We start from the raw sequence: 122,607 nt of genomic DNA, 5'->3' as shown, positions 1-122,607 counted from the left end.
TGATTCAATATCTTTTTGATTCACTTGTCGGTCACTTTGATCACCATCGACGGGAAAGCACTCACGAAAAAAATGAAATAAAGTGACTTTAAAAAAGAAATGAAATAAAATAACTTCAAAAGAAAGATAGGAAGACTACACTACAAGAGCGAAATCTCAATGAAACTTCATCGCAATATTCTAAGATGACTTGACTCTCAATAGCGAAGTTGACCTACAAGAACCTTCCTGGTAACTTTCTAACAAGTAGCATGGCTCTAATCATTGGCATCATATACAAATCCATTTTGTACATCATTCATATCAAATATTGGGCTGATACCATATCAGTTTGTTCTTAATGGACAAAAGAATAAACCATTCAACACGCATTTATCCGTCATTTTTTTGTTCTCACATAACAGAAGAATGTAGAAATGACCTCTGAGAAATGCATCCTTAGAATCCTTAAGAAGATTTGGTCAAGGCATGCCAAGTATGGTTACTAGCGATCTTCTTCTTCTTTCTCTTTTTTTTTTTGGGTAACCAAGCCTTTCATTTCATAAAAGATAGTCAAGACAGGAATTGGAACTAACCGAGCTCTAACAACCAATTAGAGGAACATGGCCAATAACTTGTGTTTGAAACCGAGTGGACTTTCGGAGCTAGATGATCCGCAACTACATTGGATCCTCTAGAAATATTTTTGAGATTAAAGCCCAAAAACTTAGTGGAGAGAAGTCTTATATCTTCCACAATGGGCAAAATCCAGGTTGGGGTAGGGGAGTTAACATCCAAAACACAATTTACAAGTTGTTTGCAATTTGACTCCGCCTCAATGAAGTCAAAACCATTTGCCAAAGCTTCAAGAATTCTAGTTCTTAGAGATGTGGTTGAGGTGAATTGCTTCGGTTTTGACACAGCAACTACTGGTTTCCCAAGTGCATCTCGTATGATGATTCCCATTCCACCTGCTCTTGTCTTTGGCATCAAAGATACACCAACATGAAGTTTGACAAATGGATGAAGTGGACATCTCCAGCCAGCACCTGGTTGAGCCGTTGCCATACGTGTGTGTGGCTTCCTAACATCCGAGCTGTTAAAGGCATCCCAAAATCTTGCCTAGGCAGATTCAGCAGCCAAGACAACTTCCTATGGAGTCCAATTAACTGTGATTTTTCCCCATCGTGTGAAGCTAGATAACTAAACTGATACCAACTTTTCAACCAATCTGCCATGCTAGTCTGCTGTCCATGTGCACTTCTCCATGATATTGAGCATCCAAACCATATCGCTTTGGCAAATGTACAACGAAGCATACAGTAAGTTATTGATTCGTCTTCTATTCTACATTCCCCACACATTGCATCCATCTTAATTCCTCTTTTGATCAATTCTTTAAAAACAACACTTTCATTACAAGCTTTCCAAATAAAATTCTTGATCTTAGGCAATGTTTTGCACTTCCACACCTGTTTCCAATTAATTGAATTCAGACTCTCCCACGAATGAGATTTTAATGAAGATGGTGCCTTTATATCTTCAATTTCCTTCAAATTTTGAAGTAGTCCATAAGCTGATTTTACAGAGAATCTGCCTTCTCTAGTACCACCCCACACTTGAACATCATCTGAAGGAAACAAAGAAAGGAGAATGTTGAGTATTGTTGCAGCTTTGGTTGGGGAGAACCATTTCCTTACTTCATCTTCTTTCCAGGTCCGCTTAGATGCATTAATCAAATCAGCCACAACTTCAGTCTTCAGGTTTAGATGTGATGACTCAAAAGCCTTCTAACTTTGGAATCTATCTATGCTTCCATACCTTAATTGATGTCCCAACTTTAATTTTCCACAACAAACCTTTCTTAAGAACCTTCGTCCCTTCTAAAATGCTTCCCTATTCCCAAGAAGGTTTATTCCCCACTTTAGCTTTCAAGAGGGAAGAGTGGGGGAAATAAATCTCTTTAAGGAATACTGCCCAGTTTGCAAATGGTTGAGTAAAAAGTCTCCAAGCTATCTTACACCAAAAGGGTTTGGTTTTGCATCCAATGATCTCTCAAGCCAATGCCCCCTTTCTCCTTAGTCTTCCTCAATCTCTCTAGGACATCCAATGCACAACCCTTTCATCCTCCCTTCCTCCCGAGAAGAAACTAGCAGCCTTTGACTTCACCTTATCATGGATGGCTTTCGGTATTTTAAAGTGAGAGGTAACATAGGTTGAAAAGGATAAAGCTACTGATTTTAGAAGTACCTCCCTACTCGTTTGATTGAGTAGCTCTTTATTCCATCCTTGTAATCTCTTCTCCAGGTTATCACTCATTGATGGACAATTCTACTTTATAAACCCCAAAGTCTGTACGTAAGCCTAGGTACTTTTGCAGACCATCTCTACATGGTACCCTAAAGATCTTAGAGAACCATCACTCTTGAAGGTGTGTTAGGGCTGAAGAAAAGGGAGGACTTCTTGTAGTTTATTGCTTGGCCAAATGCTCTACAAGATGTCTCAATGCATTCCCTTGGAGTGTAGACACTTTCCAACCTTGTTTATGAGAATAGTAAACAATCATCTGCAAACATCAAATTTGTTAAGGGTGTTGTTGTCCCTCTAATCTTATTTCCCTTGACCTTTTTGGATTTCTCTTTAAGCTTTACTAAATTAATGAGGTATTGAGAATAAATCACAAAAAGGGAAGGGGGGAGAGGATCTCCCCGTTGAAACCCCTCTCCGGGGTGATAGTAAAATCTCACAGTACCATTAACAATAAATTAGTACTTCACAGAAGAAAGAAATTGAATACCATATCAATGAACTGAACTCCAAATCCAAGTTTAGAGAGAATGGCATCGACAAACCTCCATTCGAGTCTATCATATGCTCTCTTCATATCAAGTTTCAGTGTCAGTAGAGCCTTCTTCCCCTTCTTCCTTCCTTTCAAATAAGGCAAAGCTTCATGGGCTTTATAAACATTGTCCGAGATCAATCTACCTTTGACAAATGCTAACTAAGATAAGGGAATAATCGAGGTAATACCATAAGCAACCTGGATGCTAGGACCTTTGTAGCTATTTTGATGGCAACACTACATAAGCTGATGGGTTTGAAATCTTCTACTTGCTCAGGGGAGTCCTTCTTGGGAATTAGGCAAACCAGAGTGTCATTACAACCCTCGGGTAAGATGCCTACAGAGAAATTTTTTGACATGAAGCTACGAAGCTCCACATGAGTTAGATCCCAAAAACGTTGAAAGTATAGGGAAGGGAAGCCACACCTAAACTTTTTAAGGGACCCATTTCAAACAAAGCTGTCTTGATCTCTCCTACAAATGGTATGGATGTGAGTTGAGCATTTTGAATTTCAGACACCATAGGTAGCAAACCCTTCAATGTCTCTTCCAGGTGTCGGTTTTCCACTTCCACAGAAGTGAATAATTCTGCATAGTAATCCTCAAACAATTCATAAATGTCCTCTTCATATGCATTCCATTCACCATCTCAATTTTTCAGTTTCATCACCCGATTATGTCCTTGTAATTTCTTGAGCATGAAATAATTTAGTATTTCTTTCTCCATCTTTCAGCCATTCTACTCTAGATTTCTGTTACCATAAAATTTCTTCACATTTGAGCAAATGATCTAGCTCGTGTGATGAAGTATTCTCCCTAGCCATAGTGTCTTGACCAGCTTGATGGCCTTGTAAACCAGCTAATTGTTCCTTTAACTTGGATATTTGGTTTTGTAGGTGACCAAAGCAGTCTTTATTCCAGGTTTGTAGCTCATGTTCACAATAGCTAAGCTTCCCAAATAGTAATGAAGTAGGAACCCCTCTTCTATAGAATTCTCTTCCACCTTCCTTTCCCTCTCATGTCTAATCACACCATCACACAATGGATTGGCTTCAAACCTAAATGGCCTTAATCCTTTAGTTGGTCCACCATTCGTATCTAATGTGAGGGGAGCATGATTAGAGGCCACTGCAGCTTCAACGAATACCATAGCCTCAGGGAATCAGTAAACCACTCTAAGTTTGCTAAAGCTCTATCCAATTTTACTCTTATATTCCCTTTTCCTATCTTTTGTTACTCCAGGTGAATTGAGAGCCATAAGTACCTAGGTCTGCAAGTCCACAATTATCGATCATTTCTTGGAACTGATGTACATCTCTTGAGCCTTTATAGGAACCTCAACTCTTTTCATGCCAAGAAAGGGAGGAATTAAAATCCCCTGCGCAAAGCCAACCCCTGCCTTTCCTTACCCATTTCAATTAATGAATCCCATGCTTGTTCTCAGACTTCTAATTGGATTCCCATAAACAAAAGTCAAGAAAAAATTTCTTTCCTTCTTCATATGGATCAAGCAATCAATTATATTTAAAGAAGCATCGAGCACAACAATCTGAAAATGTGCCTTCCAAAATAAGGCAAGCCCACTTGCTAGGCCGACTGAGTCCATTGCAAAGCTATAATCCATCCCTAAACCTTTTTTAATTTTCTCAACTCTTCTTGAGGTTGTCTTCGTCTCCATCAAGAAAATAATGTCAGGACCTCTTATGTTTAGTGAGATTCTTAAGAGAGCAAACTGTAGAGGAGGTCACTAAACCTCTACAGTTCCAACTTATAATAATCATCGCGAACCGTGGTTGATGGTTTGTGAGCTGAAAGTTTGGTGAGGATGGTGAGATAAAGGTTTCCTGAGTGGAAGTGGGTTGATGGGTCATGAGCTGAAGGTTGGGTGATGAATCCATCAAATCCATTTGAGGGTCTGATGTTGGGCCATGGTCCAAATGGTAGGGGTGGGCCAAATGAACATAATGGGCTTCAGAGATATGAACATTTGGGCTCAATGGGCATGATGGGATTGGGGAGGGTGTTAACTGTGAATGAGTGGGGGGAAAGGGAGTTTTCAGTATGAGTAGGGTGGGCCAGGGATACCAATGCAATATTAGGTAAAATAGATAATATTAGGGTTTGGAGGTCGGTTGTGGGTGTGTTTGGGTGGGAAGGGGGGTTTGCGGCTGTAGGAGATGTTGCAGCAAGGTGGCCAGGGAGTTTTGTAGATGGGGATGCATCGGTTGCACTTTTGGCTAACAATTCTTAAGAGAGAAGCTAAGGTGGCACAGGGTAAGGGGATGAAGAGGGTGAGAAAGGGACGTGAACATGGTGTAAATCATCTATGGCTTGATTAAGTGGTCCCTGATTCAGAGAGTTTTGTAGGTTTTGCAAGATGTTGGAGATGGTGACCAGAGAATTGTCAGGTACCATACCTCTTCATTGTGTGACTTCTTCAGGTGGTGGAACCTCTATACCTTGTTGTGGTGCCAAAAAATGACGTCAGTAAAAATCCGATTCGGTGAAATGTTTAGGTACGGTTGACTCTATTAGTCTTCTGTCAGGCGTCATTCCCCTTAGATGTGCCCCCAATTGATACCTTCCTCTTGCTCGATCTCCAAATATTGCCGGACATCCATCATTTTGATGCCCCCAACAGTCCACACAAGTAGCAAAAGGTAGGGAGTCGTTCCCATTTAACTACTACTTCTGCCAGATCTTCGGTTTTAGGTCTTGCCGGAATCATTGACTTCAAGGGTTTTCTTCTATCTACTGTGATACGGCATCAAAAGTAGCATACCCTGTTTCCAAATTGTGTACCTTGTATCAGCATCCCCATTCCTGGTGTTCCAATTTTTGTTGCTAAATAAAAACCGAAGTCCATGGAGAACAGCTCATGTGGAATATTGTGAAATTGGCACCAGAAATCCAAATGTGTAAACGCCCAATTTTCATCATCTCTCCAAGGTTCTAGCATCAGTAAGTTGCTGCCCACCGTCCTATTTTGGACGTGTCGTATTAATATTGGAAAGTGGAAAAAAAAATTTACCAAATATGTTGAGGGAAGTAGTACTATTCTTATGTGTGCTTGCTTAGTTTCCAAGGTTTCTTCTACATAAGCATATAATTGATCTAGCATTTATGATCTTGCTTTGAATATCTAGTCATACCCCCCCCCCCCCCATCATCTTAGCCTAATAAGTTTCTCTATTTAGAAGAAAATATCCTTATCTTAGACATGTTATGTCCACCATAAATCAATACAATCAAATGTAAGTACTCTACTGTCCCACACTCATCAATTGCACCCCTAATATATCAAATCCAAGAGGAAGGAATGCAGCTCGAGAGGAAATCACTCAACGTGCCTGTAGAATGAAGGAACACAAATTTACTAATCCTGTGAGATGAAAAGTAGTTGTAGGAACAACTAACGTATAGAGGGGGGAAAAGTCAATTTATCTACTGAGCAAAAGTAATAACAGGTATATGGCTACTAATTGTCTTGCCTCAATACCTCCTGACAAAGCAAAACAAAGGAAAACAACAAAAGAGAGAGAAGAGAATTGGGGAAAGAACTTCGGAAAGAAAACAGAGAATAGTCATATTGTAGGTATATAAAAGAAATTATAATCCAGTCCCAAGCATATGCATTCACAAGACCGAAATAACTCTTTCTAGCTTTCTAGCTTTCTAGTAGTCTTTATGCAGTTTCTTAATATTAAAAGACTAAAACAGCCCAGCTAATAAAATCATGGATGCACAACTTTGTGAAGGACTCAATAAAAGTTAACCAGCAAGCATAAAAAGATCAATTAATCGAATATCTAATAGATATATCAATGACAGAAGAAAAAGAAAAAAAATAAAAAATAAAAAATAAAAAGGCAACAGTAGAAATAATGACACCAGAAGGCACCATGTTAGGGGGTGTTTTACCTTAGTTCTTGGAGGACTGTAGCTGCTTGGGAACCGGATTGTTTAGAATTCAAAAATAACAATCCAAAAATGTAGCTGGTATTCCAAACTTGAGATTAAGTGTCATAATCTGATCTTGAATGAGGGAAAGAAGGGGACTTATAACAATCATAACTTGATGCAAAGTTAATGGTAGCCGTACAAAACAAATAAAATTAGACCATCAACATTACAAAGAAAACCCTGTTTTTAGGCAGCCAAACTTAAAAAGTTAAATGTCAAAACATTTATCACCCTTTCGGTATGGCTAGAAGAGAAATGAAATGTTGCATCTAATAATGCATGTACTAGGTAAGAAACAAAGCATTCATATAAATTTCTTAGTATCCTCTCTCTATGGGTTTTTTTCCCCCCAACAGATCGTTTTCATATCAAAACAAAGTAACTGACAAATCTTGTAACTAAGAAATACTTGCAAATAAAGCTTGTTATTATTGCAACACAGTAAGGGCTAACAAATTAATGAACTAATTTTTCTTGAAAGATTTTCCATTGCTACTGTATGAAACCATAAGCCAATTCCTCCATGCATTCATTATTTCACCATACATTAGTTGGAAGAGAAAAAAAAAGGCACTTGACAGAATGGGATGCAGCTGCATAACATGCATTCATGTGTATGCTGTACACCTTGACAATCACAATTTTGCTTGCAGAAATTGCTATGTAGTTTCTCCTCATGACTAGCACCTGAGTGTTGCCACTATGGTGCTCCAATTATTACCTATCAGTACCTTTGAAATTCAGCAGTAAGGGTGCCATCAATGTCACTCATTAAAGGTGCAGCAGATAATTGAATTAGAGAAAGAAGTCCTACTCTTTCTAGTAACATAGAGTAACAATATATTTTTCAAACCCAACATGAAAGCCCTAATTAAAACAGTGCATCATAAACGTCTCTGTCCTTTCCATTTAATATCACTGACAATAGCAGAAGCACTACTACCAAGCTGATGTAAATAGACAGAACCATCCACATATCCATGTTTCCTGGATATGTTGGATGATATTGAAGCCTGAAGAGTACACAGTAAATCCAATTTAGAGTAATCCTGAGCCAGAAAAATCCAGCAAGAGACTAATACATACTAAATGGAGGAAGTCTGTAATTTACAGTGGGTAGACGGATCACAGTATGCTAGAAGTTGGGCTGAATATTGGTCAGAACCATTTGAATAGAACCCTGCAAATTATTTCTTGGAAACCACTTTGAAAATTTGTAGACTAGATGATCATCTACCCAAAGGGTGATCGAAATTTGGAAGCTTAAATAACCAAGATGATGTGAACACGGATTAACCCCCCGCCAAAACCTCAAGTGAGCCCCAAGGCCACCAAAGCATGCTGGCGAACCCTAGTACAGGGGTATTTTAGGCATTTGAGGCCTTTTTCATGGTTGGAATCTAATTCCAGAATTCCAGTAGAGTCCCAGCCCAGTTTAAATTCTTTATTTGAGTTGTGATTGAGTTGGTTTCATTGGTTAAGTAGTAGTTAGATACGACTCTTTTTACACAAGGAGCTCCTATAAAGAGAACCCTAGTTAAGTTGGTCTCCAAGTCTTAGTTGAGGATCCCAGTTTGAGTTAAGTTCTTTCTTTTTCTTGTGAAGGCTATAAATAAGCCCCATTGCTCATAAATTATTAAGTCTGATTATTGAATGAAAAAGTTAGAGTTGAGGATCAGGGATCCTCTTGAGGGGACCTTGGCAAATTATATAAAGTTATTCTTCAGTTTTTAGCATCATTCAGAATTTCCAGTAAGTATCCACAAATTTCAAGTGAGTACACCAAAGCCATAATCCCTCTCCCCTCTTTCCCTCTCCATCGTAGGTATCTCCACCCCATTCCCTACAATCCCAGCAAGCCCCAGCCCCTCCCTCACCTTCCCCTACCCCCCCCCCCCCACAAGACCCTTCCTGCCTCACCCCTATGCTGCACAGGCTCCCTCATCACATTCCCCTGCTGCCACAGCTTGGCAGCAAGCATCCCAGGTCCCCACGATACCCCTAGCACCCTCTCCCACCCCTACTAGCCCCGCTATACCTCTCCCCTACCCCTCTCTGTCCTACAGCACCCCTCCCCCTTCTCTTCCTACCTTCAGCCCTCTCTCTCTGCCTCTTCTCTCTTGTGGCAGAAAGGAAAAAGCAGAAAACAGGGGGAAAAAAAGAAAAAAGAAAGAAAAAGAAGAAGAAGAAAGAAAAGAAGAAAGATCAAGAAAGGTTGCCCAAGAACTTACCAAGAAACTTCCCCTTCTCCTTATCCATCCCCTTTTCATCATCCCTATACCTTCCCATACCATTCCATTCAGTTTTGTTAAATCAAATCTTACCCAAAACCCTACCCGTATAGATTTTGTAACAACCCTAACAACCCTTGGGATCCCAATTTTGTTTCCTTGTCTTTCCCTCCAATTCCCATCTAAATCACAACAACCCGTATCATTTCTAAGAGCTTCCCACAACTTTCTTAAATACCCATAGGCATCATAGGCTTCCCATAATATTTTACAATTATTTGCTGGAAGATTTGCTGGAAGATTCTGGGAGTGTTAAACTAAATCAATGAAAAGGAATAGTTTTAGATCTTTTACCTCAGTGATTTTCTGCAATGGATCTAGACACGGGAGGTGCCTCTTTGCGTTCCCTTTCTCTTCTTTCAGCTTGTGAACTCTATAGGATATTTCCACGCTTCCAAATCGGTGAACCACAATGATGGAGGTTCAGGATTAGCTTGGAGAATTCATAGAGCATGGGAGAGTATTCTAAATCATGTGTTTTTGTTTGGTTTTCCATCCCTCTATTTATAATGTTTTCCCTCAACCCTAATTCCTTAAATAAGGTTTTCCTTAAACTCATCTTAGGGAGGGAATCTTAGAGTCCTCATTAGACTCAATTAAATAGAGGAGTAGTCATCTTAGACTACATAACCATTTTGCCGCCACCTATGGCGCAAATTGTAATGGGACCCACCCACTATTATTAACATCTCCCACTCACCACAAGGTGGCGGAGTTATCCAAATGTTCTCATCAACTCTAATCATGTCAATGCAGAAATGGAACGTGCGACCTAAGAGATGTATCTAGGGTAGGAGTGCTATATCAAATCTCCATCTAACCAACATAGCACATCACTCGAAAATTATCTCATTATACCTTAAACAATTCAATTATACCCAGTTCCACATTCTCGATCCCTCATAGTGACCAATGTGAACTATCCTCATATGATGTACTCATGACTTTGTCCAATGACAAGTCGCCCGGACAATGAGTCACATCATTGATGGGTATAGAATGAAAAGTTTTCCCATAGCCCTCATGTCATTTGGATTATCCCCAACTGCTTTCCCAGTCTTGCCCTGCAAGACCGCATCATCCATGATCCTAAGGAACAAGCTAAAGTAGCATCATTGGGTGTCCTCTTCATGGCATAGTCTAAAGTAAAGGGTACAAGTAGGATCAACAAAATGTGATCCTGATGGCTCACACAATGACAAAGCAGAGGTCCATTCAATCACTCTCATCATCGGTCGGCTTCAGCACATGCAACAAACATGCATGCTATGGCGTAACTCCCACTGATAGGGCATGTCACAAAAGAAAAAATATGCCATACGAATCTTGGTTCAGTCACTACTTAAAGCACCTAACCTGATTCTTCTACAATCAGTCACACATTGACCAATTATAAAAGATTCACATTCGGCTACAATCCAAGCAACACAAAAATGTGATGATTCTATGTTCGACCACTGAGGTCTCATCTTAGTTCCAACTAAGGCGCCTGACATTGGTTTGAAAGCCCCCTAAAGCCTTACAAACCCTTAAGGTCATCTTGCTCGCTATCTACAAGCGCCAAGGTGAATTACCCGTGTGAGTGGGTCAATTCCATGCCTGGTGACATCTTTATAAAATATACTAACTCACTGCATCACATCATCTGCATGTGAGAATAGGCTGAGACTTCTCAAAAGTCTTCTAAGCCAAACTGCCTCTCGAACAGTAGCTAAGCATGCAACATACTCAGCCTACATCGTAGACAAAGCAATGCAAGTTTGCTTCTTGCTGCTCTAAGTAACAGCTCCACCTCCAAGAACAAAAACATATCCTGAGGTAGACTTTCACTCGTCCTGATCACTGCCCCAGTCAGCATCTAGGTAACCTCTCAACCTCAAATCTGAACCACTATATGTGAGCACGAGATTTGTAGCACGAGATCTGTCGTCCCACGAAGGTAAAGGAAAATCCTTTTTATTGCCTGCCAGTGGGTAAGTCATGGGTTACTCTGGTAACGACTGACCATCCCAACAGCATAGCAGATATCTGGGCGCGTGCATATCATCGCGTACATCAGACTACCAACCGCAGAAGCATAGGGTACTCTTGACATTTGATTTTTTTCTTCTTCACTCTTAGGGCATTTATCTAGGCTCAGTCTGCACGTTTTGTCCATTGGTGTGTCAATGTGCTTAGAATTTTTGCATGTAGAATCGTTCAAGGACTTTCTCTAAGTAAGTTTGTTGAGACAAACCAAGAAAGTTCTTTGAGCGATTCCTCATTATCTTGATGCCTAACACAAAATTGGCTTCGCCCATGTCCTTCATCTCAAATGTGAAGGACAGCCACTCTTTAGTGGCGACAATCATGTCAATGTCATTCCCTGCTAAAAAGATATCATCGATAAAGAGAGAACTAAGAATCCTTTCTTGGACCGTTTTATATACACACAATGATCTTCTTCAATCACATCAAAGCCATTAGAAGTTACGGCATGATGAAATCTAAAATACCATTGTCTGGACGCTTGTTTGAGGCCATATATGGAACGTTTAAGGCGGCAAACTTTGCGCTCATGTCCCTTAGACTCAAAACCCACTGGTTGATCCATATAGATCTCTTCATCCAGTTCTCCGTTGAGAAATGCCGTTTTAACGTCCATTTGAAAGAGTTCAAGATCTAGTCTTGCCACAATGGACAAAATTAGACGAATGGATGATATCATCATCACAGGGGAGAATGTCTCATCATAGTCCACACCCTCTCTTTGGGTATAGCCTTTCGCCACAAGTCGTGCCTGCTCTAGGACATTTACGACCATGGGGTTGTGTTGGGTATGTTCACACCTCTTCCCATAAGTACAGGAAGTTAGGACCTAGAGCTAAGAAATGCATCTTTGTGAGGTATCCTAATAGCTCTAAGGGATACGTTATGTATGGTGAACAGCCTAGTGGAGGTATGACTGAGTTTGAGTCACGAGATGTCGAGTGCCCACTATTATTTACTAAATCAGTTTTGTTAAATCAAATCTTACCCAAAACCCTACCCGTATAGATTTTGTAAAAACCCTAACAACCCTTGGGATCCCAATTTTGTTTCCTTGTCTTTCCCTCCAATTCCCATCTAAATCACAACAACCCGTATCATTCCTAAGAGCTTCCCACAACTTTCTTAAATACCCATAGGCATCATAGGCATCCCATAATATTTTACAATTATTTGCTGGAAAATTCTGGGAGAATCCTTAATTCTAGGGAATCTTTCCAAGAAACCCTAACCCTAGAACTGGATTCACATTATAAGAACCTTGGATAGTCTTTGGGATAAAATGACAGCTGTAAGCACAAAACTGAAGCCTTTGAGTAGATCCAGTCGAATCAGTTGGGGGTCTAATCTTAGGCAAGTTGAAAAGTAGAATTTGTGGCCCATTAGATTCAATCTACACTTTTAATAACCATGGCCATTGTGTATAGAACAGGATTGGATGCCTATTTGTGTGGTCTATGAATCTGTATTCCTGCCTAATATAAACATTCTAAACACTGCAAAATTATGTTTAGAATTGGCCAAGTCAGCCAAGTCAGAATAAAATCATGAATACGTAAAACAAAATCACACTAAAAAGGTAGGACAATGACAAACTAAATGCATATGCACAAAACATAGATCATTAGACCTGCTAGAACTCACTTCATGCCCATGGCAGCTAGCCAAGCAAACAGTTTCTAACCAAAATTTTACGAGGCAATCATCAGAACCTGTAATCACATATATCCCAGTGCAATCGAACATGGCAACAGAATATTCCATAAACATTAAATATATATATCAGGGACCAAATAATAATAATGATTGCGAATGGAACTGATCCAGAAAAGAATGGCTGCAAATGCTCCTAAATGGACTAATTCACTGCCAAGATTCAAACTACATCAAGAAAAAGTAATTCAACTGGAAAATATAAGATAACAACGCCGCCTAGAAATGGATACTGAACATGATTCTTTGTGAGGTTGGACAAAGATCATAACTCAGAAGGGAACTAGAAAGTTACTAGAATTGTCAAAGAGGTCTAGGAGAGCCACGAATGGGTATTCATAATGGAAAAAATCAACCGTGCTGTTTAATCATAGGAGCACAATAACAGAAAGATAAAACCATATCAATCACCAAACAAGTTAGCACTTAAATTGAAGAGTTAGCGTAATTAGTACCATCTGTGATTCGGTTAAAATACCATGTTATGGTGGCTAAAGAAGGAGAAGTTAATCTTCTTTTCAAAAATAAGAGTTTTGGGGAGATGGGGTGTAGAAGTGAAGATCAGAGAATGAAGGGTAACCAATTAGCCAATTACCGGATGGCCTTCGTACCAATTAGTAACGTCTAGACTCTGAATAGAAGAAGAAAAAAAAATAGATGCATCTCCATGCTTCTTCAAAGGACAAACTTCAAGCATAGATTCCGTGGATTCTCAGTTCCCAGTTCCAAGTCACTTGTCCTCTCACAAGTCATAAGCATTCTCCTCTCCATTGCCACCTTTAACAAAATACACCTGATAGGTTCTTCAAAATCCACAATTTCGATCCACTAACATATCCACAGATGGGTTCTTCTGTCTGGGTACCAACTGAGCATGTTACTAGATGAGGAATCATTGAATTATTGTGTTTTTAAAAGGCTTTTCGTTTGTAGTTTGCCAAAATTTACTAAAACCAATGTAAACGGAAAAAGCAACAAAAGAAACCATAATCACTAGAATAGGCAATTAAGAATGAAAGAGATCACAGGAATTGAACACCATCTACAGATGCAGTTAGGATTATTCAGTTGAGCACAAACAAACCACACATTCAAAACTCATCAGGCCAATTTATGTTATGAAAGTATTGCTGAAAATCACCTAATAAAACTGATTTGTTCATTCAGAAGCAAACTCTATATCACCATTACTGGTTCTGAGTTTTGGAGGTATTCACATTTTTATTGGATACTAGAAACACAATTAGCTTGGTATAGAATACTCAATTTTTTTTCCTAGAGAACTAAGAAGGAACATCAAAATATATGATAACCTACATGTTAACTTCAGAAGAAATGCAAAATCCGTGAGTCCCAAAATAAGTACTGCCAAGAATTCCAATCGATTAAATCAAGAATGAAGAACAGAGTGAGATTTTAGTGGTGAAAAGAAGAAGAAAAAGCTTTGGAAGCTATGAGTATCACTTGGTGTTTGGTTTGATAGGAACCCTTAAATCAAATAGGACATTTAATATCAAAACCAAGAAATTAACAAAATAAATTGGTTACAATCATGCCAGTCACCCCCACGGCATTCTGCTGCCCTCAGCCAATAGGCTGCCCAAACACTCACATAAAATATTCTCTACCATCTCCTCTTGATTCTGCCCTATTTATAATCCCCTAACCACACTAAACCCACTCTCCCCTCCACATGGCATGACCTTGGGGCCCTAACAGTGTTCTTACCTGAGCGTTGCGGGGACTGTAGTGGTCACAAACGAGAGAGACAGAGACAACTGATTCATCTTCATTCTTCCTTTGGCAAAAAAAGGGCAGGGTTTATTTGGGGTAATAGGGGGAGATTGTGAGAGCGCAAGTTATTTTCGTCACCTATGTCGAAACGCCGGGATAAATGAAGAGTTCAACAATTCTAAAACTCCTATACCTATTGTGGTATTTAGGTCAAAACACCCACATACATGCACATATAGCGGTATTTAAGTCTAAACGTTGTCATAGATGAAAGGCCCTACCAAAAACTCCTATATCTATCACAGCATTTACAACTAAATGCTGGCATAGATGAAAAACTCCACTTATCCGGACATTTATTGATAAATACCAGCTGTTTATCTTAAGTGCCGCTGTTGACCCCTTTTCTTATAGTGAGGATAGCTACCTAATTAGAAAGGGAACACCTTTTTGTCATCTTCACGTGAAACCCAGGCTCTACTCAACTGGCAGATCAGTGGCACCAACTTTCCTGGTTCATGGAATGCAATTGACACAAGTCCATGCAAGTGAGAGGGGATAGCTTGACACAAATGGAAGAGTAACAGAGATAAGTTAACATTCTTACTCCATTCATGCTGAGCTCAACAAATTGAATTTTACCTCTTTTCAGCAACTAGTCAATCTCAATTTGGTTCGAATGGGCTGTCTGGAACTATATCAGATGACATTGGTATGATATCTGAACTCATCTTGTTGATCTGTCTTCAAACAATCTTTCAAGTAAAATGCCTTCTTCGCTGGCTACTCTTACCAGATTATTCAAGTTGGATCTTTCTCAAAACAAAATAAATGGTGAAATAGATGAAATTCTATTCACCAACTAGACCAACCTCACTTCCTTCAAATTTCACAACAATTCTATCCAAGAAAAAACCCCTGTTACTGTGGGTAAGATGATCAACCTTGGCATTCTCTTTTTATTCATCAATAGTATCAATGATTCGAAGCCCGAAGAATAGGAAACCTGGAAAATTTAAGTAAGATGGACCTAAGTTATACAGATAAGAAGAATAACAAGCTCTCAGGTTCAATACCTATACAGGTTGGGAACTTGCGCAATCTAAGTAAGACAGACCTAAGCTACAATGTTCTTTATGGTCCAGGGCCAGCTGCAATGGGGAATTGGGCAATTTGAACCAGTTAGAATTAAACGCGAACAAGCTAAATGGATCAATACCTGCAGCAATGGGAAATCAGAGAAATCTCCATATATTGGATATGGGTAAGAACATGCTCACTGATTCAATCCTAAGGCAAATTGGAGACTTAGGACAGTCGATGCTACTTAATCTCAGCCACAAAATAGCTGATAAATATATGCTGAACAGGTCAAGTGGTTTTGGCTCTGATTAAAGTTGATCGAAAAGAAAAGGATAAATACAAAATAAAGATAAGTCCGATTGACTGAATTCCATTTAAAAAGCATGAGAACGTTGACATCTATTTAAGATAACTCACCATCCATCCAACTTGACACTGTTGAGTTGATCAATAGACCCATTTTTAATCCATAATAATGTATCACTGAATTGTTGATTGAAGAAACATTCAGTTGATCTAAAGTGTACAAGGCCACCATAATACTGCAGATCTGATATCACTAGATATAATGCAAACTGAAGAGAAGGCAACTTATAATTCAGTTTTTTAATCACTTTATATCAAAGACAATGAATTCTCAAGTATATTTGCTACGCAATAGAAGGGAAAGAAAAAAGCAGCAGCCACTTTAGTTCTCTAAGCATTATTCATGCAAAGATGAAATAAAGTTCAAAATCTAATTTTAGAACCAATCTATTCTGATCACAGAAAATGACTCCATAGATAATGTGAGACTGCATGAGAAGTTGAAGTAAGAAATTGTTAATCAAAATCCACTTCAGATCTGAATCCTATTTCAGGGGCTAAACCTGGCTCAGAATCAAGTGCAGAACACAAATACACAGTAATACAGCCTTAATATACACTTACGGGCCTTTAGTATTTTGATTAGAGTAGGGGTTGCAAGGGAGCAGAGCGTACCGCCCTGCCATAGTCGCAAGTCTGTTTATAGTCGCAACTGTTGTACTCATAAATCATTTGTATGTGCTATGCACATGTAACAATTAATTGCAAGAACACAACTATGCGAGTCCAACATAGCAATAAATCTTCAGCCTTTCACTTCTGCCACTGCAACAAGCAAAAGCAGCTTAAAAGCTTAAAATAGGAGTCGTGGTGAAAACAAGAAATGCCTGCTTATTTGAAATCTCATTAGATTCTAATATCAGGTTAGGCTCCCAGTGACTTGAACTACAAGTTTCAGTAGTCCATTTATATGCTTCCACTATCAAAAACACAGAAAGTTCTGAAAACAAGATCTCCCACCGACAGCTACACAAGTAAATAACAACCAGCAGCTTGATAATTCATGCTCAATAGTAACACCACTTAATCAAAGATAAAGCAAATTTTTGGGATGCATCAAAAGAAAAATGATTCCGTTCATTATCCATTATCTTGTAATGAGTTTATCAACCATTCTGTCAAACAAATGGCAGGCATTACATTGAATGCAATGCACAGCACAATGAGTGTAACCAAATGTCCAAATTGATGAGCAGGATTCTCAATTAAAAAATATAAAAAAAATCATTATCTCTATTTCTATCATCATCTTTGTTGGATTTCTGATATTTGCAATTCGATTCCTCTTGAAGAAAAAGTTGAAGTTTTCATAACCAAACCTATTACAGGTGTTAATCGTAGTGGGTGGCTCCCACTATAATAATCGCCAAAGGTGGCAGCAAGACGGTTATGTAGTTTAAGATAACAACCCCTCTATTTAGTTGAGTCTAAACAGGATTCTAATATTCCTCTCTTGGATGAGTCTAAGGAAAACCTTAATTAAGGAATAACGGTTAAGAGAAAATATTATAAATAAAGGGATGTAATACCAAATAGAATACCACTGATATTGAATACTCTCATATGCTCTACAAATTCTCCAAGTTAATCCTGAACCTCCATCTCGATGTGGTTTGCCGATTTGGAAGCGTGGAAATACGATTTGGAAGCGTGGAAATAACTATAGAGTTCACAAGCTGAAAGAAGGAAAATGAAACGTAAAGAGGCACCTCCAGTGTCTAGATCCATTGCAGAAAGTCACTAAGATAAATTGATCTAGAACTCTTCTTTTCAATGATTTGATCTTACAGCAGGAAACAATGGCGATTTATTTTCTAATCTTTATCCTTCTTTCTAGTGAATTTTATAGGAAAAGAAAATACACTAGACACTCAGTTATGGTAGAAAAGAAATATTTGCTTCATTCCACTATTCTAGAGGAAATAAGTATCAGAATCACACAGTTTCTGAAATCTAAGACTTTAGGTGATCTAACAACCGCAGAGGCGAGAGACCATACCTGACTGAGAAAAAAGGGAAACTCTGCTGATTATGAGATATTGAGAGCTTCAATCAAACAAGGAAAAAAGCAGACACTGAGAAATTCCTCTTAGAACGGCAAAAGAAGCATCCAGAGAGAGAGAGCGACTGAGCATGATCGAGAGAGAGACGACGAAGAAGAAGCTGATGATCCCTAGCGGGAAAGAGGAAGCGAAAGAAAGCGGGAGTCAAGTTTTCTCATTTTTCTCCCTTTTTCACAAAGTCCCATCAGAAAATGTATGAGAGATGGGAGTTTTAAAAATATTTTGCCACCATAAAAGCAGATAGAACTCACAAATTATAGAGATTGTCTTCCAATTATCCCGCCACATCTAAAGGAGTTTTATCGGGTCCATTTCTGACAAAGAAATGGACCTCCATTTCCTTCTCAGATGGACGACACCTGTATAACCTCTATCTAACGGCTAAAAATAAATCAAAATTAAACAAGCACTTTATCTTTCAAATCTATTCTCCTTCCTCTCTCCCGTGTTTCAGTATCTTTTCTTTCTCTGTGCACGGCGGCAACCACGACGATCGACAACCCTTCAGCTTCACCGGTTTCTCCAAATCTCACCCGACGGGTTGCCACACCATCTCCTCAACTGTTTCAGTTCAGGGTTTGAAGTCTTCGTTCCCGGTGGCACTGGTGGTGGTGGAGCCGAATGGTCCGGTCCCGCAACGGCTAAATTTTTCCGAAGACGCTCGATAAGCATTAAAATCGATGACATTGCCGTCAAAGAAACGCCATCTATCTTCGTCGCCGGAAGCCCATGAAAACTCTTGCTTGAAATCTGGATAGGAGCTGCAATTTCTCCTCAAACAGACCGGGTTCATCGAAATCGAAATCAAATTGGTCGAATCGTAAGCATTAGAACTACCGACAGACTCGTAGATCCATGGATCGGAGGAATATTCAAATCATTGACGAGTTGGAGCTATTGATTGAAGTGGGTTCTCTGAGACGTGAGAAGTGACGCCATTAGCTTCACTGCCGCTAGAAGAGGACGAGTAAGAGGAAGGGCTATCCTTAATTTTCCTGTTGAGAAACCCACAAGCAACAGCGAAGAGAACAAGCAAGAGATTCACTGACTCCCACTTCTTCTTCACCGAATTGGGCGTGGAACCCTGAGAAACAAATGAAATGATCGAAAGAATAACAAAGAAGAGGAGAAGTAATGCAGTAATGGCGAGAGACGATGAGCGACGATGACGGTGACCATATGGATTTTTGCTGGTTTTTAGCCAAAAGGGTGTCGTTGGATTTTCTTCTTCTTCCATTGTTTATCAATGTTTTCAGAGAATGCTCTGGTTTGACCTTTTCTCTTATGAGCTTTTGGTGATTTGCAGAAACAGAGAATGGAAAACTGGAGGGCCCAACAAATGTGCTTTTTTTTACTAACCTTGAATGGTATTGTTTGGTTGTCGTGGTTTATCGTATCTGGCTGGTGAAACTTGCGATTATCGTTGTTCCTGCCCGTCTGGTTTTGCAGAGAAGTGAAGAGACTGAAACGCGAGAAATGAAAGAGAAGACATTTGGAAGATGAAAGGCTTATTTCATTTTGATTTACTTTTACCGTTGGATACAAATTGTACAGGTGTCATCCATCTGAGAAGGAAATGGAGGTCCATTTCTTTGTCAGAAATGGACCCGATAAAACTCCCACATCTAAACGCACAGACCCAAAGTTTGTAAAAAAAAAAATTTCTCTTTGTAAAAATGCATGTGCAAATGCACTTGATTTGTGATAAAAATTTAAACTTTTTCAAATATTTAGTTAGATTTTTGAAAATTGAGCTGGTTATCATATCATATAATATTGAAATTAACAATCTCTAGATTATTTTCCCTCTTCAAATGTTTACATTAACTATAATTAATCTCCCTAGATTATTTGTCTTTCGTTCTTAATTATTGAAGGAAGTTAATAGAAAAGAAAAATTAAAAAAAAAACTCATTTTGTCCAACATTGATTTCTAGAATACCATCTTCCATGAAAAAATATAATAGCGTGTACCATCAAAAGTTATCAACAACTATAGCTGAGCAACCAGAAAAATCTTTACCAAATTATGTAAATGTCTCTTCTGAAAGTTGAGGTTAGAAGACACTCCGAATTCTTTGAAAATGGTTTTTTTTTGAGTTTTTTACATGAGCCCCCTTCATTTTCATGGGAAACAAATCGCACCCTCTCTAAAATTAAAACCTTGCAATTACCCCCTCCACCATTAACCCCTTACTTAAGACTGTTAACTAATCTTAATATGAACATATTACTCTCAAACATAGAACAAAATTCCATCAAAACTTGTGAAATTTCCACTGAAAATTTCCATTTTGAAAAATGCGAAACGAAAATCATGAGGACCGAAAAAAAGTCCTCAGTTTCTATCGAAACTATTGAAATTTCGTCGAAACTTGTCGAAACCTCGAAACCTATCGAAACTTGTCGAAACTTGGTTCAATCCAGTTGGACCAGCTGGTTCATGAGGAAAAAAAATTCCCGTGGGAAACTTGGGAAATTTCATGGAAAACTATGAAATTTTGTGGAAACTTAGGAAATTTCGTGGAAACCTGGGAAATTTTGTGGAAACTTGGGACTTTTTTCCTGTAAATTTTGTAGTTTCCCAAATTTTCAATTTTTTTTGTTTATTTCATGTTTCCCCATATACCCACGACAAATACCCCCTCCATCAGGACTTCTCTATCCAAAGTGTGTATTCCCTTAGGTTGGTTATCTACTTCTTGTAAGCATATTGATGACCAGACTCATAAAATTACAGTTGTCGATTAACTTGACAACCATAGGCATAAAATGTCATGGGATGTCTATGTTCGTTGGTTGGAGGAGAGGATGTTACAGGCATAGTACTACTTAGCTCATAGGATGAATCCATTATTGGCACTCCTCTTAATACTAAGTTGTATTTTCCTTTTATTGTCAACTATTTTGAAGTTAGAAATTATATATTGAATGTTATGTGCTTAAGTAGTTAAGTTTATAATGTACTTTTGGACAACTCTACATTGATGTTATGTACATTGAATGACATATTTACATTGATTTTTTTAGCAAAATACAACAAATGCATTCTTTATACTCTAATTAGCTTAAATACAGGATCCCACCCCAAAATACTCTCTAAAACCTTTCGAAACTTGATGTCGAAATTTGTACGGAAAAGTCATCGGTTTCCTCGAAATTTCCCAAGTTTCCACCTTAAGTTTCCCATTTTCACCCGGTCGAAACTTGAGTTTCCCTCGAATTTTTTACCATGCTCTCAAATATGGTAACGTTTGAATTTTTTATTTTCAAGAATTTTTTACATGAGTCCTCTCCATTTTCATGGGAAACAAGACGCACTCCCTCTAAAATAAAAAACCTTACAAATACCCCCTCCACCGGAAGAACATTTGACAAGAAGTAGTGCGTACCTCACTTGCATTTTTTTTCTTCTTCTCCTCAAGATGAGGTACACATTGCTTCTCCTCAAATGTTCCTTCTGTGGTAATTGTGGGCGTTGATTGGTAGTAGTGATGATAGATTACGAGGCATCGTGAGTAACTGTGATGAGTGAGGTGGTATGACTTTGAAAATAAGAAATTCAAACGTTACCATATTGAGGGTAATATGGTCATATTAAAATTATTTAACAGTCCTAAGTAACAAGGTTAACGGTGGAGGGGGTATTTGTAAGGTTTTTATATTTTAGAGGGGGTGCACCTTGTTTCCCATGAAAATGGAGGGGGCTCATGTAAAAAACTCTTGAAAATGAAGTTCAAACGTTACCATATTTGAAGATAATATAGACAATTAAGATTATTTAACAGTCCTAAGTAACGGAATTAAAAGTGGAAGGGGTATTTGCAAGGTTTTTATTCTAGAGGAGGTGCGGTTTGTTTCTTATAAAAATAGAGGGGACTCATGTAAAAAACTCTTTTTTTTTCTTTAAACCCTCAAAAGATGCTTTATTAACTTAGTGAAAATAGGGAATACATAAAAAATGATCGATAACTCCAAAAGCCTCAGATATCATGGCTACTTGTTAATATATGTTTCTATAGATAACTCACATCACATCATATGATGTTAAACCATGCATGAATCCTCCAACACAGCGAGGATGAAATTGTAAATTGAAATAGGATCGAGGGTAAATTAGTAAAATCAAAATAGGGATCGTGATTGCGTCCATTCGTAAGAGACTGGGCTTCGAATTTGGTTTTGCTTGTTACTCCAAACGATCCACCCAAAATCCGGACCCGTTTCGACCCGATCCATATCCTTCTTTGACACAAAGGTGACTTTGTATCTGAGCTTCTCTCCAACCTCGCTGAACACAAGCCTGGTTGGAGTCACTTTGACCTCTACGTTTGGGGACCCATGGATGGTAACGGCATAGATGGAGGAGGAAGGCCCGACATTGGTCAATTCTCGGCTGTACTCAATGACCCGTCGGGTCTTCTCGAACAACACAGAGAACGAAGGGTAGTTGAACTCGCCCGGGTCTTGAAACCTCCGGGAAGTGGAACAAGTGATGTTGGGCCTCTTGGTGATGGCTTGGATGTGATCAGTGATGTTGTCCAAAGAGCAGATTAATGCATTGTAGTCTTCAAGTGTTGCATTGTAGACAAGGCCAGGGGAGAGGGCTTTATATGGGTCTACATGACCTGACCCGTAAGCCCATGGTGAAGAGACATTATCACCTGCGGCATCACGTAGAGGGGATCTGGTGTTGTCGCGGGTGTAGGCTGTTGTCATGAGAGCCGATTTGATGGCAGTTGGGCTCCAATCTGGATGGGCCGCTTTCAGCAACGCAGCTACCCCGCTGATGTGGGGACATGACATTGACGTACCTGCATTATTCCAATCCAATGGTGTGATTCGTTAGTAATCATCCATTATTATGCTTTATGGATGTCTGAGTAATAATCACTTCTATTAAGATGATAACCTCCTACTTCTCTATCACACAATAAATGTGGATTTTACGTAAGATTTCATATTCATTTTGTTGGTACTCAGAAGTTAAGTCCATCTCTTATTGTGTGATGAAGAATCACGAAGGAATCACACACCTCAACCTTAACAAGTTCAGGATCTAGATTCAAACCAATTAAGTATTGGGTGTATTTCCTCTGTGTGCAATTAATGCACAACACTTGTAGTGAATGGTCGAGATCTCAATCTCGACTGAAATTTCGATTTCGACCGTCCTTTTGAAAAAGTGTTGAGAAATGAACGATCGAGATCGAGATTGAGATCTCGACCTTTTATAGCACTAAAGTCAAGCCCTACTCTCTCTCTCTCCCCTTGGCATTACCTGACATGATATTGAACCGGGTCCTCATTGGGTCTTGTGGCAGACCAGTAGGACCGACCGAATCTGACCATGCAGCCAAGATGTTAACCCCCGGTCCAATAAGGTCCGGTTTCAGTATCTGGGGTGAAATGATGTTGGGTCCTCTTGAACTAAATCCAGCAACTACTGGTGAAGGATGTACATTCAGCACTGTCCCTCCAAAGCTCAAAATGACCGTTGGATTAGAATCTGAAGCCAGATACTCCTTGATCATATACCCTACCTCCTTGCGCACGGACACTGCGGGTATCATGTGGCAATCTGCCACCAACACCTCACCACTAGCATTCGAATGAGCGAGTATCATGCCCACTCCCCCAGCCGCGCGTACCGTTTCCCCTTTGTCCACGCGCTCCACGATACCGTTATCGCATAACACCACCTTCCCTCGAACCCACCCCGGTTCGAGCGAACCAGGCAAACAAAAGCTGCTCGAACTGTTGGTTTTATCGTAAACCAAACCAATCTCTTTCGAACCGATCCCGATTCTCCGGTCAAGCCCAATTCCCGTGAACCGTTTCCCATTCCCGAGTTGAACATAGCCAGGGAAATCACGGTCCAGTGTTCCAGCACCAACAGTGGTCATCCATGGAGCTGCATTAACAACAGAAGCCTTACCAGGTCCAAAATTCCCACCGGAGCTGGAGACGAAGATACCCATCTCCAAAGCTGTAAATGCTCCAATCGCAATTGGGTCACGATAGTAAGGTTGGGATTTGCTTCCTAGAGAAAGAGATAAGATGTCAACACCATCAGCAATGGCAGAGTCTATTGCAGCAAGTACGTCAGAACCATAGCAACCACTGCTCCAACACACCTTGTAAGAAGCAATACGAGCTCGTGAAGCCATCCCACGAGCAGTGCCATTTGCGTAGCCGAGGAAGCTAGCACTGAAGACAGGTGACCCAGCAGCAGTGCTAGCCGTGTGGGTGCCGTGTCCGAATTGGTCTCGAGGTGAGTCGTTTTCCTTGATTTCCGTCTTGAATTTCCCACCTGAGGCTGTTAAGTAGCCCTTGGAGAATCTACGAGCGCCGATGAGTTTTCTATTGCAGAGTGAAGCACTGAAATTGACGCTGGATTCGCACTGGCCTCGCCATTTGGAAGGAATTTGGTGCATTCCAGAGTCGTCAAAACTCTTCGATTCAGGCCAAATTCCAGTGTCAAGGAAGCCGATGATGACGTTTTGGGAAGCTTCATCTAGATCATGTGTGTGGTGACCAGCCCACAAGCCTAATTCGCTGTCAAGGCCTAGGAATTTAGGGGAACGAGTGGTGTGGAGGTGATATATTGGGTCTTCGTACAAACTCAAAACAGAGTTGGATTGCCGGAGAGACTCTGCTTGACCACCATCGAGGGAGGCGGCGAAGCCATGGTAGGCGGTGGTGTAGGTATAGAGAAGGGAGGAAGGATGGGATGAGAAGGATTGGAGATGGGCTTTGTACCAATCGTGGTGGGTAGGGAAGGATGAGGGCTTATGGTGATGCTTCATGTGTACAATGTATGTTTTCTTGGCTGCCATGAGATTAACGGAACTGGAAAAATGAACAAGAAAAAGGAAGCAATACAGGAAAACAGAGGCCATTGTTATTGCAAGAGATGGATCTGGGTTCTGGAAATTAAGGAGATTGGTTACTGGGTGGAATTCAAGAACTTCATGAAATCAAATGCAGAGGGCGAGGGAGGAAATGATAAAGTGGGCTTCATCCTCCTCATAAACTACCACCAGGTGAGGAATGAAGGATCCCACTCTCATGGTTGGGGGAAGAAGCATGAGTAAATGAAAATTTTGGATTCTCTGCAACTGGGTAATGCTTCCACTTTGCTGTGCATAACTCTTACAAGCTCATCTCAATGAAAATCTCAGTCATCGTTTAGGAGCTCGATGCCCAACTATTAGATGAGCACCTGTATTGAGACAACAACATGAGAGCCTGCATGCAAGATGATGACCACTTTGAAGCTATTGTTTGGTGTTTGTATTCCTAATTTTGTTCTGTTTAGTAATTCATCATCAATGGCGAATTTCCCAACATTTGGGCCAATTAGTTACTTTTTGGTACTCGTTTTCAGCCTCAGGACATTTCATGATACCTCACCATCAGATGCCAAATCCGCTTTATGTAAACCTCTGGATTTGAAAAGAAGTCCTTTTCATTAAATAAAACAAAGAAAGAGAAAGAAAGGATCCTCATTTACTGATGAAAAATGAAAGAATGAATGAAGAAAAATCCATTTCCAAAAAAACAGATATCACAAACTTGCAACTTACTAGTAATGGAGAATCAATGAAAAAGATAGTAGAGAGAGCACCAACCAAACAATACTAAATTTTCAGCCACACTGGACGAGAACACTACAATCCAAATTGAGTTTATGAATGGGAAGACTTCAGGAGACATTCCAACCAAATAGCAATAGCCAAATAAAACAGAACAAATTCATTTGAGCTCATGAAACCATTTGATTTCAATTCATTTTGATTTGTATATAATATACCATATGTTGAACCAGAAATCAAATCAACACCTTTGTTCTAAAGCGACACTGACCCATACTCTTCACATTAAAAAGGTGATTTGATGAGGGTAGTAATAGTAAATACCATTGAAGTGTGGACTGAGGGGCAAAACAAGCAGATTAATTTCTTCTATTGGTATATAATTAATGGGATTTTCTTAAATAACACACCTAGGGTGTATTGTGAACTTCCAACACTTTCATTCAGTATTCTGTGTCTTAAATCATTCTTAGGCACCCACAAAAGAAAATTATAAAAAATATTTGAGATGAATTTCAATATGTCAAAATTAAAACCTCCAAGTCTTGCACATTTTTCCGAATATAGGTAAAAAAAAATGTAAGTATTTCATTGGCAAAGAAATATTCTAATAGAGACAAGTTTGAACAGTTACATTTTTTTATACAGCATAAAAGAACACACCACTGATGCCTTCATCCAGCATGAAATGGTTCCAAGTCTCCTGCTTTTAGTGTCTTCGCATCTCACAGGTTGGACGCTAGACCTGAAACTCCTGGAGCACTACTGCTTGCTCTGATGTCAAAACTGTCTTTAATGTCAAAATCATGCGAATGATGGCGATTTACAAGGGGAAGGACACACAGGATGGCAAAATCTGTGGAATATTAGTGATATCCAAGAGACCTAAGACACTCACTTTTGGTACAGGAATTGTATTCACCTTTGCTGTGGGAAACTTCTCATTCTCAAATACATGAAACCATGGAAGGTCAGATGGAATACAATGGTGACAAAGCCACAAGAATAAGGATAATACCAAAGTTGCTATTGTTGGCCCTGACTTTTCAGTGCAACTAACTCGCTTTCTTGATCTAGGCTTCTCACCCTTGAAATTGGCAACCACCTACGATACCTCTCTGGCCACCACCTGTTGAAATGTAAACATAATTAATCACAGTAACATCTGGATTTAGTCACAGCTATTAAGGTGCCAATGCAATCATGCCACTGAAGAGGGTAAGGCATCCACTTAGATACTCTAGGCAAATAAGGAGTTCCTATAGCACTATGGTAGGATCATGTTGCCGTATCTAAGTTTGCCTACTCCACTAGGTGAACCCCCTTCAATAAACAAAAATGACTAGGATTACTAATGACTAAGATAAATAACAAAGGGAAAAATGAAAACTTGACAAAATTACACAATGAATGGTATAACATAATATGGTGAATAGTTCAGGCAGCCTTGTCAAAACACTGCTGCCTTTTTTGACTTATGTCTAGAAGACCAGGTAACTTACAGATCCAGTCTCTCATGAATTGCTCGTCGCACTGAAGAGTTAAGACCATAAGCAATTGAGTTGAACAATCCCTGTAACATCAGTGACTGTCAATACTCAATAAAAACATAAAAGCATTCTAGCGTTGATCAGTATAATTAGAACATGCTGTAAATTTAGAATCCAATTAGTAGACAACTGCTGGATGCATATACTGACATGTTCCATAAAATTGAAGATTATAAATATAGTATTGATATAATTAGTTGACTTAGCCTGGTGTAGGGTGTTTTTGCCTGGAAGCTTGAATCTGAAAGTGACTTTACAAAAAACAGGTTACCATTTTCAGTTGGTAGAGTAAGAAGCAGGTAGTGACACCTCAAGGACAAATATTTTCTTGGAAAATTAGATTTCGTTAAGATATACAAGAGAATGGTAAAAGGAAAGGCAATGATTCTCCAAACATCATTACAGTCCTTTTTAGACAAATCAGGCGTACATGTAATCCCAAGTAAGAAAAGTCCAGTGTTCCATTATGATGGTCAGAAATCAAACTTGAGATGTAGGTTATTTCATGTTCAAGGTTTTGTTTTCTGGCCCAAAATATTTTATTAAACTGTGAGATTTCAGTCAAAACTTGAACTCTTGATTGAAGTTTTGAACCCGAAGTGGCCAAATTAGCTCTCGAAACTTCTCAGAAATCTCAAAACCTTTGAAGTTTAAACATAGTAGAAACTTTATATTGTAAAAACACAGCCAAAATGGTAAAACACTAAGTTGGTAGTGTACATTGTACATTATACAATGTTGTATAAAAAGAATTAGTGCTTGAACACACCTTACTGAATTAGAAAGAGAATTAGGATATGCTTTAGAAATGAATAAGCATAACAGTAGAAACCATTTTATAATCCTCATATATTATAAACATTCCATTAGCAAAACATAAGAGTGAATTGGTCAAACAATCATAAAACTGAAGTCTTCTAGGAAGATTCCCTCTCTGGGGTTGGAATGAGCATGACGAGACTGAAACTCGACACATGTTTAAAACTTCAAATGTGAAGAAAGGCCCTGGTTTGGTACCATGTATAATTTATGTGGAATTTTGTTGGTTGGTTTGGTTTATTATAAGTTGTGGTTTAAGTTATTATTATACAGGTATTTAGTAAGGGTAATTATGTAACTTTGCATATTTCACATTATTATAAATAAGGAGCTTGGGGGTCACATTGATCATTCAAGTATTCACTAATTTCCACATGGCATCAGAGCCAAGGGAAAGGTAGCATCGAACAAGAAAAAAACTCATGCCTCTTTCTCTCTCTTCTTTTTCTGCCAACGACATTTTTCCCCCTTTTTTCCGCCAACGACTGAGGAAAAACTTCCTCTTTACCGTCACCAATACTCACCCCTTCCTCCTCTTTCTGTCTCCTTCTCTTACTGCCAGCTCCCTCTTGGTGGGTTACGATCTTCTGGGCAGCATATATGAAATAATTTTTTGGCAGGAATCGATGCTGTCCTTTCTTCTCCTGCGATGACAGAATTTTTTTTGGGGTCGAAGATCTATTCTTGCAATGTTTTAGATGCTTCGAAAGGTTTGAAGACTGAAGAACAGCAGATTTGATCAAGTTCTTTTTTGGATTGATCAACCTAAGATTTTTTTCTGGTTTCCGTCTCCAAGAAATTAATTTTTCTTCCGTGGATTTTTTATTTTTTTTTCGATGGTCGGCTGGTGAGTTAACTGAAGATATGGCACAATTGGATGTCGAAGTTGTTCCAACAAAAGTCAAGAAATTATTCCACCCTTACACCATTATTTGTCAGGTTCAATGGAACTAATTATTTGATCTAGTCTCGTTCTACCTATTTGACAATTGCTGAAAGAGGTCTTATTGATCATATTTTGGGCACTACCACCAAACCCTTAACTGTTGGTATAGCTCAGGATAAATGGATTTCAAACAACTCTCTTATAATGTCATTCCTTTGAATTCCATGCATCAAAATCTCGCTAGGGGGTATTTATTGTTGGATACAACAGCTTAGATTTGGAAGACCACTAAGGAAACCTATGGACAATTAGGGAATGATGCACAAATCTATAAGTTACGGAAGAAACTCCATGAAACTACACAGAAGGAGTTGACCATTACATAGTACTATGCAAAACTACGTTCTCTCTGGCAAGAGTTGGATCATTATGGTAACTACCAACCTACTAATCCTGATGATGTGACTACCTATAGGAAGCATGTTTGACAAAATTCGGGTGTATGATTTTTTGGCTAGATTAAATGTGGAGTATGATCCAATTCGGGTACAAGTTTTGAGTCATTCTCCATCTCCTACACTAGAATAATCCTATGCATTTGTCCAATGTGAGGAGAGTCACTGCTTGGCTATGCTGCACAACCTGATAATGGAAAAATATGTTCTTAAGAGTGTAAGTATGATGTCTAAAACTGACCCAGCCAAAGATGTGGTTAAGTGTGAACATTGCCACAAGCCTTATCATACCAAAGCTACATGCTGAAAATTACATGGGAATCCTGCTAATTTTGACCAAAAAAGAGCCCAACGGAAGGGTAAACCAAAGGCTAATCATTTAGAGACTGTTCCTGCAATACCTACTACAGATATCGGCTTTTCCCAGGATGAGTTGCTTGTTTTGAGACGCATTCTACAATCATCTTACTGCAGCCGCTGCCTCTTCCAATGCTTCTTCACTTGCACAATTGAACTCCTACCTTGCTACTTCAAGTAGCTTATTTACAGGCTTCCATGCTTGCTCAATTTGTGCTCCATAGATTATTGATAATGGAGCAATAAACCATATGATAGCCTGACAAGTTCTACTTCCCTTTTCTTAAATTATTTACCTACCTCAGGGAAAGATAAGGTTCGTATAGCTGATGGCTCTTACTCTTCTGTTGCTGGGAAGGGAACCATACAGCAGTCACCATCCCTTTCTTTGTCCTCAGTTTTACATGTTCTATCTTTTTCTACTAACCCATTCTTTGTCCTCAATTTTACATGTTCTATCTTTTTCTACTAACATTTTTTAAATTAGTAGTCCTACCAATGACTTGAATTGTAAGGTAATCTTTTTTCCTTCCTAATATGTCTTCTAGGATCTAGTAACGAGGAAGGAGATTGGACATGATAAATTGGACAAAGGACTTTACTTGTTGGAGCCGAATGGAGCATCTTCTTTTGTTATGCTTGTTACTCCTCATCAAGTCAATTCGGCTATTTCGGATCTCCACCAATGGCATTGTAGGCTAGGACATCCCCCAATAGGAACTCTTAGAAGAAAAAAATTCTGGATTTAGTTTCATCTTGTCATAGGGAATTTTTTTGTGAAGCATGTATTTTTTGCTAAACAGAGTCATTCAAATTATTTGCCCTTCTAATAATAATAGAAGTTCACTTCATTTTATGTTAATTCATACTGATGTGTGGGGGCCTTATCGATGCATGTCTGTTACTGGCCATCGTTATTTTGTTACTTTTATTGATTGTCATCATTCTAGATCCACATGGACTTATTTAAAGAAAAAAAAAAGTTTTCCAATGTTTTCAAGATTTTCCTAACATGGTTAAAACTCAATTTAATGCCAATGCAAAGGTCCTTCGCAGTGACAACTGAATTGAGCATAGTGAAAAAGAATTTCAATGATACCTCTCTAATTTTGGCATAATACACCAAACTAGTTGTATTCATACTGCGGCCTAAAATGGAGTGGCCGGAAGAAAAAATAGGCATCTCTTAGAGATTGCTCGTTCTCTTCCAATTGCCATGAATGTCCCCGAACAATATTGAAGTGATGCAATAATCACTACATCCTACCTCATGAATAGGATGCCTAGTAGGATCCTTGACTTCAAATGTCCCAATGAGGTTCTTCAAGGGACATCTTCCTTTATAGTTCCTCCAAGGATATTTGGTTGTGTGTTATGCCAGGACTTCGACCTACAAGATTTAGTTGGAACCTCGTGGCCTCCGCTGCATTTTTTTGGAGTATTCTGCTACTTAAAAGGGTTACAAATGTTACCATCTTCCTTCCAGGAGGACAATTGTGTCCATGGATGTCATCTTCAATGAGCCTAATCCGTATTATACACCTCTCCAAGGGGAGACACCAAGAGCAAAGGTGTTCTTTCCCACTTTGGACGTTCCTGTCACATGTAGAGACCTACCAAACCCAATTCAGCCCCATTTTGAGGTTCATTCCTGACCAGGGAGAGCATTCAGCCAGCATACCTGTAGACACTCACTCTCCCATTTCCTCCTTTAAACCTAGTGAGGATCCTATCCAGGAGGAGACCACTCTTGTAAGGCACATTATTAAGGTCTTTCAAAGCAAATTGATCAAAGCAAGGATGTGTAGAGCTATCAGAGGAAGAAAACTAATCGGCAACAACAGGTAGAGAAGGTTGACAGGTTACCATTCTAGTCTCCTGATCCAAATTTAGGTCCTGTAAGTATCCCTGAGGTATCTTCTTTTGACCTTCCTATTGCTATTAAAAAAGGAGTTAGATCATGTATTTAGCATCCTATAGCTAAATATGTTTCCTATGATTCTTTGTCTAACTCCAACTAAGCCTTCATATATTCTTTATCTATTGCATCTATTCCAAAGACTTGGCAGGAAGCCTATACTGATAAAAATTGAAAGGCAACAGTGGTAGAGGAAATGCAAGCCATGAAGAAGAACAGTACTTGGGAGTTGGCTACTCTTCCTCCAGGGAAACAACTGGTAGGTTGTAAGTAGGTGTTCGTGGTGAAACAGAACATAAATGGTTTGGCCAACAGATTGAAGGCTAGATTGATTGCAAAAGGGCTCACCCAAACTTATGGAATTGATTATCAAGAGACATTTGCTCATGTTGCAAAATTAAATACAGTTAGGGTATTGTTACCAATGGTTGTGAATCAAGATTGGGATTTAAATCAATTAGATGTAAAGAACGCATTTTTGCATGGAGAATTGAAAGAAGAGGCCTACATGGAAATCCCACATTGATTCTTTGATAGCAAAACAAAAGGGAAGGTTTGTCGGTTGAAGAAGTCGATTTATGGGTTGAAGCAATCTCCCCGATGTTAGTTTGGACGCCTTTAAAAGGCCGTAACATCAATTGGTTACAAGCAAAATAGTGCTAACCATACTCTCTTTGTGAAAGGTCAAGAACTCACATTAATCTTCTTATAGTCTATGTGGATGACATTGTCATCACTGGGAATGATGGGGCAAAAATACAAAAGCTAAAGAGCTTCCTTGGCAAGGAGTTTGAGGTTAAAGATCTAGGGAAACTCAAGTATTTCCTTGGAATTGAGGTTGCTAGGTCAGAAAAAGGCATCTATTTGTCCCAGTGCAAGTATATCCTAAACTTAGTTTCAGAAGTGGGATTGGTGGGATGTAAAGCCATGGATACCCAATTAAAGCAAGCATTAAGCTTAAAGAGAAAGAGGGAATACCAGTAGATAACCGGAGATATAGAGGTTGGTTGGAAAATTGATTTATTTGTCACACGCCAGACCCAACATTGATTTTTCAATAAGCCTAGTGAGCCGGTTTATGCATGACCCATACTCGACTCATATGAATGTTGTTACTAGAATACTTCAGTATTAGAAGTCCAAACCAGGAAAGGGAATACTTCTGTCACCCTTAGATAATTCAAAAGTGGAAGCAAATGCTGATTAGGCTAGTTCACTTGACAGAAAATCAATATCAGGATACTGTACATTTGTTGGGCGCAATCTAGTGACCTGGAGGAGTAAGAAGCAAATTGTGGTATCACTATCTAGTACAGAGGTCGAGTACAGATCCAAAGTTCGAGGAGTATGTGAGCTTTAATGGCTAAAGGGTCTTTTAGAAGATATTGGGTTTCCTGTTACAAGCCCCATGATGATGTATTATGACAACAAGGCTGCCATCAGTATAGCCAATAATCCAATGCAGCAACATGATCGTACAAACATATTCCAATAGATAGATTTTTTGTCAAAGGAAAATTGGAGCAAGGGCTGATATGCAAGCCTTTTGTCAGATATGGAGATCAAATAGCTGACATCTTTACTAAAGGACTGAAGGAAGGAGACTTTTTCCCTATTTTGAGCAAGTTGGGCATGATTAATATCTATGCCTCAACTTGAGAGGTAGTGTTGGTTGGTTCGATATATTTATGTTGGTTTAATTATAAGTTGTGGTAAAGTTATTATCATTCAATTGTTTAGTGAGGGTAATTATGTAACTTTGTATTTCAAATTATTATAAATAAGGAGCTTGGGGGTCACATTGATCATCCAAGTATTCACTAATTTCCACAAATTTTAACATACTAGAGTTCGAAGGGAAAAAAATAATAAAAAAAGAAGCCCACAGAGCCAACAAAATGCTTCATATGAGATTGCAAACGAAGGCCCTGGTTTGGTATCATGCACCCAAGATTCATACATGCAGAATGGGCAACAGGATTGGCCTCAGCCAATTTCAGCCACAATTCCAATTCGATTTTTAGTTTTGGTACAGCTAGAATTTTACCCAAGAATAGCAGTATGGATCAGCCACTCTGAATTGGTAGGCATCCAGATCACACAGCTGATTCTACCATTCCGATTCCAATTCCCATAACCTTGTATTACCAGATGTATAGTAAGCAATTTTCTCAATAATACTACTCTCAACCATTATATTAGAAACCGTGGTCAAACAGTATAACAAAATTAATCAGTAGTAGAAGATAACAAAAACTAGACTGTTCTTAAAGAGACGTACCATAAGAGCAGCTGTTCCAATGTCAAGTACGGAAAGCCAAAATATCTTGTGGTTTGGTTCTATGAAATCATGAATGCGGTTAATTGTGCTAAATGTCCATGAACCTATAAGAATCAGCGGATAGTAACCCCAGCGATTTAGAGCCTATAGGAAAAAAAGGCATCAATATGAGCAAGATATAAAACCCAGAAAAGAAAAGTTAGACTTTATTACCCCCAAAAAAAAAAAATTAGTTGAATAGATATGTCATATGCTATAGAACCAACCAAGTCCAGCAAGACAGTTACCAAATCATAAATGTAAGTCCAATGATAAGCATGAAGATGGCTAAAACATACCCAAATTGCAATGCAATCACAACACAGATTGCTGAACCGGGAAGCCACAAGGGCAAAGTAAAAAACAGTCCTCTAAAATTTACAGGTCTTAGACAGGATCTGTAAGTACCAAACTAGCAAACTATCCTATCGTCAACTTGTGGGATGGAAGCTGAAAAAATAGGTTCTTCATGGACAGTGATGCACAGAAAACCAGACACATGAACAAGGAGATCAAATAGATTAGTTTCCATCAAGAAATTCAGGAAATTTTGAAAGTGTCTTTTTTCTACTTTAAGGTTTGCAGAAAGACATTTTGACATCAAAGTCCAGACAGAAGTCAGAATCACTGTTTCTCTACAACATCAGATTTCTCCATGAAGCTATTCGAATAAGTTGAGAATTAATTCAAAGGATAACCATTTTAAGACATCACCAAGTACTTACTTTTCCTTTTCCTGCCCATTTAAAGGGGCCTTTTATGTTGGACTCAGATCTACCAGATTTCAGATTAGATGGTGCCCAAATCTTGTAGACAGCAAGGCGCCTAGTTTTCTGTTCAAATCTCATGTTTCCGTCAAACAGATCCAGTAAAGTCATCAAAAGATCCAGAATATGGAGGCTGCAGCATATACACATACATGGAGATGCACACCAACACATGGATGGGTATATGTATTTAAATTTGTTTCTGAAATTAAACATGTTTCCTGTCCTGATGGCCCCCTGTTCAACCAATGGTCAAAAATTGCCACATCATCCCAATACATGGCAAAAATTAGAGGATTTCTGCGGAGAGAAGCTTCTCTTTACTGGATCATATAAATGCAAATTGTCATACTCTAAAATCAAGTTCACAGTCAACATGATATCATCTCTACAAATTCCAAACCAAAGTAGTGATACTATTGAAGCACAAAGCCCAAGCTGTCTTCAACCCATTAATAGCACTTAACCCTACAAAATTCCTCACATGATGCTTATAGTTCCAAATGTGCCTTTATGTTTCTTAATATCCCTCCATCAAGATTCTCTGATCCTCATTCCTATTACATCTAATATAAACTAGTTCCTTCTAGTACTTCCCAATCATTCTAGCAAACTTGTATACCTCCTTTACCATATTTGAGGCCCCATTTCACTGTAAATTTAGAGTTGAAGGAAAATAAGAAGGATATCATTTACTGGCTTGCCTTGACAATAGAGTCTCACAGCTGAAGCTGGTGACTATTCCACCCTCCCCAGTCCAAACCATTCAAACCATTAAGTATAATGAATATACCCCCAAGGGTTTGGGAAAAATATCATCCTTAAAGGCCAAATTCCTCCCTCTAGGCTCAACTTATGCTAAAACCAAGTCCATCCTCTTTATATTGTATTTGGATTCACCGAAAGTATTCAAGTTCTATGTCTATGAAAATGTAAACAGATTCACAAGGCAGTTTGGGACTGGAGATATGCAAATAATAATAATAAATAACCCAGAAAAATGGGGCAGCACATGAACCACCTCTCTAGACACAAAAAATGATAACATATTGGTGGAAATAATAGTTTACTCAGATAAAATTCTAGGGATAAACCCAATGGTTTAAAAGGAACACTCAAAGTAGGGTGATCAGATGATAACCAGAAAATCATCCCCAAAGATGGGGAAAAGAAAAAGGGGTGTGGTGGGGAGTTACACGAGTAAGTTGGAAAATATCCATCTTGTCCAACATCAAACAGAAAAGTCATTTTAACTACCCTTAGCATAAAAAGTAACGTCAAAGTAGAAGTTGCCAGCACAGTACCTTCATATCTGGCCTTACTTCCGACTGTTGTGGTCGTTCTGACATACCCACAGCCATCTGAAAGTTTCAAACCCACTAAGTCAGCATAAGTTAGTTTGCAGGAGTTACAAAATGCATTATGAGACTAATGAAGTAAGCTAAATAGCTAATATAACTTATTCAATTGACTTTACATCTCATTTTGAATCCAGGGTGAAAATTTACTTACACGGGTTGCATTATTTAGCATACGAATCACTTGAAAGTATGTAAATCCATTGAATAGAATTGCACCCCAAAGTGGAGCATAAAATGTTATGAAGTGCACTGCCTGCAGAAATAAATAGAGTAAGGCTAATATCACAACTAAAGATGGAGAAAAGGATGTTGAAATATGCATAAAAGATGAACTGCTTGAAAAATAAAAACAGATGATAGGAGAGGTTCAAGGGGGAGTTACAAGGGAGAAGTTTGGCATTAGGTCAGAAACCAGGGGATGGATATGCCATTAACCCTTTGCTATTTTGTGGATATCTGCAGTTAGTTAACCAGCTAATTCAGCCTTACGTTACTATGTTTCATCCTTCCATGAATAACAACAAGATATTCTAAAAGCAATCTATCAGAATTGACATAATGAAAAGCTTAAAAGGACAAAAACATATACATCTATTTCCTAACTCACTGAACGACGAAATGAATTCTTCCAGTAGGAAAAACTAACTATGCATAGCTTAAGAAGTTTGCGGCTACAGCCTAATCTTTACATGCCTTCCCAGCACGTCCAGTTTCTGTCCAACACCAGACACCCAAGCGTCCAGGATCATTGCCTATAGAGCGGACAACAGTCAAAACCAGAGATATTCCTGCAGCAATGAATTAATAATCAAAATTGATTTTAGCTTAATCACTTATAGCACGACACCAAAACAAAATTTCAAGAAATAATTTATAAAGCATTGATGCCACCTACTTTTATTTTAATGCCTGAATAGTGAATAACCCTATCTAGTTAACTTAGCTTGGATTCATAACACCTATCTTCACTTGATAACTGAAAAATAAACTATATAAGTAGGCAAACTTAAAAAGAAAAAAGGGGGGGCATTTGACTTCAACTAAGTCAGATTCTCTAACTAGTCTCAAATTACTTAACCAATCATTCATCAATTGAAGGGTCACTTGTTGATTCTGTGGGTTCCAACTTCCAAATGTAAAGTTTGGCCTTCATCTAAGAATGTTGACTTTTCTACTCCTGCATTACTTTATACAGCCCATCGTTGATCAATCAAGGCAGTTCAACTGGTGACCACCCAGAAAGAAGCAAGTTTCAGCCAAACATTAAGGCTCTGCTTGTGGCCAGAAAACACAAATAAAAGGAAATTTTTCACCTAAATCCCACTTTTTCTCTCTGGGAAAATTAATCACAAGTTAATATAATGCATACCCCAGACATACAAGTGAAACATGGGCTCCAAATCTTCAACATCCGTTTTATGTCTAACAACCGTGCGGTGAAGAGTAAAAGCTATCGTTGTAGTCCATAAGAAAGAAGCAACAAAAAAGAAATGTGTAGTATAGCCTTGAGCATAGCAAAACAATCCCTTTCCTGGATCCCTGCATAAAAAATGGAAACCATGAATTCTGCATTTGTTAACAGAAGCAACACGCAATTTGACATATTGCTTTTTAATCAAAGATAGTGTTCAAGAACAGAAAGCATGACATGATGAAAGAAACATACCCAACCATGCTGAAGAAACTGCAAAGCATATCCTGTACAAGGAGGAAATATTAGGAGTAAAAATACAACAGCAAATAAGAAAGAACGCTAATATTAAAGATGTCACATCAATGAGCCCATAGAGGTTGAGAGAAATAAAATGAACATAAATGAGAATTCAGGATGTCTTATGAACTGATAAACAATAAGGAGCTCAGCAATTCAAAGATAATCGATATAATAACAGAAAAAATACTAGCTGCGGAAGTATGATATAACTCTGTCAATTTAACAAATTTTTAACCCTATACATATTGGAAACAAAAAGAAGCCTATTTCAAGTGACGGAAATGGCATGTACGGTAAAAAATCTCAATGCTCAAGGAGTGAAAAAGATACTTTTCAAACATTGAGGAAAATTGGTAAGTTCAGATTTTTTCTTCTCCCCTTTCTTCTGTATGCACCGAAGCATGTATACATATAAATTTAACACCATGAAGCTACAATAGACCTAAACCCTGCTTTATTCTCCAAAACAACCCAACTGAATAACTTAGAATTGATAGGTGGGGTAAGAGAAACTCAACAGAAGGAGTAATAGAATAGGCAAACCCAGTGCCGAAGACTTCCACACAAGCAAAGCACGCAGCCACACCCCAATAATTTTAGCTGGGAGACTGTTTCAATACCTGGACCTCAGGCTACAATTGTAGTCCAACCACCATTGCGCCAAGGCCCACCTCTAGGAGTAGTAAATAGAAGAGAAGAAAATCATCATTGGACAAAGTTAGGATGATTCATCCACTCAAGCTGAAGTTTACCGTCTCAGTTCTTGAATTTTCCCATCATTTGGAAAAGGAACGAAAATAAACAAAAATATCAAGCTAACCAAGGTTACACTACATTTTTTTCACCATGCTTGCAGTATCCTCAACTACGGTAAGTGAAAACTAGAAACCTTGACTTCAAATCACTCAATCTTTTATGTATCTCATTTCAATACACTGGAGAACTCAAGGTAGAATGTATAACATCTCCAATTAGAATAGAAATGACAATGGATTTTCACCGATGAGAATTATGAACGGAAAAGAAATCAAGGACAGTGTTATAGACTAGTCCAGCGTTAAATTCAGAAGCAAATGGCATCCGTATCATATGGATTTGCCTAAATGCTACTCAAATAGCTAACCAGCATTGGAAACTCGATAACACTTAACATTTGAAAGTTGGTAAAACTACACAAACAATTGCCAAGAAGAAGAAGAAGAAAAAAAGTGTCTCAATTAACAAGTGGAGATCAAGAACTTATTCGTCTTCATTTCGTACTTTTCGTGCACGAACACAGGCCACTATCGTAAAGATGGGGAAATCACAAATAAAAGACAGATCTAATTGTCGAAGAACGAAATTTGTTACTTCGCGGTAAATTAAAAACAACCAAGAAACACGAAGTCAATTTCCAAGAAGTACAATCTTTATTTTTCTCAATTTATCCAAAAAGCTTAATGATATTCAAAATCCCGATCGTAAGGAATGAGATCCATCAAGAAATAACGGAATTTAAGAAAAGCGAGTTTGCAAGTTCGAAAAGCAAGATACAAGGATGGTTCAGCAAGTGAAATGGCTTGACTTACAGAAAGAGCAAGAAAGAAGACGAGCTTGAAAGAAAATTTGTGAAGTTCCTTGAAGAAAAGGTAGCAGAGAACGATGAAAGACGAGCCAATAAGTGAGAAACTTGAAGCCCCAGCATTCACCGCAGCCAAAATCTGGCGATCGTGTGCAGTGAGAGTCCCGGCAATCTGAGATATCGCCATCTCCGAATTTGAACGTTCTTGAAGATTGATTGGGAGAGAAAACACTGTTCTCTTCTGTGACTAGAACCAAAACCGAAGTCGCAGATTCATTCAAAAGGAGGAGCAGTGTCAGAGTACACAGCCAAAGAAGAAGGTGAAATTACTACACCCCCTGACTTATTTTATTGTTTTCTACCAAATTACCGACTACTGAAATTTCATCGCTGAATTATTTTATTAGTATTTTAAATTAGATCCCACACACAATATTTGTGTTTAAAAAGTATTGGGTGAGCAGACAATCTAGACTCCTCGTAGTTAGGGGTGCAAACCGGATTCGGATTAGTGGTATATCCATATCCGCATCCTATTATATCGGTTTTCGGATAGATTTTGTCGGATTCCAGGATAATCGGATAGTTATTTTCTTAAATAGATTTTTCTAAATGGGCATGAATATAGATTGAATACAAATTTTTAACTACCTGTTTACATTTTTACCTTTTTATTTGTGAGGGCTAGGTTTTAAATTTAAGAATTTTACAACTTTGGTAGCTATTTTATTAGAAAATCTAGAAGAATAGTCACATATCATAGGTAAAATTTACAAAAATAAGAATAATAAATCTAAATAAGTAACTTAATCGGATAATTTTATCGGATGGGTAATAATCGGTAAGAAAGGGGTATACCATATCCACATCCTATTAATAATCGAACAGATTCGAATACCCCTAAACGGATGCGGATGTGAATTCGGAAGCGGATTTTGGTTATCCATTTACACCCCTACTAGTAGTAAGGTAGACGATCTACAAATACCATGGGAGAGTCGAACCCGTGGCCTCTTCACTAAAAGTTGTCAGTCATTATCAACTGAGCAACCCTTTACCGGTATTTTACTGTCCTGATTATCATTTTTATTTTATTTTATTCTTGTCATTCTAATGCTTACGTATTATTCCTTTGGATATGTTTTATTTATTATTCTAGATTTCTTTGGTGTTTATTAATAATACAATTATTTTTAATGTATAAATTTTTTTTGGCTTTGATATCTAAAAGGTTTCAGATTCTAATATGATTTACCTTATAAAAGAAAATTCCACTAAATGCAAATAAGATATATAAAGCAAGCATCATTCATATAATTTTGATGTTTATGTAATAACTAAAATTTTTTGATGATATATGTTTTTGTTTTTTTATTATATTCTCTTTAGTGTTCAACTCTCTGTTTTTTTTTTTTTTTTTGGGTAGAACTCTTTGGAAATAGTAACAGGGTTTCTTAAATTACATGTCAATTGGTGCAGAAATTTGAAGAAGACAAGAATAAAAAATATTGTTATGGTGAGATGTGTAAATATTACATCAATTGTAAAAATATGAACTACTTGTCATTGTTGTTGTGAATAATAACAATACCAAAACAGAGACATAGGCCATATTACATGAGATTCTCTAACCAGGAAGCACCGGCTAGGTTACTTCTTTGTTCCTTTCAAAAGTGGGAACAATGAAACGAGGGTCCTCACTTGCGTTCCAAGTCATGGCTGGACCAGTCTCCTCTGGGTTCCACCTTTGTTGGTGTGGTCACAAAATCTGTGGGTGTGAGCTTGAAGACTATCCTGTAGAAAATCAAGGGAGAACAACCAATTCAGAGAATGCAGGACAAATCTGAGATAACAAGTATTTTATCTTCTCTAAACTAACAACTATGATGTGGTAGTGCATTTCACAAGAAATAAACTCCTAATAACATCAAACAGTAAGAAACACAGTTTTTTCCCCACCACTTCTAAGAATTCTTCTTGTCTAGTTCTTTTTGGGTACACGATAATTCATTGTTATCAAGAGAATGCTTCATACATTTTGAAATGGAACTTTGAAACAATTAGATGAATTGGCATTTCCCCGTCTCTGTCTTTGATCCACAAAATGTATGGCTTGGTGGACTAGGTGAGTAAGAAGCTAGGTTGAATTACAATGGTAGAGATATATGCCATTTATAGAAGAAAAGAAAAAACAGAGGTTTGGGTCTCTAAGTTGGAAGGTTGTAGATCTGACCTGCAGATAATAGTAGGTTTAGGGCATTCTCCTCATATTGATCTGTTCAACTCTTTTACAAAAGGAGAAAAGAGGTTGGTGCAACTCGTAAGGAATTGTATGAGAAATTTAGGCCTGAAACTATGGAGCAGGAAGAGAAGCAAACATGATATGGATTGCTTAGTATATCATTGATTCTAACAGAGGATTCTGGAGACTTTTCCCATTTCTTTGGAGAGTTTAAAACGTTTTTTCCAATCTTGTTCAATGGGACCCTGAGATTGGCCATAAAAAATAAAAAAAAAAAAAAAAAAAAAAAAAAAAAAAAAAACCAACAAAAAAAAAAAAAAAAAAAACCCCACCCCCACCACTATTTTTTTTTTTAAAAATTTTTTTTTTTTTTTTCTTTAAAAAAAAAAAAAACCCCACCCCCACCCCAAAAAAAAAAAAAAAAAAAAAAAAAAAAAAAAAAAAAAAACAATTTTCCCAAATTCTCCCCAAACAAAAAAAAAAGAAAAAACCCCCCCAAAAAAAAAGTTATTTAAAAAGGAAAAGCAAATTTGCACAAATACAATAGCTAGTGATACGGAAAGATAGGCACCAAACGGGTATAACCCGAATAATACGCATCGTCATATTAATCGGGTTACACCCGATCCTATCATGATGAAACGTAATCGGGTCCTGGCTGAATGGGGCTCCACATTACGGTTAATCGGGAAGGACGCCGACCTTCTATAACCAAAAGCGCAACGTACGCCACAGATATAGCAATCATCCTTGTTATAGAAGGTCAAATCGACAGCTGATTGAATGGGACCAACGACAAGGGAGCATGATCCGAGGAGAAACATCAGCCCTTGTTTGGCTAACTTACCAAGTACATAAAAGGTAACACCCACACTATAAATACACAGATCTACCCCTCCGGTAAGCGACCAATACACTTTGAGCATAATCTTGTGTAGCTCTTGCACGAGACCTCATTCTGTTCATCATCTGACTTTGCCATCGGAGGCGGCTGCCCGGCACACAAGCCGGCCCGCATCAACCTTTCTTGCAGGACTTATCGTCCCGGATACGAGAGGAGGCTCAGTCGGATCCAGAAGCATAATTGATCCGCATCAGTTTGGCGCCGTCTGTGGGAACGACAACATCTTCAAGTCATGGTAAGACGAACTAATGGACGTTCCCGACAAGAAAGTACGGGGGATGATCGAGTAATTCCCGAAGAAACGATTAATCCGTCGGTTCACGAAGAACAAGAGATACTTCCGGACAACATGGTTCTGGACGATCCAATTGAAGAAGGGACATCACGAGAACCCCGGGACCAGGCCATTATGGCAGATATGGACGAACTGCGTAAAGGCATGCTCGAAATGCAGGGGGTATTACGTGGTTTAGTACATCAAATTGGGGTCGAACAAGGACCAAGGCGAAATACCCAGTCGGGAAGGCTAATGAAAGCCTTCAGGACGGTGCGAGGAGCCCGACATCCAAGGCGCATCCCGAGAACAAGAATTACGCGGGAGCAAAGGGAAATTCAACCTGATCGTAGCAAGCGCCAAACCACGCCTAATGGGACAAGGATCAGTGCTTTAGAACGCATTTCATTGCCGCCAAAAACAGGGTCCTTGCCCCCCAGGTATAGTCGGGAACAGGTCGATGAGATCGTGGAAAAGGAGGAAGAAGGAGAAAGCCAACCCCAACCTTCAAGGTCGAGAATTTCGACCTCTCGGGCACCATCCCAAAGGAAGGAGACTACAAACCTTCGCTCAAAAAAGGAACGTGTCGAATCCGATGAGGAGGGTACACGGCAGAACCGGCTGCGAAGGCGAGTGGCCGAGGTCGAACGAAAACTAGAAGATCGGGATCATGACGAGGATCTTGATGTAGTAGATCGGGAGCCATTCTCAGACGAAATCATGAACATGCCTCTGCCAAGGAATTTTATCATGCCGACCTTCACCCCTTTTGAAGGGAAAACAAATCCAAAAGAGCATATCAGCTACTTTAAATCGGTGATGACGGTGCTAGGTCGGGAGGATGAATTGCTCTGCAGAACTTTTCCAGCATCACTTAAGGGCCCGGCTATTAAATGGTTTAGTAGTCTACGACCGGCATCAATAAATAATTTCCGGGAGTTGGCCCAAAAATTCATAGCTCGGTTCCGAAGCGCAATCGGGAGTAAAAAGACGTCCGACAGTCTCTTTGGCATACGACAAGGCCGAAATGAGTCCATTCGGGATTATCTGAAAAGATTTGATGAAGTTGCCATCGAGATCGAGGAGCTTGATGATCAAGTAGCATACAGTGCGCTCTGGAGTGGCATTACCCACCAAAGACTTCTGGAAGTCTTGCTTACGGACAAGCCGAGAACGTACGGCATGCTCTTACGCAGATGTCAAAAGCAAGCCAGTGTTTATGAAGTGATAGACGCTCGGGTTAAGGCAGATCGGGATAGAAGATCAGATCGGGACAGAAGATCAGATCGTGAGGAAAAACAATCCCCAAGTGACAAGCATCAGAGGCCAAAAGGTAACTGGAAGCGTGAACAAGTAAACTATACTCCTTTAAACTCGAAGCCATCAGAGATTCTGATGAATATTCGGGATAAAAAGGAGCTAAAATGGCCCGGGAAGATTCGTGCACCTCCAGAGGATCGGGACATGACAAAGTATTGCCGATTCCACCAAGATTACGGACACCATACGGATGCTTGTCGGAATCTGAAGTTTGAAATAGAGAAGTTGATTCAACAAGGAAAGTTGGGTCAATATGTAAGACAGTCGGGGAAGGGCCAAGCATATTCACCGGCACCAAAGAAAAGAGCTCGATCCCCAAGTCCAAAAGAGCATGACAAAAAAGCGGACAAAGGAAAAGAGAAGGTCGATCGGGAGGAAACACCTGTGTACGTCATTATGGGGGGACCAACTGTGGAGTCGATCAGAAAGGCAAAACAAAAGGCTCGGTTCGTGGGGGCTGTTCATTTGCCTAGGAAAAGGCAAAATCCAGTATGTCCCGAGCCTATAACTTTTACGGACGCTGACTTGGATGGTGTCACGTCACCACATGATGATGCGATTATCATCAAAGTCAAAATAGCGAACCGGGAGGTTCACCGAGTTTTGGTGGACACGGGATCCTCTGTCGACCTCATCTCGTATGACGCCTTCAGAAGATTAAAATTGGCTGATGATTTGTTAACACCATCATCAACGCCACTATATGGTTTCGCAGGATCATCCACAGTGGCAGAAGGAACGATTCATCTGGATCTCAAAGTGGGAGTGTCACCCCGAGATACATTGGTTCGGGTAAATTTCATGGTGGTCCGGGAACTATCGGCATATAACGTCATACTGGGACGACCAACATTGAACGCACTTGAAGCAGTGGTGTCCCCCAGGCATATGAAGTTAAAGTTCCCGACCGAATCAGGAGTCGGGGAGTGTTGCTCAGATCAATCGGCTTCCCGACAATGTTATACAAACTACTTGAAGAAAAAGCGTAAGCCAGAAAGTTCGGGAACGGCCATGAACGTCGAGGTTCGGGATGATCGTGACGAAGAAAGCATGCAACGGGCGGAACCCGTGGAAAAGCTGGAAAGGATCCAACTTAGTCAATCCTTTCCTGACCGAGGAACGTTTATTGGCTCAGAGCAGCCAGACGATTTCAAGAAGGAACTTGCCCGGTTCTTGTGTGATAATGCGGATATCTTCGCATGGTCAGCAAATGATATGCCCGGGATAGACAGACGAGTAGCAGAGCACAAACTCTGGATACAGAAGGATGCTACCCCGGTCATCCAAAGACGAAGAAATTTTGCGATTGAAAAGCATGAGGCAATCAGGGTCGAAGTAGAAAAATTGGAGAAATCGGGTTTCATAGAACCAATCGAATGCCCGACCTGGCTTGCCAATGTAGTTATGGTGAAGAAAGCAAATGGGAAATGGAGAATGTGTACCGACTACACTGACCTGAACAAAGCCTGCCCTAAGGATTGCTACCCTCTCCCGAGGATTGACCTTCTGATCGATGCCACTGCTGGTCATGAAGTCCTTAGTTTTATGGACGCATACTCGGGATATAACCAGATCTTAATGAGTCGAGAGGACGAGAAACACACTTCCTTTATGACTGATCGGGAGAGTTATTACTACCGAGTAATGCCGTTCGGGTTAAAGAATGCAGGGGCAACTTATCAGAGAGCTGTCAATAGGATTTTTCAAAGGCAAATCGGGCGGAACATGGAGGTATATGTAGACGACATGCTTGTAAAAAGCTTGGTTCGGACAGGACATTTGGCTGACTTGGAGGAGACATTTGATGTTCTTAGGACGTACCGAATGCGCCTGAACCCTGAAAAATGCGCCTTCGGGGTTTCCTCGGGAAAATTTCTTGGGTTCATGGTTTCCCAGAGAGGAATCGAGGCCAATCCAGAAAAGATTCAAGCACTGATCAAAATGACACCACCAGTTACCATAAAAGAAATCCAGTGTTTAACCGGGAGGGTGGCCGCTCTGAATCGTTTCATATCCCGAGCAGGGGAAAAGTGTAACACGTTCTTCAAAGCTTTGAAGACTACGTCAAGCTCGGGAAAGGTTACTTGGACTCCAGAATGCCAACAGGCCTTCGATCATCTTGTAACATATCTCGGGACAACACCCGTTTTGTCCCGACCTCTGACTGGGGAGGCTCTCACGATCTATCTGGGAATCTCGCCAACGGTGGTCAGTGCAGTTTTGGTTCGGGGTGATACCGTTCAAAATCCGATCTACTATGTAAGCCATGTGCTTATAGAAGCTGAAAAGCGATACCCAGACATCGATAAACAGGCGTTGGCGCTTCTCGTGGCATCACGAAAACTAAGGCCTTACTTCCAGTCGCACCCGATCATAGTCCCGACTAACTTCCCATTAAAGAAAATACTCCAAAGGCCTGATGTAGCGAGGAGAATGGTCGGGTGGTCCGTGGAACTTAGCGAGTACCAGATTGAGTTCAGGCCGAGGACGGCCATAAAAGCCCAGGTGTTGGCCGACTTTGTTGTCGAAAGCACTATACCACAGAGGAACGACCAAATACCAACGGATGGAGTATCTGAGTTGTGGATTCTACATGTTGATGGTTCGAGTAGTGTATCAGGATCGGGAGCAGGCTTGACTCTCTGTAGTCCCGAGAACTTCACTATCAGCTATGCAATAAGATTCAAATTCCCAGCCTCAAACAATGAAGCAGAGTATGAGGCTGTCATAGCAGGCTTGCGAGTGGCCCGAGCCCTCAGGGTTCGGGAACTGGAAGTAAGAAGTGATTCCCAATTGGTTGTCAACCAAATCAAGGGGGAGTATGAAGCTAAGGATGAAAGAATGGCTAAATATTTGGTCAAGGTTGGACAGTTTCAAACCTTCTTTGAGCGGGTAACATACCGACAGATACCAAGAAAGGAGAATGAAAATGCAGATGAACTCTCCCGACTGTCAATGGCAAGTTACAAAAACTTGGACTCGGCGGTTTACATTGAAGAATTAAATAGCCCGAGTATCCAAGAACTGGAAACCTTTGAGATCAGCAAGGAACCAGACTGGACCACACCTCTGATTTCGTATATTCGGGATGACATTCTCCCGACTGATCCGAAAGAAGCAAAGAGAGTTCGGAATCAAGCTGCTCGGTTCACCATGGTCGGGGACACACTGTATAGGAGGTCCTTCACGAATCCCCTCTTAAGATGTGTTGGGCCATCCCGAGCGAGTTACGCCCTTGCTGAAATCCACGAAGGCATATGTGGTGCACATATGGGCGGGAAGGCATTAGCACAAAAAGTATTAAGGTCGGGAATATTCTGGCCTACAATACAAAAAGACGCGATTGAATATGTCCGTAAGTGCGAACGATGCCAGAAACACGCTAATGTCCCAAAGTTACCAGCGGTCCCCATGATATCCGTCTCCAACCCGACCCCATTTGCGATGTGGGGAATGGACCTTGTCGGGAAACTACCGAAAGCTCCTAAGAATCGGGAGTACATGGTGGTTGCAATAGATTACTTCACAAAGTGGGTCGAAGCTGAGCCGTTATCTTCCATCACGGAGAAACAGATGGAAAAGTTTTTTCAAGAGAAGATAATATATAGGTTCGGGATACCCCGGATATTAGTAACGGACAATGGCAAACAATTTGAAGGTGCCGGGTTCAAATCCTTTTGTATGAGGTACCATATAGAACATCGATTCGCTTCGGTTGCCTACCCCCAGAGCAATGGCCAAGTTGAGGTCACCAACAGGACACTTCTTGATGGGATCAAAAAAAGGTTGGAAGATAATCGGGCAATGTGGGTCGAGGAACTCCCGAGCGTCCTCTGGTCATACAGAACTACGGTGCGAACCCCAACGGGCGAAACCCCTTTTTGTTTAGCTTATGGGACTGAGGCCCTAGCTCCCGTGGAAGTATTGGCTGGATCATTGCGTTATGATACGTTTAATGAACAACAAAATGATCAAGGGCTCAGGGAGAATTTAGATCTTTTGCAAGAATCCCGGACAAAAGCACAACAGAAAAATCTATTGTATCAAAGGAGAGCGGCACAACACTACAACTCTCGGGTAAACAACCGAAGATATAGATCGGGGGATCTTGTTTTAAGACGGACAGGGGCTTCAGACCCAAGAAATCAAGGAAAGCTAGCTCCAACATGGGAAGGACCTTACCTGGTGGAAAAAGAAACAAGGCCGGGATCATACCGACTGAAGAGGATAGAAGACGGAAGCCCGATTGATCGTTCATGGCATTCCACAAATTTGAAGAAGTTCTACCAATAACCACTATAGACGTTGGGTCAATTCCGTTTGTGACTTCACACTTTACCAGATCAAATCTTTCTAAAGAAGATACAATAAATTCGGGTTCATTCCCGCTTGATCAACTCTGGTTGAAAAAACATGCATCTTTTCTCAAAGATACCATTCACTCGGGTGATTCCCGTTTGATTAATTACTCATTTTTTAAGGAAAATTGCATCTTTCTTTAAAGATACCATTCACTCGGGTTATTCCCGTTTGATTAATTACTCCTTTTTTAAGGAAAACTGCATCTTTCTTTAAAGATACCATTCACTCGGGTGATTCCCGTTTGATTAATTACTCCTTTTTTTTTTGAGGAAAATTGCATCTTTCTTTAAAGATACCATTCACTCGGGTGATTCCCGTTTGATTAATTACTCCTTTTTTAAGGAAAATTGCATCTTTCTTTAAAGATACCATTCACTCGGGTGATTCCCGTTTGATTAATTACTCCTTTTTTAAGGAAAACTGCATCTTTCTTTAAAGATACCATTCACTCGGGCTCAACTCGATAATCCCCAGGGGGAAATTGCTTGGAAGCTTATGCAAAAATGGAGAAAAAACTTGATTCATTCATAAAAAGATTACAATGTTCAGCACTAAGACTTAATCAATTTTAACTGAAGGACTCCCGGGAAGGTCTTCTCCAGCAGCTGGCTCAGTCGCGCCCTCAAGGGACTCCAGCAAGCCTACAGTATTGGCAGGGGAATCTCGGATCTCTTCCTCGCCCCGATCATGCTCCTCCGGCAGCTCACTATCTCCTTCCCGAGCTGTTGTCTCTTCATCTTCACCTTCCTCCCTTACTTCGTCTTCAGGAGAGGGTTGGGGAAGAGGATCAATATAATCCACAGCATCAGGAAAAGGGAAATCCTCAAGCTCGGGAAGGCCTTCGGGACGAGGGCGTTTGAGTTCATCGTAAATCTGAGGGTCCAGCAGCTTCTCCAGCTCTCGGGGGCGAGGAAGATCAGTTTGCTGCAGAGCCTTCTTAAAGGCAACTCGCATACCTCTCCTAAAGGAGGGAGTAGCAACAGCCAGAACGAGACTCTTGAACTCTGGAGTCGTGAAGTATTCCTCCAGCACACCTCGCCTTGAAGCTCCTGTACCCGAGGACTCCAGCTCTTTCAGCTTGTCTCTCAGCTGGGCATTCTCATTCTTCTCCGCCAATAAAAGGGCTTCAGACGCCCTCAGATCTTCAGACACCTTCCCGACCTTCTCTTCCAGGTCACTGACCTTCCCTTTGTACTTGCTTTTGCTTTTGGAAAGGACATCCCTTTCCTTCTTCAGCTTGGCCGCTTTCTCTTCGGCGTCCTTCAGCTTCTTCTCCGCATCTTCCTTTGCAGTAATAGCAGTGCGGGCCCGAACGTTCGACTCCCCGTGGAGCTGTTCGGCCAGCGCTAACTGCTTCGCTTGGTCCCGAGCCCTACGAAGAGACTCAGAAAAAATGTGCACGGCACCAGCAACGTATCTGAAAAAAAGATTACCCGGGTAAGAAGATTGATAATAGTGATTCGGGAGAAAAAGGAAGAAAGACAGGTACCTGAATCCTTCATTAAAAAACTCCCTATTCGGGAGGTTGCGCAGATATGTTGCATCAGCATCATTAGTGGCATCATTTAGCCACTGTTCAGCATACTCCGAGTCACTGAAAACGGAGTTAAAACCAAGGTCACCACCCGAAGAAGAGGGGGCAACCTCCCGAGCCGGTTCGTCGATAGGAACCCTTTTTGAGAGACGAGGAACGCCGTCTCCTTTACGCTTCTCAGCTCCCGAGGAAGGAGCCTTCTTCTTTAGACTCTTGTCCGGAGATGGCCTGGGAGGAAGGGCTATCGCCTTGGCGGCCGCAGGAACTTGAGCCGGGACTTTTTTGAGTACTCCCGAAGGAGTCTTGCTTGTAGGCACAGGCTTCCGTCGCTTTGCCTCGTCCATGTTCCCGAGCGCCATGGCCAGAAGATCATCTTCAGAGATGTTTTGACTCACTGAAAGACGAAGAGTACGTATCAGGTCAGCACAACATAGACAACACATAAACAATAAAAAGAGACTTACTCGGGGAGAAACCCCATAGCTGAAGAACTGACTCGTACTCCATGGAATACCCATGGACTGCGAGTTCGTCATCGTCAACCGAGTTTATTATATCGATATAGTCTTCCTCCTCGGGATGAAGGGCGACAGGAATATTCAGACGGTCGATCTTCCCCTTGGAGACTTCTTGGAATTGAGTACGGAAGGGCTCGGGAGAAGGTGGTTTAAAGAAGAGATAAAACTCCCGCCATTTCTTGGTAGTGGACGGGAGGGAATCCTTTAGAATAAAGTTCCCTTGAGAAGGGGAAATTCTTTTGGATAGGAAAAACCAACCGCGTTGGCTGTGAGGATGAAGGGAATAATAATGGTGGAATAAGCCGAAAGTCGGGAAGACCCCTATTGACTTACAAAAACCGACGAACCCGATCATAATCCTCCAACTGTTCGGGCTCAAATTGGAAGGACTAAGCTTATAATGCTCAAGCACATCTATGAAAAGATCATGCAACGGGAGGCGTAACCCCCCGATAAAAGCATCATAATATAAGGGATAGAATCCCTCGGGAGGACTATTTACTCTCTGGCTATCAGTCGGGATAATAACCTGATATCCCTCAGGAATACCAAAACTACCCAAAAACCTATCCAGATCCTCGGGAAACAAGGAGCAAAGATAGAATTCAGGTCCCGAGGAGTTCTGGACAAAATTAATGTGCCAGGGAGTTAAGGGTTCGGCTTGAAGGATTTCTAAGGCTGCGGAGTCGAGTTTCTTAACATCGGGTTTACGAGGAATGGCCCCCCGAAAACCGCTAGGACGTTGAAAGGGCGGTCGAGGGGGAGCTTTCGATCTGGATACGCGGGAGGTAGATGGGACATCAGTCCGAAGGAAGGCTTGGGAAGATACAGCAGGGGGATCCCGGGAAGTGGCCGTAGACTCGGGTCTTAGGGCACTCTGAGCAGAAGGAGTGGCAGAATCAGAAACAGGAGCAGGGTTCGAATCGAAACTTTGATCGGGACCCTCCCGGGATTCTACACTTGGAATGGTTTCAACCTCGGCCTCTTCCTCTGCCTCTACCCCGGTCTCTACTTCCCCTTCCACTTCATCGGGTACGAGGGATGAAGTCAAGGCTTGCATCGCCTGCCTCTCTTTGTCCTTACGGAACATCTCTTGAATCTCATCATAGAGTCGGGGATCGTCGTCCTGGGTTGAGCAGCTATTAGATTTGGATTTCTCCTCATCAGAAGATTGCTCGTGGAGTTCTTTCAGGCGATCCCCGGTCAGATTGTACTTTTTCGTTTGATCGCTATCACCCTCACTGGTATAACCCTCAGCCCGACGACGTCTATCACGATAGATGGGAACGGGAACCTTGTTCTGATACCTAAACCCTCTCAAGCTTACTTTTGGCTTCTTCGGGGCCTTATATCTTCTCGGGGCCATAAGGAAAAGGAAACTTACTGATTAAAAAGCAGGGAAGGCTTGAGAAGCTTCAGAAGTCAGTCGGGAGCGTCGCTTAGTCGAGAGCGAAGAAAACAGTGGGAAGAAAATGAAGGCAAAGGCCCCTATTTATATTGCCGGAAGAGGCGTTATACTTCTTGATCAGACGGTTACGACTCTTGACGATCAACGGTTGCAAAGCGAAGACGGTTCGCCTCCCCCGAGGCTCTCATTATGAGCCTACGCCTAGCCACCTGACGTGTCAATCCCAGGTTGGGCGAAGTCCTGAGGACAGCCGTTACAAAAAACGGCTGGTCACTTTAGTGCGCAGGCATTTAATGCGCCCACTAAAGGGTATTCCTGGAATGTCCCGAGGAAAGGGAACTCGTGGAACCTCCCGAGGCACAACTCATTCCAACCACTTAACTATCCCGAACCCCGCAAGCAACGATCGGGATAGGGGGCTTATGATACGGAAAGATAGGCACCAAACGGGTATAACCCGAATAATACGCATCGTCATATTAATCGGGTTACACCCGATCCTATCATGATGAAACGTAATCGGGTCCTGGCTGAATGGGGCTCCACATTACGGTTAATCGGGAAGGACGCCGACCTTCTATAACCAAAAGCGCAACGTACGCCACAGATATAGCAATCATCCTTGTTATAGAAGGTCAAATCGACAGCTGATTGAATGGGACCAACGACAAGGGAGCATGATCCGAGGAGAAACATCAGCCCTTGTTTGGCTAACTTACCAAGTACATAAAAGGTAACACCCACACTATAAATACACAGATCTACCCCTCCGGTAAGCGACCAATACACTTTGAGCATAATCTTGTGTAGCTCTTGCACGAGACCTCATTCTGTTCATCATCTGACTTTGCCATCGGAGGCGGCTGCCCGGCACACAAGCCGGCCCGCATCTAACCTTTCTTGCAGGACTTATCGTCCCGGATACGAGAGGAGGCTCCCCCGGCCCCCCCCAACCTTCCCCCCCCCCCCGCTTGTTTTTTTTTTACACCCCCCCCCCCGCCCCACCCCTTCCCCAAAGAGCTTTAGATTAATTACGAGAGACTCTGCAGAACCTGCATGGTTAAGTCCAAGAAAATTTACGTGATCAACATCCATGCCTCTTCAGTGATTTTGAATGGCTTCGTAACTTTCTTGCTTGAAAATAAAAATTGAAAAGATTTAAAAATAGAGAGATGAGTCATTTTTAGATTACTCATGAATGAACTAAACTTTGCGAGTTTGGGGGATTTTGCCATGGCGGTTTGGAGATGGATTTCCTCTTCTTTTGCCTTTTGAAGATAATTAGTCTTCTAAGTTATTTCCGAGTTTGGAGATTTTGCCACGGTGGTTGGGAGGAATGGATTTCCTCTTCTTCTTCCCTTTGAAGAGATTAGTCTTTTGAGTCATTTCCTCAAATTTTAGTGTTCAATTTTATCCCTTCGATGAGGAACTAAAATGGTTTCTATTTTCTCTCGACTTGCTGAGATAGAACCCGGTAGTCTCTCTCCAAATAAAACATCAGGAAGTCCATATGATCAACTATAAGATTGCATTTCTCCAGGATGGTTTCTAGGGGTTTATTTGAGAAAATATCAATCAGTCTCAATTGTTATATTCCACCCATAAAATTACAAGCAATGAAGGAAAACCAAGAAAAGAGAAAAATGTGTACCTTGACTAATCCGGTGTTCGACTGGGTCGCACACCTGGTTGAGTACCATGTCTTTTAGATGCGTGATTTTTTATTAAACATTTTTAATGCAGTTTTTTCTTCCTCAATTAACATTTTTTGGTTTTTGAAAAAAACTCTTCCTATTTCTTAGGATATTTATTGTTAATAGTTTCTTTGAAAAAAGAAAAGGGGTAAAATTAAGAATTAAATTGATTCAAATAATATCAAAAAATTTAATTCATCATTATAAATATTATTTATTACTTAATATAAATGTCTAATTGATTAAATACAGAGGAGTATTAGAGGGAAACCAAATACTGCTGCATCCTATTATAATTGAAGTATGATATGATAATGCGAATAACAGCTAGCCTGATCGCTGCAAGTATTCGGTGCACTTCTAGCGCATTGGGAGGCAAACCTCTTATTAGAAGCCTAAAGTCGTAGGGGTCTGTGACCCCAATCCCATCTCCAAATGAGCATGTGGGCCCCAGTCGATGATTGGCATCAACTTTTTTTTTTTTGGGTAAATGATTGGCATCAACTTGCTCAACAAAAAAATATCACTGCTAGTTAAATGCACGCCCAGGACGTCATAGTATCGACCCTTGCTTGCATTGCATATTATAGCAAAGCAACCATCCCCAACCAAAACAAAACCAACACGCGAATAAAAGAACCATCCAACCTTCTCTCCTCCCCTGCTAACAGTAGATTTCTGTATGCGTGCTAGGACAAGGATCCATTCAGAGGTTAGCTTCCAAACACAGATTAACAAGAGGAAGAAAATTGAGAAGATCTCCCAGCTAATTGCTAAATATCCCCCAGTCTGTAAAACAATGTGGCTGCAAGCCCCAACTTTGAAAGTCCTATATGCTTGCATACTGGTATAGACAACAGGGAGATGACAACTTTACTGATAAAAAGATAAGATACTTGCAGTCAATGCTGATGATTCCTAACAAAGAAATTTGATAATGTACATAATGCACGTATCCTTCCTGCTAAACCCATTCTGAAACGGGAAGTCCGGTGTGACATCCTTCTTCCTAACAGTTCAGGGAGGGGCTTTAGAAACATCAAGCGACAGGAAAGTATACGGAATAAGAGAATCCAATTTTTCATAACTCAAGCACCAGAATTGCTCAGCGTTTGGGAGGATTTTAAAGGACACAGACAAAAGGAGAAAGTAAGTTGCAGGTTAATTATCAAATCCAAACAATAAAATCAACTGCTGCCGATGATAAAGTCCCATTTCAGCATTTCCAACTCTAGTGGCCGTACTTCTGAAACTCCCATTCACTGTTATCTGCACAGCAAAACCAGATTTAAAGTGTAAATACATTAAGATGAATCATCAACATTGAAAGAAAAAAAAAAGGGACATGAAAAAGAAGAAAAAGCAACATATACCTAAAGGACAAACTTGGCGGGTCTTGAGCCATCGGCTGATGCAGTGGAAGTGAAACGCATGGTTGCAGACACCTGTGGACATAAGAAAAAAGTTTGTTTACCGTTGTTTATACTATGAGCATACACAGGTACAAAGTGTAAGAATCAACATATCTCCTCTGTTCTAAAAATGTCTTGAGAAGGAGTGCACAAAATTCAATGAAAACCATGTTGGAAGATTAAGACAATATGGTTTTCTAAATAATTGCAGAAAATGAAGGGGGCAAAATGCAAGGACATATGGTCAGATACAGACAATACACAATCAATCTAGAACAAAAGATGGTTTGCACTCAGCCAAAGAGCCTACGTTTAAACAGCAATGGTTGAGTACAGGTCCTTTTTCTTTGTTTGGGGAGTAGGGTTCTTTTGCTTTTTCTCCTCGTTTGGTTCCTTTCTAAACCTGCTTTCTCAGCCTCCTGGAGGCAGCAGCTCTTTGGACCTCATGTCATCAATATGCAAAATAAATTTCATCCTGCTTGCCAATTTCTTTAAAAGAGCTTTCTTGATATGGATACTTTGGGGCAACACCCCTTGCTCCCTAAGCTTTCTAATACCATGCAGGCAATCTTCTGCTGAAGAGAACCATAAAGAAAATTTCTTGATGAACTATTCTCTAAAACATGTATGGTCATAAGACTTGCACCTAGACACATGGTCCATCACTTGGCACTGGGGTAAAGAGCTTGGTGTACAAACAAAATATGTGGTAATGTGCCAACTACTGCATGCATAAAGCTCTCTCTAACCAGCAGCACTTTGAGGGTGGTGGACCATTTTAAGCTAGATAGTGCAAACAGATGCATTATTATCCACATAAAACTTCATCATTTGATTTTCTGAGTTACCATAAAGGATCAAAATCTCGGTCTTGAGGCTGGTTTCCGAGATGAGGTCAAAATTTCGTCTATCTTGGTCCACACCTGGGAATTTTCCCAGGACAACTCAACGGATGGTTCCAGCCTCTGCTTTCATATTTTTTTTTAAATTTTATTTTATCTTATCTGGATTTTTGTACAAACAACCTATTTATAAAGCATAAATAATGCAATGGCACAGGTACCTTGCTAAGAAAGCCAATGAAGCGTTGTCATTCAAGTGTTAATATACTTTAGAGGTTCCAAAAAATAAGACGACTTGTAAAATTGAACATGTACATTAAATGTTTCCTACAAATACAATATCCGCAAAGTAATGACTTGTAAAATTGAACAAAATACATTAACTACATTAAATGTTTCATACAAATACAATATCCGCAAAGTAACTAACCGAAAAGAAACTTTTGCTAACACACTCAATCCCAAGTTGAGTTCTTGGTGAATCCATCCCAATGGATACATAGTACTGGTAAGATTGGGTTCACTGCTCTAAATATTGGATGAGAGACTCCCATGTCATGGTCTTGAAATATTCATTCAGGCAATTTGATACTGTGAATCTATAGGCATCATCGTCAGCATAAGCTAGATATCCTAACCTATGGAACGTGTCATCAAGGAATAAACCGTAAGAGGATGATGGCTGAACTGGCCCAACTAGGTGTGATGGCTATCAACAGATGGAGTCCACAAATGATGTACCTAATCCTGATCCATTCCCATACCAATATGCAGACACTACTACCATCAGCAGATGACCCCAAATATCCAACAACTGTACCGTATACTGCATAAGGACTATATCCATGAAACAAGCAGCAAACAAGGTGAAGGAAGACAAAGGAGTTATGACTTATGAGTGAAAAGGAGATTGAAAGAGGCAAAAATGGCAAATGATAGTGAAATCCCCGAAATTTCAAACAGCGGCACCTGCGAGTTTTGCGAAATTTCGCAGAACTTGACCAAGGCTTAGGACTTTTAAACTGATCAAAACTAGGGAAAAAAATTAGCCCCCTAATTTCATCTAAGCTGGGCAAAAAATTGAAACCTCGGTGGTTTTGACAGAATTTGGACTATGATTACAATCAAGAGTTTCAATTCTATTGAGAAAAACAAATGACCTGCAAGCATAAATACAAATAAGAAGTGAGGTGTCTCATTCCACTTCATCAAAAAGGTGAACCTAGAGATTAACCAACCTACTACAGTGCAGCTTTGACAGGAAAATCAAAATACACAGCAATACAGCATCAGCGCCTCCCCCCAGTCACATTGCTAACATTGAAGACTTAAAGAAGGTTGCTGATAGCAACCGAATTTCCAATTACAAATAGGATGGGGCTTCATGATGAAATCCTACAGGTTCCCATCCCATTCTACCGGTTACTAACTCCCATTTTTACATCTCCATCCATTTCTGCACAACTCCATTAACTTCCCTCCTCATCGACTCATATTATTGCTATACTGCTTTCCACTACATGGGGCCTATTGCATCATTTTTCCCGTTTCAGCCTTATCACCAAGTTCTATATCATCAAATCTTTCTTGTACTGTTTACTGCATCTCTGAGGCTGGGAGGAAAGAACATTTTCTTCCCAAATGCCTTGTAGATTGTGATGGGACCTGCCACAAATGGAGACCCAAGGCCAAGAAGAAGCCCTAGGCTTACTGCCCAGCAGCCTAGGCTAAGAAGCCACTCCATGGCAATTTTGTAAAAAGGAACCATGATGGGCTTTTGTTTCTGTTCGAGTCAGTCTATATTAGGTCTTTTTGGCCAAACGACCAAATATAGATCTTATGGCCAAAAAAACCTAATATAGACTGACTCAAACAGAAACAACCATCATGGTTCTTTTTAAAAAATTGCCATCAAGTGGCTTCTTAACCTAAGCAGCTAGGCAGTAATGCACATTAATTACATAGACCTTATAAGGGACCTAATACATGTTAATTAGTAGGCCCTTATCAGGAAGCTGATACACAGATTAAAGCCATATTTCAATTCAAATTTCTATCAAAGCACAAGTAGGAAAGCAATTCTAACACTATAAATAAGCCCCTTCACATGTAATAGTTTCTCAAGATTTCAGATTTAATAATATAGACTATAACAGCCTATGCATGTTGTGCTTAAATGAGATTGCTCAAGTGGGAGATTGCTCCAGCAGCAAGAGGGAACCATCCAGGTGCTCAAGAGAGAGAAATTCCCTAGTCAAAGAAGCTCTTTGGCTGTGCCACCTAGTTCTGTCTCCCTTCCTTATCAATCCACTACAAGGTCTATTCACCAACTGATAAGCCAGCAGCTATGAATTACATCTCCGACCTTATATTTTCTGTTTGATTCTCAACCCCTGCAAGCCTTTCTGTACAAACCTGACAGCCTTTCATCCCTATCCATATACACCCTCCTTGGCAGTCCCTGAAGTTGCCTACCCTCCATCTTAGAATCCAGTCATCATTTAAACTTCACCATAAGACCAGACCTTGATGTCCTAAAACCTAACCAGCAGTATGAAGGGAATTAGTCCACCATTCTTTCATTAATAATTACCAGAATCAGAGGACCTAATTTAGGGAATCAGACCAGTTATGGAACCCTGTTTTGACCCCCAAACAGAAACTTGAAACTCTTCTACCCAAAATCTTCTAGAAACCCTCATTGGTCTTAACTGTTATTCATCTAAGATCTTGGAATTCGGCCCTCATTCAACTGAGGCTACATCAGTTTGGGATGTCATACAGTTGGTCCCGTCCAATTTCAGTTGGAGTTTAAATTTTTTGCATTTGTAGGACAAAAGAGATTATCCTCAGTCTATACGACCAAAAGAAAGCCAAAAAATATCGTTCCAGTCAGTTTCTGCATTACCTGTTTTTTTATGGCACCTTCTTATCAGGTTATTAACAGTTTTCACATGTATATTCACCTGTTTATATCAGATAAGTCTGAGTTGTTGTTGTATGTTATAGTTTTTCCTGTTTTGATGCAGCAATTTAAGTTTTTCTTATAAATCAGTCTGGTCAGTTTTGATTTTTCAGTAGTTTCTAAAAAGCAATCCAATACCAAGCCAACAAGCTTCAGTTAGCCCCACCAGGTTCTTCAGGTTTAAAGTCCAACTCTTGTTGGACCAAACCCAATTGGACCGATTCATTTTGGGGGTTGGACCGGAACCAATTGATCCGGCTGATACTGCAACAAACAGCTAACACTTCAGCTAGAGTTAAGTTTAAAGAAATAAACCTGAAAGACAGATCTAGCGACAGAAGATGGACCAGACTTAGAAAACTTTCTTTATCTCACAAGCCATATTTGAGTTCCAGTTTCAGATTTAGCGACTTTAAATCATGTAGGGATTTGTGAACAACCCAATATTAGGGTATAAAGGGTATGCTCCACAGAATTCAATCTCAAATACTGGGATATAGCCAGTTTGCTAGTACGGTAGTACCTCTAAGATCATTAATCAATCTGACAAGAAAATTAGACAAAAACCAAGAAAAACTAGAACTGAAGAGAATAGACAAAGACGAGAGAGAAAAAAAGAACTTTAGAAACAAAAGGGACCATGAGAGAGGAGAGCAGGACGAAGAAAGGAGGTAAAGAGAGACGCTGCCTTAGAATGACCCAAACCCTACTGGGTTCCCAAGATGAACTAGCCTTTTATTTTATTTTATTTGTTTTAAATGTTAGTTGCGTGAGATATTTGGTTTCCAATTCTTTTTAACTTCCTTATTTGAAATGGTGTCCTAGTTAAAGCGATGCAGGTCAAACACTGAATTGGCCTATTTTCCTTTGAAATCAACTTAGGGTTGCAAGATATGGGTTTAGGGCCTTTGTACAACACTTTTATCTGATTATTGACCTACTCTATGACCCATAAGTTCAGTGTTAGGTCAAGTAAAATAGGTTTTTATTTTTAGTTAGATTGGTCTAATCATGTAAATCCTGCCCAACTTAAGTTAGAAGGGAATAATAGTCTTTTTAATGTTTTGTTTTAGTTTAAGTAATGTTAAGTGAGTCAACGATATGATAAGGAATCCTTTTAAGTTTAGTTACAAGAGCCCTATTTGAATTTGAATTAGTATGTTGAGTATAACTAGGAGAGTTGGTTTCTAAGTTCTAATTTCACCACGACTTCTTATGCAACGCTATAAATAAAACCACGGGCATGTAATAGAGACAGAATTTAGAATACAATTAATAAAGAGAGTGGTGTTGCCTACGAGGAAGGTGTTAGTAGAGATTCTCATCACTGTTCAAGGACCCTCATGTGGTGAGTAAGCAACCCAATGTTTCGTTTTTAAGGATTCTCCTTCCGCAATACTTGCAGCCAACTACCACTTCTTTCTATCTCCATCACACAGTAAGTAACAAGTCAACTCTAAATTCCATTCCCCTTCTCGTACCATCCTTCTTTTTATCTTTCTTGAATTTCCAAACTTTTATAGAGACCAAAATTCAAGGTCAGAAATACGCCAATCTAAGTTAGATCTGTCCCAAACTTTAAGAACCTCATCCCCCAACCCTAGTGACCTTCCATCCCAACTTCAGCCCTATCTGGCCAACCAAATCCTAGTCTAAGCCCTAATTTCTTTATTGACCATAATCTCCAAACCCTAATTCCTTTTAGCCCTAGATTCCCAAACCCTAATCCTAAATTTGTGAAACGCTAATTTGAACCTCAAGCTAAGTTTTTTGACAAGATCCTGGAAAAACTGTAGGCTACATCATGGAGGGCTAATCTTATTTAAGTTTCTTTTTATATGACAGAATCCCCCATAGTTAGACAGATTGAATATAATAAATAGAGTTTTAAGGTTCGATAGCCTATGTGGCAGTCAGTGTGTGCATGTGCATCCCCCTCTCCCACCTCTTTTTCTCGTACATAGTTACGTGTTCCTCTCTTCCCCTTGCAACGGTGTATTTCCTTCAGGTTTTACCTTCAAGTCACCTGACCTGCTGTGTACTGCACAGTAAACAAAACCAAATTTCTTATTCCAATCTAAGTATTGTTTGACTATAATGGTAAAGAAAAGGGCATTACACAGTGCACAATGCTCCAACCACTGATGGAGTAAGGAGGACCATTATGTAAGCAACCAGACCCCCGCTTTTGAATAGAGGTTGTTTGAACTTGATCCCATGACCACTAGTCAAAATCAAGCAACCAAACCTGATTACACTGTTAGTAAAAGGAAACAAATAAGCTCCAATCCTAATCGTAATCTAATCTAAATTGAAACTCTAAATAGCCTTAGACTGCCATCCAGACACCAGAAGCTCGGAAGACGCTACTGCCCCTGTAACCATATCTCACTGAGGACGACTAAATTCAAGGAAAATCAACCAAGTTAACAAAGGAAGAAAAATAAAGATGCTTATAGAAACCAATATACAAAACATAGCTAGTACCAAGCTGTAAAAATAGGTACGAACAATATACTCCTACCAAAGCTTAGGATAAAATTAAAGAGTCACTGAAAGGCACTTGTCGTGTTACAAAAGATGCATACCCCAAGCTACCGTGCACTCCTCACTAGTTGCACTTGCTTGATTAGCTTGACACTCGATGCCTGATCAAACATAGGATGAACGAAATTAAAATGCCTGAATATATCATTAGAAATTAAGAAGAAATAGTAGAATAATTATACAAAGAAAAAGGGGAGGAAAAGAAGAAATCAGCATGAAAATACTCACAGAGATCCATGATATGATTCCTGCAAATTGCACAGTTATCCACTACAATATCTGCAACCACACAAGCATAATTGAATCAAATCCAAGACAAACGTCAATGGAAAAAGAAACGAACAATAAAATTTATATAAAAAAAATAAAAAAAGGGAAAAAGAAAGAAAACCTACATGCATGCGAGAAAAGTAGAAAAGGAAAATCATACGAAAACGAAAAGGGCATATAAGTATAAGAATGAACAAATTAGGGTTAGGGTAATATTCTGGAACAAATTCTTACCCCACGCCCAAAGGGCGACGGCATTCCACTTCTTAATCTCGAATCGTTTAGGCTTCTTCGTTGAAGACGAAGGGCCAGCACTGCTCGAACCTTCGCCAACGGGAACCATGTTAATATCTGTGTCCAGAGTCGCCATTACTGAAGAAGCGCAGAAAGCCTATGAGAGAGAGAGCGAAAGCGAGAGAGCGAGACAACGGGAGACACCGCGCGAGGGACGGACTTAATGTTAGAAAATGAAATCGTCGTCACTCGTTACCATGGTTTAAAGTATCGGTATCGTATTGGTGAGGTGATTTTAAAAAAGATGATAATCGGATTCGGATACCGGTCCGTCGGTAGGTATCGAATTAGAATATAATGTAAGTGCAATGTATCAATCAATTATCGGATATTTTATCGGGGGTTTTGGTTATGGGAAGGGGGTGGGGTGGGGTGGGGTGGGGTTCTTTTTTTTTTTGGGGGGGGGGGGGGGGGGGGGGGGGTTTTTTGGGGGGGGGGGGGGGGGGGGGGGGCGGGCGCCCGGGCCCGCCGGCGCGCCGGGGGGTTTTTAGAGGCGCGCCCTATATCGGGTAATGTTCGTCTAGTTTTATTTTAGTGCAATTAGGACTCTTATTAGTATCAATTCTCATTGTCTATTATGAAATTTTTTTCATTGTTTTAAATGATTTGGCATCTATTATCATTTTGATTTTTATTTAAAATAATAAAAAAACCTTCAAAATCCACAATGGACTAAAAGTCCATTGTGGATTATGAGGGACAATTCATTCTCTTCATTTATGTGGTGGCACACTTGAAATTTTAAAATCAAGATGGGGGTATAATGGTAAAAATGCATTATTTTATAAAAGTCACTCCCAAACCCTCTCAAACCCTAACCCGAGCTCTCACTTCTTCTCAACTCTAAAGTTTGAACAGCGGCTGCTCAAGTTCACTTTCCTTCAAAGCTTCTCGGTTCTGCTACTTCATGGTGTAAGGATTGTTAATGGAGATGAAGTGGAAAGAAAGCAAAGGAACTGCAAATATGGCTACAAATTGGTTTACCAAAAAGAAAGACCTAAAACTACTAGCTATGCTGTTTAATGACAAGCTTTCGGACTAGATGAGCTACTAATCTCCGAAAAGCGAGAAATCCGAACCGATCAAGAAGAACGGAGTTGTAATTCCTCTTAACGAATGAACCCATCTCTGATTTGCTTGGCATTAAGGCTAACAAGAGTAAGAAGGGGTTGTTGAGCTTTGGGGTCAACTTGCTGTATTCGAAGCGAAGCAGCTTTGAATTTCATGGTTTCAGCTTCCTTTGAAGTTGTAGAATCAGATTGGTGAAGTGCAGGTTGATGGTTTCTCATGTCTCCCTTCAAACCATAACCCAAGTGAGAGGGATTAAGCAAGTCAGTGGGGAAGAAGTTGTATTGCAGGCCAACCATTATTGATTCTTCCTCAGCTTTGGAATGTTGAAACAGAGCAGAGTTCAGTGAGCAAGAACTTCCACTGCTTCTGGGTTGGTTTCTCAACTCCTTCTGGAAGGTTTGGTGTGATCTATATTGGAAGAGAATCTGAAATGGCAAATATATAGGAGCAAACAGAGGACAAGCCTTTGTTTGTATCAATATTCAATATTCCATCTATTTAGGAGAGCCTTGGTGATCTTCCAATTGTGCATTGCTATATCTGCCTTACTGTTTTTGCAACTAGTAAAGATGGGCATTCACTCTTTATTTCTTGTATTGGTGTACAGATTTTTGTGAATTTTTTTTCTTTCTTGTTATGATCAAAGTTAATGGTGCTGCATCGTTGCGTTGGTACTGTATGGTTTTTTAATTGTCGACAGATTGATTGCTTTCGAAATCACAATAATTTTCTTTAATGTAAGTGAAACTACAGCATGTTTCCGTGGATGATATTCTGTCATTTAATACAATAAAAACAGCTCAGTTGTTATCCTAGCTAAATGTGGTGAAGGGCTGGTGAGGAGAAGAGGTGACACTGGGAAGAATCAGATTTGCAGGGCAGAAAACAATGGCAAAATCAGACCTTTTTTTTTGGATTTTCTTGGTGCACAAGCTCCAGTCCACTGGCTTCAACCAAACTCAAACTTTCAAGTTATTCCATTATATTTATTCTTTTTTTTTTTGGAGTAAGGAGATAAAACACACTAATTTTTTTTTCTCATTTATATTCTCCATTTTATTTCCGTTTTGTTGTAATGCCAATTCCTGTCTTCCTGCTGTTTCTATGTTAGAAGTGTTGCTTTTTCTGTGGGTGGTGGTTGATTTGTCAATTCATGTGCATATGCTTGAGGTCCAAATGTAAGACCCTTCAATAGGGCCACCTCCTATGATTGCCAATAAAGTTCTACCAGCCCAACAAGGAGCTAATGACAATTATATACTTTCAATACCATTCATCTCTTAAGGTGGGCCGACCTCAAATGAGATCTCTAAGCACCCAATGGAACCATTTAATTCATCACTTTATGTGCAATGGCTGTGTCTCCACCGTTTATGAATAATATGTTAGATTTGTATTGATTTGTTGTGGTATTTTGGTCTTTATATTGTTACTTTTTATTATGTTTTGATGAAAGGTTAAAGTTGATATGGCGAGTGATTCAAAGGGTTTAAGAGAAACATTTTGTTGGACTGAAGAAATGACAAAATTGTTAATCGATCTTGGTATTCAATGTTCACGAAATGGACAAAAGTTGAATACAAACTTTAAGTAATGGATATTGCAAGAATATAACAAAAACTGTGGGAAGAAAGTGACATCAATGCAACTCAAGAACAAATGGAATATTTTGAAGTCATTGTGGAAAGGATGGTTGTATTTGAAGAACAAGACAAGTGGGTGGGGGTGGAACATGGATTTAGGAACTGTTGAGCCACCTAGCAAAGAGCATTGGGATGATTATTTGAAGGTGAGCCCTTTATCATAATAAATTCAATTTTGATTTTCAATTTAAAATGTAAAATACTTTTAGATTATTATTTAATGTTAATAAAATTGCAGAAATATCCCCAAGGAAAGCAATTCAAGGATTTGTTGCTGATGGGAGTGGTACCATTTGCACAAGTGAAAATGAACCACCATCAAAGATGGGATCTGTTTCTAACAGTGCTGCAGACTTGGATATTAATGACTCAAGTGATGATGAATTGCCAAGTGAATTTTTAAAGAAAAAGAAAAAGAAGCAACAAAGAAATGCATCAATTCTAGTTTGGTACCCAATGCCGATGATGAGGTCTTGGACATTGCCGATGTGGTAGGCCGCATAGAACAATTACGATGGGAAGCATATCGAAAGGAAATTGCAAAACAAATCTTGGAAGCTTATTTGGATAGATGATGAATGTATTGATACTTATTTTCTTTATAAGTGTTTGATATAATTTTAATTTTAATTTTTTGTATTAATTTTCATTATTAATTTCTAGAAAATTTTCATTTTGACATACCAAACTTATTTTTCATTCCATAATTTATTGTCAACAAATGTCACCAAACCATTTGTCATTCTTGACCAGTAATGAATTCTTATACTTATTTCTTTTAAATAGTCATAATAGACAATGAGAATTGATACCAAAAAGAGCCTTAACAGAGAGACGTATCGAGATGTATCGTATCAGTTGGGTCAAATATGGATACGTATCGGCTAGTATCGTATGGTATCGTCGGATACTTTAAACCTTGCTCATTACTGAACATTATGTCGCCGAAATGTTGACATTTCGGGGGAAAATTGGCATATCGCTCATGGCTGACAAGAAACCAAGCATCGTAACAATAACCATTAAAAGTCAAAGGAAAATCGTTGAACCAGAAATATGGGCAAAAATCAAAATTTTTTCTGCCGACGGTATGAGTTCTACTGCTACAAGTGTTGTTGAATGCCAGAAGAGAACCATGGTTCAAAGCTTTCTTCTTCACCTTCTCCAACTCCGACAAAGGAAACGCCTCACCACTGCAATTCTTTTCCACCACCACAGGTTTGCAAGTAGATCTGCAACCTCTTTTCTCCAGTCTCCCTCTTTCTCTCTCTCTCCACTGCCAAAAGTTGCCGAAATATCAGCAAAATGTTGTGTCGGTGGAGTTGCCAGCCATCGACACACGGTTTTTTGCTGACATTTCAAACCTTGCCCTGAAGTTAAATATCAATTTCACGTTAATCAGCCAAAAAGAGAAAAAACAAAAGAAGTTAAAAGAATTATTTGTTTTTGAATAGGGCATTTCTATACATAGGGGATGGGAGTATTATATAATATAACACAATAATTTGGTCTTAGTTTCAAGGAGATTCGAATCCTCACATCTTTTTTTTGGTTAAACAAAGGTCTACATATTTATGCATGAACAACACCGATAGTCCTGGTTACAAATATCAATCAACCAAGGATCGGAAGCCCAATCTTGCTTTCCAAGAAAAGAGAGGGCTTTCCGGGACAACAAATCTATTGTAAAATTAGATTCTCTCGACAATCCAGTTAAAAGAACAGGAAGAAAATAGTGATTTCAGATATTGAATTTCTTGTATAATTGGCTAAAAATCCCATTGGGGAAGAGCAGTGGGATCTCTAACCAAAGTAATGATGTTAGCATTGTCTACTTTCACTAAGACCTGGTTCCATCATCGATTAAGACATTCGAGAAGGCTTGCACGCATTGCCATAGCTTCCCCGTTTAACACTGCCAACGGAAAGTCTTAGAACGTGATTGCCACTAGAGGTTTGTCCTCACAGTCATAAACATTGAAACCCAAACCTGTGCATTCTTCATTAAAGGCTGCATTGAGCTCGAGTACACCTTGGTTTGGAGGGGGCCAAGACCTTGCTCTACATATGGTTGTCTCACTTGCTGTAGGACGAACATAATCTGTAGCCATTTGAAATCCACCCTAGTCCTTGTTGGTAGATGCACAACCTCAGAAGGAGACCATGACAAACCTCTGAAGACTCCTTCATTGTGAGATAACCATAATCTCCAGCACATAAAGCCACAGAGGCCACTCAGAAATTTGAGATCTTTCTTATTACATGCACACCTTTCTTTTAGACTTGAAATGAAGGTGTGTAACTATGGATTTTTAGGTGGAATGAAAGCCAGGTCAGAGCTGAACCAAACAACCCTTGTGAAGAGGCAGTCCATAAAGAGATGATCCATCGTTTCAATTTCCACCCCACAACGTCTACGGTGTGTCTCAATTTGAAAATTTTGCTTCAACATATTATCTCCTGTTGCCAAGCCATTTGAGCAGGCTCTCCATAGAAGGTTTCTCACCTTAGGCAGAGTATCACTATTTGATAAGTTGATTTCATGCATATTATTTATATGATTAATTTACTATATTTCCATGTATTTACAATTGTTTTATATCAATTTACCCTAATATGATATGAAAATGAATATGTTGCACCCTTTCCTTTAATTTCTATAATTTTGGTGATTTTATATATTTCCTAACAAATTCTAATAAAGATTTATTACTTTTACATGTAGGAAATTATCAATCAAATCTGGGTATTATTGCAAGAGTCCTACCTCAAGTCAAAAACATAAAGAGAATGAGTCCTTTCATGCTTCTACGTTCTATTTCCTATTTAGGATTTGATCAAATAAGGGAAAAGAGGAAGAAGAATCCAATTCAAATAAGAAGGATAGAAGAATCCCGATTTTGAGTGTCTCTGTCCAATTTTGATCAAGATCTTCATCGGATGGTCATATGGTGTCCGATCGAGCTGATTTTTGGAGGAGAGCTTCACGACGTCTTGGTCTTCAAATCCAACGGTGGGATTATGCATTGGAGATCTCTAAGTTAGTCCGATTTATACATCAAAACACTCCTTGGTTAAGTCAGATAAGAACTCTGAGTTTAATTAATCTATAAAAGGATAGCAAAGCCAAGGAAGAGGGGGAGGCGTTTTGGGGCTTTGGAGGAGCGGAGAGATCAAACCAGGAGATGTTGGTTGGCTTTGGAGATCTGGCTTGGGAATAAGTTTTTCTTGATCTTCTTTCAATGTTCTTGAACTCCTCTATAATGTTTTTAGTTTCTAGTATGAACTAATTTAATTTTACTAGGGATCAGATGTAGCCTATCTTTGAATTCCCACTCTTGACTTCATCAATATAATTTTGAATATTGTTTCCTTTGATTGAGTTTTTACTTCTATTCTTCATGCTTTTGATTAATTGGCCACTAATCAACCGATTTGTTAATCATAATGACTGAGAGGGGATTTATGTGTTTAGTTCATTGGAGTAAAGCCATGAATTACATGTAGGATAGAGATATACTTACATGGTTTGTGTAGTTGTTACATGGGAATCCACAGAATTTAATGATTTCTCAGTTGTTGTAACCCACATAGAGATATAGTGGGTTAGCAATTGAGGGAATTTCTATTAGTACTTCAGAGAGACTAATAGATAGGAAAGGGAATCTCGACTATCAATCAGGAAAATATTTCTCAAATTATAAAGAGGGAGAAAAGGGTGGGAATGCTTAGTTATGGTGAAATCTGACCCCTAGGTCTTTAGCAATTAATAATCTCAATTTAACTTTCAATTTGCAATATAGTCTAGAATAATTATCTTCCTTATTATTTGTTCAAATAAAATTGGTATAATTAATTTGGTACTTAATCTATAGTCTTCGAGGGATCGATCTTTTATCATTATATTACTTGTTACGATAGCGTACACTTGTGTTGTACTTTTTCACACCAGATTGTTCTCCATGTTTCTTTGGTAATGTCGTGCCTAGTGTACACATTAGATGATGATGGTAGATGTAGCTCTTCTTCATGTACTAGGTTGTTGAGCAAATGGTAAGCCTTTTCTACATAATATATACCATTGGAAGTTGGTTGCCATACCCTAATGTCCTCCATAAAATAAGGGCAAAGCTTGATACTTCCAATAGCCTAAGAGTGGGTGAAACATAGAAGTAAGAATATGTTCCTTCCAAACCCCAAATCTCGATCAATGAGTTATAAGACTTTAAAGAGCTAGAAGCTACCATGGTGATGAAAGCTCGATTTCCTGTTTGGTCGTGATGGAAGCCAATTATCCACCCAAATGCTTATGTTTTCCCCTTTGCCAACTCTCCATACTAGGCCGCTTTCTAGCACTTTCCTTCCCTCAAGAACCCTACGCCAAGCTCATGATAGGTTTGAACTTGCCCCTGCCGACATTAAATCCCTGTTAGGATAATACATTGGCTTCATATGTTGTGCCCACAGAGAATGTGGAGATTTGATAAGCCTCCATGCTAATTTTCCAAGCAAAGCTCTGTTTTGATTCCTTGGCTCTCTAAACCCCAAACCTATATTATCCTTGCTTCTGCATAACCTCTTCCAGCTAATCCATCAAGTCTTTGAGAGTCATTTTCCCCTCCCCATAAAAAATTTGTTGCAACTCTTTTAATAATATCATATTGTGATTGGGGGAGTTTAAAATGGCTAGTTGTGAGTTAAGCATCACCTCTTTACCCACAACAGACAAGAGTCTTGATTTCCAACTTTGCAACCTTTGACTCCTCTTCTCCGCTATTTCTCCAAACAACTCTACTTTTGTGATGCCAAATTGGGAACAAACCCAAGTATTTTGCAAGGGTACTTGAGAGAGGGATCTTCGGTGATCTAGAGGCAATCTTTTTTAATCTATAAGGTGTATTTGCATTGAAGATTAAGGAATTTTTTAAAAGTTTAAACTCAGCCCACTTGCATGATAGTATTGATTAAGGAAAGAACACCTTCCATGAACTGCCATTCTAAGCTTGAGTGCAACCTCACTCGTTGAACCTTCACACCAATTGTCCTAGGCTTGTTCCACTACAACCTTGCAGTCTAGGTGTGAGAACCACATCACCTCAAAACAAAATGTTCTATGTCACATCCACCCAGCCGGTATCCTATCTGGTATACCCAGGATGTGATCCACAGCCCGAAGATCCAGATCGAGCAACCATGCCTCCCACATACACGATAACATAATCATGAACAACATAATCAATGTATAAAGTAAGCAATAAATAGATCAAATGAATAAGAAAAGATAATTAATCAGAGTGCGGAATATCAAATGTCAACTTCTCATAGAGGTAATCTCAAAGAGAAAGAGTGATCAGAAGTCACTCCTTCAGCAATAGCGGAAAAGTGGTTAATTAAGTTAAGTTACAACCTGCGTCAAGAACAAATCCATAAGAACTAGAGAGAAAATATCCAAATGATTACAGTCATCTAGGGAAATGGGGCCTACACATAGGTTTCTTCTATCCTAATGATTTCTTCTTCATAAGTGTGGATGAAGTAAACCCAACATGGCCGCTCCCTCACTAAGGTGGGGCTAACCCTGGTACGAACCATAATCCTCCTTGGCATAGCAATCCTGACTCTCAGTGTAGCCATCACCCGAAGGGTAGTATGCGGGATCATAGCTCCGGTCATAGGACGTGCCATCAAGGTCTTCTGTACCTGCAGGATAATCTAACAAATTGCACGAAAGGAATGAGTTCAAAAGAACTCAACAAGGCAAGTCGTTTCATAATACACAGTTCATTCGATACAAATCACAATATGATGCAATATGACATGAGACAATGATGAAATATGATTCTAATCTTAAGTATGCTAGTCTCTAAGGTAGACATGCTTTAAGCCATAGCACCATACTTCTGTGGGTCGTCTGTCACTCCCCCTCAATCATAAGATATCTTGGGTCTGCCGTGGTAATTGGGTAAGGTCCTCATCAAGCCATGGTTGGGATTTAGTCAACACTCTCTCACATCACCATTGGTATAAGTATTGGCGCATGTCGCGGCGAAGCCTAGCCCAATGCAAGTCATCTACTCAGTCGTTTCATGTCAGATCCGGATACTTTCCCTATGGCACCAACCAACTCGGTTCCGTATCCTTCACACTAGAGTCAGCGTATCCTATGGCATCGACCAACTCGGACTACGGACTCATCAACCATATTGGTCATCCACAAATGGTAAACGGGAAGCTCTCACGTCCTCTCACGGGTTGGTTACCGGTCTTGAGCGCCCGTGAGCCCAGGTCTATCTATTTGCAACCCTACCAATAAATGGCCCCTTTCAGGTATCCGCAGTATGGTTCAAGTCCTCTCACAGAGTGGGTACCGGTCTTGAACGCCCTTCAACCATACTCTACCACGGGTCGTTCGGTCTCAATACCCTTCCGATTCGAGTCTGATACGACAAGGAAAATATCTTAACTATACACCTAGACAATCCTATGCATGTCATCCAACAACTCGGGAAAGAGTCGATGGACACCTTCGGAGAATATCCCATACTACTCTCTTCGATGTCCAAGGATAGAAGTGTCGAAAGGACACTTCCTAATCCCAAGTCATACGTAGTCAATCACAAGCTCAATCTCATCATATCATACTAAATAAATGATTCATCATATAAGCAAGACATATCATAGCATGATTGATCATATATATAAAATCATAAAGTACAATTGAACATGATATTCTAAATGATAGGTAACATTCTACTACTGATGGGAAAGCATATAGTAATCATGTATGGTAAAGAAATACATATAGGAACATAACCATTAAGTTCTCATAATGTAAGCATGTTGATATAATTAACATACTTGAGTTAACGACCATCCTTACCTTAATGGAGTTGTAAATAAATTCAATGATCACCAAGAATGGTCCCAAAAATCAGTGTTGATACCCTAGACAACATACAAGTAGCATTAGAGAAGAAAACAATTGAGTCGGAGGTCAAACGAATCAATTCGGTCACAAACAGGGCGATCTCATATCTTGGTTGACTGGCTGGTCGACTGTCAGTCGACCAAGCAGTCGACCAAGACTTGTTATCCTCAGGGCAGAATCGAAACTTGGTCCGAAACTGACCTTCCGGTGCTCCGATCGACACGAAATTTGGAGGGCATGTTTATAACAGTAAGAGGATACTACAAAAAAATTTTCATGATGATCCAACGGTCCAATCAGAAATGCCCAATTCGAAAATTTAAGTTCTATATGTTAATTATCAAGAATCAAATTGGAATTGATTGGAATTGTAAAGGATGATAGAAATCAATCAAGTGAATGCTAAGAATCAAGTTAAAAACTTAATTTCATAATAATCTAAGCTTAACATGTATCTACATATCAGTTTTGAATCAAGAATAGGTTAAATCAAAAAGAATCAAGGTAATGAAGTGCTAGTAATCTCAATGGAATCATAACATAGCATGAGTGGGGGAGGATAATGGAATTGAAATGGGGGAAAGTCATGGTTAAGTGTTTGCAAGGTTGCAGCACTTCAACCATGGTCTCAAGATCATAGATTGATAGAAAATGAATAGATTAGAAGAAGAATAGAAGGAATCATACCTTTAGTTGATGATTAATGTATAGTACTAATGATTTGAGTCAAAGATCTTCCCAAACATCAAGAAAAGCCCAAGAGATGGTCCAACCTCAAGCTATGGAGTGCCAATGATTAGTTAAGGTCCTCATTCACGAGTTCCAAAAAGGTAGGGGCAAAATGGGAAGTGATTTAGTGAATATTTGAATCCCATTACTCTTGGTCAACTGTCATTCGACCAAGCCATGACAGCAACTTCAGGAGTGGATTCGGGAGGCTATACAGGGTCAAATCAAGCGGGGTTTTCTCCTACAAGTCAATCAACAAGTCTAGTTTCAGAAAATACCTTCGGATTGAACACGGGGGTTCCAGAAGTGCTTCAACTAATTCAATCTTCATCGATGCACAGATTTTCACTCAACACTGACAATGTGCTCAAGTAAGGGGCATCATTGTTGTGACATCCAGCCCAAACCTAACCAAGACACCCTATTCGTTTTGGGTGAAGAAAGACTTGTTTGATATTAAACCTTAAAGTTGGACCTTGATTTCAGTGTTATTATCTTTGAAAGCCTTGAGAAGTCATGCCAGACCTTTCCCTGAGGGTAGATCTGTAATATCTGGCCTTATCCTAACCTTGACTCGGTCCGAAATCTGTTATGTTTGTAGGTCCGAAGACCCAAAGTGGGGGAAAAAGATACTTGTGGACCCTTTTGTTTGATGATTTGGTGTCGAAGTCCAAGCCCATGGATATTGACGATGATGCCCCTCACTTGAGAGCATTGTCAGTGTTAGTTTTGAATCTGCGCACCGAAGAGGGGTGAATTAGTTGAAATACCTAATGAACTCCTATGCTCAATCCTAATATATTTCCCAAAACTAGACTTCTTGATTGACTTGTAGGAGAAAAACTCACTCAATTTGACCCGTATAGCCCTCCGAATCCCTGTTCGAAGTTGCTGAACTATTTCTAGATTTTCTGCTGAAACCTGTTACCTGTTTTGGTTGATGCTCTTTGGTCGATGCCATCAACCAAGGACCATCGACCAAAGTTACCCAGATTTGAGAAAAAGATGCTTTTTGGATATTCCTTCATCTATTTAAGTGAAACCTCGAACCTAGAACCATATTTCACTCATTTCAACATCTAAGAACGTGGGAAAGCTTCTCTTAGGCTCCTCCTTGGCTTGGGTGATGATTTTCTACAAAAATCATTGTCTCTCTTCTCTAATCTCTTCTCCAAGGTATGTACTCTCTCACTCTCTCTCTAATCTATTGCTACCCCATCTTGTTCTTGCTATTGAGTTCATGGAGAAGGTGCTGCAACCTTGCAACCACCTCTTCTACAAGCTCTTTTGCTTTGATTAAACCTCTCTTCACCCTTTCCATGTTATGATTCTCATACATGATGTTCTTGCTTTCTTATTTTGATTTTTCTCTTCTTTACAACATGAATTCATCTCTTAGTCTGATTTTCTCTTTCAATTAGGTCTGATTATATGTTAGTATGTATCTCTAATCTACTGCCCATCATTCCCTTAATTGAATTCCTAAGTTCTCTTGCAATTGCAATTGATTCCATTGAAGAACATGATTCTTGCAAGTTTGAACCTAGGACCTCAATTTGGGGGTTTTCAATTTGACCATTGGATCATGTTAATTCTTGCTACATAGTCTCCTGCTATTGTTCCTAACCTATTCCCCCAACTAATTCTCTAGCTTTCCTTTCAATTACATCAATTTCTCATGAATGCTAGGATTCTTGTCTTTAGAACATAGGACCTCAATTTGGGGGTTTTCATTTGGACCATTGGATTGTGATAATACTTGCTAGGTAGTGTTCTTACATTGTTATGAATCATCCCTCCAAGTTTCGGATCGATCCGAACCCCGGAAAACCCATTTCGGACCAAAATCCCGAAAACCCATTATGCAGCCCCGAAGACAATTTTGGTCGATCCTCTTTGGTCGATGCCATCGACCAAGGACCATCGACCAAACTTGTTGCTGACAGCAACCTTGCTCCGTTTTGACCCGTTCAACCTCCAATTTTCCCGATTTCTTTTCTAACCTTTCATTTATGTTTGTCTAGGGTCTTATTACCATCTTTGGATCATTCTTTTGAGATTGTTGGATTATCATCATCGCGACTTAAGGTAAGGACGGTTGTTACCATAACTACATAGATTATGTGATTCTTGCTTCTATGTAGAGACTTAGTAGATTTACCTTCTTTATCGTATTTCCTACAGTATATGACTGTTATAAGTACTTCAAGTATAGTAGTGCCATGTTTACATATTCTTTTGTTATCATGATTATGTATTCTTAATAAATTCATATGTAATTGATCATGTTATGGTATGTATCTCTCTATATGATGAAATGTCATCTATGTATGATATGATGGAATTGGGAATGTGATTGAATAGATATGATTTGTTATTGGGGAATGTCCTATTGACATTTCTGTCCTTGGACATCGGAGGGAATAGTATGGGATGTTCACCGAAGATGCCCATCGATGCTTTTCCGAATTATTGGATGACATATATAGGACTTGTCTAAATGTATGGCTAGGATTTCCCTGTCGTATCAGACCCGAATCGGAAGGGCATTGAGACCGAACGACCCGTGGTAGTGTATGGTTTGATGGGCGCTATAGGCCGGTAACCAATTCGGCAGGGGACATAAACCATGCTACGGATACACGAAAGGGGCCATTTATTTGTAGGGTTGCAAATAGCTAGACTTGGGCTCACGGGCGCTCAAGACCGGTAACCAATCCGTGAGAGGACATGAGAGCTTCCCGTTTACTATTTGTGGATGACCAATAGGGTTGATGAGTCCGTAATCTGGGATTACGCTGACTCTAGTGTGAAGGATACCGGAAAGGATCGCCAGGGGCGAGGAATGGACGTATCTGGATCTGACTTGATACGACTGAGTAGATGACTTGCATTGGGCTAGGGTTTTCTGTGACATGCGCCAGTACTTATACCAAACGGTGATGTGAGAGAGCGGTGACCGATTCCCTTACCATGGTTTTTGAGATGACTTTACCGAATTTCCCTGGCAGACCCAAGATATCTTGTATGATTGAGGGGGAGTGACTGACAACCCAAAGAAGTATGGTGCTATGACTTAAAGCATGTCTACCATAGAGACTAACATACATAGAGTTAGAATCATAATTGCATCATGTGTTTCATATCATATTGCATCATGCTATGTTTTGTATCATGTATCTATGTTATTATGGAATAACCTGCCTTGCTGAGTTCTTTTGAACTCACTCCTTTTTGCAACATTTTTGTTAGACTCTACTGCAGGTACCACCACTGTTGACTATGATGGTCAACAATCTGAAGACTAAGTTGATGACTCTTAAACTACTGATTATGGTGACTACATTGGTGAAGACTAGTAGTCCGTGATTATTACTTATCTGGAGTAGTTCGGCCTTTGCACTTGTGTGCTAGTGTTGGGATATCGTCCCATTTTCTTTTTAACCTTTTTATTTGATTTGTTGAGACCGTAGTTTAGTTTGTTCCCTTGTCATTTTGGGAACCGGTTGTAACCCTTAATTTTAGTCGATCTACCTTCCGCTATTATTATAGGACGGGTTTTCCCCTCCTTTTCATACTTTGACAATTTGTCCTATTTGTATCATTTCCACACTCTGATATTATTTGTGAAACCTTCTGAGATCTTTTCTAGACTTTTATTATTAAATTATTTGAATACAAGGAATTGTTCTTGCTTTTGATTATATTATTGTGCTAAATGGCTATGATCATTCCTAAACTTGATCGGCGGGACCGTGATTCACTCCTCGGGTAATCCAGATAGGGTACACCCTTGGTGGATTTAGGGCGGGATGTGACAATTGTCAATGTCCATAGGCTCTGTATCAAGCATCGAATCATCCACTAAGAGGGCCCACAAGTCTCTTCTACCACCACTTCGGGTCTTCGGACCTGCAACAGTATAAAATCCTGGCCGGGTCAGGGTTAGGATAAGGCCGGATTTTACATTCTAACTCCAGGTATTTTTCCTCCTTCGGTGTCTAGGATGAAAGGAAGGTGCTATGAACTTACAATAGATCAAACTCAAATAACAACATTGCAGAAGGCTAATCTCCATTCGTGGTTTATCAATACCCTACCCAATCTGATACTTATGTTCTCCCCGCCTTTCTTCCATTATCCAAAGTAAAGGAAGTGTCATGAGCACCCATTACATCATTTCGCATTCATCAATCATTTCTTGGAAGCTTCTGATATTCAAGTAACCTTTCCTGTTCCCACCTCTCTCTTTTTGCCACGAAAAAAAGGAATTACAGTTGCCTATCATAGCCTAGTTGCCACTTCTATTATGCCCTATGTTCATTAAGGAATCCCATACATGTCTTCTATTTTCTCTAATAGGGTCTCCATAAACAAACGTCATGTAGAAGAGATGAACATTTGCATGTTTAATTTTAGTATCTATGTATGTTACACCCCATCCAGCTAGTTCCGGACACGCCTAGATACCCGTGGGGGTGATACTCTCTGTAGGATCTCGGTTCGTGGCCAATCCATAATAACAATATTATATAACATAATCCAAGAGCAAGAATATAAAAGAAAATGAATCCAAGGTTATTACAGTTCCCCTTAAAATAAGTCAAAGTCAAAATCAGAGTTAAAAAAAAAAATAAAAAAAAAAAAGAAAGAAAGAAAAGATAGGATTATTATAGCGGAAGTTTAAAAGTCAAACAACGCTCTAATAACAAAAAAATAGAAAACAAACTAAACCCAACCCAAATAAAAGAGTCTCAAAGCCTCATAATGGCTAGATTCCATAAGCGTAGTCTACACAAGTACACATCTCATTATGCATCTTAGTGTCCTCGGTCGCTAGTCCCACATAGGACTTCATCAATGGCGGACTCTCCAAGTAATATGTGTGAAATCCCCTTTAACCCATGCTTTTAGGACCACGAACCCAGAACTTGAGTTGGTGACAACTGTAGGCCATTTGAGTCGAGCCAGAAGGTTCGGAAGTGGACCCAATGGTGTTGGATGACCCTAATGATGACTTGATATCTCTCCTAGAGTTTAAGAGGAGAGAGAAGTTCAATCACGAAGGCATTAAAATACGATTTTAGCACTTTTGAAAATCGATGATGGAGAATCCAAACAATGAGGTGAATATACCCAAACATAGATATTTAAAAGACCTTTCTTTCAAGAAAAAAATCATTGGAATCGGACCTTGGTTGAGGGGTCAACCAAGGGTTGGTCGATCAGACCGGTTGACTGGTCTAGGTCGACCGCCCATCCCCAGATTTGGGGCATTTTTAGGAATTTGGGTTTGAAAACCCTATTTTAGATCTCCAATCACCTTTAAACGCATTTTCTAATGCTAAAGTGAGACTCAAGCTTGGAGAGGAGGAGAAACGAAGGAGGATTCCGGATTCCATCCATACGGCGATGCTTTGAGACCCAAATCATCACGAAAATGTTGAGAAAGGTGAGTGTTCTTCAACCTCTCTTTTCTAAACCTACATTAATGGTGTTTTCTTCATAATTAATGTTAGATTTGATAGTTGGGGTATATTGAAGGCATTCAATGCCTTCCATTAGTTGTCTTTATGTTTCCCTTTTGTTTTGAGAGTTGTTTATGCGATTCGTTGTAGACGATTTTGCGTTGAACCTCTTAGAGACACCCACGGGCACTCATGAGAGCCAAAATTGGGGCTTTTCATTTGAGGCCTAGTTGGGATGAATTGTTGGTACTTTTAGGACCTTATTACTATTAATTAGAAGACCCCAAAGTCTTGCTTCGATTTGATGTCGAATTGGAGGTAAAATATGGACTTTTGCCCAAAACTAGGTGACCTAGGGGGTTGAACCCGTTCAACCGGTCTTGTAAGCCTATGCAACCAACATTCAATTGGTCCTATCTAGGAAGTGTATTTTGGATCTCTTTTGAACCCCAATTTATTCCCAATTAATACTTATTTTTTCTCTTATGCAACTAGGGTTATTTTGAGCCTAATTACATACACTTGGGTGTGATTTGTGGAACTTTGGAGAGCTTATACTAACTTGAAAGGTGAGGAATATACTTAACCTTATCTTGCATGTTTAGTGATGTTAATTAAATTTCATTATTGATATCTTGCCTTGCTTTAGTATTTATTATCTTGTGATTATGTGTGTGACTTTGCGCGAATGAAAGGTGAGAAAGTATGTTCGTTTCTATGTTTCCTTAAATATTGTGAATGATGTAATGAGAATGTGTGGGATTGGTTTGAGACTTAGTTCTCTTATATCTATACCAACTACGGTTGTGGGTTCGCTCATTACCCTAGTGACCTTACATGAGTATGCATCTAGACCTAAGTACATGAATTCTAGGTGTCTAGGAGTGTTTGGCTAAATAACCTCATGAGTACTACTACCCTTCCGGTAGGGGTATTGAAACTGGTAACCCGTGATATCAATGGATGAGTCCTATGAGCATCAAGTAGGACCACTACCATCATGAGATGGTAGGGTTGCATATAATAAATAAGGGCTCATGGGCGTTCAAGACCGGTAACCAACCCGTGAGAGGACATGGAAAGCATCATATCCATTATATGTGGATGATCATAGGGTTGAGAAATGGAATCCAACAGATGCCTCACATTGAAGATCCCATTTATAGGTGGAAAATGATACTAAATCGAGTTGGTTGGTGCCATATGGAAAGTATCTGGACCATATGTAGTATGAAACTGTATGACTATGCATTGGGCCTAGAGTAATCCTTGACACACACCACTTTTCACAAATAGTGATGTGAGAGAGCAGTAACTTAAATCCCTAGCCACTGATTGATGTGACTTGACCCAACAACCGTGGAGAACCCAATAGATGTCTCTTGTTAAGGAGGGTGAATGAGACTACCAAGAGGAGAATAGTTTATGACTTAATGTGTGTTTACCATAGAGACTTCATGATAGAGTTAGGAGAATAATATCATAATCATTCATATGTCATATCATTAATATTAATTACATTATTGATATTCATGCTATATGTGTGGTGTGGGATCTTGTGAATGAATGCATGATATAATGTTGAGTTAACCTCAATGAGTTCTGTTAAACTCTTTCCTTTTATATGTTTGTTTCTATTAGAATATATTGCAAGTTATGAGGACTCCTTCCAAATGGAGGATTTGTCGCCGACAAACTTTCTTGAAGGAGTGATTGAAGAAAATGTAGACTCGCATGGAGCTTCATGCCCTTGCCAAGACTGTTCTTATGGGGCTAGATTCCATTAGAGAATCAATTTAGTTTTATTCCGCTGCAAACAAATTGCTTCCTTTAAACTCTAATATCCATTTTGATTAACTTTTAGATAATGGATGATTGTAACCTATTGATAATTCAGATTTGATAACTTGTTATTTACCCTTGATTTATTCTTGTCCTTGGTTTATGCTATATCATATGTTTATATGGGTTTGTCACTGAACTAAGATCCTTGAGAGTATCACCCCCATGGGTATTCAGGTATGAACTAGATTCGGCTAGGTGGGGTGTGACAATATGAGTCATCAAAACCTGCAACAAAGTCTAAAGAAAAAGAAATATACACAGGATGAGTTCCATAGAACTCAATGAGCTTAACATATCATACAATTCATCATACACACACACACACACACACACACACACCCTATATCAGCATATACTGTCGATGAATAAAAGAATAAACATGAAAATTACATGAATCTAACTCCTACTATGCAATCTCTACAGTAGACATGCTTTAAGATGACACACTAGCCTCCTATGGGTGGTCTCATCACTCTCCCTCATGGCACTTAAGCCCGTCAGTTGGGTTCTCCGCAGTAGTGGGTCCTGTCACATCAAACATGGCTGAGGATTAAGTCAACACTCTCTCACATCACCATTGGTTTAAGAGTTGGCACATGTTAAAGATTACTCTAGCCCAATGCAAAGTCACTATGTCTCGTGCTACATGTGATCAAGATACCTTCCCTCATGCCTATGTGCCCTTTTGGTCTTGTATCGTTCTCACCTAGGAATGGTGTTCCTCACACCGCCTAACCGCTATCTTTTGGTCTACCATTCGGTAACCCTGTAGTCATCTACATACGCTAGGGTGGTTGTCGCTCATGTCCCCTCACAACACCCAAGCCGTTTGTTGGACGATCATGAGTCCCATTCTAACACATGTCTCTATACCACTGCAAGATAACCGTGGGTTTGTTTGATGCACATAGAGCCCCATCCACCATTATCATGGGTCACTCCGCTTCAATACCCCTACCAAAAGGGTAGTAGCACTCACAAGATTCCTAATCAATGCATCTAGACAAACACCGACTATGAAAAGCGTTGGGGGAGTCAGAGGATAGTGTCCCATACCACATCCCCTGATAACCCGAGCTAGAAGTACCAAGATAGGTAATCCCTATTTCATAGTCACGTACACCCACATGCATCAATCAAGTGAAATAACCAATCACATAACCACATACGATTCACATGTAATCATTAATCGAAGATATGGTCATTCACTTTCATAGCTGATTACAAGACTATTTTCCAATATTTGATTTGAGCTTGGTTACTACTGGGAAAAATGTTCAGAGTGAACTGAGTTGAGGATTGAGGTGAGCTGACCATGGATAGGTTGCGAAACACATAAAGAAGTGCAGGTGAATCGGAATTGGGTGCTAGGTGCAATAGATTTCAATACATGCAATCTTGAAAAGAAAAAAGGGCAGTGCATGCATGTTGTGTTAGAAAAATCGAGTAGAAAGAAGCATATAAGACAAGATTTTATGTGTTTTACTCAAGTTCACAGCCATGGTCGAGCATATATGACGTTTTATAATGGTGAAGAAGATGAACACACCATTACAATTTAGCCGTTTCTCTACCCCTCTCAATCTTGTTAAGAGATAACTATTTATAAGTGATAAAGTCCTAATTCCAACAAAAATGACCGAAATACTCTTCAACCCAAAAATGCCCAAAGGACAATAGAGGACCTCCAAATAATTAGGGAATCCCATAATCAAGCAAGGTTGGGCAAATACTGACATTGAAAAGAAGGCCAAATGACTAAGAACTAATCCTAGCAGGTTATGCTTGAAGGCTTTTCAATGAAGTTTATCGTTTATCTTTTGAAAAAGAAAAAGAAAAAAAAATGCCCAAAAGGGGCTTCTATGAAGATATTTTACAAAATTAGGTAGGCTCATGGCCCCATGTCCCTGAGAGCTCTATCCATGCATCCAAGTGTATGTAAGCCCTGAAATTGGCCTAGAATATTTCACATGATAAAATTAATCTTTACCATAACATGTCAGAATTAAAAACATTATAATTTATTTAGGGTCTGTTTGGTTACATGAATTTAGAGATTTCTACTCGTTTGATTGTGAAAATCCATAGATTCATGAAATCTAGAGAATCATATTTTTATACTAAAAACGTGAATCTGTAAATTTATGGGAATTGGGTGAAATCTTTGCTATTAGAGCACTAACATTTGTGTATTCACAAAAGTTACATCTATCAAACAATTTTTTAGAATGAAATTTTCACAAATTTAGATTAACTAAACAATTAATTTTATGAATTATGATTCTATAGATTTAAAATTTTTAGATATTTGAAATCTCTAGATTCACGTAACCAAACATGCCCTCAATGAATGCACAATTAGAAATTAGCTTTAACTTACCCTTATATAAAAACAATTCAATAAGTAATCAAAATCATTAAAGCATCCACCACGTTCTATCCCATTTTGGTGGCCAATAATGTTTTTTTTTTCATTCAATCAAGATGTTATTAAAATCCTTTTTCATTTTTCACATGCTCTATAGAAAGTAGAAAATGACATAAAAATTGGAATAATTTTCCTCAAGATTTCTGATATAGACTGGGGACCTCAAATCATGACTTAACCCACTTCAAATATTATAATAAAATAATCACAAGACTAAATGCACAAAGCCAAATCAGACCATGATTATATGATTTCATGAATAGTCCTTTATGTTGCACCCTATAAGGTCACTAGTCCATTCAAATAACTAGTGATGGACCACGGCACTTATATTGTTTTTAACTTCCACTACTTTATGCACATAGATCCATCAAAATGGCTACTTTCTTCTTTCAGCTTTCAAATATGTGTCATCTTCCACTAAAAAATTAAAGAGACAAACTTAGGCCAAACAAAATATTGAAAAATATAAGAGACACACCATGCCCTTTATAATTTGAGGTGTGGATGGTCCAACGTTTTTGTTATGTGTATATATGATGAAATTCAATGGATCTTGTCAAATCCCACAACCAATTTTTTTTTTTATTTTTACCAAACACTGATAAAGAAATTCATTTAGAGAAACAAGTCTGGGGAAATCCTCCCAGCAGGAATAGAGTACAAAGGATCAAGACCTCGTGGTGGCTGCATTCAACAAACTTTAGAAATACCTAAATAACGAGTACCACTGGCTAATAGATCGGCACAACCAATTTGATTAATTGTCACTTTCATTTTCATTTCTAATTTTATTTGTGTTTTGAATTAAAATATAAGTAAATCTATTTCTCCATGAGGTGATTCACTGGCATTAAGCTCATCTGTGACATAAAGGGAAGTACTTATTTATTTTATTCATGTCCTGACATTATAACCATGTCCACCTCATACCCTAATCACATATTTTTTTTAATTTATTATTATATAACAATTTAATAATTTTCCCAATAGATTGTATTGAATTTTTTAATTAGTAATATAGTTGCAGTTAAAAATTTGTAGATTGGTAGACCTCATGGTGCCGCCGGCTGCTGCCTTACTTTTATATGTCAACTTCTAGAATGTGGATATACTTTTGTCACCGTAGTGACGACTTCATATGTAGATGTAGTAAAATCAATGAGGTATTGGGTTTGAATCTCTATCATTTTATCTTCCCTTCAAGAATTTTTCTTTCTCGATCTACTATTATTGGACTGGAGCACGCAAAGCCCGGGAACAGGAGATCATCATTGAGCGATCAACTAAAAGTAGAAGATTGCTAGCCTAAGAAAATAAAACATGACTTTGAAAACAACATCTATTTGATGGATAAATTAATTTATGCATATCAGAAACTATGCTTTATAAATATTCTCTTAGAAACTTCGAGGGTGGTTCAATTGGCAAAAGATCAATGTTTTTACGTAAAAGGTCAGAGTTCGAATTTCCTTGAAACCAAGAGTGAACATCGTTTTATATTTAAATTATATGTAACAACTACCCCTAAAGAGTAGTTAAAGTAAGTATAAATTAGCTCGAAATTGATTACTTGACACACCCATATTATTTTTTTCATGTAATTTATGTGTATGTGATTTCTAGATAAGAAAAGGCTTTAGCTCACTCTCTAGTCTAGTCTGGAGGACTTTGTTAGGTAAAGTCGGACATTTTGATCACTTTCCACTTCTCAATTTTATAAGTTGGCTCGGAATTAATAATTAATTGACACATCAATATTATTCTTTTCATGTAATTTATTTGTCTGTGAATTTTAGATAAGAAAAGGCTTTAGCTCGGAAATTACTTGGGTGCTGCGCAATAATTGTGCAACACCTGCAATTAACGGTCGAGATCGAAATCTTGACCGTTCACAATAATGCACAGCAGTGAAACTTGCTTTAGCTCACTCTTTAGTCTAATCTGGAGGATTTTGTCAGGTAAAGTCGGATACTTTGATCACTTTCCACTTCTCAATTGTTTCTCGATGTTCTCGTTATCATTATACAAGGGCAATGCTACCCAATTTGATAAAATCCTCTTACATAATAAAATATTAAAAGGTGGGGTCTTGTTCATGAGAAAATACACCTTTTTGAAGGCTCAAAAATAAAAGATGGGATACTTTTCCCACTCACGTGAAAGATGATAAGACCATATATAATACCTTTATGCCAAAAATGATTTGACTAAAAATATAAATGGGAGAATCTCATATTTCTATAACATGTATTCATGGTGACAGCCAAGAAGGAGGCCAAGCTAATTGAGTGGTAAAATGATTGGTGTGTGCATAAGATACAGAGGGCCTACTTACAAAAAAAAAAAAAAAAAAAAAAAAAAAAGACGAAGGGAAGGCCTACTATCAGATGCAAAATGTGAATTTTTTTTTGATGAGAATAAAACTTAGATTAAAACGAAATTAGTTCTGTAAGCACTTACAAAGGCTACATATTGTACAATTACAGTCATCCATCTGAGAGATTCCTATGTCTACATAATATTCAAAATACAATTTAAGCATTGGGTTGTGGAATTAAAAAAATTGAACCTTGTTTTGATATATTAGCCAGGTTCATTAACTTAGGTAATTCCTTGAGAGACCATTTTTCTTTTGATGGCCTAAAATCTTTGTAATGAGATGATAGTTTGTCCAAACTTCGTTTATCCTTATCCCCTTTTCTGTCGCTTTGTCCATTCCTATTTGAATGACGTCAAGCATTGTTTCCTGAATCTCATTTGTTTTCTTGTTCCCAAAATTGACAGACAGTAAGTGTCTGTCCCTGCACATCCCAATGCTCCAACCAACTACTCCTAGCCACTGGTGATGTACCCCTACACAAAACAAAATATTTTTATGAGAATGTGAGAAAAAGCTGCACTAGTTTGTGTTTGGTTCATTTATCATAACATTATTGATGCAAAATGTGAATTGTTGCTGCTAAATCTGACCAAATGATCAGATCACCAGTTGGATTATATACTAGTTAGGAGATCAAATTTAACCCAAATATGTCAAAGAAATAAAGAGAAAGTCAAGGCGGGTTGATTGTATTGATCACCAAGCTACCTTCGATGCTTGAGTCAGATTCTAAGAAATGTCGAAAATTCAGGGTTCGATGAATGCTTAGAGCAATATGAATTGAGGATTAGAAGTACGTATCCTTGTTTGGCTTTGGTTTGGGGTATTTATACTCGTTCCACTTAGGGTTTAAGGTTTAAAACATGTCCCAGCCAAGGTTTAAAGTATCGGTATCGAGTATTGTATCGATAAGGTGATTTTAAGAGACATATCGTCTTGTATCGAGCATTGTATCGCTCTGACTAATGTATTTTAGTGTAATTCAATGGAGAGACGTATCGAGATGTATCGTATCGGTTGGTTCAAATATGTATACGTATTTGCTAGTATCGTATGGTATCGTGGGATACTTTAAACCTTGGTCCCAGCTAACTTTGTAGGTAACATGTCTTAATCAACAATCAAGGTTCCCATCCAATTGTCTATGTAGGACAAAGCGCAATAGATAAAGAAAAGAATATGACAGGGCGGGATACAAGCACCAAGTACATGGTTTAATGTTTGTTGGATCAGCTGTCAACCGGCACAGTAACGGCTTTACAACAAACCTCGATCGAACATCCGACTTAGTGGATTTACAATCGAGTTGACGACTGGACTAGTAGTCCACATATTTTACCCTAATAGTGATGAACAATATTATCTCCTTTGATCTCTTTTAATTGTAGTTCAATTTGTACTAATCAAATTGGTAGTATGTTATTATTAATTTTTTCAGTTGAAGAATTTTATTATGTTATTATATATTAGTCAATCAGTTCAAATGGCTTTGCAATAAAAAATAGAAAATTGATCTGTTCAAATGTAAAGTTGCTTTCTCTGAAAACAAGTAAGAAGTTTTCTTTTTAGGAAACAAGCAAGAAGTTGGAATCTTGATGAATGTCAACGGTCAGTAATCAACGGTCATGGTCATGCTTTGACGGTCTTCGTTCATCCATAAATTTGGTATCCGTTTACACCCGATGGTTCTAAGCTTATGATCAGGCTCTTTATCAGTTTGGAGTGTAGGATCTAAGGGTGTCAATTTGGTATTAAAATCGTTTAACCGTATCAAATCGTGCTATTTAAAACTGCACCATTCAAAATTTGAACGGTACGTATTGAAACCGTACTGATTTGATACTGTACTAAGTTAAGGAATATAAATATGATTTTACAATTAAAACACTTTACTTTTATCTAATCTTTAATTCTCTGTTTTAGTTTTTTGTTTCGTCATTCACTCATATTCACTCCTCTTCTTAGATTTACTTGTTTTGTCTCTGTTAATATCAAATTCTATCGATTGTTTGATCAAAATTTCATTATGATTTAATGAACTAAAATAACAAAAGTGGCATGGGTTCGTTCGTACTAAAATTGTACAGCATTTATAGATACTATGTTTAAACAGTTTTTCTGTACCGATTCAATACCGAAACCATACCAAACCGTTTTTGCAAATATCGAAAAACCATACCATACAGTGTAAATTTGGTACGACACGGTTTTTGTTTTCAGTATTCAAGGTTAGTACCGTACCGAAACCGTACCGATTGACACCCTTCCTGGGACCCATGACTGACGGCATGACCAAATAATCCGATATAAGATTTGAAGAAAGGTGTTATGTGCTCAATGTGGTCAATTTGATCAATTTGATCAATTTGATTAAATAGGTAACATTTAGAGCAAATGACACGGACACCCCAAAATATAAGCCTAAAAGCACTGACACCCCAATTTATGTTTGAAAAACACACAGGTCCTATTCCGTTAACATGGTTAGTTATACAATTTGAAAGACTATTATACCCTCGTATATACAATGACACATCAACCTTATATAAAAAACTGGAGAAGACTTTGTTTGCTCTTTCACTCAGACCTGCAATAACCATATCTATCCTTGCAAACCTTCCACCAAGCCGGTTTCCACCGGCATCTAACTAAAATCTAAAATAACTGAAACTGATGGGTGGTATTCGGCAATGAATCTCATCTGATCTACCATCTGAAATCCTCCTCTTTTTCTATCTCTCTTCTTCACGCACGATTGAAGTGAAGAACTGAAACTGAAAAAGAAAAAGGAAAAAAAAAAAAAAAAATGAATCTCATCTGAAATTCTCCTCTGTTTCTAAAAAAAAAACAATGAATCTCATCTGAAATCCTCCTCTGTTTCTAAAAAAAAAACAATGAATCTCATCTGAAATCCTCCTCTGTTTCTATCTCTCTTCGTCACGCACAAGTGAAGAACTAAAACTAAAAAAAAAAAGGAAAAAATAAACAATGAATCTCATATGAAATCCTCCTCTGTTTCTATCTCTCTTCTTCACGCACAATTGAAGAATTGAAACTGAAAAAGAAAAAGGAAAAAAAAAACAATGAATCTCATATGAAATCCTCCTCCGTTTCTATCTCTCTCTTCACGCACAATTGAAGAAGTGAAGCGGAAAATAAAAAGGAAGAAAAAAACAATGAATCTCATATGAAATCCTCCTCTGTTTCTATCTCTCTTCTTCACGCACAATTGAAGAATTGAAAAAGAAAAAGAAAAAGGAAGAAAAAAGCAGTGAATCTCATCTGATCTACCATCTGAAATCCTCTCTCTTTCTATCTCTCTTCTTCACGCACAATTGAAGAATTGAAACTGAAAAAAATCTTTTATTGATTTCAATTTTGGGGCGCAGCGACAACGATTAATCTCCATCGTGCCTAAGAGGAAAAGGGAAAGAAAAAAAGGAAAAAAAAAAGAAAAAAAAACAAAAAGAAGCAGAAACGGGAAAGTTCGAATGATCAGAAGAAGAAACAGGAAAGTGCTAATGATTAGAATCGGAAGCTTAACAAATTTGGTCTCATCCTGTATCAATAGGATTTACAATGCAATTTTTTTTTCTTCTTACAACTTGCTTTGGATTCTCAAAGAGCTATGGTTTTGATTTTCAGTTCAGATTTTGAGAAGATGAATGGAGAGGTAAAAGACATTGCAGGTTTTGAGAAGATGAATGGTTTTGATTTTTAGTTCAGAGTTTATTTTTCTTTCTCAGATTTTAGTAAGGACAATTTTGGAATTCAAAAAAAATAAACAGTGGGTTAACAATTTTACTAACAGAATGGACTAATGTGTTTAATGAACTTGGGTGTCTGTGTTTTTTAAACTTAAAGTGGGGTGTCAGTGCATTTAGGCTTCTATTTGGGGGTGTCAGTGCAATTTGCTCTAACATTTAATATAAGAGTTCAAATCTTGAAAAGGGACTACTTTAAGAGAAAGCTACTCATACCTAACAAATGAATCCTTGCTCCACTGCTCCATCGTCTACCGCGTTTCTACTGGGATACTTGGATACTCGTTTTGACTAGCACAGCAAAGCAGCCATTTCTTCAAACATTTCACGAGCTTTGAAAATGAGAATCAAAACAAAAGTAAAATCGCTCAGATGATGAAAACTTAAAACGTGTTAAGGGTGTGGACCATTTGTGGCTCTCGATATCCTTCATTATTATAGTGGCACGCTTCATTGTCCCTTTAAATAATCAAACTCATCAGCAAGTACCAGAAAAAAAATCATCCTAACTGCTTTGCCTGCACATTCTACATCTCTTCTCTCTGCTTCATTACCGAGACAAGAATCTCAGATCTGAAAGGGGTAAAACTTAAAGATTCATGGCGATGGCCAAGGAATTTTTGGGTTCTTCTTTGTTGGAGAAATCATCTTTTGTTCCTTCCCCAGGAATCCTACTTAATCACCAGTTGAACCAGAAGCAGAACAATCTTTCATTTTGTCCTGTTTTGGTTCCTTTAGAGAAGAGAAGATTGCATTCAAGGAAGGTTGTGACTGTCCCTGTTGCAACTATTAGTGAGGATTTGGTAAAGCTTATTGCACCAGAGAAGCCTGTGAAGTTTAAGGTGAGAGCTGTTGTTACTGTCAGGAGAAAGAACAAGGAAGATTTGAAGGAGACAATCGCGAAGCATCTGGACGATTTTACTGACAAGATTGGCAGGAATGTTGTCTTACAGCTTGTTAGCACAGAAATAGATCCAAGTGAGTTACTTTTCTCTTCAAGAAATTTTCATATTTTCAGATGAGTAGGGGATGATTTCGATCCAAATAACTAGCTTTTCTTTCTGGGTTCTTCCCCTGTTTCCTGGGTTATCTTCTTCTTGCAACAAAAAGCTCTATTTTTGGGCTTTTGGGTTTGATCCAAGTTTTTATTTTCTTCTGGGGTTTTGAAAATTTATTGTAAATCTCTGGAATTTGATTCTGCAGAGACAAAGGCACCGAAGAAGAGCACAGAAGCCGCTCTGAACTGGTCGAAGAAATCGAAGGTTAAAGCAGAAAGAGTTCATTACACAGCAGAACTCACGCTGGACTCGATGTTTGGGGAGCCAGGTGCCATAACAGTGAGCAACAAGCACCAGAACGAGTTCTTCTTGGAGACCATCACCATTGAAGGGTTTGCTTCTGGTCCTGTTCATTTTGTCTGCAACTCCTGGGTTCAATCAAAGAAAGATCATCCAGGAAATAGAATCTTCTTCTCTAACAGGGTAATTTCTCCATCATTTTGATGATGCTAAAAATTCAAGTTGTTCTCGTATCCAATTGAACAGGTCAATTTGCAAAAAATTCATCCACCAATTTGGACATTTTCCTAGTCAAACTTAGGAATCGGAAAAATACCCAAGAGATTCCGATGTCTTACTTTGAATATTCTTCCATTCTGTTGACGTGATCAACTGAAATACCAAGAAAATTGAAAACTTTGTGGCCCTTCTCTCATAATGAACATGTTGAATAGCCATTAATGGTGGATTTTGTAATAACCTGGGTTTATTTTGTTCTGCGCAGCCATATTTACCTTCTGAAACACCTGCTGGGCTGAGGGTGTTGAGAGAGAAAGAACTGAAGGAGCTAAGAGGTAATGGAAAAGGGACTAGAAAAGCATCTGATAGGATATATGACTATGATACCTACAACGATCTGGGAAATCCAGACAAGGGTTTTGATTTTGCAAGACGAACCCTAGGAGGTGAAGGCAACATTCCATACCCCAGAAGATGCAGAACAGGGCGTGCTCCCACCGACACTGGTTAGTTCGTCTCTGCAAGTCCCGATTGATTAATGAAAACTAAACAATTTGATCACTAATTCATGATTTGTTCTTCTCAGACTTGAAAGCAGAAAGCAGGGTTGAGAAGCCATTTCCGATTTACGTGCCAAGAGACGAAGCATTTGAGGAATCGAAACAGAACACATTTGCTGCTGGACGGCTGAAGGCAGTGCTCCACAATTTGATTCCTTCTCTCATTGCAAGTCTCTCTGCCGACAACCATGATTTCAAAGGTTTTCCGGACGTCGATAGCCTTTACAGAGAAGGGCTAAAACTTAAAGTAGGGTTGCAGGATGAGCTTCTAAAGAAGCTTCCATTGCCTGAGGTTATGACTCAGGGACTTCTCAGATATGATACTCCAAAAATTCTCACCAGTAAGCTTTCTCTCTCATCAACCTAAGTAAGATTTGGTAAATAGATAATTGAAATCTGCCTCGTAATTTGCATTCGTGTTGTGGGTCCAGATCCATTCTTGGTAATTTTGCTTGGGTCATGCACATTGACGTCATGCAAACAGTCCGAAATCTCGATTGAAATTGAAATTCCACCGCTGAATTTCAATAGTAGAGATTGAAATTTTGAATGAAATTCCGATCCAACGGCTGACTTGACGGTCCTGCACATTAAATGCGAAGGACCCAAGCAAAGTCCTTAATTATTAATGCGCATGACTCAAACAAAGTCCTGAATTTAGATGACTGCTTATCTCATCATTTTACCCTATTAGATTACAATATTTTTCTTAATTTTTAATTTTATAAAAATTTTAATATATTTGAATTTTAAATGATATTTCACCAACACCAAGTGATATTTTGACCTTCACTAAAGTTGAACCGATTAGTCCAATAATTAGGCTCAGTTGACCCCAAATCCCATCAATTGTTCATAGCTAATTAGTAAACTATGGAAAAACTATGAAGTTAAACATTTTATTTTTCTAAAATTGGCTGATGATTGGATTTAAAAACTCATGTCCCAGGTTTGAATCCCCTCTACTCCTCTGTTTCTTGCATTGGACAGTTGTGTGTTCTTTGGCCTGGGCATGAGTGCTACCGGCTTTTGTGGATTATACTAGGCCTCCGGTGGGGCTCCGCTGACGGGGTCAGTGCTTGCGTTGGTAGTGCACAGGGCTAATGCTTGCATAGGTCGCACTCGATAAAAAGTCCGAACATTGCGTAGCGGGGGATGCTAGGTCACCCTACTACATCCCCTCTTTTATTTACAAAAAAAAAAAAAAAAATTCGATAAAGTTTTGAACTCGAATATGAATACTTTATGTAAATTCGGATAGCATTCGAAAATTCAGATAGCATTCGAATGACAGCTTTGCTTATTGGATTCGGATATAAAGATGGTATATTCGAGTTGAATCCAAGCCGTTTACATGTCTTGTCACCCAAAAATAGCTTTCAAACCCTGGGGAGTTTAGGTTTTGGCATGGGCTACATAAAAAGTTTCGACCACCAAAGCTTTTGGATCATTATGGTGTGGAAGTCGTAGTTGACACTGGTGTGTTTATTGTTGATTTGCAGAGGACAAGTTTGCTTGGCTACGTGACGACGAATTTGCTCGTCAAGCCTTGGCAGGGATCAACCCAGTTAACATCGAAAGGCTTGAGGTGAGTTTCAGTGATGGCTTTTTGGATGATGTCATAATTATTATTTTTAATTATTCAAACGACTTTTTCTTAAAAAAAAGAAAATTTTGAAATTGAAAATGTAGGTCTTCCCACCCGTCAGCAAGTTAGATCCAGAAATCTACGGTCCACGAGAGTCTGCAATCAAAGAAGAACACATTGTGGGCCATATCGAGGGCATGTCAGTTCAGCAAGCAGTGGAGGAGAAAAGGCTGTTTATGTTGGATTTCCATGATATATACCTTCCGTTCCTGGATAAGATAAACGCACTGGACGGGAGGAAATCATACGCTACACGTACGCTTTTCTTCATGACTCGTCTCGGTACTCTGAAGCCCATTGCTATCGAGCTGAGTCTCCCTTACACTGGAGCGACTACTTCATCTTCTTCGTCGAAAATGGTTCTCACTCCTCCAGTTGATGCCACGAGTAACTGGATTTGGCAGCTTGGGAAGGCTCACGTCTGCTCCAACGATGCTGGGGTTCACCAACTGGTTAACCATTGGTTGCGCACCCATGCTTGCATGGAGCCTTTCATACTAGCTGCTCACAGGCATCTGAGTGCAATGCACCCCATCTTTAAACTGTTGGATCCCCACATGAGATACACCCTTGAGATCAATGCCCTTGCACGCCAAACCCTCATTAGCGCTGGTGGTGTCATTGAGTCTTGCTTCACCCCTGGCCAATATTGCATGGAGATCAGTGCCGCCGCTTACCGTAACGGGTGGCGTTTCGACCTCGAAGGCCTTCCTGCCGATCTCCTCCGCAGGTATATAGTCCTCTAACTTGCATCTTGAGTATATCTTTATGATAACTTTTACATATATAATTTAAATATAAGACAGAACTTGATTGACAGAAGATTTAAATAACTGCAGAGGAATGGCGGTCGAAGACCCCACGCAGCCTCATGGACTAAAGTTGGTCATAAAAGACTACCCTTACGCCACCGATGGGCTGCTCATCTGGTTTGCTATCGAGAATTGGGTTCGAACCTATGTGAACCGGTACTACCCGGATTCGAGCCTTATCCGGTCCGATATAGAGCTCCAATCCTGGTACAGCGAGGCGATCAACGTTGGACATGCTGATCTCCGCCACGAGAACTGGTGGCCCAAGCTTTCTAGTGCAGAGGAGCTCGTCTCCGTCCTTACCACACTCATCTGGCTTGCTTCAGCTCAACACGCGGCTCTTAACTTCGGCCAATATCCTTATGGAGGTTATGTACCGAACCGGCCTCCATTGATGCGACGGTTGATACCAATGGAGGGTGACCCGGATTATGAGTATTTCGTAGCTGACCCACAAAGATTCTTCTTCTCTGCACTTCCGAGTTTGCTACAATCGACTCAGTTCATGGCCGTGGTAGACACGCTGTCCACACACTCGCCCGACGAGGAATACATTGGAGAGAGACAACACACGTCGATCTGGTCAGGCGATGCTGATATTGTCGAGGCATTCTATGCATTCGCTGCTGAGATCCAACGGATAGAGAAGGAGATAGAGAAGAGGAATGAGGATCCGAGTCTTAGGAATCGGTGTGGGGCTGGGGTGTTGCCCTACGAGTTGCTTGCTCCAAGCTCCGGTCCTGGGGTCACTTGTAGAGGCGTTCCTAATAGCGTATCTATCTGAGATGATATCTTTTGACAATACGTATAGAGTGGCTTCGCCTTGGTATATTGTTCTCACTTAGGACCTAGAATTGTAAATGTAATAAGTTTTTTAATTTTTTTTCTTCCAGATGAATAGAAACTGTAATGGAGTTCCAATGATTAACTCCATGCCGCATTGAGTGGATCTTCCATTTACATTGGTAGATTGTGCTTCTTTCATATTATTCCATCATATACTTAGAGATTCATTTCTAAATACTGATAAGATAAACCAAAGATGTGGCTCTTTCTTAAATGTATAGTGGAGGATAGTGATAGGAACACAATATTCTACCTTAATAGAAATAAGATCCTTGTCCTTCGTAGGTGAAGATTCCAACATGCATGCACCCCCACCCACTATAATTGCAACACAATCGCCTCTCCATCTGCAGCTTGATAACGCGGGATTGCTGTAGCATAGAGATTCTTTGCATTTGAGTAGACCAATTCTTTGCTTTTGGATTAGATGAGTTCTACCCATTATATATATTCAAGCACAGACAACAAGGATCAGAGATGGTGGTTTCGTTCTAATATATAGTGGAGAGATGTGAGGGAAGCACAATCTTCTATCCCACAAGATAAATGTCGCATCCACCCAGCCGATATCCTATCTGGCATACCCGGGATGTGATCCACAGCCCGAAGATCCAGATCGAGTGGCCATGCCTCCCACATACACGATAACATAATCATGAACAATATAATCAATGTATAAAGTAAACAATAAATAGATCAAATGAATGAGAAAAGGGTAATTAATCAGAGTGCGGAAACATTAAGTAACAAAATCTCAAAGAGAAAGAGTGATCAGAAGTCACTCCTTCACAATCAGTGGAATGTTGGTAAATCAAGTTAAGTTACAACTAGTGTTATGAACAAATCCATAGGAACTAGGGAGAGAATATCCAAATGATTACAGTCATCCAGGGAAATGGGGCCTACATATAGGTTTCCTCTATCCTAATGATATCCTCTTCGAAAGTATGGATGAAGTAAACCCAACGTGGCCGCTCCCTCACTAATGTGGGGCTAACCCTGGTACGCACTATAAATCCTCCTCGGTATAGCAATCCTAACTCTCCGTGTAGCCATCACCCAAAGGGTAGTATGCGGGATCATAGCTCGGGTCATAGGACGTGCCATCAAGGTCTTCTGTACCTGTAGTATAATCTAACAAATTGTACAAAAGGAATGAGTTCAAAAGAACTCAGCAAGGCAAGTCGTTTCATAATCCACAGTTCATCCAACACAAGTCAAAATATGATGCAATATGACCTGAGACAATGATGAAATATGATTCTAATCTTAAGTATGCTAGTCTCTAAGGTAGACATGCTTTAAGTCATGGCACCATACTTCTTTGGGTCATCATTCACTCCCCCTCAATCATAAGATATCTTGGGTCTGCCCGGGGAAGTTCGGTAAGGTCATCTCAAAAACCATGGTTGGGGATTTAGTCACCACTCTCTCACATCACCGTTTGGTATAAGTACTGGCGCATGTCATAGTAAAGCCTAGCCCAATGCAAGTCATCTACTCAGTCATATCATGTCAGATCCAGATACGTCCATTCCTTGCCCCCGGCTATCCTTTCTTGTATCCTTCACACTAGAGTCAGCGTAATCCCGGATTACGGACTCATCAACCCTATTGGTCATCCACATATAGTAAACGGGAAGCTCTCACGTCCTCTCACTGGTTCGTTACCGGTCTTGAGAGCCCGTGAGCCCAAGTCTATCCATATGCAACCCTACCAATAAATGGCCCCTTTCGGGTATCCGCAATATAGTTCAAGTCCTCTCACAGAGTGGATACCGGTCTTGAGCGCCCTTCAACCATACTCTACCACGGGTCGTTCAGTCTCAATACCTTCCGATTTGGGTTTGATACGACAAGGAAATATCCTAACCATACACCTAGACAATCCTATATATGTCATCCAATAACCCGGGAAAGCGTCGATGGACACCTTTGGGGAATATCCCATACTACTCCCTCCGATGTCCAAGGACAGAAGTGTCGAAAGGACACCTCCCAATCCCAAGTCATACGTAGTCAATCACAATCTCAATCTCATAATATTATACTAAATCAATGATTCATCATATAAACAAATACATATCATAACATGATTGATCATACATGAATCATAAAGTAAAACTGAACATGATATTCTAAATGATATATACATTCTATTACTGATAAGAAAACACTTAACAATCATGTATAGTAAAGGATTACTCATATAAATATAACCATTAAGTTGCATGTTGGTATAATTAACATACTTGAGTTAACGATTGTCCTTACCTTAATCAAGTTGTAAATAAATTCAATGATTACCAAGTATGGTCCCAAAATCAGTGTTGATACCCTAGATAATCATACAATTAATGTCAGAGAAGAAAGCAATTGAATTGGGGTTCAAACGGATCAAATTGGCTGAGTATATGGCCTTAACAACTCTTGGTGGACTGGGTTGGTCGACTGTCAGTCGACCAAGCAGTCGACCAAGACTTGTTATCTTCAGGAGTCCTGAATCAGGACAGTAATGGAAACTTGATCCGAAACTGCCCTTCCGGTGCTCCGATCGTCATGAAATTTGGAGGGCATGTTTATAACAGTAAGAGGATACTACACACTAATTTTCATGATGATCCAACGGTTCCATAAAAAATACCCAAATCGGATTTTAGGTTCTATAAGATACGTAGCAAGAATTAAATTGGAATTTATAGAAATTGAAAAGGATGATAAGAATCAATCAAATGAGTGTTAAGAATCAAGCTAGAATCTTAATTTCATTATAGTCTAAGCTTATCATGCATCTACATATCAGATTTGAATCAAAATAGGTTAGATTGAATAGAATCAAAGTGATGGAGTGTAATTAATCTCATTTGAATCATAGCATAGCAAGAGTGGGGGATGATTAAGAAATTGAAAGGGGGAAACTCATGGTTAAGTGTTTGCAAGGTTACAGCACATCAGCCATGGTTTCAATGATCATTAATTGATAGAAACATGAATAGATTAGGAGAGGAATAGAAGAAATCATACCTTGAGTTGATGATTAGTGTATACAATAATGATTGGAGTCAAAGATCTTCCCAAACATCAAGGAATAGCCCAAGAGAGTGTCCAACCTTGAGCTCTGGAGTGCCAATGATTAGTCTAGGTCCTCATTCACGAGTTCCAAAAAGGTAGGGGCAAAATGGAAAGAGATTTAGTGCAAATTCGAATTCCATTACTCTTGGTCGACTGGCTCGTCGACTGTCACTCGACCAAGCACTCGACCAAGCTATGACAGCAACTTCAGGAGTGGATTCGGAAGGCTATACAAGGTCAAATCGAGTGGGGTTTTCTCCTATAAGTCAATCAACAAGTCTAGTTTCAGAAAATACCTTCGGATTTATCATGGGGTTCCGGGAAGTGATTTAACTAATTCAATCTTCATCGATGCGCAGATTTTCACCCAATACTGACAATGTGCTCAAGTGAGGGGCATCATTGTCAATGTCCATAGGCTCAGCATCAAGCATCGAATCATCCACTAAGAGGGCCCACAGGTCTCTTCTACCACCACTTCGGGTCTTCGGACTTGCAACATTATAAAATCCGGGCCGGGTCAGGGTTAGGATAAGGCCGGATTTTACATTAAAGATCCCTACCCTTGAAGGTAAGGATTTCAAGTTCATTGTTGAGTATGGCTCATGCTTCTCATTGCGTTGCCGATGGACATGGGAGTCCCACTCTCCCATGAGCGAGCTCGGGTCAAGGGAGGCCGCGCCAACGGGGGTGCCTGTAGAGGGTCCATGTTTTAGTGGGCCTTAGAGTTTCTTTACAACTTGGGCTTGGGCCCATGAATAGCTGTGGTTCCGGGTTTCTAAGTGCCTATATATATATATATATATATATATATATTCTCTTGTAATAGAACATTGTAAGTTATTGTTTTCGAGAAGAATATAGTGAAAAACCTAATGCTAGATGTAGCCTTACATTGAGGTGAACTAGGGGAAAATCCGTCTCCTTCTTCCTTCTTTTTCGATTGTGTGATTGATCACTCCAAATCTAACAATGTGCACCCTTACCCGCTATAATTATTAGGCGTGATAAGGATGATTTTTCATCCTTTCCCTAATTGTCTCTAATTTGAATTCTTTCCATATCATTTCATCCTCTCATTTGAATTCTTTCCATTCATCACTCCTTTCATTTGAATTCCTTCCATTCATCATTCTTTACATTTAAATTCTTTCCATACCATCTCATCCTTCCATTTCATCAATTCCTAATTTGGCTTTGGCTTGATTAGGTTTCTCTAGTAAATCATTTCCATACAAACATTTCCATGTATTATATTTCCATACAAACATTTCCATGTATTATATTTCCATACAAACATTTTCATGTATTGTATTTCTATGTTTTATATTTTTCTTTTATTGTTCATAGTTACCTATCAGCATGGGATGTATGCTGCCTATATATTTGAGGTTCTCTCATATGAAATCATTCAACTATTTTTCCCATTGAGATTGTTTCTTAATATGGTATCAGCCTAACATATGATTCTACATTTTCATCAGCCACGTCTTCTTCTTCCTCATTTTCCATCTCTTCTTCAATGGCTACCAATACTACGTCTTCAATGGATTCCTCTCATACGGTTCACTCTTTTGCTGCAACTGTAATCCCTTCAGCTGTTGCATCATCTTTCACCATAGATCAGTACCATAAACTTCTATCTTTGTTGGAATCTGGTAACATTCCACCATTGGTAAATGCTGTAGGTCAAGTATCTTCTCTATGGGTTATTGATTCGGGTGCCAGTCTTCATATGGTTTCCGACTTATCTTTATTTCATTCGGATAGTCTTGTTCTCCACACCCAATCTATTCATCTTCCAAATGGTGGTTTTGCTCCTGTTACACATATTGGGAATTGCAGCCCCATACCCACTTTACCTCTCACGAACGTATTACATGTTCCTTCTTTTGGTTTTAATTTATTATCTGTTACCCAACTTACCCAACAACTTCATTGTTTCATAACTTTCTATCTTGATCATTGTGTGATATAGGACCTACGCACGAAGGAGAGGATTGGGCTAGGCAAGGCGTACAATGGACTTTATTATTTGGAGTTGGATTATCCTGTCGCTACTGTTGTTTTACTCGCTAAAGACCTTTGGCATTCTCGTTTAGGCCATCCATCTTTAAAGGTTTCTAGTTATATTTCAAATTTGGATCCTAATTTTTTCTTTTACTAAAGATTGTATTTGCTCCATTTGTCCTTTAGCTAAGCAAACTCGACTTCCTTTTCCATCTAGTACAATTTCTACCACCTCTTGCTTTGAATTGATTCATTGTGACATATGGGGACCTTATTTTATTCCCTCACTTTGTGGTGCAAAATATTTTTTAACTATTGTGGAAGATTTTTCACGATGCACATGGGTGTTTTTGTTAAATCATAAATCTGATGCTTGGTCCCGATTAAGGGAATTTTTTGCTATGATCAAAACTCAATTTGGATATCAAATTAAACAACTCTGAACTGATAATGGTCGTGAGTTTTTTAATCACCATTCAAATGCCTTTTTACAACCCATGGTATTATTCATCAACATAGTTGCATTGATACACCCCAACAAAATGGGGTTGTTGAACGCAAATCACCGCCATCTTCTTAATGTGGCTCCGTGCTCTCTCTTTTCAAGCAAGTCTACCTCATAAGTTTTGGGGTCCTTGTGTTTTGACAGCCGCTTACCTAATTAACCATTTACCCACCCCGCTGTTACATGGTAAGTCACCACTTCAAGTTTTATTTGGCAAGATCCCTTCATATTTTCATCTTCGAACTTTTGGATGCCTTTGTTATGGTCATAACCATTCATCCATTTGTCATAAATTTGATCCCCGAGCATCTCCAAGTGTTTTTATTGGGTATCCATATGCACAAAAAGGGTATACGATTTATGATTTACAAACACAGAAGGTTTACATTAGTCGTGATGTCACATTTGTTGAAGATTCTTTTCCTTTTTCAAAATTGTCATCCCCATTATTGCTTGTTTTACCCATTGCAGCTTTAGATATTGATAGTTTACCCATCTTGTTAGACCCACCCTTATTAACCACACCCTCTCCCCAACCGGTTGAAGAACCTCCTTCACCCACCCTCCCATCCACTATCATCTCTCGGCCATCTTGGGTTCATCCACCGCCACCCCATCTTTAAGACTATCATTGTTACGCCATGGATGCCCAAGCTCCTCCTTCATGCACAGGTACTCTCACTCCTGAAAGTTGTTTTTTATCCTATCATAGATTATCCTCACCCCATTTCAGGTATCTCAAGGCCCTCAATGCTATAACTGAACCTACAAGCTTTGCTAAGGCTATTATTTCACCTGATTGGAAGGAGGCCATGGACAGTGAAATTGTAGTTCTTGACCTTAACAAGACTTGGTCTCTTGTACCTTTGCCCCCAAACAAGAAACCAATAGGTTGTAAATGGGTTTACAAAATTAAACGGCATTTAGATGGGTCAATTGAGCGTTATAAAGCGCGTTTGGTGGAAAAGGGTTATACTCAAATTGAGGGGGTTGATTACCATGAGACATTTGCCCTAGTTGCTAAATTGGTTACTGGTCGAACACTTGTTGCCATTGCTGCCATCAAAGGATGGTCCTTGCATCAATTGGATGTGAACAACGCTTTTCTCCATGGCGATCTTGATGAAGAGGTATTTATGACACTTCCACCTGGTTATCATCGAAAGGGGGAGAAATTGGTTTGTCGCTTGCACAAATCATTATATGGGCTTAAGCAGACATCCCGTAATTGGTTTTACAAGCTCTCTGGTGCCCTTATTGATTTTGGATATACACAATCTAAGGCAGATTACTCTCTATTTTCTCTACTTACAGAGTCTTCATCTACCTTTGTACTTGTTTATGTTGATGACATGTTTTATATCTTTCTTTTATTGTTCATAGTTTCCTAACAGCATGGGATGTATGCTGCCTATATATTTGAGGTTCTCTCATATGAAATCATTCAACTATTTTTCCCATTGAGATTGTTTCTTAATAATAATTGCTACACAATCACCTCCTCTGCAAAGTAATAAGGTGGGGTTCGACTTCAATGTTGTGCAATTAATGCATAACATTGTGTTGCGAATAGTCGAAATCTAGATTCGACCAAACACTTTTAAGAAATGGATGGTCGAGATCGAAATCTCGGTGATCTCGACTATTTGCAGCACAGTGCTGCGCATTAATTACGCAGCACCCAAGCAATTTCTAATAAGGTGAGACCCTATTGTAGTATATAAATTCATAAAATAAAAAGGTGGAGAGATTCTTTGCTTCTGGATAAGATGAGTTCTTTGCTTCTGTATTAGATGAACCCTTTGGCAAGAGAAAGTGAAGAAAGATTAGATAACAAAAAGTAAAAGAGAAGATAATTTCTTTATTCTTTTCGCTTTAATTCATTACGGTTTATGTATTTTCTTCACCTTTCCTTTTGTGAGTCGTCATTACAGAATCTCCTCTACAGCTAATGTTTTTCCCAGAATATCACTTTGAGAAAACAATGTGAGCTTCATTATGAAACTTGCTTATTCTCATTTTGTAAATTAAGCCTACCACAACAATCAGCATCTTAGTGTTTCAATGATTCGGGTTTCTGATAAGGTTTGAGTACTGAAGTTGCTGTCCCAACCACTGAGTTTAGAACGAAAATTAGAAAGAAGTAGAAGAGGATGGAATTGTTCATACTTAATGCAACTGCAACTGCACCTGCTCTACTCCGGAGGGATGTAATGGAGCAACGTATGGTACACCCGCTTCCTGGGTTGGCCTATATGTCATAACAGCAGTAATGGCACTGTTTGTCTGCATGAGTCATGACTTGGTGCAAGCATTCATTCACAGGAAGCCGTTCGTGCCATGTAGATGGTTCAACTTGAATGCAATCACCTTGGCTGTGCTAGGATATGCTGCCAAAACCCCTGTTGATTTCACCATCGCTTGCGATCCTAGACTTGAGGATCACCTCTCCAAGCTCACCAGTGCTGCATTGTTGTGCACGTCACTGGGATTTTATGTGCCTTCGCTGGGGACTAGAACCCCAACAGACCGCTATGGCAACTTGGCAGCACTGAGCGTGACAGTAATTACTATGGCTGCAAACTTGTTTAAGCAAGCCTTCCCTGCAGGTAAGAAAATAGAACCCCTGCTATTTAAAATAGAGCACCTCATCATCGTTCCTTGCATCTTAGTAATGCTTTTGGTGATGTGGTCATCTGCTATAGCGGTCAGAGGGCAAACAGAGTTTTGGCCAGCTTCTTATAGATCCAGACCTTCTCTAGATCCCAAGAAAATTCCAAAGAACCCGCAAGGGTTAAAAGCACTGCTACTCAGGTTTCACGTACTCAGCTACACGGGAAGCCCTCAGACATTGTTGTGTGAAACTTCCCATCAACACACCATTGCTGTTCTGTGCACCCTTTCTTCAGTAGTTGTGTTTAAAGCCATTCTGGGGTCGATTCCTAAATTTTCTTCTCATCCTGTTGAGTCTTTTGGTTACAAGTGGTCCATTCCATACATTATTGCTGCCCAAAGTGTAACTATTGCAGTGGGGACTTTGGCCATCGTTTGTCGATGGGTTTCTTTTCTCATCCATACCGACATAAGTGATTTTCTCTGGGCACATAAAACACAATATTCTCCAGAAAGAGAATTAGAACTCCTCAAGTTGAAGACGTTATCTCTTAGGGTTCTCCGTGGGAAACTCTCCAATGTCTTTCTAGTATCCAAAGATTTCATCATGAACATGCTTATATGTACACAGATTGCGTTGTATACATGGAGCAGCCTCTTCATTGGATGCCCAATTTCCGGGGTTAAGTACCTCTTAGAATTCCAACTTTCAGAGGATAACACAAATGATATTGAAGAAATGTTAAAGGATCTGCCCATCACTATGGGAGAAATCAATGATAAATTCACATTATCACTCCTGGGTGGCGATTTTGAAGGTTGGATAAGCAAAACGGCTATCAGAGACACGAAAAGATTGACAGATAGTTCTAAGGATTGTACAACCCATCTCATCCAATTGATATCTGATACCAAAAAAAAGCAACCTTGGAACTCATCAGAATGTTTTGGCTTCAAAAGCAAATTAGAATCACAAGGGAAATTTTTTTTTGAGGATCCAACTAGCAAGGGAAGAGGCAAATATGTGTACAGAGTTTCATGCGTATCTGTCTTGGTCCTTTCAAGTATCCTTCTGAGATTGATGCCATCTTCTGGCAAGGATCTTATGAAGCAAAGCTTAGATGAGTCATTTGAAATCATTGACTATGTTGATCGTAGGCACACTCCCAGTGTCCCAAATGATACAAGGTGGACAGCGGCAAAAGAATTGTGGGCACAATGGGAGAATCGCTTGCATTGGTTCCGTAGAAAGGTCATCTCTAAATATTTCAAAAGGAAATATGATGAAAAGGAGCTAAAGCAATGTGCCAGTGGGATTCTTGATGGAGTTGGACCCGAGATGGAAGAAAATTTTAAAGATGCCAGAGAGAATGTTACTGTTTATTTGAAGAACCCTGATTCCTTGGCTACAAAGCACGAGAATTTGGTTAAATGTGAATGTATAATCATTTGTAAATTCTTAGCACATGAGTCCAAGGATGATCCATCGTTCAAGAATGACCCGTCTCATTTTCTACAGATGTGTTTTGTGAAAATGATATATTGTTTTCTCTCCTGTCTCCCACTGGCTATATTGAAAGAGATGGATGGGGATGATCCAACTAAAGTTGGCGAAGATAAAGTCTGCAAGGCCTTGAAGTTGCTAGCTAAACTTGAGTCTTTAGGAGACAACATCGAATGGTCATGGGCAGATAATGAACCCGGTGAACCTGCAAATCAAAGGAATGTCTCTCACGATGTTGCTCATCACTGTGGCTCTGAAGTCAACTCAGATGAGGTTTCAATTGATGTTGACAGAAAAGTCGACCATTTTGATGCTTCCCTTGCTGCTGCTAATACTGGAGGAGATGATAACGATGATGGTGATACAATTAGAGAACTTTGATTGCAATATCATGCATCTGCTTCTGTTCTATTCTATTTCTGGTTTGCTTGGATTTGCATAGGTTTTTACTTTTTTTCATTGCTGGATACTTTTGCATGTTGTGGCAATCATTTTGTGGTTCTCTGTCATTAATTTGCTGTTGCTGCATACATTAAAATCATGATTATTCGTTTCTTTGTCCTTGAATTCGATGCTTTATTTTTAAGACTGAAAATAAGAGTGTTTCCATTATTTGTTCAACTCTTGTATATGAGATCATCTGTTCATTACATCATTTGTATGATGTCATGGTTATGTATTAATTTTATTTAAATTGCCTTTTTATTTTTATTTTTAACTATAATTTTTATTTTTTGGTTGGATATGAGTTCATCTGGGCAGTTTACGCGCACGTCGATTATATCCTTAGGGGAGCTTCGTATAAATAATATAAGCAGGGCTTCGACTTGGTTTTGAGAGGATTCAAACTCCGACCTCCATAAAAGTGTTGGTCTTTTGCCAACTGAACCGCCCCTTAGAATTATTTAATTATAAAAACTTGGTCATAGGTCTTCCTACCAAACTAGAGCCATCGATTTATGATCCAACAAAGTCTTGGAAAAACAAACTATAAGCCCATGTTGTGGGATGTCCCTTTTTTTTGTTTGTGTGTGTGGTGGTTTCCAGCCAGTGATGGCATGCTAAAGTGTAGAAAGAAGATAAAATCATGAAAAACAAAGTTGGTTTAATGATTTATCATTGGATTAAATGAGTTTTTTGCTTTTGGATTGGTTGAACTCTCTACATCGACAAATCAATAAAGAACAAAAAGTAAAAGAGGAGAGAATTTCTTTTCTTCTTTTCCTTTCAAATTCATTACAGTTGATGTATTCTCTTCATCTTTCCTTTGGGAAAAGAAAAGAAGCCATGGCCCTTCCACTTTATTTTGATTATCAATGCATCTAATTCTTCAATGTTTTTTTTTTTTTTTGGTGGGAATCTAATTCTTCAATCCACACTGTTCCTTTCTGTAGAGGAGAGTAGCAGTTATTCTCTCCTCTCTGTTGGGTTTGGGTGTCTTGTATTCTGTGGGCCCATATAATTATGGTTTTTGTTGTATTTGTAATTCAAACACCGTTTGAGTCAATTACTAGTACTGGGTTAAACTTGTAATTACATTGGGATTAGGGTTATAGGTTTCCCTATAAATAGTCTCTGTGGGATAACCTATAGGCATCAATCTCTGTAGGAGATTGGGCAATCAATCCCTGTAGGGGATTGGGATACCCATCCGGATAAGGATGGAGGGCAAGCAAAGGGTAACACTTTGTGGGTGTGAGAGTGGTGTGAGGTTTCTTGGAAATAGTGGAACTCTTTTTCTCTCTGGTGGACGTAGGCATGGTTTTGCCGAACCACGTTAAATTTCCATTGTGTGCTTTGCTTGTGTTCTTCTCCGTTCGTGGTTGTGCATCCATTATCCCTAAGTGGATCGTCGTTGGAGGTGTGCGAAGATCCAGAAAGAAAAGGATAGGTGACAGGAGAACGGAGAAGATTTCGACAGATTGATCGAATGTTAAGTTTTTTTTTTTTTTTTTTTTTTTTTTATCTTTCTTATTTTTCTTATGCTTTGAACGGATTGGAGCAAAGAAGAAGGAAAAAAATAATAATAAATGAAGCGGTGGGTGTCTACTGTGAAGAAGAAGAGGTTTTTCTAAAGTTGTTTTTTAACCTGCTTTTAATGTAATTGGTTTAAAAAAGAAAGTTTGAAAAAGTGGAGTTGGAAGTTGGAACGTGGAAGAAAGATTGTGAGTGGAAGAAGGAGCGTGAGAAAAAAAAAAAAAAAAGAAGATTCGGTTGAGAAAAAGACCATAAAAAAAAAAGATATATTTTTTTGTTTTTTTATTATCAGATCGTATCGTACAGATTGTTTCCACAGGATTTTGTGTGAAGGTTTTTTGTACGGAGTTAAGTGTTCTTAAAGTTTTTGGGTGTTCTGGACTCAGTGGAAGTGACGGTTCGAGGAGATTTCGCTCCGTTGGTATTGATTTTGTGAGTTCGTATGGAGATCAATGGTGAGGTTCTTTCAGTTGATTGATGGGTACGAAAGCTATAGATCAGGTAAACTGTACAAGCTTGCAGGGAGTGTTGAAATAGGTGGAGCTCCAGTTGACACTTTGGAAAGGGGTACAAGTAGACAGAATTTGCAGGTTGTTCAGGCGTAAAACAAGAGCAAATTTGGAAAGAAGCGAGTGACTTTCGCTTTGGATTTGGTGAGTGGCAGTGATCTCTCGGAGCCGGCTATGACATGAGAGATGTCACACCCCACCCACCGGATCCGTTACCCGTGGGGTGATACACCCAAATCTAGGTTCGTCCATACAAAACATGATATAGCATAATTAAATGGACAAGATAAATCAAGTTCAAGTAATATTATCAAATCTTAAATAATGATTACAATTATCCATTATTTCAAATCAAAACTAAACATCGTCTTAGGGTATTTAGTTGCGGAATCTTTAGAGCTCTGGACTCCATGAGCTTCATCATCGTCATGAGCTTCCACTTCCTCTCCGACAACCCCTCCTGTAGCCATTTATCAAAGGATCCTCGTGTGGGGGGTCCTCATAACTTGTAGATCGTCTAAAGAACAAACAAATAAGGATGAGTTCATAGACTCTGAGGTAACTAACATTCATGTCAATACATTCATCCATACTCCATATCATAATTCATAAAACAATCATGTATTTAATAATATAAACAACAAATGCATGATGATGATATGATGTTCCTAAGTCTATAATGTAGTCTCTAAAGTAGACACGCATTAAGTCACACACCAGTCTTCTTTGGGCGGTCTCATCACTCTTCCCTCAAGGCACTCAAGCACGTCTGTTGGGTTCTCCGCGGCAATTGGGTCAAGTCACATCAATCAGTGGTTGGGGTATAAGTCACCACTCTCTCACATCACCATTGGTATAAGATCTGGCGTGTCAAGGATTACTCTAAGCCCAATGCAAAGTCATACGGTCTCGTACTACATATGGTCCGGATACTTCCCCTATGGCACCAACCAACTCGGTTCAATATCTTTTCCCACCTAGAGTCAACGTATCCTATGGCACCAACCAACTCGGACTACGTTGACCCCTAACCCTATGGTCATCCACATATAATGGACATGATGCTCTCCATGTCCTCTCACGGGTCATTTCACCGGTCTTGAGCGCCCATGAGCCCTTGTCTATTATATGCAACCCTACCATCTCATGATGACAGTGGGCTTGCTTGATGCTCACAGGACCCAGCCACTGACATCATGAGTTAATCGGTTTCAATACCCCTACCGGAAGGGTAGTAGTACTCATGAGGTCGCCTAGCCAAACACTTCTAGACATGCCCTACATATGTCAATCGAGATTAGGGAAAGCGCCAAGGGCACCATAGGAATGCGGCCCATACCGCCTCCTTTGGTATCCTATGACAGAAATGCCAAAAGGGCATTCCCCATTCCCCAATGTTACCTAGACAATCACATAAGATCACTAGGGCAATGGGCGAACCCATGACCCTAGTAAAAATACAAGGTAGAGGGAATAATAATATTCCTCCTCTTTCATCTCATACAATATCATACCATATTCATATCAATAACATAGGATTCAATAGCAAAGAGAAATACTTAAGCAATAAATCTTACATTCCATTCGTGCAAAGTCATACACATGCATATCATGGTAAATATAAATTTACAACAGTTTATATCAATAAAAGAAATTAAAATAACAATAAATAATTATGTATAACAATGTTAGTTATTCCTCACCCTTTACTTTGTTCTTTTCTCCAATGATCAGTAATTCATTCTCACAAATTAGTGACTAAAGATATATTAACCTATTCATGCAAAAGAAATAATTATCACAAATTAGAGCCAATTTGGGTTTCAAAGAATATCCTAAAATCTTCCCACAAAAACCCAAATCTGAAAACTAGGTTAAAAAGGGTCACTAGTGAATGGTCACTAATTCGCCACCAATTCGAAGTTTATAATGAAGCAAAACTTTGGGAAAGTCTAATTGGAAACAAAAGGATCATACAGGTACCTTCAATTTGGTTAAATTTGACCTAAATCAAAATGCCCCAAATTGTCTCTCATAAATCACCCGTGGGTAACCTAGAGAGTCAAAATTAATCACCCTTATCATGGGACCTTACCATTACTCCCATACTCAAGAGAAACATTAGTATAAGAAAAGATAAGCATCTAGGGTACCTATCATTATTCCCTTTCATAGATCCCCACGAAAGAAGAGAAGAGAAACTCTCACCAACTATGATTAAAGAGAAGGGTTAAAGAAAACTAACCTTCCTAATAATTTTGCGAAGATTCGAATCACAGACACCTTCAGAAGAATGGAAATTGCTTCTCTCTTTCGTTTCTCCTTTTCTCCAAAGCCCCCGCCTCTTTCTAGCCTCCAAAAATGCGTTTACGGATGAGATAAAACATAAATAGGGTTTAAAAATCCGAAATTCCAAATTTGCCCCTAAATAGAAAATGGGGTGGGGGGTTGGTTCACCCAAACGGCCCAATCTTCCGGCCCATGGTTGGACTCCCAAACTGACTCCAATTTTAGTGATTTTTGGCTCGTTGGAAAGGTCTTTCAATGACCTTCGATTTGATACCTTATTCGCATCAATCAGATTCTCCTACATCAATCTATGGTCATTCAAATATCACCCTATTTACATCATTGTGATTAATCTTCTCTCTTCATTTAAACTCTAGGAGAGTTTTTGAGTCATTACGAGGGTCATCCACCAACACTGGGTCCATTTTCAAACCTTAGGGCTTGACTTAAATGGTCCACGATTGTCGCCGAATCAAGACCCAGGTTCTCGGTCTTAAAACCATGGGTTTAAGGGGTACAACTCTGGGGGATTTCACAAGAGATGGAGCCATGTCACATCGTATAGCGGTGATGAGCTGTACGGGACACCCCAGGTGGGGGTGTGTGCCATGCTGGTTTAGTGATGGCGGTAATAAAGCATTCCTGGAGGGGATGTGGGTCATGCGTGTATAGCGGCAATGAGCTGTACGAGACACCCCAGGTGGAGGGTGTGCGCTATGCTGGTTTAGTGATGGCGGTAACAAAAACATCCTTGGAGGGGATGTGGGCCATGCTGTAAGGTGTGGTGGATACACAGAGATTGGTGATTGCAGAGAGACATCATCTACGGTTTTCTTCAAGGTGGTTTGCGGAATTCAAGCCAAGGTGGAGATTGTTGGGTTTGGGTGTCTTGTATTCTGTGGGCCCATATAATTATGGTTTTTGTTGTATTTGTAATTGAAACAGGGTTTGAGTCAATTACTAGTATTGGGTTAAACTTGTAATTACATTGGGATTAGGGTTCTAGGTTTCCCTATAAATAGTCTCTGTGGGATAACCTATAGGCATCAATCTCTGTAGGAGATTGGGGAATCAATCCCTGTAGGGGATTGGGATACCCATCCTGATAAGGATGGAGGGCAAGCAAAGGATAGCACTTTGTGGGTGTGAGAGTGGTGTGAGGTTTCTTGGAAATAGTGGAACTCTTTTTCTCTCTGGTGGACGTAGGCATGGTTTTGCCGAACCACGTTAAATTTTCCTTGTGTGCTTTGCTTGTGTTCTTCTCCGTTTGTGGTTGTACATCCATTATCCCTAACACTCTCCTCTTCCCTCCTTCCAAATCCCTCCCAATCTCCTTTTTCCCATTTAAAGGTTGCAAATATAGGGATATTATCATTTTTGTATTCAATGATGTTCTAATCAATTAACATAGAAATAAGGTCCACCATTTAGATGCTTTCCTTGCTGCTGTTGCTAATTCCATTGGAGGAGATGATGATGATGGTGGTGATAATTAGAGAACTTTGATTGCAATATCAATGCTATTTTGTTTCTGCTTGCATTTCTATAGATTTTTTTTTTCATTGTCAAATCTACTATTGTGTTGAATCTACTATTGCATTGAGTGATGATCCTTTGCACTTAACTTGCTCGTGTCTCCATTCCTCTACACTCACACATGATTGACATGGACAATCCTTGTCTGACATGGGAAAAACCTATGTCAAGCCTCACACATAAGTGTTGTAGGATGGGACCACGAGCAGATTAGGTGGAAAGAATCTGAATCCCAAGCCTCCTAATAAGCATTTTGCAGCTCATTGTGATTAATTTTATATTACTGCATACATTAAGATTATCATTACTCGTTTCTTTTTCCTTGAATCCTATGCTTTCCCTTTTAAGAAGAAACTTTGCTGCATGAAGAGGTGATGGGAGCCTTGTTCGGTATCAGGCTTGGTGATGTTTCGGAAGCCAAAGTGGATGGCACAGTAGTAGAGATTAAACTAAAAGCATCACTCTCCCATCTCCATCATGGTCGACTAAAAACCAAATGCTAAAAGCTTGCACTATTTTCATACAAAGTGTTTCCATTATTTGTTCAAGTCTTGTATTATTGTATTATGTCATGATTGTGTATTTTTTATTTATTAAATTGATATTTTAATTTTCAATCATAAAAGCTAGATCATCAATCTTCCTGCTGGTAAGCAAGCTAGATCCATGGCAAAAAACACATGTGGGCCCTTGTCGTGCGCATGTCCGTTCCATTGTGTCATTCTTTTTTCCTTTTTTTAATTTTATCAATTCAAATAGGTCATACACACTGGGATGGAAAAAGGGGGAGAACTGGAGGAGGAGGTGTGGAGAGACAAAAGTTCGAACTCAAGATGGAGGGAAGAGGAGGAGAGGGTGGGAAGGGACAAAAGTTCTAATCTTGGACTTATTACCTCTTCTTATGAGGTTAGCATGTGTGTCATTGAGAATAGAACTCTCCACTATACCTCTTGGAAAAAAAAAAAAAAAAAAAAAGATAAAAATCTAAGGTTTGTTTTCTTCTTTTTAGTAGAAAATATGATTTGGGTTAAGTGTCTAAAATTTAGATTTCTATAATTCATTAAGCTAGAATTTTCATCCTAAGTGTAGAATTCTTCTCGAAGATCAAGTTTATCATTAGAGCTTAATCATTTATATGATATTACCCCACGTTAGGAGAACAAAACTAATGTGACATTGATTTGTCACAATGATAAGGATAAAAATAGTCAAATCAGGTCAGACCATAGTCGGGACCACTTAAAGGTCGAATCAACAGGTAATGTGAGGGCAAAGGAACCCGACGGTTACAGGAAGACATGTGCTTCCATCGAATTTGGGATACGTAATCGTGCTTTATGAGGGAACCGTAACGGACTCCTAAAGATAAGGCAAAACCCTACGGTTGGACGATTACCATTAAGGAGTATGAATGAATCTAATGGTCAAGGATGAAAGGTAAACCCTATATAACTAAAGGTTCGCACATAGTAGAGGTATTTGAATAATTTCCCTCCAATAACATAATTCAACAAAGCTCTGCAACTAGATAGAGCTCTATGGTGTTCCATTGATAACTTAACCTTCACAGATGGCTTCTCGACCGTGAGGTCGGCCCATGTCTAATTTGGTTTTGCAAGAATCCGAAGGCTAAATCAATTTTTGGACACATCATTTGGCGCATCCTGGTTTTTTGACCGTATTGAGCGGCGATTTGTTAGACCTACACCATACCGCACTCCTACTTTCCAGCCGAGGAGCGTAGGTTAGAGTTTTAGTTTTGCTCATGTGGGTCAGCATGGTCAGGTTGGTGGGAATAGACTTGCGATGAATGTGCAATCTTCTCGGCCTAGGAATGTGAATCCTAGACCCATGGTTCAGAAGCCTCCTGTTGTAGCTACTCCAGTTGGACCAAGGGACCTTGTTTTCTATTTTTGTAAGCAGACCGGACACTTCGCTCATACTTTCCCTAAGAAGCCGGTTCAGCCATTTGCCCCTGCAGCGAAGAATGCTCCTACTCCTCCTTTTGGAAGAGTGTTCAGTATATCTGGTACTGAACAATATGTGAACCATGATGTGGTAATAGGTACATTGTTAGTTGCTTCTATACCTGCATTTGTTCTATTTGATACGGGTGCATCTCATTCGTTCATTTCATTTGCATTTGTTAAGAAGACTGACCTAACACCCAATAACCTATCTAGTTGTTTGATGATTAGTATTCCTATTGGATCTGTTGTGAAATTAGATAGAGTGTTAGAAGGATGTCCTGTTTTGATTTGTGAAAAGAATCTGAAGGAGAATTTAGTACTTCTTGACATGAAGGACTTTGATGTGATTTTGGGAATTGATTGGTTGACAGTCCATAATGCTGTAATTTTATGTTCTTCAAAGAAAATTCAGTTTCAGATGTGTGGGAATTCAATTTTTGAATTTCAAGGTGAGAAGGGAAGAATTAGTAAGAAAACCTTGACCACATTGATGCAAGTTTGTGCATTAGTGGGAGATGCTTCACCTGGAAGCAAGGCCAAGGAAGAGAAGAAGCTTGAAGAAGTCAAGGTTGTTAGTGACTTTGTAGACGTTTTCCCGGATGATCTGTCGGGGTGCCCCCTGATGGAGATGTTGAGTTTTCTATTGATTTGATTCCAGGAGCTGCTCTGGTATCTAAAACTCCGTATAGAATGACACTTATTGAGTTGAAGGAACTAAAAAACCAGTTGGATGAAATCTTAGTTAGAGGTTTTATACAGCCAAGTGTATCACCTTGGGGAGCTCCGGTTTTGTTTGTGAAGAAGAAGGACGATAGCATGCGTTTATGCATTGATTACCGGGAGTTGAACAAGTTGACCATTAAGAATAGATATCCGTTGACCAGGATTGATGATCTCTTCGATCAGTTGAAAGGTGCAGCCGTGTTCTCAAAGATTGATTTAAGGTCTGGATATCATCAGTTGAAAGTGAAGTCAAGTGATATGTTCAAGACAACTTTTAGAACAAGATATGGTCATTTTGAGTTTAGAGTTATGCCTTTTGGTTTAACTAATGCTCCTGCTATGTTTATGGATCTCATGAATTGAGTATTTCACGATGTGCTTGACAAGTTTGTGATCGTCTTCATTGATGACATCTTGATCTACTTGAAGAGTGAAGAAGAGCATGCGAGACATCTAAATTTCACTTTGCAAAGGTTGAGAGAAAAGAAGCTTTATGCTAAGTTTAGCAAGTGTGACTTTTGTCTCTCAAGGGTAGTATTTCTCGGCCATGTGGTTTCAGCTTAGGGTTTTCGTGTTGATCTTGAAAAGGTACAAGCAGTTGCCGATTGGGAAAGACCAAAAACTGTGACGAAAATAAGAAGTTTCCTAGGATTGGCGGGATACTACAGAAGATTCATTGAGAATTTTTCTAGGTGGACTGACGCATGTGAGAAGAATTTCCAAGAGTGAAAGTTAGATTGACAAGTGCCCCGGTTTTGACCATACCTGATAGTTCCAGTGGTTTGACAGTCTACACTGATGCTTCAAAGATTGGTTTGGGTTGTGTTCTTATACAACATGGCAAGGTGGTGGCCTACGCTTCATGGCAATTAAAGGAATATGAGCGGAATTACCCCACTCATGATTTAGAATTTGCCGCTGTTGTTTTCGCTTTGAAGATTTGGAGACATTACCTGTACAGTGAGAAAATCACTATTTTCACAAATCATAAAAGTTTGAAATACTCTTTCTCCAAAAGGAGTTGAATATGAGAAAAAGAAGATGGTTAGAATTGGTCTCCGACTATGACTGTGATATCCAGTATCACCCTGGTAAAGCGAATGTGGTTGCTGATGCTCTTAGCAGGAAAAGTAAGAAGAAAGAATTGGATTTGAATGCATTGAGTCAACCATTGTTGTATTCGATTTTGGAACTTGGATTAGAAATTGTTCCTGAAGGTTCAGATTTTGTTCTTTTTGCCATGATGGCAAGATCCACCCTTAGAGATAGAGTTGTTGCTCTGCAAAGTTTTGATCAGGAATTGAAGGAGAAGATTGAGAAGATTTCTTCGAATCCTGAGTTGGACCCTGATTTTGGTATGTCTATGGATGGTGCCTTATTGTTTAGAGGGAAACTTTGTGTGCCAATTGTTGAAGAAATTAAGAAGGAAATATTGAAGGAAGCACACCAATCTATTTTCACAGTACACCCATGAAGTACCAAGATGTACAAGGATTTAAGGGAACATTTTTGGTGGATTGATTTGAAGGGTGATGTGGAAGATTTTGTGGCCAAGTGTGAGACTTGTCAGCGTGTGAAGGTCGTTCGACAACCTCCGTGTGGATACTTCAACCCCTTCCTGTTCCTAGTTGGAAGTGGGAAGACATTTCTATGGACTTCGTGACTAGCTTGCCCCGGACAAGTAAAGGCAATGATACGGTATGGGTAATCGTTGATAGGTTGACCAAATGAGCCCATTTCATTCCTATAAAGATCACTCATACCTTGGATAGCTAGGCTTTATGTGGACAATGTGGTGCGTTTGCATGGAGTGCCAGTAAGTATTGTTTTGATCATGATCCTAGGTTCACCTCAAGGTTTTGGAATAGTTTGCAAAAAGCCATGGAAACCCAGTTGAATTTGAGTACGGCTCATCATCCATAGTTTGATGGAAAATCTGAGCGGACAAAACAGATTTTGGAAGACATGCTTAGATCTTGTGTTGTGGATATGAGTGGAAATTAGGATGAAAACTTAGCTTTGGTTGAGTTTGCCTACAACAACAATTATCAAGCGACAATAGGCATGGCTCCATTCAAGGCTTTGTATGGTAACACTTGTAGAACACCCTTGTATTGGATTGAGACCGGTGAAAGAAAAGTCTTGGGTCCGGAAATGATTGAAGATACAAGTGTGATGTTGATATGATAAGAGAAAGGATTAAGTCTGCTCAGTCAAGACAGAAATCCTATGCGGATAAGAGGACCGACTTGGAATTTCAAAAGGGAGAAAGTTTTCCTAAAGATATCACCTATGAAGGGTGTGATGAGATTCAATGTGAAGGGAAAACTTAGCCCTCAGTTCATCGGACCTTTTGAGATTCTAGAAAAGGTTGGACCCGTCGCATATCGTTTGGCCTTACCCCCATCTCTTGCTGGAGTTCATGGAACAACCCCCGTTCTAACCCGGAATTTGTATTGTAGGTCCGAGAACCCGAAGGTCTAGTTGGATTAATTTTGTGGAGTGTCCAGATAGAAGTCCATGATCCATATCCAAAACCCATGGATCTGGATTCTCTTGTTGAAGAATCTGCCTTACTGGGAAGTTGGATCTCTGGTAGAAGGCAAGTGGTGTTTGGAGATGTCCGGAATGAAGGTAAGACCTCCCCCATGTGTTGTTTTGGGTTAGGTAGTGTTTGGGTTTCAACCTCCTGAGCAAAACACCCTTGTATAGCAATATACTTGGGGGCGGTTGATTAAACCAAGCGACCGCCACTTTCTGCTTGCTGGAAAATGCCCTATTTTGCCCCCTGTTCGTTGTAAATAGCATCCCTCGCCCTATTAACGCATTATTATGATCAGGATTGCTATTTTGGGCGATTAGGCGGCAGTGGAAACGTGCTGGAAGGGGAGCGAAGTGCTGTTAATGATCTAGAACCTCTTCCCTTCTATTCTTGGTGATTCTGGTTAAGGTAATGAATCTCCATCTTCTATTCTCTTCTTTTTAACCTCTAATTGATATGAACCCATCCCCATTTTGTTATTGGTTACCCACTTGATTAGTTGTACCTCTCTTTCCAATGTTCTTGATGAGATCTTGTCCAGAAACGAATCCTTGCATTTGTTAATGGATGGATCTAATCAAGGGGAGAGTTTTGGGTGGTTAATCTGTGTTAATTTTAGGGTTTCATGTTACCCCTTTGTTATAGACCTATTAAGTTTGAAATTCGGACTAAGATCATCCCAAAACGAATTGAAATCGGATGATCAAAAGTCTAATTTTCGAAGTTGGAAACTATCTAAAACAGGGGAGGTCGCTTAACCTAAATGATCGGCACAAACAACCGGCTGGTTTCCAATGACTGTGTAGGTTTGATTTTTGATTTGTTTTGACTCTTGACTCTTATACACTCTTGTAACCCTATGCCTAGGTGTCCTCTGTTTCTACTAAAAGTCTTATAATTATTATTGAATTGCAATTTAAAGGACTCCTACTAAATTACTTGTAAGGGCATGCATTCTTATTTATATGCAATTACATATACATGATGATTCAACTGTTCTATTTACTATTCTTTGATCATGTAACTTGCTGTAATTGCATAAAGCATGTGAATCTTATTGTATACTTGCTGTTTGTGGTGTTCTTTGATGTACTTCATCTTTTATGATATTGCACAACTGTTCATGGTATGATAATGAATGATGTAGTATAGTTGTGATGGAAGGGGTATTCCATTGGGATATCTTGGCTGGAGATATCAGAGGGCTGTGGTATGGGACACATGCTCATTGATGCCTCTAGCACTATCATGATTATTGGATGACATACTTAGGAGAGTCTAGAATTGCATGGCTAAGTACCCCACATGCTATTACCCTTTTGGTAGGGAATTGAAGCCGGGTGACTCGTGACAATAGTGACGTGACTCTGTTTCATCCTACAGCGGTAACCAGTCCCGTGTGGAGACTCAGTGGTCCACTATTGGTCATGTAATGGTGGGGTTGCATATGTTAGGGTTGGGCTCATGGACGTCCAAGGAGCGGACCGGGTGTCGTGAGGAGTCATGAGAGCATTCGCCCCAATAATATGTGGATGACCATAGGGTTAAGGAGTGGAGTCCAATAGTGGTAGCCAATCCGTGAGGGTTCTCACTTCTAGGTTGCGAAGGATACTGACCGAGTTGGTTGGTGCCATAGGGGAAGTATCTGGACTTCATATAGTATGTTACCATTATGACTTGCATTGGATTAGAAACCCCAATGGTCGTGGTGAGAGAATGTTGACTTAACCCTAGCCATGGTTTGAGAGCCAGGTGTGGACTTACCCCTTTGCCCAAGATCCCTACAGAGGTAACCAGTCCTTGCCGGATCAGAGTGACTAGACCTACCTAGAGGAGGGCTGGTGTATATCTTAAAGCATGTCAGCTGTTAGAGACTTGCATAGTTAGATCTTAGTAGCATTCATATTTCTGCATACCATCCATATCATTTCATATATGCATTTGTGGATTGTATTGACATATATATGAGAATTGTCTTTTCGTTACTGAGTTCTTCAAAACTCATTCCTTTCATTGTATATATTATATGAGTGTACAGATGGCGGCACAACATCAGAAGTTGGAGATGATTTGTATGAAAGAGCCTTCTCTTATGAAGCTGATGTGGCATAGATAGTGGTACATGAACTTGCAGAGCATGAAGCCTCCTAAAGATGCTTGGTGTGCACTTATAGCATCCATTGATGGCCGACGGAGGCAAATTGCCAGGATTTTGATGATCGTATGGAGAAAGATTAGAGGACCCCCTTTACTTGCTAATTTAGAAAAACCAGTTTTTAGATTTAGAAAAGAAAACCGGAAAGAGGATTATTTATTTTATTTATTTTGGTTCCGCTGAACTCGATATTACATTTGATTCTTGATTCTTTCCTTTGATTCTTTCTTGGATATTTATTGGAGTATTTGGACTCCTGTAACATTTTTATTAATTATTGCACTTATTCTTGCTCTTGATTGTCTATACTTGTGTTTATTATTGATGAGTAAGACCGTGGATCCTGTGATGGTTCACTCCCACGGGTTGTGGGGCGGATAACCGAGACCAGCGTGTGGGGTGTGATAGTTCATAATGTGTTTCATGTGTCGATGCTTCGGAAGTACATAGAGAATTTGGAATACATACTACAGCAAACACCGAAGGACTTAGTGTTGATCTTTCCTATGATGAAGAGCCAGCCAAAATCCTAGACAAGAAGGACAAACAGTTGCGGAATCGTACCATCCCATTGGTAAAGATTCGGTGGAAGAATCACACCCCTGAAGAAGCTTCTTGGGAGAAGGAAGAAGACATGAAGGAGAAGTTTCCGCACCTTTTTCAGAAGCCCAGGTACGCTTTCAATTTCGAGGACGAAATTTCTTTTAGGGGGGGGGGAGAATGTGAAACCTAGTCCTAACCTTGACCTGGAAACCCTGATTGATTGTAGGTCCGAAGACTCAAAGTGGAGGAAGAAGACAAATGTGGGCCCTCTCAGTGGAAGACATGGTGTTTGACCCTGAACCCATGGAGATTGATGATGGTGCTCCATACTTGGAAGCTTTCTCAGTGTTTGATAAGAAACTACACCTTGAAGAAGGGGAGATTAGTTGATGGACCTAATGCACTCCCGGACATGATTTGAAGGTAATTCTCTGACCTAGACTAATCAATTGAGATGTAGGAAGAAGCCCGCTTGATTTTGAGTTGATTTGGGCTGTCAAATCCTTGACTTGACTTGTTGCCTAGCCTGATCGACTGCCCTGGTTGACTGGCCAGTCGTCCAAGCAATCAGCTAGCTGCTTTATAAATCCGAGAATATCTGATTTTTAGGTCATTTTAGGTTCTACTTAAGTGGACTTCGTAGCTATAAGCCTACTCTATTGCTAGGACTCTTTGAGAACGTGTGAAGCCTCCTCTTAAGTCTCTCCTTGGTATTGGTGAAGCGCCCTACAAGATTCCTTGATTTTCTTCTCTAAGTTCATCTCCAAGGTATGTAATCTCCTATTTTCTCTCTAATCTACTATTGTCTAATCTTATTCTTGCTATTGAGACTATGAAGAAGGTGCTGCAACCTTGCAACCACCTCTTCTATTGTCTCTTTGCATTTGTATAAACCCCCTTCTATTCTATGAATGCTATGAACCTCATACATGATTCTTAACCTTGTTTTCCTTATGATTTCTTTCATGACAACATGATTTCTTTTCCTAATCTGATTTCTCTAGCATATTAGGTCTGATTATATGTTAGTAATCATCCCTAATCTATTGCTCATCATCCTATTGATTGAATCCCTGATTTCTCTTTGCATTTATAGTTGATACCATTGAAGAGCATGGTTTTATCAAATTAGAAAGCTAGGGTTTCAAATTGGGAAGTTTTGATTTGATCCTTGTTTGATGATAAATCTTAATAAGATAGTCTTAGTTCACTGTTCCTAACATTCCTTTCAAATTTCGGAGTGATCCGAGTCCCGAAAGCTAGGTTTCGAATCAAATGTTTAGTTTCAGCCCCGTTCTGTTCATCTGGTTGACTGCTTGGTCGACTGGGTCAGTCAGCCAAGCAGTCAGCCAGCTGAGGACAGCATTGGTGCTTTCGTTCGATTTGATCCGTTTGACCTCCGATTTTCTAGATTTTTCTTCTGATATTGTATCTATGCTTGTCTAGGGTTTAATTACTAACTTTGGGACCATTCTCCTTAATCCCCGGATTATCTTCGATTCCATTTAAGGTAAGGACAGTTGTTACCAAGGTTTAAAGTATCTCACTGATCGTATCGTATCGTATCGGCCGATACGTAGTGGTATCGCAGGCTTGCGATACGATACAGGCCAATACGTTTCCAATTTTTTGTTTTGTCATATTGTCTCTCGTGTCTCTCATTGTATCTGCAAAACCCAGCCCTAACCTTGACCCGGAAACCCTGTTGTTTGTAGGTCCGACAACCCGAAATAAAGCAAGAAGTCAGCTATGGGCCATCCAGTGGAAGACTTGGTGACTGGCTTTGAATCCATGAGTGTTGATGTCAGTGTTCCATTTATGGAAAGTGTATCCTGATGAAGATCGGATTAGTTGATGGACTTGGAGTGCTCTCTGTCATGGTTCGAAGGCATTTCTACCTACTAGGTAAGTCACTTGGTGTGTGTGCAAAACCCCTTGATGTTTGGATTTGATCTGAGCCTTCATTTCCTTGTTTTGGTTTTGCTGTTCTGATTGGTCGACTGGACCAGTCAACCAATCCAATCGACCAATGGGTTCTGTTTTTGCTAATTAGGTCTTGCTTGCTCTATTTAAGTCCAATCTCGAGTCTACTTCGTATTTGCTGCCTCCAAACTCTTTGGAATGTACCAGAGACCTCTGCAAGTCATCTCCCTCGCGTCCTTGGTGATTATCTTGACGGATCTTCGTCAAAATTTGTGCTTCTACACAAAAAGGTATGTGATCAACCTCTTCTGTGTTTCATCTTCGATTCTTCGTTATTTTCTTTCCTTTTCTTATTGAGGACAGTAGAGAAGATGTTGCATCTCTGTTGCAACTATCTCTTTACTCCTTCCCTCTCTTTTCCTAAGGATCTAAAGCTTGGTGGATGATCTTCATCAAGATCATCACTCGCTTTTGAAGGAAAACTTGTATTCATTCACTTTCCTTAATTAGATTATTGTTCTTCAGCCTTAGATCTAATTTTCTTGAAGATCTATGCATGCTTTTCATGATTTCTTATTCACAATCAGTTATCCATCATCTATGAATTCTTCAAGAACCATGATTGATCTAATTATGGTAACTTTTGTTTCCTAATTTGTAACTTGAAAACTTGATTCGATTAGTGTTTTGAAATCCTCTTTATACTAGAATGCTGCCATTGTAGTGTACCCCTTGTTTAGTATCCTTTTGAACCACCAAATTCGGTTCTTTATTCTCAAAATTCTGATTTTTGAAGGCCACTGTCTCGGTTGGTCGACTGAGGCAAGAGACCAAGTCAATCGACCAATGAGTATAACAACTCCATATTTGGTCTGTTTTGGATGTTTTGATATCTTCCTTCTAGGTATCTTTCCTAATATGTTGTATACACTTGTTTAGGACCTTCTTCTCAAGTTTGTCAGATCTTTTTGATTTCTTGATTCCTGGTTATAAGGTAAGGATGGTTACTTCCTTAACTACATAGATTGTATATCTTAGTTTCTATATTAATCTTGTTAGTTTATTTCTTTAATTAGATTCTTGCAATGTTATACTACTGTTGTACTATCTTGATTTCAGTAGCATTACTTGTTTATGATTCATGTATGATTTACTTACCAAATATATGCGAGTTATATATTATTATTGATTTCTTTCCATATATGAAGTTGCCATATATGTGATGATTATGGATTGATGCTTGTGTATGCTTAAGTATGGTTTGGAAAGGGGAGGTGTCCTTTTGACACTTCTGTCCTTGGACTACTACGGGAATATTATGGGATGTTTCTGGAGATGCCCTTTGGACACCTTCCTAAACTGTTGGATGACATATGTAGGACTGTCTAGTGGTGTTTGGCTAGGATGTCCTATTATGTTAGACCCTAATCGGAGGGGTATTGAGACCGAACGACCCGTGGTAGCAATGGGGATTCATGGGCGCTCAAGACCGGTAACCAATCCGTGAGAGGACATGAATCACATTGTGGGGACCATTTATCGGTAGGGTTGCATATGGTTAGACTTGGGCTCACGGGCGCTCAAGACCGGTAACCAACCCGTGAGGGGACGTGAGAGCTTCCCGTTTACCATATGTGATGACCTATAGGGTTGATGAGTCCGTAGTCAGGGACTATGAGGACTCTAGTGTGAAGGATACCGGAAAGGATCGCCAGGGGCGAGGAATGGACGTATCTGGATCTGACTTGATGTAATTGAGTAGGAGACTTGCATTTGGCTAGGCTTTGACCCTGACATGCGCCGATACTTAGACCAATGGTGATGTGAGAGAGTGGTGACCTATACCCCCAGCCATGGAATTTCCCGAGGCATGCAGGACCCACTACCAAAAGGCATTGTGTGTTGAGACCTTCCTAAAGAAGTACGGTGTTATGACTTAAAGCATGTCTGCCAATAGAGACCAGCATACATAGAGTTAGAATCATATTGCATCATGTGTTTCATATCATATAGCATTTTACTTTGCTTTGAAATCCTGCAATTATGTTGTTATGGATTAACTGCCTTACTGAGTTTCTTTGAAACTCATTCCTTTTGTACAATGTTTTGTTAGACTACTCTACAGGTTCTGAGTATCATGACTGCTCGTATGAAGAAGCGCAAGGAGAAGAGGCATATCTCCAGGAAGGTGATTGTGGTTACGACAATTACACTGAAGATTCCGCGGGTGGTTATGCTGCGCACGATGCTTAGTCCGACCATAGAGTGGAAGCGCCCTTGCGCCATTTTTGAGATTTATACTTATAGAGATGTTGTCTATAAGATTGAGAACAATTTAGTTACCTATTGTACCTGCTATTGGGATTAGTTTTTATTCTTTTCCTTTCCTTTTAGTACTACTTTTCCGCTGGTTGTAGAGTGGGATTCCGCCTCACTTTACTTTATTGATTTGACATTCTGATTATCTTTCGTACTCTGATTATATATGATTTATCCTTTACTTATTTGGATCTTTGGTTTATCTTTTGCACATTGATTATTATTGTTCATGATTATGTTATTGTCTATGTGGGAGGCTGATTACCTTGATACTTGGTCTTCAAGGCTGTGGATCACACACTCGGGTATATGCCAGGTAGGGTATCCGGCTGGGTGGATGTGACAGTATCGGACGACACATGACGATACGATACGATACTCAACCGATACCGTAAGCGTCCGACTTAATGACTTAATGGATATCTCGTTCCAGAGCCATAAATGACTTAATGGATATCTCATTCCAGAGCCGTAACGTCTAGCTCCTTAACTAGAGCAAGAAGCTCCTGCTTGAGGACAGCATTTTCTTTCTCTGCAACCTCAGGCCGCAGGTGGAGGTGAGGATCTTCAGAAGCTCACTTTTGCAGCTTCAACTTGGATTTGGAGCTCAACAAGCTGGCTCTCAAGCTCAAACTTTGAAGACCCCAATTCATGGGTTTGCTTGGCAACAACTTCATGGATCTTCCGTTGTTGTTCTTCTCTGGCTTGACGGAGCTGCCTGACACACTCCTTGAGGGCACCATCAAGATGACCTGCTCGATCCCCAAGGGCTGAGTTATTTTGTGTAGCAGCATCTAGTTGTTGCTTCAAGGATACAACTT

General features: G+C 39.5%; 3 protein-coding genes and 1 pseudogene across 5 annotated transcripts; 1 reads left to right on the top strand and 3 right to left on the bottom strand.

Moving 5' to 3' along the window:
- Positions 1–22,187: 22,187 nt before the first annotated feature.
- On the bottom strand, positions 22,188–25,041 carry LOC149011949 (subtilisin-like protease SBT1.8 pseudogene; annotated as a pseudogene).
- A 612-nt stretch (positions 25,042–25,653) lies between these two features.
- On the bottom strand, positions 25,654–39,671 carry GCR1 (G-protein-coupled receptor 1). 3 transcript variants are annotated; one of them, XM_089160761.1, is made up of 10 exons: positions 39,376–39,671; positions 37,760–37,791; positions 37,463–37,632; positions 36,783–36,881; positions 36,245–36,342; positions 36,037–36,093; positions 34,691–34,798; positions 33,927–34,070; positions 27,163–27,233; positions 25,654–26,789 (listed from the first exon to the last, which is right to left on the bottom strand). In XM_089160761.1, the coding sequence occupies exons 1-10, from the start codon at positions 39,553–39,555 to the stop codon at positions 26,687–26,689; spliced, it is 1,062 nt and encodes a 353-aa protein (XP_089016887.1). In that variant the 5' UTR covers positions 39,556–39,671; the 3' UTR covers positions 25,654–26,686. The 3 variants fall into 3 exon arrangements, 2 of the variants coding, with proteins under 2 accessions (XP_089016887.1, XP_089016888.1); XM_089160762.1 differs by lacking the exon at positions 34,691–34,798 and having other exon boundaries at positions 25,656–26,789; XR_016174338.1 differs by lacking the exon at positions 25,654–26,789 and having other exon boundaries at positions 27,167–27,233; positions 33,927–34,030.
- Positions 39,672–54,087: 14,416 nt separating this feature from the next.
- On the bottom strand, positions 54,088–62,132 carry LOC149011947 (RING-box protein 1a). The gene is made up of 5 exons (XM_089163032.1): positions 61,895–62,132; positions 61,619–61,669; positions 61,432–61,491; positions 54,998–55,069; positions 54,088–54,893 (listed from the first exon to the last, which is right to left on the bottom strand). Exons 1-5 carry the CDS (start codon positions 62,028–62,030, stop codon positions 54,856–54,858), a joined length of 357 nt encoding a protein of 118 aa, XP_089019158.1. The 5' UTR covers positions 62,031–62,132; the 3' UTR covers positions 54,088–54,855.
- A 26,458-nt stretch (positions 62,133–88,590) lies between these two features.
- Positions 88,591–93,885, top strand: LOX4 (PLAT/LH2 domain-containing lipoxygenase family protein). The gene is made up of 7 exons (XM_089163092.1): positions 88,591–89,191; positions 89,417–89,694; positions 89,996–90,236; positions 90,317–90,631; positions 91,793–91,878; positions 91,983–92,668; positions 92,778–93,885. The coding sequence occupies exons 1-7, from the start codon at positions 88,813–88,815 to the stop codon at positions 93,532–93,534; spliced, it is 2,742 nt and encodes a 913-aa protein (XP_089019218.1). The 5' UTR covers positions 88,591–88,812; the 3' UTR covers positions 93,535–93,885.
- Positions 93,886–122,607: the final 28,722 nt, after the last annotated feature.

The sequence above is a fragment of the Hakea prostrata genome, chromosome 7 (assembly GCF_041222555.1).
Source record: "Hakea prostrata isolate BN-2017 chromosome 7, UWA_Hpros_2, whole genome shotgun sequence".
In the NCBI taxonomy this organism is placed as follows: Eukaryota; Viridiplantae; Streptophyta; class Magnoliopsida; order Proteales; family Proteaceae; genus Hakea; species Hakea prostrata.
This window is presented reverse-complemented; position numbering and strand designations above follow the sequence as displayed.

Bases quoted from the DNA above. Each gene is read 5' to 3' on its own strand.
- GCR1 (XM_089160761.1), bottom strand. From the start codon at position 39,555: ATGGCGATATCTCAGATTGCCGGGACTCTCACTGCACACGATCGCCAG. The intron at 27,234-33,926 runs GTACGTCTCTTT...CTGATGTTACAG, and splicing joins TTGGAACAGCTGCTCTTATG to GGATTGTTCAACTCAATTGC. The intron at 26,790-27,162 runs GTAAGTTACCTG...ACATTTCAACAG, and splicing joins ATTCATGAGAGACTGGATCT to GTGGTGGCCAGAGAGGTATC.
- LOX4 (XM_089163092.1), top strand. From the start codon at position 88,813: ATGGCGATGGCCAAGGAATTTTTGGGTTCTTCTTTGTTGGAGAAATCA. The intron at 89,695-89,995 runs GTAATTTCTCCA...TGTTCTGCGCAG, and splicing joins GAATCTTCTTCTCTAACAGG to CCATATTTACCTTCTGAAAC. The intron at 91,879-91,982 runs GTGAGTTTCAGT...TTGAAAATGTAG, and splicing joins TTAACATCGAAAGGCTTGAG to GTCTTCCCACCCGTCAGCAA.
- LOC149011947 (XM_089163032.1), bottom strand. From the start codon at position 62,030: ATGGCGACTCTGGACACAGATATTAACATGGTTCCCGTTGGCGAAGGT. The intron at 61,492-61,618 runs GTGAGTATTTTC...ATGTTTGATCAG, and splicing joins GAATCATATCATGGATCTCT to GCATCGAGTGTCAAGCTAAT. The intron at 55,070-61,431 runs GTATGCATCTTT...TTATGTCCACAG, and splicing joins GGAGTGCACGGTAGCTTGGG to GTGTCTGCAACCATGCGTTT.